Here is a 139,462-nt window from a genome sequence, read left to right as displayed (position 1 = left end):
GTAAGCTGAATAAAGCAATTTCAAAATAAATTTAGTTAAGAAATGTGTTTGTTAATAAATATCTAGTACAGTTGGTCCCCGCAGTACGCTATACTCGATATACGCGAATTCGTAATACGCGATTTTTTACAACTGACAGCTCATAGCGTTGCTTGAGTTCTGACTAGTCAATTTTACTTTGTATTGGTAGAATGAAGTTTTAATATGCACTTTTTAACAAAGATTTAATGATACAATAGAAAAAATTGAACACTTATTAGTGATTTGGATAGAAGATATGTTAAATAAGCGGTTCCCTCTCAGTGTCAACTCTTCAATATGAGGTATAAACGAAATGGCAGAGGAAATCCGCAACACGCGAAAATTCGACACACTATTGTGTTCGGTCCCAAACATTCGCGTACTGCGGTAAACGAGAAACTGAAACTGCCCGAGTAACAAAAATAGTCATGTACATGACTTTCATATATGAAAAGGGTACCCGACAAACAAAATTGCGCGACGGCGGGTTTAGGTGCAACTTTTTCCATACAAAACGCCCGGGCGATGAAAGTGCTACCCCAGTGCTCCTCTCCGCGAGTCTATACTTGCAAGCGGTAGCACAACATCGCGAACAAAACACCGCGATGAAGCGATGCATCAGGAGGAATATCCCCATCCCACCCCTGATGGACCCATACTTGCAGATAGAACTGCAACACTTTTTTAACTGTCAGTATTTGCTATGTATTGCTGTGTTAAACGCAGTAAGGGACTTTCTCTCGCGCTTCTCATGCGAAATCAAACTTCGCAGGAAGTTCTTGGACTGGTTGCTGCAGCGAATATATTCGATCAATAGGTTGAAAATTAGCACTGCACTTGTTTTATCTTGAGCAGTCCCTGGCGGCCAAATTGTACTGTTTAGCCAGTTGTCAAAACGAACAGCCTTTATTTCCCGTGTGAGGATATGTGCACCACACCGAGTGTGTATGTCTGCTGAAGCTCGAAGAAACTGCACGGAATTTGCATTTTCGTCTAGCTGTTGGTTTTGTGATAAACAAAGTAAAATATAGTTGGAAACTTGTTCAGTACAAAGTTCTTAGACCAAATATGTACGGTGCGTGTTAAGGAAAGTTTAGGTTTATTGGGAAGTGTACAATTGGAACGCAATACGTCCAGTGCAGCATCGACGAAGAAGTTTCATCGTCTCTGTACAAAATATCATCTTCAGCTTATGGAAACTATAGTATGAAAGTACGTATTAATCATTTAAAACGATTTGTTTGTTAACCTAAACTTCTTCAAATCATGTATCTAATTGTCTATTCATTCTTTTCCGCAGTGCTAATTAGAAATAACATCAAACGGACCAGCCCCGGATCCAAGCAGGAAGAGCTGGATGGGTGAAATATTTCCTCCCAACGCATACCCGAAGACTGATCCCGTACGAAGTTAAACTCTTCGAAGCATCTTGATGTAGTTGCAGATAAAAAATGGGACCCAAAAACACTAAAAGTATGTACAGGCAAAAACTTGTAATAAAATCATCGTGGTAAAAATAAACTCCTGTATTTATCTTTATGAGTTGTATAAACCTTGAAAATAAAATAAATAAAAGGGAAAGGCCTTTTGTAGAGCTCCTCGCGAAACCTTCGTATAGGTCTTCTTAACAGAAGCCCTAACAGTACACCTTGCAATTGTTCTAAGCGGTGCACTTTTAACGATTTTGCGCCGCCGGGGGTTGCTCTATCGATAACTTAACGCTACTACCCAACTGGCGAATTTTGTCTCGTTATCATATCGTTACCATCTCGTTTGTTAATTTTCGATCTCCATAACGAGACAAAGTGTTGCACCAAAAAAGGGGGTGGGGTGCAACATTCAATCGGTTATTTTGTGGTGGTGTTAGTGCCAAACAGAGGTTACGAATGTGTGCGTGCTATTTCACCATAATGGCACGCACACAACTATATAATCCATTTCGGATGTCAAATGAGACGGAGAAGACGGTGTTGTATTCTGCTCGAGCCGCCAACGCGGAAATTTTTATTTTTCGTAGAATTCCTCCGCTTCTTCAACATTCTGCTCTCCCAAGGGCGGTTTCTTCCTCCGGTGTTATTTCTGTTGAACGAAACAAACTAAGGAATAGAATTAGTGAATCGCTGTTATAAATGGTTATGATTTTGCACTAGCACTTTGTTTACTTACCGATTCTAAGATCCGGCCAACGCATTCGTGGACGATCGAACTCCCCATCCGTTTCCCCGACCAGATCGCACATGAGCTGACACTATTCCCGACTTGTTGATGGATCCTATTAGTTTCCGTCTAGGCGCCATGAACATTGAAAATTCAACACACTCTTACGGAAGGAACAACACTTTTCACTTTTTCACTCGACTGTTATAGCGCTGGATGTTTCGAAGACTGAAAACTTCATCGCGTCGCGATTGACAGTTGGTGCATGATGGCATTCATACAGACGACCTTTTTTATTCTCTACATGATTGACCGACATAAAGTGCACCACCCTGCTGGCAGCGGTAACTCAAAATTCCGTGTCACGTCTACGTCTCTCCCGTCTCCACCCGTTTCCACCCCTCATTGGCCCACACTTTTCAAACGATGTGCAACATCGTCAACGGTCAATTGCTACAATCAGCAGGCCATCCTACTCCCACCTTCGACCCCGAATTTTCGTACTCGCTCTTTTGGGACTTAGTCAATTTTTCAAACCGTTTTCATTTTTGCAAAACTTAAATAAATAACGTCGATTTGATTAATGATCAACAAATTTGTCAAATTCCAAACGTATTTGTACTTTTGTACGTAACTATACAGAATAAAAAAGTTAAAAAGCATGTCCATAATGCACTTCAAATGATTTCAGCACATTTTACAACAGAAATAAACATAGAAAAGAAATTATGCGTTCGATTCCATCATTTTCAATATGATTTACGTCCATGTATTTGAAAATAACAATGAAAATCAAATTCACACTTCGACCAGATTTTCAATCACTCAATGCCAAGCGAAACCGCCTACATTATTGTGGGATTTGGTTGTCCTGTGGACAAAGTTTATTGCGGGTGGATAAATTATTTTTATCACCGATTTTTCATGCAATTGTTGAATAGGCGAAACCTCAACCATGTACAAAAAAATATTATCAAATTTAAAAAAATTTAGGACAGGTAAACTTTCGTCACACGCGATTTTTGTTCAACGATCACACTTATTTTTGGCCACCATAGTCTCAAACCCACGCTCACAGTCAAGCTGTCAAGGGAGCGTTCAGTGATGGCAGCCGCCGGGACCGGCTTGGAGTGCGTCGAGCGCAGTGAAAATAAAGTGGGTAAATTAGTGGTGTTTTCTGTGTTTTTTAGTGATCTTTATGGATAAGAGTGAAGAAATTGTGTGTGGGCTTGCTTTGCTGCTCATATTCAGCCCGAAAACGACATATTTAATCGATAGATAGTGTTGTTTACATCGCTACTCTTCCGCACGGAGAGGTACTGCTGCTGCTGGCGTCCGATCCGTTCTCGCAGAATTCATCGATAAAAAACAAAAAAAGATGAGTATTCCATCATTGATTGTGTATAAACATCAATAGTAATTTCCTATCTATTTTCATTTCTAGAGCATCTTTCGTCGGAAGCTTGTTTTGGATTCCGCTGCTCGGATGCGAATCCGAAGATATTCTCTAGTGTACAAGTGTTGTGTGTAGTGCAGTGATATGTAGTGAAATTTATGACTAAGAATAGTCTTAAGCGGTGTAGGTAATTAAAAATAAACCGAAATAAATATATATTTTGATAAAAATATTACGGAACTGGCGGACTTATGTTTGCATGATGACCATCACTATACAGGGTACTCGGGGGCCGCCATTTCTGATCCATGCGCATGCGCAAAATCGCCCACGAGGGTAACTCAGACCCGCGCAATTAGCTGTTACATTGCGCGCCAATTGCGCGCTAATTGCGCGGGGTATACAACATTTTTATGTCACGCGTGACATTTTCTGCCTCCGGGGCAACACACATTCGGGTTGCTGTGCAGTGTGGGAATGCTACACGATCGGCTCCGCCATTGTAATGTGTCAGACTGAAAGGGAAGATGTGAAAGGGCAGATGTGACTTCTCCCCTAGCACACCGGTTCATCATTAGAATGAGAAGGAAGACAAAGTGTGCAAGAGAAAGCTGACAGTTCTGGTTTCGCGGGGGTAGGAATCTGTGGAAACGGGGCAATGTTGCATGTCGCCGTCAGTTGGGTATGTTCTCTGCGTACGGGTGGTCAAAATTATTGTTTATTGATTGCAGCGAATGCGAAAATCAAAACAATCGCTACGTCTCTCATACCATGATTCATCATGATTCATAATGTAAAGAAACAAAATATTATGTCAAAAAGATGGGTCTTCTATCGAGCTATTACTTTCAGTCGTAGAAGTGTAATGGAGAATTAAAAACCACTTTTTTAAGTGACTGAAAGCGAAATAAGTGAACCAGATCCAAATATTGTGCAAAATAGAATCAATGTGTTCAGTTTGATATCAATCATCACTTCAAACACTGCTCATAATTACCAAGCGATGAAGAAAAAATAAAAAATTATTTTACAATCATTTATGAATTTGAACCAAATGTCAACAAGACAACGTAAACCAACCTACAGCTCTATAAGCCTTGGGCAGTTTTGCCTGCTGTCAGCAGAGTTGTTTTGATCTTGCCACCGCTTGCAGAGTGAAATTGCTGTTCACCAAAAAGGTGAAGAAAATAGTAATATAGCAGCAGTTTTCGTTAGTATTCGGTAAGTAAACGTTATTGAGATAAATAATAAACAGAAAGAATCCAAAACTGTGCTATTTTTTGTGCATTTTCTCTTCCAAAGTTCAACGCAAGCAGCAGCGGCACCAGAAGCCCACCCGCGGTGTCATCACGCGGTGGAATGTAAGTTGGGTGCTGGCTGATTTTTGCAGTAAAGGCGGCTCCAAGTGAATAAGCGGTTTGTAAAGTGATGTATAAATTTATTAAATAAAAAAACGCTCTCTTATTATAAAATTACGGCTCGGGAATTTTCCTTTGTATGTGATGACAAGATGTTGAAAACATCGCCTCCATTAAAACACCGCGTATTGTATAAAAAACATCGCGTCAAACGCAACCAACATATTTCGCGGGTTCCATCAGGACCCTGATAATACCATGAAAAGCACCCTTTTCATAGCGCAACATGACTATTTTTGTTACTCGGGCTAAGTAGTCATTGTATACTAAAAAATATTTGTGTATTTTTAGAAAAAAATTATTTTCTCGGTATTTGCCCTGCATAGAAAAAACTAGGTGAGGCTATCATTTTGGGGCGCAGTGTAGTTTAACTTCGATAGAGTTCGTTAATATGAAAAAACAGTGACGTTTTGTTTTGTTCGACTATAAAGAGCTTTATTCTGGAATATATATTTTTTGTTAACAAATAAGTATAAACAAACATGAGAAGAACTTGAAAATGGTTGATTAAAACATGTCTATCGACTGACCTAAGTGCGGCAGAGTAAGGCGGTTTGAAAACACAAAACAAACAATGTTGTACTATTCATGTTGTGTTTGAAAGATTTTTTGGGTTGATGTTGTGAAGTGTTTTAAAGCACCAAGGTGCCCACGATAGAAGTGATTTTGTATTAGATAGCTGTCAAGTCTAAGCCATATTATTCATTTAATTTTACAACCTTGCCTTAAGTCCTCATCTTTGAAAAAGCTTTGATACACTTACATACATCGATCAATATCGGTCCGGCAACACACGCGTACGGCTCATGAGCGCTGGCTCACACTCCATAAGTTTTCAGTCAGTTCTATAGATCGAAATTTTAGCAATAAGTACTATTTTAGCAATAAGGCTAAAATAAATTATTCATGCAATATGTATCTGTTTCTGAACAGAGTAGTGTGTTATATTCGTTGACCATGGCATTTACTTCCTCACGTATTGGTGAATAATCATTCTCCTAGGTGAAAAAAAATTTGTTAAACTTGAACATATAAAAAAATATATAAAGTAGTTCAGTACCTGCTGTAGCTGATCAAAAGTGCTCTGTAGTGATTTGTTTTCTTTGAGAATATCGATCAGCTTTTCTTCGAGGTGGGATAATTGACGATAAGTCTCATTGCTTTTTAGTTTTATTTTTAAATCTTGATGTCGACTTCGTGCTTCCTCAACCACATTGTCAGTCACACGCTTTTTATCGTCTAACTCCTGCAGCGCTGAAGAGAGATCGTTCATTTTAGCGATGGCGGTGGATCGAGGTATTTCCAAATTCATGTATTTTTTAATCAATTTCATTGTATCCGTTTCTTCTTGCCGTAAAGTGTTTACTTGCTGCCTAGTTCGGTTTTCAAGAATTTGAAGTTGTTTGAGTAGAATACTGAGTTTTTTATACTCTTTTATGAGACCAGCATGAGAGTTAAGATCGTTCTTGGATATAATTTCGTCATTATCTAGTTTATCTGATTTATCCTCTCTCAAACCTTTCATGTTAATTCCTTGTAGCGTGATTTGTTCAATTGCGAAAGTTATTTGATTTTTCAGCAATTCTATTCCTGAAACGAATGTGAAACGGTAAATAAGTGGCCATTCGTTACATCAAATGTTAAATGCTCTTGAACGAATGATACTTACTTTGCTTTTCTTGATCCATAGTTTTTTTGAAACCGTTCAAGAAAGACGACATGACTTCATCGCGTTTTTTAAGTTCCTTATACTTGATGTGTCTTTCTGAGTTCCCCTCTTCAAGATCGTGCTGAATTTGTTGCCATAATTCCTTTTTCTCATTCAGCTGATCTTCGATTATTTTCAACTGTCTTCCAATTCCACTGAGAGCTTTGTTGTTAGAACGAACTTCGATGATCAGTTTCTCGCGTTCTTGCGCCGGAGTGAGTCGATTATTAGCTTCATCGTACATCGAGTTCCTTTTAGCAGATAACTCTTTTAGTTTCAATTTGAGGCGGTGTGCTTCAGCCCTACTTTGCGAATTTGTTATTGTTGAAAGAAGCCGCTCCTTTTGTTTTTCCATTTCACTTATTCGCGTATGAAATACAGTGTTTTGTTTTTGTAGATTTTCGGAAACAAACTGAAGATCTCGATATTTGCGCTGTTCCTCATCGGTTAAAGAGTTTATCATCTCTTTGCTTATATTCTTTTCCTTAGCGGTTTCATTTTCTAAGCCCCGATTTTCGGTGTCTTTGAGTTGACGTTGCTTAAATATGACTTCCAACTGCTCCTGAATATGTTCGTTTTGCTCTCGTAGAGCTACAGTTTCATTAAGGAGATGTTGTCTAGTCATACCCGAACTGCAGTTGTCCAATGCCAAATTCATTGATGTGAGAGTTGACTGTAAGTTTGTCAAATCTTTGGCGGCATCCTTTACACGCTTTTCGTACAACTTACGAGCTGATCGTTCGCGGTCGAGGAATTTTTTATCATTTGAAAGTTTGCTAGTCTCATAGCTGATTTCATGTATTTTACTTTGTAATAATGCTTGCCAATATCGCTTATCTTTAATTTGACGATTCCCACTGGCGGTTGCACCTGGGCGACTATACGATGTCGATAGACCGCTTATCCCATGCTGAGTTATGGGTCTTTCACTCATCTTCTGTTTATCCAAATCGGTAATGAAAACATTTAACTTTCACAATATAAAACATATGATGATACATGTATTTTAAATCCTCACTTACGTTTCCTGCGTTTCCAAGCGCAGAGCCAATACGTTGCGTGGCAATTGAGCTTTTGGTATTAATATTGTTTGCTGCCAGTCTACTTGCAGTACCACTACGTAATGCCGAAGGAGGCCTTACAAAAATAATTTGAGAAACAATATAGCTTGTTACTTATCTTAACAAATATTCATAGTTTATTGTACAATACTTACTTAATAGTCGTCCCAGGCCTCATAGTAGCCGTTTGGCTCGGTGTTGACGAATCGTTCATTGCAAAGTACGCCATTCCTCGGTGCGATGCTGGCTGTATCGATGAGTTATTATTATTATCCGCCATTGATAAAATTACGGACGATTTGGTACAATAAATGTCACACTAACCCTTTCTAGTTCTTCCTCAAATAAATTCCTTTTCGATGAAAGTTTGCAGTACCGGTTGCCTGGGTTACCAACGTATTGGCCAAGGTGAATGCTATGAATTTTGACAGTATATTGGACTCACGAGAGTCAAGATTACTGTACTGCTGGATCGCCACAGCTATTCATGTCTCTTTACCTTGAATGTTGAATCGCAAAATCGTTAAAAGTACACCGCTTAGCAAGGTGTATAAATATAGAAGGTGACTTTATGTCGCTTTAGAAGGGGTGCCATATTTGAGAAGAGTTATGTCAAAAGCCCAATCCTTTTCCGATACCCCCCTCAAAATCCATATGAATACCCCAGAAGTGTTAAGGTTCATCCAGACGACAGCAATGTTTCTCGGCAATGTTGACGTTTATCGTATTCGTACACGACTTCGTTGACTGTATGTGTGTGCCAAGTAACATTGACGAACGAATTGACGAGCTATCCATGGGTCGATGGATAAGCTAGAAACATTGACGAGCAATGTTGACAGCGATCCGTTTGGCATTCAACAAGGTAACGAAGCTAAGCTATATCCTGTACGAACCTTAAGTAAATTATTAATTAGAACGAGTCAGTTTCATTTGGGCAAGTGTTGGTTCACTTTTTCTATCATGCCACTAATTAAATTCACTTTTGTGATGTTAACTAGTTACCATTTGTTGTTATTATCTATTAATACATATTTCACCAAGATAACTACATGCCATGAAAAATGTCTAGAAACCTTGAACATTGTTGGAAACATTGATGAACATTGATTGCCATCGTATGGACAGAATCCGCCATTTTTGCACATGGCTGACAACCATGTTTGAATGTGTGCGATAGATTGACGAAAAGATTGCCATCGTCTGGATGAACCTTTATGTCAAGTCATGAAATGTCATTTTACACTGGACGACTTCACCTTCTAATTTATACACCTTGACCGCTTAGGACAAATACAAGGTGTACGGTTAGGGCTTCTCCTCGGCGGCCAAAGTGTACTGTTTAGCCCAGGGATTGGCACACGTTTTTCAAAAAGGGCCAGATGATTAAAGAGAAACCGAAGGCGCGGGCCGGATACTTTAAACGATGCTTCAATGTTTTCAAAGTAAAACCCTTTGTAATGGAGAGTGGAACTTTCTAAAAAGTAAAGTTGCATAAAAAGTGGTAAAAGATAAAACATTTAAAATGTTATCGATAAACATATAACAGGAACACCTGGTTAAACAATTATCATCTTCATTTTTAGGAAGAAAATAAACCTGACATCGTGAACAAATCCTATAAAAATTTGGAATGGGTTTTTAGTATGTAGCACCTAAATATTCTTACGGGCCGGATAAAATCATTTGGCGGGCCGGATTTGGCCCGCGGGCCGCACTTTGCCGACCCCTGGTTTAGCCAGTTGTCAAAACGAACAGCCTATGTTTCCCGTGTGTGGATATGTGCGTCACACCGAGTGTATGTGTCAAGAAGCTTGGAATCTGATGTTTCCCATGTGTGGTTTTGTGCCTAGCGTTGTGTTGTTTTGTTATTGCACGGAGGCGCGAAATCCGAAGACATTTGATTCATTCTTGCTAGTTTGTTACCAGCAGTGCTTGTGCTTAGCATATTCTCTTTTAAAATGAAACGAAACTGTTCACATTTCTGTAAGCTTCGTGCTACGGGGCAACTATATAAAATGTCTGCTCGGTGGGTAGCCCTTGAGAGCCTTGCAGAGCATCCTGCATCGGAAAATGCTGAATCTGTTTGGGAAACCCAACATTTTCCTATGTGTAAGAACTTATATGATTAGTAGAAACTTTCTCATTTCCGCGTGTAAAATGATATTTGTGATTACTTGGCTTTCTATTTATTGGTTGAAACAGTTAGTCCAAGCGAAGGAGGTCCGACTGTTGAATCGCAGGAAGGTGATGATTACCATTGCGAAGAAGTATCTGATGTCGAAGACGAAGAAAATGAACGACTGAACATGGACGAAGATGCTTCTAATCCGGCCGAGAGTCCCAGTTTCGGAACATGGAGCTAAAAGAAGCTCTTCAATATTGGGCGGTCACAATGCTACAATCGCGTGCATCAGTAAACATGATCCTGGAAATCTTTCATGAGCTGACAATTTACAAACATTTACCAAAAGATGCACGAGCAGTATTGCAGACGCCAAGAAAGCCTTTAAATATCATAAATATTGAAGGAGGCCGATGTTTCTACAATGGAGTTAAAAAGTGCTTGATAAATCGCCTCGAGTGAGTATTTTATGGAAATAGTTTTTATGTAATGAAACTTAGTATATTGCTGACACGTATCAATTCTACTCTTTTGCAGACATGTGGTAGTTCCAGAAATTACAAACATCAATGTGTTAATTGATGGATTGCCACTTTATAAAGGATCTCCTTCTTCCTTTTGGCCGATACTAGTGAACGTTCATGAAATTTCGATATATCGACCTGGGTGTGATGAGACGATTGCTACGAGGCTGGTTGTATGGAGCACATGGGGCAGCTAAGTGGTCAACAACTCAGTCCAGTCGGATATCAAGAGCATTGGAAAATATGGAATTGCCCTCGGAAATTCATCGACCCATGCGTAGTCTGCAACATTTAAAATATTGGAAAGGGACTGAATATGGCAGTTTTCTCCATTACGCTAGCCTTGCCGTACTAAAAGATAACATTAGTAAGCAAGCTTACAAACATGTTTTACTTCTGTTCAGTGCAATAACAAAAGCAAAGTTGCGCAAAGCTGTGACCAGGGGTTAAGGGACATCGAGACGGATGGGTTCTTACTAAAAATTTTGAAGTAGTACAATATTCGACAGCATGCGGTATAGAGTCTTCCATCAAAATAAAAGGAAAACCCTTAAAAGAAACAAATAATTACTTTGATAATGAATTCCAGTCTACTGGAACAAATATTTGTACCGCCAATTTAAGTACACTAGACAGTGAGGATAAAGAATACGATCCAAACGATATAAAATATAAATATGTTAATTTAAAGCTGTTGGAATAAGGACAAATGCCATTTGTTCCTCTGATGCATACTTTGAAGCATGATTCAAATAAATAATAGGAATAAAAGCTTGTAGCATAGTTATACTGGTACGTAAATATCTTTAACAATATTTGAATAAACAACTAGATGTGTAAATGAAAATCGTTTTATTTATTCATGTCGTCATTTTTGTCAACCAATACTCGGTTAATTTTGGGTTTATGAATTTGCTCATTTGAAAACACCTGGTTTGACCGTTTCATTTTGGATGAAGCACGTATCTAAAAATCAAATAATCATCAATTGATCGATAGGAGCGGTGGCTTCATGCAGAGAAAGTACCTACTCTACCTCCAACGACTACGGTTCGAAATCACACAACGCAAACCACCTCTGGTAAGTAAAAATATGATTGATATTGTTCTTCTTCTCTCTTCCACAAATCCACAGGTAACATCGAAAGCACAGGTGCAAGAGCAGGGCAACCGTGTGAAGCAAGCCCGACCGACGAAGACTGCTTAGATAGATGCAAACAGCAAAGAAAAAAACAACTAAACTCGAGATGCGCACAACATAGATGAGAACCAAATTGACATAAGGTGTATAGAACCTTAGCTTCGTTTTTTTTTTAATTTAAAGCCTGACCATAACTAAATTGAACCAAGGAAAGTGCGCTACTGTGGCGCCTCTAGGGGCGTCTGCCAGAAACTAATAGTTTTAGTAGTATTAGTACATAGTAACAATGAAGTTGTGAAAGTTTCAGACCTGTACTATTGTTTTTCGCGAAATGGCGTATAATGGAAATTGAGCGACCAAAAATGAACCCGCACAAATAACTGCAGCGCCGGTGGACAGATTGACAAGGCCTGGAATCCATTATAAAATCAAAGACACATTACATGTATTTTTCTTTTGTACAGTTATACATAAGGTTTGTTATAAAAATAGGTACCCACACAACACGAAGTCGTATTAAGTTGAATAAATTGAATCTCATATTAGTATATTTCGAATCGGAATCGCAGTATGCATAGACAATGTACGAGCAATGTATATTCTTTGTTGCATATGATGCCGAATAAGAATGTAATACGATTTTCTTTATGCATACGTATAGATATACGAACAATGTACGGCTGATGTATATTGTAAGTCGTATATGATGCCGACTTAGAAAATATACGACTAAACATATACATTTTGAACAATGTACGGTTAGCGCCTCCACTTTTGTACGTATAGGCATTATTTTAGCATAATTCACGATTCAATCATATTGCATAAATATACGATTATTGGAAGTTGTATTTCGATTTACGTACAAGTGTGTTGTGTGGGTAATTACTATTTACGTGTTCCCGGTTCCAATATTCACGTACTTTTTTTTTGCAGATTTTTCGACCTGCCATTATTCCAAGGTTGTCTTGGAGTGGTACTGGGTCAATAAGATCCACTTGATACCAAAACCAAATTTCCCATAGTTTCGCCCCATCGAAAAAATCTGGAAAATCACAAAACTTCAGCTTACCGTCCGTCCACACGGCGCTGCGACAATTCTGCGACCGGGGTTTCTGCGACCGATTTGTGCTCACCGGAAGTGTCAAAGTAATCAAAAGTAGCCCAAGTCGGCCATCTCGCATGTCAAAAGTGTCGCAGAAACTCCCGCCGGCACTGGGTCGCAGCGTTGAACGCACTGTTTACTACGTTTCAACAGATTTTGCACGCGCACACGGACTTGACAATCGCGTTCCGAGAAAATTGAACACAACCAACGTTAAAGTCGATAGAAGTGCTTTGATCATCGACTTGGGTATCGGTTTTATTACGTTTGTTTTTTTTATGTTATTTGTAAACAAAAAATAAATTCCAGAATAAAATTCTTTCTAGTCGAACGAAAACGTATACGGATAACGGACATATTGAAAAGTTTGAACAATACTTAAGCGCTTCCAAAACTATGCTTTTAACGTTTACTTTTTTTTACATTAATGTTTTTGACTTTCTAGAATGCTTAGCCATGTAATGATTCCCCAAAATATGCCATAGGGCGCATTTACATTGAAGTTATTATTTACATTCATACATTTTAATACAATAGTTGAATTAAAAAACGGATTAAAAACATGAATTAATACGTCAGTATATTTATTTACTATATTAAAGCTCCTTTTCGTCGAGCAAACCGGCGTTACTTGTTTTTACATTAATGCTGTTGACTTTCTAGAATAATAAAAATATGCTATACAGTAGATATCCGACATACGCGGTACTCGACATACGCGGATTCGGAGATACAGTCTGTTCCCGAGTTACGCGGTTTTTGCGTTCCACAGAAATCCGCGTATCTCGAATTTCCGCGTATCTCGAATATTGCTTGACACATAGTTTATATTAGGAGTTAAGAGATCGAGCTATTGTGTACATGTATCATAGAATATTCAAAATTTTTCTTTGTCCATTAATATGAATGCAATGCAAGCGTATTCAAACTACATAAATTGCAACAAACGAAATTAAAAGCGTAAGTTATGCAAATGTGTAATTTACACATTTTTTCGTGTGGTTGTACATCTCAGGAATTTAAATCGATGTAATAAACCCAATCTACTGTCAAATTTTGAAAACCGCGTATCTCCGAATCCGCGTAAAGCAACCCGTAGACGTTGCGAACTTGTACGTGCGAACAATTTGACAACCAATGCCAGGTTGTCAAATTGTTCGCGCTTACAAGTTCGCAACGTCTACGGGTTGCTTAAGTCGAGAACCGCGTAACTCGAGAACAGACTGTACGCGGTTTTCAAAATTTGACAGTAGATTGGGTTTATAACATCGATGTAAATTCTTCAGATGTACAACCACACGAATAAATATGTAAATTACACATTTACATAACTTACGCATTTTATTTTGTTTATTGCAATTTATGTTGTTTGAATACGCTTGCATTGCATTCATATTAAAGGACAATGTAAAATTTTGAATATTCTATGATACATGTACACAAGAGCTCGATCTCTTAACTCCTTGTATAAGCTATGTGTAAAGCAATATTCGAGATACGCGGAAATTCGAGATACGCGGATTTCTCTGGTCCCCATTATCCGCGCAAGTCGGATACTGACTGTATGCATTTTCATGACAATTATTATTTACATTCTTTCATTTTAACACAATAAGTAAATTAAAAAACGCAATAGAAACATGAATTAGTACGCCAGTATATTTATTTACTATATCAAAACTCCTTCTCGTCGAACAAACCACGACAATGACCATTTTTACATACGAATAACGGTATTTTTGTAATGTCGCAGAAAGTTGCGACGAAAACGTTGGCCAGATTGTCCAACGCTGCGATCCAGTGCCGGCGGGAGTTTCTGCGACACTTTTGACATGCAAGATGGCCGACTTGGGCTACTTTTGATTACTTTGACACTTCCGGTGAGCACAAATCGGTCGCAGAAATCCCGGTCGCAGAATTGTCGCAGCGCCGTGTGGACGGACGGTTAGACGAAGTGGTAGAACAGTTAGAGATGTTCTTGGCAAGAAGAAGTGAACGGACATTGCGAAAACGGTGTCCCTTTCCACGATACGAGCGCTAATGCAGGAACCAAAACACAAAATACGTGAATTTATAAGAACAGTGAACACTAGAATACTAAAAACCTATTTTTATAACAATCGTCATGCATAATTGTACAAAAGAAAAATACTTGTCATTTTTATTGATTTTTTATGGGTTCCCGGATTATTCAATTTGCTCAATTACCTTGGTTTTCCAGTTATTTGTGCAGGTTCATTTTTGGTCGCTCTCCCGGGAGAGCGCTGTGTGACATTGAGAGATCGCATGTTGTGTTCTTTCGCAGCAGTGCTGTAAAACGAGAGCACTTCTTCAGTGTTCATAGCAAACGTTAAAACAGAATGCAGTCCTTCTCCTTGATAATTGGTACTCGGACATCGCGATCCTGTTCACAGCAAAGCAAAACGAGTTGCGCCAGATCCTGCAGTAACAGGCAGTGAATTTCTACTCCTTCCTTAAGTTTGATAATGAATTATAACACTCCGACTAAACTAACTTAATGACAATATTCATATAAAAGAATAAATTCTGTTTTCACAGTTCAAGTAATACGTAAAAGTATAAAATAAATTAAATGAAAAAAATAAATTTTCACAATAAAAGTTTTTTTCCGTAAACGTAATAGAAAATAAAAAATAATGTATGTTAAATGAGATATGTATTTATGTATCAGTTTTTCATTTTTGTCGTTATTCGCATAGCATCGTAGATGGCGATCGAACTGAGAGCTGAAGTAGCTACTTGCCGCTGGAATAGAACTGAGTCTATTTTTCGGGCAAGTAGATGGATGTATTGGTTGACAACGCGTGTAATTACAAGTTGTCAAAAATAATTGTTTAATTTTCGTGATTTTTTTAGGATAACCTACGACTTATGTTACAGAAATGTTATTTTATTGCACCAATGATCGATATTTTTATTTATTGAAGACAACATCATGGTAAATTTAATTTCATAACTTTCTGTTTACTTGTGTTAGTGGTTTAGTTACCGGCAAGTACTTGCTACAGTGCGAACGGCTACTTGCCACTTGCCTGCTTACTTGCCACTTGCACTTGCCGACGTGCGAATCAGCCTTAACAATAAGACAATCAATGGTTGAATTGCTCCAAAGACCAAATCGATTCTGTGAATGGTCCCTAGGACCATCAGGATCGTTATCGGTATCCGCTCCTAGGGGGAGCTGTTTCATTTCAGTTCCTAGGGAACTACCTACCACTATGCGTCAAACTGAGAAAGAAAAGAGAATTGAGAATTCTCTCGTGAAATCGGCAAAATTCATCTCTCTCTCTATCGGAGAGAATCGCGAATCGGGAACATTCGACATTTGTTTTCCAAATTTATATGAAAATGACATTTTGAACCGGTAGGTCAACGACACTACTCACCAGATATGTCAATTAGTGTTGGCAGAATCAGGATTCGGAAGATTCGATCCCTAGACGGATTCTAAAGATTCAAATCCCATTTGACGGATTCAAACACGCTTTCTGGACTGCACCATCGCGTAAGAGCCCCGCTACACGACCCGAAAACTCAAAAACTTCTCGGCGAGAAGAGGGGAACAACCGAGAAGTTAACGTCAAAAACTTTTCAGCTCCGTGAGCTGAAAACTGCACCCGAGAAGTTTTTGGCAGCTAACCGAAAACTCAAATGCGTCAGAAGAAGAAGACGAAAAAGAAATAAATGTAAACATAACAAATCTCAAAAACAAAATAAACGAACATATGGTGATAAATTTACGTGTTTCTTTTGTAGTTACGGTTAGTTAATATTTTGTTATTTTATAGCTAGAATATCAATTATAAATTCACTATAGATCAGGGGTTCGCAAAGTCCGGCCCACCAACTGATTCCAAAATCTAAAAGTTTCAAAAAGTTTAATGATAAAGATTAAAATATTTTATTCTACCACTTTTTATGTAACTTGAGAACATCAAAATCTTCCTTCTTCATGCGAAGAAAGTTAATTATAGTTTCATTTGCTTGCTCTGCTACAGTATTGTCCAGCAAACGGTTGCCATCTTCTTGCCTCCGCACAATACGCCTGTTGCGTTGTTGCAAGTTTTGGGTACTCAACTCGATGACCCGCGATAGGGTAGTTAGCCACACTTCAACAGATTATCCATCTTTTACTTTTTGTGTGAATTGAAATAAGATCTTGTTTGCTTTGAAGGAAGATTTTTGAGTTAACTGAAAAATCAAAAACAAAAACCTCGTTGCGCCGCAAAGTTTTGAGTTTGCGGCTCGTGTAGCGTGGCTCACAGAATTGGTACCACAAAACGCGGCTACACGAACCGAGAAGATTTTGACGTAAACTTATACGGTTTTTGAGTTCTCGGTTGGAGTTTTCGGTTCGTGTAGCGGCCCGGTAAGGCCGCGTCCACACGGCATCGTAGCGTAGCGATTTTGACACTCCGTCGTAGTGTCAACTATTTTTTATGGCCGTGGCTAAGGCCTCTCGACCAACATTTACACTACGACGGAGTGTCAAAATCCCTACGCTACTATGCCGTGTGGACGCGGGGTAAAGCAAGCCGGAGACGTCGCGAACTTGAACGCGCGAACAATTTGACAACCATGCATTGCCTATGTTAAGGAAAGGAAAGGAAAATAATAAGAGGATATCTTCCTTTCCTTTCCGTAACGTCTCCGGCTTACTTAACGCGACGTCCCCTTACAGGCGCTGAACTCCATGCAAAAAAACCTAGCGCGATTCGCACGACTTTATTAAGATTGTTCTGCCGAAACTGGGCTACTTTTGAAACGGGACGTCACGCTGCAGTGTGGACCATTCGGGGTCATTAAAAAGTAGCCCATTTTCGGCAGAACAATCGCGCAAGCCAAGCGCGACAGAGGTAGGAGAGTATGTGGAAATATGTATCACATAGGGGCGCAAACTCGGCTGAAATTGTTTATTGAATTTTGAGGTAGTAATGCATGATATTTGTGTAGCTACGTATTTTATGCACCCTGAGTGAGTTTGGAGCTTCCACATTTGAAATTCACTAAGAAAACAAACTTAAACAGACAACGACAATATTTTGGCCCACCGTAGGAAGTATATATTTCCACATCATCTCCTACTTGTTGAAGAGCTGTTTGTTTACGTTTCGACACTCGAAAAAACTTTGGTAAAAATATCAATTAAAACGGAGTTTGATTACTGAATTACATTTGTGAAGGCTAGAAATAAGTGATAAAACGAAAAATCCGATGTTTTGTGAAGAATATTGCTCGTTTTGTTCGCGTTTGTGTTTCGACTTGTTTACGTTTTGTCCAGCTGTCGGTTTGTTTTCGTTTCGAATTGACATTTGACAAGAGCTAGTGCGACGCCGCGTTTTTCGCTGCTTCTACACTAGCGCGGTTTGTGCGACATTTTTTTTTGTATGGAGTTCGGCCGCCTGTCAGGCGATGTCGCGCTGTAGTGTGGACCCCGAGTAAAGATTCAAATCTCATTTGACGGATTCTAAAACTTTGACTCGATTTGGTTCGAATCAGATTTGATTTGTTTTTGCGCGATTATGTGGTGAGTCGTTGACGTACCGGTTCAAAATGTCATTTTCATTTGGAAAACCAATTTTTCGACATTCATCTCTACGTTGGAAAACCTATGTCGAATGTTCCCGATTCGCGATTCTCTCCGAGAGAGAGAGAGAAAGATTTTGCTGATTTCGCGAGAGAATTCTTAATACTCGTTTCTCTCTCAATTTGACGCATAGTGGTGGGTAGTTCCATCGGAACTGAAATGAAACAGCTCCCCCTAGGAGCGGATACCGATAACGATCCTGATGGTCCTGGGGACCATTCACAGAATCGATTTAGCCTTTGGAGCAATTCAACCATTGATTGTTTAATTGTTAAAGTAACAAATAATATGAAAAATCGGTAAGTTTGGTATGCACGCATGATATGACGGATTGGGACTCGGTTTCGAAGATCCGGATCTCAGAATGGAATTGAATCGAAAGATTCGAATCCCTGTATGGATTCAGTTTCCCCATCACTATTGGTGAGTTGCCATATTGGACTGTGTCGCACCGACCACGGTGTATTTTTCGTGAGTGACAGCAAGCGTCCATTTTGATTCTGCACATCCAACTGTTTCAATCCATCATCGCCATAGCGGGGAGCGCACAGCTACGAAGGCTTCGAGGACGCCATTGTTTATTTTTTATGCATAAAAATTAACTTCTCCGGTACTGTGCTACTGTTATAAAGTGTTAAAAAACGGAAACAGTGTTACGTGTGTTGGGAAAGTTATCGTTCCAGAAAGTTAAGCCGTACCGAAGCTTATGGTTTGTACAATTTTTCCTACGTTCTATATGTTCTGCTGGTATATATATGTTAATATGGTAGTCAGAATGAGATGGAATGTCGATAACTAACCAAACAAGGAGGAAAACATTGTTCATCTTTGCAAATGAATGTTATATACATAATATTGGGCCAAGTAAAATGGCAAATGCTTGACGATGAGTTGAAAATTAATTTTTTTCCAATTTTGCTGTGCCAGTTAACTACTCGGGACCGCTTAATTTGTCGAGATACTAAACTTATGCAGCAGCATTGAAAGAAAAGTAGGGTACAATGAAGTATAGAATGAGATAGATACAATAAGTCGTAACTGCTTGTAAGAAAAGAGTGGAAATATACTCCTTGTTTTGTCTGACATGGAAATAAGAGCTCTTTGGCGCGCATAAAGAATAGTATGAGATAGACAATATGACGCGTAGGTGCTTGCGGAGAAAAGAGCGGATGTAACCGAAAAAGCAATATCGCGCGTGAGCATTTTGAAGTATTAATCGTTTGGTCCCTTTCCAACTCTTACCTTCTCAGTTTCTTATTGGGAAATTCTTCTAGTTACTTTATGCACATCATTTTTAAGTAATGAAAAAGAAATTATGTGCAGTTGCAAAAAAATGTAAATGATTGTTATTTGTTAACTTCAGTATAGTATCGTTTGGTATTTTTATGGTTGGTATCTGTATCTGGAAAATAGTGAAATTGTATACAATTTTTGTAGGTTTAACATGAAAGTTGTGATGGCGGTAAACTTGAGAAATTTCAAATTTAACACGTTGCGTACCAAGCATTTTAGCACAATTTTTAGTACAATTTTTCAAATTACAATTTGTTCATAATATTTGTTAAACCTATTGTTTTCGAAGGCCAAGCAAAAACTTAGCTTCCCAAAATATTTATATGAAATATTACAATAATTTTTATGTTGCATTTTTATTTATTTATGGGTCAAAAACTTTTTAGAACTAGAACTGCTGTCACCCAAATTAGGGAGCGATTGTATTAAGATTTTTCGAGAAAATCGTTAAAATCTACGAAACTCTTTCCTTTTCAACGAATCATAATGTTATAAGCAGATAGTTCACTCACTTTGAAATAGAAGCACCTATTGCGTAAAACAATCGGTAGTAATTGTTTTTATTAAGCTTTGAGAGCTTTTAGGAATTATAAAAAGTTATTTGAATGGTTGGATGTCGAGAAGTAATGTTAATTTCGATATAAAAATGGACCAAAATAGATGCAAAGAAACCTGGTTTCGACTGAAACTTCTATGCATTTTGATACTGACAGGTTGTCAGAAATTTTCTAGACGAAAATGCGGGCATCCTGCAAAAAAGTGGATTTAAAAAAATCAAATTAAACATGTAATCTCACTAATTGATCTCACTTTAACATAAAAGTAAATAGCAGTTTCTAAATTATTTGAAAGATTATTTAAACCATAAAACACAGAACATAAACATGGGGGGCAAAATAGAAACAAAATAGTGACAAAAAGTATGTTCGGGAATTGATGATTTTCAGTCCAGCATTAAATTAACTTAAAACTATGAATTTCAGTGCGTGTTTAGATAGCTACCCTAAATTACCATACCAAGTTTATCGTTTATCACTAAGTGGGCCAAAATTAGCACTATTTCCTTATTTGCCTATGATGGACTAAAGTATCTTAGCACAACTTCTTTTTTTATTACGAATATACTTTTCAAAGTTGAAGGTATTAATTAAACTGTAAATTCAACATTACGATCCGTTCAACGGTCCATTTGGTAGATGTTATTATATCTATCTCTTTTGTTATGCACACTTTCAGATTTTCGAACGATGGACGCAACACTCGAAAGAGACAAAAGTATCCGAAACTTCATGTAGCGACTACATGAACAAGCACGGAATTGACAGAGGTGAGCCGTGATCGGATATCTACGGCAGCCGAGATCCTTCTTCGACTGAGAAAGTGTTGTTGTGTTCAAATGCGCGAAAAGTCAACGGTGTCGATTTTTTTTCAACGAGTACAAGTTCGGGAAGAACATTGAGTGAATTTACATATGAACTCCATATTGCTAAAAATATCAACTGTCTAATGAGTGGTGAACTGCGTGTGAAAACTGTGTGCACAGAACAAAACGAAGAAACATCGTGTAAATCGTGGTAGCAAGCGCATCTTGTAAATCAGTTCGTATGCATGAAAATGCACTGTTCTGTTGATAGCTAGCAACAGCCAGGGCAGTTTATGTAGAAATATTATAAGAGCCATATTCAACTGTGCACATCATAAAAAATCCAAGGAACACCAAACATGACGGCCAATTCGGATACATCTACTACTGAGTTGGCGTCGCCGGTACCACACAATGCAATACTTCGCTGGAAGAGGGTAACTAATCCCAGCGGCCCACAACCAAGGCCTCGCCACGGGCACCGATCTGTGAATATCAAAGAGTTGATGGTCGTTTTTGGTGGCGGTAACGAAGGAATTGTCGATGAATTGCACGTATATAATACAGGTAAGAAAAAAGAACGAAAGATTGTCATGGGTTGATTTTTATATTCATTCGATACTGTTGAGAGTACTTCCGTATCCTCAATATACTTCTTACTCGTGACAAATATTGCTTTATGCCATGTTTCTAATGGACTGTAAACAAGTTTAGCGAGAATGTTTTTACAGCCGATAAAATCCGACAACAGCGCAATCGCGTCATATTGACTAGATGATGGCGACCATATTGGAAGAATGGAAGGCGGCCATATTGGAAGAAATATATATTTGTCTTTCTTTCATCTGCTTCTGTTGCAGTTTACTTTTATGCAGAACATTGAAGTGTGGATGAAAAAGAAGATGCGAGATCTGCGGTACAGCAGATATCATTGTAATCCCTTCAGTAACGGTTTATAATACGAGTAGCCTGAAAACTTTCGACAGGAACTTTTGTTTGAAATCCTCAAATTTGAACATCAGTCTAAACTGTTAAGCTCGAAATTAATAGAATAAACTAACTAACTTGGAAAACAGTTAAGAGATTCATGCAGGATGCTTCCTGAATTGAATTATTGGTTATTTATCTAAGTTATGAATCAGTGCTGATAACTGCATAGGTCATTAAAAATTTTGTGTGTTCTTTTAAGGTAACTTTTATCAAAAACATTTGAGCAACGGACGTAATCAGCAACTTATTTTTATGATGATGACAACAAAGCCTTTTATTAGCATTCGGAAAGATGTGAAAAGCATATTTTTTACCTTTCCTAGAGTGCCATGAATAAACATTTTGGTTTGAGAGCGTAGCGAAACACTGAAAATATAATCTCCCATTTTTGTGGCAATAATCCTTAATTTAATTGTTTATTCCGTCACTATTCTTATCTATTTCAGCTACCAACCAATGGTATGTCCCTGCTACAAAAGGAGATGTTCCACCAGGATGTGCTGCTTACGGATTTGTCGTAGATGGTACTAGGATTCTCGTTTTTGGTGGGATGGTAGAGTACGGCAAGTACTCCAACGAACTTTACGAGCTACAGGCCACCAAATGGGAATGGAAAAAATTGCGTCCGAAACCTCCAGAGTCCGGACCACCGCCGTGCCGTCGCTTAGGTCATAGTTTCACGCTTGTGGGGGATAAAATTTACCTATTCGGAGGTCTTGCCAATGAAAGTGATGACCCGAAAAACAACATCCCCAAATATCTTAATGATCTCTATATATTGGAGATCAAAAATAACCAACTACAGTGGGAAATTCCTACTACGTTCGGAGAAAGTCCACCACCTCGCGAGTCACACACCGCAGTTTCATGGTACGATAAAAAGATGAAAAAGTATTGGCTTGTGATCTACGGTGGTATGTCTGGCTGTCGACTTGGCGATCTTTGGCTACTGGACACGGATACAATGTCCTGGACGCGTCCCCGAACAAATGGTCCACTACCACTGCCTAGATCATTGCACAGCTCCACGCTTATAGGAAATCGAATGTATGTGTTTGGTGGTTGGGTTCCGCTAGTGATGGATGAAGTGAAGATAGAGAAACATGAAAAAGAATGGAAGTGTACAAATACTTTGGCATGTTTGAATCTCGGTAATAATCAATTGACTCCTTAAAAGTAAATGGATATTGCAAGATCCATCTTATCCTTTTTTTTAACTTTATCGTTTCAGAATCTATGACCTGGGAGGAGCTTGATCTAGATACTGAAGAAGACAACATGCCACGTGCCCGTGCAGGCCACTGTGCCGTCGGAATACATACTAGACTTTATATATGGTCTGGTCGTGACGGCTACAGAAAGGCCTGGAACAACCAGGTCAGGGTGAGCTCTGTTATTCCTAATACGACATAGCCATTTGTATGCATCAATATAATATTACATATGTAAATTTTATTAAACGCTGGCTACCGCGTTTGGTGTTTTTGTTGATTTCGTACAATCAATGAAATTTATGTTCACAGCATTTGACGTAAAATTGCGCGTGCTGTTGCGGTGTCTTTGTTGTCTAACAGCTTAACAGCTTAACTTTTTCAAGATTCACGATATTTAAATCGCTGAAAAATCACGGTTTTTGCTCTAGTCTAGTCGTGTGTTGGCGTCTATTTTTGTGCTCCCTTTTTTCCCCATCCGCGAAACAAGTGAACAAAGTTAACAGTATTTTACTTGGACGTCAAACGTTTACTTACGGTTGAAGAGTACTACAGAAGCAGTTGAACGATGCTTACCTGGGCTCGAAAACGGTGTATGTATGGGCCGAGGCCGGCTGTACCAAAATTCACCACCACATTTTGATTACGTGGAGTGGCGAGTGTTGTTCGTGATGAATCTAAAAAATTGGAGAAGTTCTCTGTTAGTCAGTTAGATGCTTCGGAGAAGTAGTTTACAAATCTTCAAAATTAGATTATAGCTTTTCCACTCTACTTAGATTATAAATGTTTACTACAATTCAAGTTGTCTACACATTTTTGTATGAAAATATTCAGATGAAATGAGTAGTAAATGTGTTCTTTTCATAAACGTAATATCTATACACTATCAACGCTCAATAAACGTTCTGTTGAAAGTTTTTCATAAAATTCTTTTTTTGCATTTTATCGTGAATTTGCCTATTTAATTAAGTTTTCTAGTTTAAATTCAATTAAATATACATATATGTATGAATATTATCAATGGGAGAGTTATTAATGCTAATAAATGCTTTACACTGCAACTGCAATGTGCGTTGCGGACAAAAGCAAGCATTTCTCTCGAGCTTACATATCAGATATCTGCAGACTAGCAAGACCAGCTTGAAACGGTTTTGCTAAGCATCCAATTTGAACAAATTTATGTTTTTAAGTGGCACAACATCTCCTAGAATTACTAGGCTTCTATTCTTAGAGAGTAACTATGAACGGAAGACTGTATATACTATAGATCGGTGGTCAGCTGTTCGTAAAATCAGGAAGTGCCAGACTGGAGATTCGACATTGTTTCGTAATTTTTCCTCTAGAATGTTCTTTATTGATTAAAGAAAATAAAAATTCCTCACGCGAGAGGTTTGAGCTTAAATGCTGATTGAGAAAAGGGTAGCGTGATACTTTTGAGCTAGAATATTCTGCATAATGTTGCAAGATGTTTAATTTTAGTTACCAAAGTATTCAAGCAATTTAGCACATCTCTAGTCACGGCATGTAGTATGTTTTGATGTTCACACCAAATGACGCCTCGTAAAATGAAAGGGCTTTTGATTTGTTTGTTTAATGTCCTGGTACTATTTATTGTTTCACTTGACACAGGTTTGTTGCAAAGATCTTTGGTACCTTGAAGTTGAGCGCCCATCTGCAGCATCACGCGTGCAGCTGGTACGGGCTGCTACTCACTCGCTCGAGGTGTGCTGGCCAGCAGTTCCATCGGCGGCATATTATATTCTCGAAGTTCAAAAAATTCCCCAAGCGCCTCCACCACCACCCACACCTGTTGCTCAAATTCCACCGTTACCGGTTGGGTCGGCTGCACCATCAGCAATCATTGGCTCCGGTGCCGCTTCTAGTGCCGGATCGATGTCACCGGCACAAATGAATATTGGCGTTGCGGCAACAGCAGGAGAACCTTTGATTCAGCAACCAAGTAAGTGAATCTAGTCCATTAGGATTGGTATTGGTATAGCTCAGACATGTTTTCTGTTTATCTCACGATCTATTATTTTTTTAGTTATAAAACAACTACCTGTTCGAGCTGCTGGACCTGGAACACCAACAGCATTAGGCGTATCAGCAACAAGCATTCAATCACCCATACTTCAAAGTAACAGTATGACCACGCAAACAGCGATACTCAGTTCTGTTCACAACCCGACCACCATCGGACTGCAATCGCCTCCTACAAACAACAATGTAGGTGTCGTTTCGTCGTCAATACATAGTTTGAACCAACCGGTTCAAAGAATTGTCACCAAGGTACAGCCAGCAAAGCAAATTCAAACGCCACAAAGGGTTCTTACTACTTGTTCGCCTATTCTGCAGCAGCAACCCACACAAATTATTGCGACGCAACAACAACCGATATCTTCGCAAACTATTCAGGCGGCCGTAGCTCATGCAACGAATGTAACCACAGGTCAGAACCAACTTACGCAACTACAACATACACCACAGACAATTCGGGTCGTTTCGGCCGGTGGCACGTCTATTACAAACGCACAACAGCTTACCATAGGTGCCGGAACACCGATACGGGTACTCTCATCTACTGGGCAGCAGTTACGTATCGGGACAGCCGGTTCTGCTACCATCCAGCAGGGCCAGACGGCAGTCCTTCGAGCCGCTGGTACCAACGTAGTTTCCGGTAGCCATCTACAGTCTGTTCAGCAGCGTATCGTGAGTGCCGCTTCTGGTAACACATCCACAACGGCCACCATCGGTGGCAAACAAATTATTTTACAGAAACCAGGTACCATAGTAAGCGGTCCGGTAGTGGCTGGTGTTACAGCTACCACCGCTATCAATAGTGCTGCTACAAACCAGGGTCAGATTCTGACACTGGTAAAAACAAGCCAAGGCATGGCGATGCAAACTGTACCGAAGATGAGTGTGGTCCAGAAAGCCACCGGAACAATCGCGGGAGCACTACACCAGTCTCCGCAGCAGCTTATTACGTCAAATCTTATCGCCGGATCGGGAGGCACAGTGTTGCAACAGGCATCTGTCGCAGGTCCGGGTGGTGGTCAGAAGACCACCGTTCTCGGCGGCAACGTAGTGAAGTTGATGTCAACTGGTACCGGTACCATAGGAGGCAAGCAGATACTGATGAAAAATTCAAATATTGTGCAGGTGGGAAAAGTGGGTACTAACGCCACTGGAAAGCCAACGTTGGTACTCACGAACAAGGCAGGCCAACCAATACGCGGTAACCAGCAGGTAATTGTCGTTACGACTCCACAAGGAATTCGTACTGTGAGTGGAACAGTTACGTCGTCGGCCAGCAATTTTGTTACCCTCTCGACATCGCAGGTTATCAACACGATCAGTACCTCACGAGCTGCCAGTATAAGTGGCACGACGGTCCTTCAGGGGACATCGGTGTCAAGTGCGGGAACTGTGTCAGCTCTTGGGAGTAACGCGATTGCTGTTACGTCGAGTGGAAGTGCCACCACGACTATCGGTGGACAAGCTATAAAGCTGCGGGCCGTGCAGGGTGGCAAACCGATCACCTTCACTATGCCAGTTGCAGGTCTACAAGCTGCTGGGCAAAAACTGACGGGAACACAAATCATTAACATGCCACAGAAGCTTGTTAGCGGTAAAGCCCTCACAGTCCAGCTGACTCCTGCAGGTGGTCAGAAGACAGTCACTATCGTTAATTCTGCTGCAGGCGCCACTGGTGCTGGTGCTTCCGTGACCGGACAGACTGGCCAGAAAATCCTTATGCTGCCTTCAAAAACAACCACTAGAATCGTCACTCAGCAGCAGTATCAACAAATACAGCTACAACAGCAGCAGCTACAGGCTGCTCAACAGCAACAGCAACAACAACAGCAACAGCAACAGCAACCGGTGCAACAGTTGCCACAGGAACAGCAAGTGTCCACTGACGCAGCGTTTGCAGCGTTAGCAGCAGAAACCGGCATGATGGAAATGGATAGCGAAGGAATGGAACAAATGGATGGCTGTTTCGACTTTGATGATGGAAATTGTACTGAATATGTCCTGGAGGATACAGAGGCTGATAACGCCGTAACTCTAGAAGAGTTAGAACAGAAAATTCTACCACCAGAAGAGTTGCTACTGGAGAGCATTATGAATCTACAGGAGATGCCTGTATTTGAGCAGTTGGATGGTTGCGACGACATCCTTCCAACTCGTGATGACGAAGAAAAGGACACGTTTTCGAAGAATTATTCTTGTACCCCAATGACAAAAGTACGGTACACTAAATTAGGCTTATATGGTGGCGCAGTGAATATTACTGGTGCCGTTAACAATGGTAATGGTGCAGAAGATAACGCCTCGATGATAGATAATACCATACCGGATAATAATCAGCACCTGAATGAGGCCGAAGGCAATCAGCTGCCGGTAACAGACTCTACAGAAGGGGGACAAGTTGATTTTCCAACCGACACAATCGAAAGGGACGAAGATGGTGAAGGGTCGATGGTTGAGCAGGAGGAAGAATCCACTTTGAATAACCCGAATGAAGAGCATTTGGGAGCGACGAGCAACAACGACACTGCGATAGAGGACAACTCCATGTTTGTTTCAACGGTTAATGAAGATATGCCAGCCGGGGCTGTGTCAGAGGGTTTAAATGTAGAAGGACACAATGTGGGATCCGAGGAGGAACCCACTATTGCAGAAGTGAACGAAAGACACAGCACGGATCAGACGGATACGAATACTTCGATACCATTGGAAGGCGTAGAAGATGAGCCTCACCAAAATCTCGGTGCTCTGTTAGATGATAATACATTAAACGAAACATCAAGTCAACAACAATACGAAGTAAGTAATAATCCTTTTACTTCGAATATAAAATCGAGCACCATCTCAGGTCAATTGGCTTTAACCCTCATTATGCCCGATATTGGGGACCTTATTTTAGATGCCTTTTGCGGATCATAATGAAGAAGGCACCAAGACACAGCAAGAACAGATTCTAAATGATAGTACAGGGGAAGGCGACGGGTCTATCATCAGCGACAGAGTACCACAAGCTTCTCTTCGCAATCCAACAGCAACGGAAACGGAAGCCGCAAATATTCTTACTACTATTAAAAGCGCTGACATCCTTTCAATTCAAAATGCCGAACTTTTGGCCAGCGGAAGCGCCAACGAGAATATTATGTGAGTGTAAACATCAAATCCATCGGGGATGAGCTACTGTTGTCTTAACTCTTTTATGTTAATTGTTTTGTCTTCTTTCTTTGCATATTATAATCCGCAATTAAGCTCGGGGGTTGCCACTGAGATGCTCCCAACGGACGCCGAAAATCAATCAATAACATTCAAAACAGAATGTGGAGATGTCACATCGGCTGTAAGCGGTAACATGATGACCCTAAGTGATGGAACCACCTTCGTGACAAGGTTGCAACCTGCCGGAGATGTAACTACGCACAGTGTGATTCCGCCTGTCGTTAAGATCGAGGATAATAAGACGTTTACTACTGGCCACTTGGATGCATTGGCCGAGGCAGCTGCTTCGGCTACCTCTGCTCTGCCAGTCGACTTGATGAATAGCTCGTTATCGACTGGTGGCTTAATGGGCGATTTACTTTCTTCGCCTACATCCAACGTGGCACAGCAGCAACACCCAACGTCGATAAAGTATCTAGAGACTGAATCGAAACCGTTTCAGCTTTCTTCACCAATACTCCAAACGGCGGGCAACCCTCCGGCAGTAAATAATGGGAATAATGCAATGCCAGCAAACAAACAGTTAATTGCTACAAATGCAGCCAAGGTCAATGCACGGGGTGTAACAGTTGGAAAACTCAAGGATGAAAAAGTTGAAGTATGTATCTTATTTTTTGTCTTATATTTATATACTAGAGTTTTTGTAAGCACAGTCATATTGTGTATAACAAATTCAACTAGTATTGTAATAATTTTATGTTTTTAGTGTTTAAAATCAGAAGCTTGATTAGCGTTTGGTACAGTATTTTTAGGGAAACTGGATGCACTTAACATTTTGTTGACGGGAGACGAAGATCTTCGTCTATTTTTCACTCAACGTTAGATCCACGCATACCATTGCATAATTGAGCATTTACTTGTTTCGTTCGATTCGTCGTTTCCGTTTCGATCGTTCGTTCGTTACCGATTTATAAAGAAAAAAAACAATTTTGTCACAAACAGGCGATTGTGAATCGACACTCTTACTGCTTGGTACATCAAATCGTAGAATTATTCAAAAACGAAAACATTACAATTCAATGCACTACAAGGTCAAATTAGAACAAAGGATACGTACTTATAGAAATGTCAACTACTGGTTAGTAGTTGTAATTTTTAACATATAACAGGTGATATTAATTCTTGAATTGTTGTGAAATCTCGATGTTTTTTCTACTATTGCAGCAGAAGCCCATGAAACCAAAAGATGAATCAGAAATCTGGCACACTGTTGGTATATTCAAGGCAGTCAATCATACCGTATCAAATTACATTGATGTAAATGAATGGGACAGTTCGGTCGACGGTGAAATGCTTACAGCAGACAACATACCGAATCTGTCCGAATTGAAGCGGATAAATCTGGAGCCTGGCTGTGCGTACCGGTTCCGAGTAGCGGCTATTAATAGCTGCGGTCGTGGCGAGTGGAGCGACGTGACTCCTTTCAAGACTTGCCTGCCAGGTTTCCCAGGTGCACCATCAGCAATTAAGATTTCTAAGTCACCCGAGGGTGCGCACTTGTCCTGGGAGCCACCACCGTCAACTACCGGCGACATTCTTGAATATTCAGTCTATTTGGCGGTCAAGTCGCAAAATGCGACTAAAGATAAATCGTCCTCCCCATCGGCCGCACAGTTGGCATTTGTTCGTGTATACTGTGGGTCAAACAATCAATGCACAGTGGCGAACCAGTCGTTGCAAACGGCACATGTTGACTTCACCTCCAAACCGGCCATCATATTCCGTATTGCTGCCCGCAATGACAAAGGTTACGGACCAGCAACGCAGGTCAGGTGGCTACAAGGTGAGTAGTGTTACGGCAAATCAATTAGCCAAGCCTAGAATTTCTCTTTTCACATTTTCACATACTATTTCATCTGATTTCCATTCTCGCAAAAGATCCACAATCTTCAAAGACTGGGCAAGCTGGTGGAAGTGCTGGAGGCCAATCGCAGCCCGGAGTTGGCGGGAAACGTTTGACTGAAAAGTCAATGGCAGCTGGACCGAATAACAAAAGAATCAAGATAAACACGGCCTCCAATCCAACGATAATGGTGTCTCCACAACACAACCAGTAGGTAGTCAGCATCTGTGACACTGGGGCATGTTATTTATCTCTATGAGATTGATTTTAAAGAGCACAAGATCGAATACAGTGCTGCAGAGAACTAGTGGGTTATATATAATGCAGCTGACGAAGGGAATTATCAGCTTTTATATCAAAAAGTAACGAAGCAATTCGTATAACTACATGCAAACAGACGGAGTCCTCAAAAGAAATAAATATACACTGTTGGTAAAGCATGGTTACCCAACGATCGGGATCGTTTATCACACATCAATCGATAAAACGTTTCGTAACGTTTAACGCAATTTTGTATAGAATGTATTTTAAGCAATATATCTAACGCATATTACGTATATATTCCGAGTACCGATTCTTCACAACCCGCGCTTCACGATAGATTTCCCTTCCGCATTGTTTCAGTCCGATAGTAGAACGAAAATATCCACACCTACACTTAAAGATGGATCCGTGGACATACAAAAAAATCTGTTCTGTAATAATAATGTGCTTTAGTGTCTGTTTAGGTACAAAGAGTCCCTGGCCTGAAGATTACATCCAACGAACATATATCGCAGCTTTAATCCGAAAACCGAACCGAAACCACACCATTCTATCAGATTTCACAGAGTCTGGTAGATTGATAGCGATGCATATGTATTGACGATAAGAAGGGTATAGGGTTCAGGTACATGATGGGAAAGGAAATTACACGTATAGGAACGTCCCAAATTGTTTCCCCTTCTTCCATTCATATGTATAGTTTTATAACATCGTCAGATGGTATAATGACATTTATAAAGGGTGTTTAGATATAAACTCGTGTCAAGAAAATAATAAAACATGGGAAACGCGACTCGCAATTCTAAGAAAAGAAAACCAGAATCGTGCTGCAGATACACATTGCGAGAGAATTGCGCATACCAACCGGTCGGGAGGCTATTCAAATATTAATTTCCCATTTTTCACTTCCTAATGAAAGACAGCACAAAATCGAGCATTACAGTAGAGAAAATTATAAAATGATCGATGAGTTGCACATGTAATAAGCTAACGTATGAAAGATCGATCGATCGATTATCAGCATGTTGTAGGAAAATCCCGAACGCAAAAAAGTGTACATACATTTTAAATGAATATGATTAGTACCTCCAATAGAGCGTATAATAAGTGAACCCGTGACTGAATTTGTGTGAATGGAACATTATCACTTCATTTGGTTATGTTAAACGCAGTCTTCATCACATGATTTTGTGGTTTGCGTTTGGGAAAAAATTGTCAAAATGGTAACTCAAATAAATAAGATCCCATCGATTGGAAAACAACAGTAATCTTTATGGAGAGTTTATTGTCATTTGCTGACTGCTTGCTTACGATATAACGAAAAATGTTAATACAACATAGTCATTTTTCTATTTTATTATATGTAACAGTTTTCATTGCCCATCAACATGGTTTGACACATGTATCTACTGTAACCAAATCAATTTCGCTCTGGGGGATACTGCGTGACATGTGACAAAAATTATGTGTTTTATAATACTTTAACTATGTCCCTTTCCTAGACAGTAGTCAGTGGTGACTGTAAATTCAATAGATGGGCTGAAACATTAGTTTGGTTATTAGAGCAAGAAGAATTACTTCAGTATGTTAAGTTGTGGTGCGTCATTAGAGATGCGTCTAAGCAATGAAAAATGTCATGGATTTTCTCAGATTTGCTACAAATATATGCAATAATAGTACTTGTGAACAACCTTTGTAGTTTTTTTTCTTGGTCCAGGCGACGGCATGCGATGAAAACACATCTTCAACAAAAGTAGTTGCAGTAGGAATATGCCTCTACGGCCACCACCACCCTCCCCCCCCCCCCAGCCCCCCGCCACCCACAGAGGCTCCAACTCCATAATAACGGCCCGATAATCTACTTTTGGTACAGCATTATGATACACGGGAGAACACAGAGGAATGCAATGAGTGATATAAGTACCGAGTAAGTAGAATCTTACCAATAAATTTGCCGGTTTAAATCATATCTATTGAATCCCTAAAGAGTGAATAAGCATGTAAAAAGAACTTCTCGATGTACCACATCGACGCAACATACGCGTCGAGACTTTGCACGAAATGTACCGACGCCGCAAAGTCATTTTTTTGCTGTTTTCAAAGTATTGGAGGTATTCATGATTTTCCGTCGAAACCTACCAGTTTTAACAACGCTGTTCCATACAAAAAGTACTTACAGCCGCTACCGGCCAGCTCTGTCGTACGCTCCTCGAACTTTGTCTTGTAAGCCCGATCGTTGGCTTCTGTGCCAATACGTTCAGCTTTCGCTTCGATTCGCTCGTCTTGTTCGTTGCTGAACAAGGTGGCTAAACCAAGCTAAACAACTGGCGAAGGTTTAAAGAGCATCGAAGTCAAGGTGTATAGTTTTGGTATCAACCAAATAAAAAATCAAAGATCGTCGTAATGGCAGTAGAATTGACCAATTTGTGTATTTGTTAAAGATTTTTTCAAGTGATTAATGATGCGTATGAAAATTATTACTTCGATCAATTCTACTGCCATTACGACGGCCATTATGTTTTTATTTTTTTGACACCAAAACTATACACCTTGACTTTGATGCTCTATAAACCTTCGCGAGTTGTTTAGCTTGGTTTAGTCACCTTGTTCAGCAACGAACAAGACGAGCGAATCGGAGCGAAAGCTGAACGTATTGGCACAGAAGCCAACGATCGGGCTTACAAGACAAAGTTCGAGGAGCGTACAACAGAGCTGGCCGGTAGCGGCTGTATAATAATGTATTAGGTTTTTGGAGTTTTTAAATATACCATAACCACTATAACTTTAAACAATAAGTGTGAATGTACAGATTTTTGTACATCATAACATAAGGCCCAAATTGGCCAAATCAAAAACATCTATTTAGTTAGTATTTTTAATGACCACTTGTGGCATCTAGTACTGCCTGCACCACCAACAATGCACGATGGAGCGAAGCCGGGATAAAAATCAAAAATTCATTTTTGGATTTCAGAAAAATTAGATATGTTTTCTTAAACTACAAGATGAAACTAAGAACCTAATGACCCAAAAACTAGAGCCTCTGTTCTTCCAGGTTCTGAGAAACATACTTACTTACTTATGTGGCGCTACAACCGCTGAGCGGTCTTGGCCTGACGAAGCTCCATCCGAAACCGCTCACGGTCGCTCGCCACGCTGGTCCAATTCCGTATCCCGGCTTTATTGGCGGCTTCGTCTACGCCATCCTTCCACCTCAATTTAGGCCTACCACGCCTCCTCTGTCCTTGGGGACAGCCTAAAAGGACTTTACGGGCTGGGTCGTCCGATGCCATTCTCATGACATGACCAGCCCACCGGAGCCTGGCGAGTCTAATTCGCTGTACGACAGTAAGGTCGCCGTACAGCTCGTAGAGCTCGTCGTTATAACGGCTCCTCCATTGTCCCTCCTCACATACGGGGCCAAAAATCCTCCTGAGCATCTTCCTCTCGAACACGGCTAAGAGGGTTTCGTCAGATTTGGACAGAGTCCATGTCTCGGAGGCGTATGTGAGCACTGGTACTATGTATGTTCGGTATAGTCCCAGCTGCGACTGTCTTGACAGGTATCGTGAGTGGAAGAGATTTCTCAGACTGTAATATGACCGGTTGGCTGCCAGCACCCTAGCGCGAATTTCATCTTCAATGTTGTTGTCGGTGCTGACCTTTGACCCAAGATAGGTGAAATTTTGGACGACTTCAAAAGTGCGTTCACCTACTTGTACGTCACCCCCGCGTAGGCTTTCGGCAATTGTTGGCAGGGCCGCTGATGGTGAAGAACATACCGTCAAAGCTGCGCTCTGAGAAACATACCGTCAAAGTAAAGATTTGTGAAAATATTGCGTGAAAAACTGAAAAAAATCCATCAACTTTGAAGGTCTGTAACTCCTATAATGGCGGAATCGAATTTCAAGCACAGTTTTGGAAAGGTATATTATCATGCTTTAAAATTGTTGACAGTTTAAGTAAATTGAAAATGAATGTCCCAAAATATTAAGCATTGTTTCGCAAAACTTTTGGAAATTTTTTCAATTTTCTGTTTTTAACCTTACGCCATCGCTAAGGATTGTGAAAGATTGTAATATGATGCATACCCACTTATAGTCTAGAATGTTTTGCAACAATAAATGATGGTTTTTTTTGCATATACGCGCGAACTTTACCTGTTTTTTTGAACTTCGTATGTGAAGCTTATAGTTTATCACCTACTAGGCGTCTCCATCATGCCATATGCCGCATCGTGTGTGGTAAGAAATATTTGAAATTCTCATTCAATGAAGTATTTATTGGTCGATAAAAATATGAAGCAGGGTAGTGGTTGAACATCACGTAAAAGGGGAAAGACAAGCCAAGTCAATGGCAAAGAATGAAATTTTTGGTTTGCTTTGAATGCATTAGGTCGCTTTTTCTTGTTCTAAAGCTCACAAACCAATCTTTTTATACCCAAAATTCCTATTAATAATTCGATTCAGATATCATCTGGATAAACTTGATGTCCAAAAGTGTTAGGTTTTGCAGGCCAATTGTGATCGAGTTTGCGAGAGAGTCAAAAGAAAAAGTTATGCAAACAGTAGACGAAATCAAAAGCCAAATAACCAGGTTAGTTCCTTATACAATTCAGCTAAATGAAAAAAGTTATGTGACGGTAAACTATTCATTTTATATGAGTTTAATTGATAGAAAAAATTAGCATATTCAACCGACACTCTGTCTATGCAAACATGGTGCAAAACCAACAGAAATGAACAGTGTAGAGCACTTAGAAAATGGATTTATTCCAAATCCTGAGAATTTATCTAATGGAATATCTCCACTGCACTGTTGGATGAGGTTTTTCGAATGCTTGCTTCACATTTCGTACAGAATTGAATTTAAAAAATGGAAGGTTACTCAAAATTATAAAAAACATGCACAATGATCGAAAAAAATTGTTTTGGAAAAGATGTACAAACATTTGGTGTTAAAGTAGATGAAGGCAAATGGGTGGAAATAGTACGACGGGAAACGTTTGTCGTGGGCCTTATTCAAACATAGAAAAATTGAGCGATATTTTGCAAATAGAAACAGAATTTATAGAAAGGTTTCGAAATATTTTAATAGTCATCAACTGTTCTTCTTCTTCTTCTTCTTCTTGGCGTAACGACCTCTTGGTCATGCCTGCCCGTTAAGGGCTTACGAGACTTATTTCCCTGTTGTACGTGGATAGTCAGTCCTCTCGTACAGGGGAGGGTCCGGTCTCGGTTGGGATTCGAACCCACGCCGTCGAGGTGGTGAGCCCCGGCGCTCATGGGCCGATTTTCTATCGGGGGGCTGTCGCGGACCCCCTCATCAACTGTTCACAGCCTTTAAATCCAAAAACTGTTAGTCTATATTGCAAAGACACATACATGTTGTACATACATCATTACAATTGATACAAAATGCCTTATACTGTCCATAAAGTTCTTGCGCATGTAGATGAACTAATTGTAAATGCCCCAGGTCCATTGGGATCCTTAGGAGAGGAAGCAGCAGAAGGTAGAAATAAAATATACAGAAGGGATAGAAGAGAACATGCCCTAAAATGTCACAAGAATTCAATATTAAATATCAATATTAATGTTTATAAACAATAAACAATATTAAAGACATTTTTATGAGAGCATTACAATCATCCGATCCATACATTTCAACAATATATCTGTCTAAATCGTTGAAAAATAAAAAACAAATCCCATACCCAGACGCAGTAAAAACATTCTTCGTAGATTACAGCTCCTCAAATAGTAACAGAGCCAATTCAAAACCAAGAATATGATGGTACAAGCTCAGAATAGTTCAGAAGTTTTGTCCGCGTTAAATATCAATTATTTTCCAGATAACAATATTTTGAATGAAAGTTTGTGGTAAATTTAGTTTGTTTTATATTAAACTAAAAAAAATCTTTAAGTTAATGTAAAAAAAAGATTGAAAAAAAATGCACCCATAGAAAAGTAAAAAAATATGTGGTTTTTGCAGTGCCACCTGGCGGGATTGTCCAGAAACATCATAATTTCGTGTAATATAATAGTATTACACGATATTACAATGAAAAAATTGCAAAACATTTGATTCCGAATTTATCCCGGCAATTTGCTCTTTTTGCTCCATAGTGCAATGACGGTATACTATATCATGTATCTGGCATCGCGGATTTCAGTTCTCTTTTGTACCTTGGCATTGGTCGGTCGCTGTAATTGGACATGCTCCACTATAAATGTGGTATGGGATTGAGGTCCAGTGATTTGGGACGATGTTTTGGTTTGCTTATATAGACATTATTCAATGCTAGTACCGAACATACTAAGCGAGGTTTGTATCGTTGTCCCGCTGGAGGACGTAGTCACGAAACAAGCTCAATTTCTTAACGGTAGGTTATTGGTGATGTTTCAGAATGATAAAATAATCCATTTTCTTGATTCATTGATGAAGATCATAGTTCATTCAGCTACACTTAAACTACATAGCACAACACTATTTTCAGCGTTCAATGCAGAGAACAAACCCTAATTTTTACTTTTATAAAATACCTCACAAAGTGGATGGCTTTTGTTTCTGCTTTAGCCTGGTGTGTACTGACTTTATGGATGTAGTGCATGGGGTTGGTATACATTTCCTAAAAAGGGCCACATGATCAAAAGGAAACCGAATGCGCGCGCCGGATACCTTAAACTATGATTTAATGTTTTCAAAGTATTATCCTTTTTAATTGAGTATCAATTTTCTAGTAAATCTCTATTTGAAAAAAAAACGGAAAATTCAAATCGCGAAATGAAGCATCCACCTCTACAATCTACTCTTTGAACAAAAGCGCTCACAAAAGGCTCGGAAAAATGACTGCCGCTAAAAGGTGCGGCGAACGGTCTAATAGGTGCGGTCAACCCGCAAAGGGTGCTCCCATTATCTTACTCGGGGTCCACGCCCGAGCCGCCTGTCAGGTGACGTCGCGTTTCATGACGGGACGTCGCGCTGTAGTGTGGACCCCGAGTTAGAAGGGTCTGTCATCTTTTTAATGCTTTGGATGGAGTTGCTAAACGGCGCTCGCGCAGTCTTAATAGCTCCGGCGATCGTATTAATGTTTTGGACGGCGTCACTAAGCGCCTTGGCCATCGCTAGTGTTGGGTCAAGTATAGATTTTCAGTAAGCGGAGCGAAGGCTCACCAGCGCAGCGTTGTAAAGCGTTAAGTAGATATTGAACGCAACTATTGCGGGTGAAAATTACAATAGCATAACTAAACAAAAAAATTTGTGATTCTTTTTATACATTCATGACTGTGCAGTGCACAGGTTGCTCAGGTGGTCGAGACGCCACTGATATTAAGGTATGCGCGATGACGAGATGGTGTTCTGGTGGTTTTGCAAGGAATATTCGTCGTCTATTCGTCAAGAAAAAAGACAATAGGTACTTTGAATTGAACACAGTAAACCGTAGGAAAATTATTTTGATACGTATACGGTTTGTACAATCATGCGAATATTCCTTAACACGTTAACCGCCATGTCAGTCCCTGGGGACAGACGGTGAAGTTTCCGTTCACGCCACGTCGGTCCCTAGGAACTGACGAATCCATGAGTCTCGTCAATCGATCGGTGTCAGTCCGCCAGCGTTGGTCCATCATGTCGTGATCGCCAGACATTATTTCTTCTATTTTTTATCTTTTTTTATTACTTTCTTTTCTTTTTTTTATTTTTGCACCACCGAACTCATCAAAGTCAACCACAAGACTACTTTTTTATTACTTTCTTTTCTTTTTTATTTTCGCACCACTGAACTCGTCAAAGTCAACCACAAGACTGTCCTCTTCAAGGTCTACCACAAGACTGTCGCCCGCAATCGAGCTCGCGCTTTATCAGCTCGCCGACGCCGGTCCCTCTGTCTTCCTCTTATTCGGTCCTTCTCTCTCAATTTCGCCCGTTTTTTGGCTAACACCCGCGTTCCTCTTCCTATCTCTTTCTCTGACTCGGTGCATCTCTTCCTATTTCGCCCCAACCACTACACATCAGTATCAGTCCGCCAGTGTGTTTCATGTTCATGCACTCTCTTCGTTTCTGTCTTTCCACTTCCGAGCCACCGAGTGGCGTAAACGGAAAGTATCACAAAATAGGCTAACCCCTGAATTGTAAAAGTAGGCAAACAGGGAGGTCTGCAGCAAAATCTAAATGGCCCAAAATCATTTCATCATCATACAAGCTTTGATCGAAGAGGATTGTTCTATCACATTAATGGTTTTGCAGATGAATCAACGCGAAGAATTTTGCGTTGACATGTCATCTATATCAATTTAGAAAGATATCGGAATTTTACTGCTCGAAAAATGTTGGAAAATGAATAGTTTCCTTTAAAATAATTAGAAAGCATTTCTCTTGAAATTCAAAGAACTTACCAGCTAAACAAAAAATATTCGAAAATATTGATACGTAACGGAAAATGCAAACCACGAAATGAAGCATCCACCTCTACAATCAACTCTTTGAACAAACGAGCTCACGAAAGGCTCGGAAAAATGACTGCCGCTGAAAGGTGCGGCGAACGGTCTAATAGGTGCGGCCAACGCGCTAAGGGTGCTCCCATTATCTTAGAAGGGTCTGCTATCATCTAAATGCTTTGGATGGAGTTGCTAAACGACGCTTGCGTTATCTTAATAGCTCCGGCGATCGTATTAATGTTTTGGACAATGTCACAAAAGACCTTGGCCATCGCGCTAAACAGTGGTAAAAGGTGTATTCTGATGTTTGTAATTATGCTGTTTAATGAGTTACCATGGTGATGTAAAAGTTTCTTTATTTACGTATTCAAAATGTTCCCACAAATTATTATACAGGGGTACTTTATAGAATTATCAATGCATATAATCATTTATTCAAAGGGATATAAAAACAATATTGCAATGATTGAACTCTATAATAATAAAGAAAAAACCGTACCCTCCACCCTAAAGTATTTATTTTTAACATCTCCAACTGTTTCTCAAACCGTCCGGTGCCGTTGGCTATTCATTTTGTCATCCAGGCTTCAATTTCCTCCACCCTTGTGAAAAGAATGAAACAAGAAAAAAGAAAAACTGGTTATTTGCAAAGCTACGTTGAGCTAGAGACTGATTTTCTTGTAGTTTGAAAACGAAGGAAAGGATAGTCTCACAGTGTTTTTTCAATTCGATAATCTCAGCGAAAAATAATTTGTTGCCCAACGTATTCAAGGTTAGATCGCTACTTACGTTCTTGGAACAAGCGTGAAGTTCTCTATGCCTGTTTCCGTGATCAATACATCATCTTCGATGCGCACCCCGCCAAAATTGCGGAAACGATCCAGATTTTCTTTAACTAGAAATTTACTCATCTCAGGATCCGCATACGCTTTGTTGAGCAGCTGAAAGATGCAAAATACTGTTAGTGTAGCAAATGTAGATGTCGGAAGTCGAAAAACGCTTACCGGTTCAATGAAGTAACAACCCGGTTCGATGGTCAAATACATTCCTGCCATCAAGGTGCGTGCCGTACGTAGACGATTGATGCCCGCTTTGGTTGCTCGTTGCGGACAATGTGGCAGATATCCGCCAACGTCATGCACATCCAGCCCCAAAAAGTGCCCAAGTCCGTGGGGTTGGAAAATGGCATTCAAGCCCGCTTCCATCATCTCCTCTATGTCGCCTTGCAGCAGTTGCCCCTTGCGCATCTCCTCGAGCATCACTCGGTTGGCCAGAAGATGCATATCAACCCACGAAACCCCCTGCCGTGCAGCACCGCAAACTGCATTACGCGCGGCCAGAACCGCGTTATAGATCAACTTTTGGTCGGCAGTGAACTTACCATTTGCAGGAAAGCTACATGTAATATCCGCGGCGTATCCACCATAATTGGCGCCCATATCAAACAGGCACATGTCACCATCGCGTATGGCGCAGTCGTTAGGAGAGCCGGCGTGTCCGTAATGCAAAATAGCCGAGTTTGTGCCGACCCCGCAGATACAGGTGTACGATACGTGGCGGCAACCACCAACCGCGTAAGAATAGCGTAGGAATTCGGCTTCCGCCTGGTATTCGTACATACCCGGCCGTATCGCCTTCATGACCGCCTTGTGCGCCTCTGATGAGACGCGTGCTACATATCGCAGAACTTCTATTTCAGCGGGAGACTTTAAGACGCGGCTGAAAATGATCCGAAATAAGGATGAGTGAAAGGTAATTTTTAAAAATATATTAATATTTAGTTCATTTAATCCATGACCAATGTACCCCTTTAACAATCGATTCGATAATTTCATAAAAATTACATTTATATGATACAATGATTAAAGACTATCAACAAATCTTCATCCGAATCTATGATATGATTGATTATTATCCCTCCTACAAAACGGTTAACATAAATCATCAACATGTTTCGTTTTTTGCGGTATTCTTCTTCGCCTTGGGGTCACGACTGTATGACTTGTCGTACTGTCACGACTTCCCTTTGTATACGTGGATAGTCAGTCCTCTCGTACTAAGGAGGGTCCGGTCACGGTTGGGATTCGAACCCACGCCGTCAAGGTGCTGAGCCCCAGTGCTCATACAACGAATTTCTAAGCGGCGTTAACGATCGGTTGTCGCGGTTCCCTTTCGCGTTATTAATTATGCTAATTAAAAGTATTAAATATTTAGTGTGGACTCATTTTGTTGGTCAGTTATTCAATGCAATGTTTGCCACGTGGGATATAAATCTAATTAAATACTAGATCACAATAAACGAAAGCAGACCGAGAGGAATCCCATTACAAAATCGAGTTTGTTAGACTTTGTAATCGTCGTGAGGAAGGAATGGAGACGTGGTAGTTAAACAAGATGCTCGAGCAGTCAAAAACAGACTTGGTACGGTTAAGCGGGTCAATTTTAACCACGTGCGTTAAACAGAGGGGCGTGGGGGGTTTCTCCCATTTTTTTGGGTTTTCCAGGTAAATTTGCATTCGTTTTCTATTTTAATGTTATATGAAAGTAACTTAAGCATGTTAAAAGTAGATTCTTTTCAAAAAATATTCCCAATTGAATCTGTTCGAATAACGAATTTTAATCAAGATCGCTTTGCCATATGATCCAGTCAATTGAAACTGCAACCCCTTTCGGAACTTTCTTACTAAAACACGGTGGTTAACACCTGTTAATAATTTCTTATTCTATATTGAGTTTGAATATCTAAAATTCACAAACAAAGAAAATTGTGCACATCCCATTAATATTAAGTCGGTGGCGGTAGAGCATCGAGAGCCGTTTGCATGCGCTCCACCAAATAACGACGCAGTTGCTTTGGATGAATCTTCATTTTGTATAATACATCAAACTGCAAAGTCACCACTTTCAAACCAAGTCGTCTTAGATGCCGTATTCGCATAACCTGAGGGCCGATCAGGTAATTGCCAGTGCTATCATAAAATTCCGGTAAGTGCACCAACACGGCCACGTTAATATTCCTTTCCTTCATCATATTTATTGAAAACACATTACCCATCTCAGCGGGATGGAAGATGACATCGACCAGATAGATTGAGTTGACGGGCAAATGCTGTAATACTGCAAACTTGGTAATACATTCCGGTCCTCCAGCAAGTTCTTCCAGCTCGGTTGTGACATAGTTAACGATACGCTTAATGCGTCCATCGTAGAAAACGGCCTTTGCTGAATGATCTCGTGGCAGCAAGGGACCATCATACGCTGGACATTCTAGTGTCAGTCCAGTATCAAACACCTTCAGTTTACCGCGAATATTGTCCAGCCATTCTGGTGGCGTCCTCGAGTGCAGTGCGTCGAGAAAGTATGGATTGAAAATGCGATTCACGAAGTTGAGCGGATACCGTTCAAGGCACAGGAAACCAAATACAATATGGATTATATCAGCAGGATGAAATTTGACAAAATTTAAATCGATGTACATACTCAGGGTGTCAAAAAATTTGTCTGCATTAACCGGTACGTAGTCCAGATAGGCGAATGGACAAAAGAAAGACTTCAGGCTAGCACATTCTACCTGGCTGAAGTTAGCGATAAAAAACTCACTGCATCCGTTCAATATGTGCCTGTTACGAAGCCGAAACTGTTCGCAGTGGCGTACTATCGTGATAATCAGATTCTGTGACCTAACTTTGACGCCTTTTGCTTTCATGTATCGTTCGATGGCTCGCTCGATTAGCGCGTCCGAATAGCCCAAATTGGTGAATGATTCCACTATTGCACCGAGGTCATCCTCTGACAACGCATGTATATTCGTATTGAGCCACCGTGATTGGGTTTGCATAATACGGTAAGATGATAATTTACAATCTACAAGCGTTTGAAGTACCTTTATCGAAGCATCCGATCCCATCTGCCACCAGAGTTGCTGGACACGTTTTTCCAATACTGTCAAAACGGCCCGCCTACTGATCTTCAGATGAGGGAGAATCGCAAATATTAATTCCACATTCTGCTCTGTGATAAGCTTTTCCTTATCGATCAGTCCGCACCAGAACTTTTCCGCCATTTCGTGTAGTTGGGATCTGGCGAGCACTTCGATCGCATTACAACATTCCTTTACCGAAAGTGCGTTCTCCGAACAACGATAAACCAGCTCGTTAGCCAATATGTCGATGATTTTGGACATTTCCACGCAGCTTCCTAGCGCATGCAGCAGTTGTAAAATTAAGCTCGAGTCAGCATAATATACGGTACAGTTGATAAACCGCTCGAATGTCGCGCTTTTTCCCAACGTTTTCAGTTCATGCTCATCGGCAACCTCGAGAATTTTTTCAACAACCTTGTTTGCGATTTTTTTATAGTATACACCGTTGGGCATGTTTTTCTCCATCGCATCCAAGATTGTAACTACACCGTTGATCGACGTATCCATAAATTCCATGTCTGAATCCTTCCAGCCATTGGTAGCCTGCAAGTAATTTGTAGCATTTGTAATTTGCAGCACATCTGTTACTGGGTGAGATCGCGTTCCAAAGATAGTATCCGATACAAAAGACGCAAATTCGTTTTCTCCAATCTTACGAACGACTACTGGCAGTTCTTGAATATCGCAGCCTTGTTGTACAAGTATCATAACATTATTCCTCACTCGTTTCTTGACGTCAGTTGATTGACTATTTGCATTATTATTCGGTGTTCTTGTTGGAGGCTCATCGCTCGAATCTTTCGATGAAAATTTGCACACACGGTTTTGGAACCGCGGAAAGAAATTCTCTGTTGATGTACAGATAACTCCAGCCAGTCGATGTGACGACAGAGAACTCCAAATGCAACGAGACATCCTGAATTATTATGTAAAAGAAAAAGCACTCTGATTTCACAATGTTGCAATTTGGGAAGCTTCTTAACCCCTGCTGACGGACCAAACAATTACTGCATAAAAACAAGCTTATCTGAATACATTTCTTTTGCAAAGATCAACCAATGATCGAAAACTTAATCTCTCAACTGTACAAGTGCATGTGAAAACAGTGCAATGGTTGAAGCAACGAAGTTTATTTACCACAGCTGCAATTGCAGCAACACACCTTAAGGTGTGTTGGACGAATCGGGATTCAGAAGACTGGAAGACTCGATCGCTTGACCGATTCTACAGGATTGGATCCCATTACACGGATTCGGATCAGTTTTGATTCGCTTGGGTTTGAATCACATTTGTTTGGGACTCGATTTGGTTCAATTCCGTGGAGTTACTCATTGTAACCAAGACCCGATCTACATTTTTAACGAATGTTTTTTGTTTAAAATATGACTCTCCATTGAGAATGTCTAAAGAAAGTGTTACAAATAAAAATCACTGTGCCCGGTTTTTAATGCCTATCGATATACATCGTTTCCATCTGTTACTCCACGGTTAACCTTACCGTCCGTCCACACGGCGCTGCGACAATTCTGCGACCGGGATTTCTGCGACCGATTTGTGCTCACCGGAAGTGTCAAAGTAATCAAAAGTAGCCCAAGTCGGCCATCTTGCATGTCAAAAGTGTCGCAGAAACTCCCGCCGGCACTGGGTCGCAGCGTTGGACAATCTGGCCAACGTTTTCGTCGCAACTTTCTGCGACATTACAAAAATACCGTTACAGTCTGTTCCCGAGTTACGCGGATAATTGGGACCAGAGAAATCCGCGTATCTCGAATATTGCTTGACACATAGTTTATACTAGGAGTTAAGAGATCGAGCTCTTGTGTACATGTATCATAGAATATTCAAAAATTTTCTTTGTTCATTAATATGAATGCAATGCAAGCGTATTCAAACAACATAAATTACAACAAACGAAATAAAAAGCGTAAGTTATGCAAATGTGTAATTTATATATTTATTCGTGTGGTTGTTCATCTCAGGAATTTAAATCGATGTAATAAACCCAATCTACTGTCAAATTTTGAAAACCGCGTATCTCCGAATCCGCGTAAGTCGAGAACCGCGTAACTCGAGAACAGACTGTATTCGTATGTAAAAATGGTCATTGTCGTGGTTTGTTCGACGAGAAGGAGTTTTGATATAGTAAATAAATATACTGGCGTACTAATTCATGTTTCTATTGCGTTTTTTAATTTACTTATTGTGTTAAAATGAAAGAATGTAAATAATAATTGTCATGAAAATGCATATAGCATATTTTTATTATTCTAGAAAGTCAACAGCATCAATGTAAAAACAAGTAACGCCGGTTTGTTCGACGAAAAGGAGCTTTAATATAGTAAATAAATATACTGACGTATTAATTCATGTTTTTAATCCGTTTTTTAATCAACTATTGTATTAAAATGTATGAATGTAAATAATAACTTCAATGTAAATGCGCCCTATGGCATATTTTGGGGAATCATTACATGGCTAAGCATTCTAGAAAGTCAAAAACATTAATGTAAAAAAAAGTAAACGTTAAAAGCATAGTTTTGGAAGCGCTTAAGTATTGTTCAAACTTTTCAATATGTCCGTTATCCGTATACGTTTTCTTTCGACTAGAAAGAATTTTATTCTGGAATTTATTTTTTGTTTACAAATAACATAAAAAAACAAACGTAATAAAACCGATACCCAAGTCGATGATCAAAAGCACTTCTATCGACTTTAACGTTGGTTGTGTTCAATTTTCTCGGAACGCGATTGTCAAGTCCGTGTGCGCGTGCAAAATCTGTTGAAACGTAGTAAATAGTGCGTTCAACGCTGCGACCCAGTGCCGGCGGGAGTTTCTGCGACACTTTTGACATGCAAGATGGCCGACTTGGGCTACTTTTGATTACTTTGACACTTCCGGTGAGCACAAATCGGTCGCAGAATTGTCGCAGCGCCGTGTGGACGGACGGTTACTCGGGGTCCACACTACAGCGCGGCGTCCCGTCACGAAACGCGACGTCGCCTGACAGGCGGCCGAACTCCATACAAAAAAAATGTCCCACAAATCGCGCTAGTGTAGAAACAGCGAAAAACGCGACGTCACGCTAGTTCTTGTCAAATGTCAATTCGAAACGATAACAAACCGACGCTGGACAAAACGTAAACAAACCGAAAAACAAACGCGAACAAAACTAGCAATATTCTCCACGAAACATCGGATTTTTCGTTGTACTACTTATTATTAGCATTCACAAATGAAATTCAGTTATCAAACTCCGTTTTAATTGATATTTTTACCAAAGTGTTTTCAGGTGCCGAAACGTAAACAAACTGCTCTCAATAAGTAGGAGATGACGGAGAAATATATACCTCCTACGGTGGGGCAAAATATCGTCGATGGTTGTTTTAGGTGGTTTTCTCAGTGAATTTCAAATGTAGAAGCAGCAAACTCACTCAGGGTGCATAAAATACGTAGCTAAACAAATATCATGCATTACTACCTCAAAATTCAACAAAAAATTTTAGCCGAGTTTGCGTCCCAATTTGATACATATTTCCACATACTCCCCTACCTCTGTCGCGCTTGGCTTGTGCGATTGCTCTGCCGAAACTGGGCTACTTTTGAAACGGGACGTCGCGCTGCAGTGTGGACCCCGAGTTACACTGTACAACCAAAGTTCCCAGCGAACGGTTTTGCTCGAATCAGTTCATTTTACAGGCGAGAGGTAGGGAGAATCCAATCTCCACGAAACTCTACTGTGGACAAGATCGAGATAGCTGCTATTGATGCTATGCCATGACTCTTTCTTCCTCATTGGGTCATGCATTTGCTGTTAACCCGGAATAAAAACCGGTTGAAGGTGTGCGTGAAGCGGAAGGCATATGCATTGTATGCGTGTTGAGGATTCTCTTTCAATGCTTTCTGCTGTGTGCAAAAAGAGCATGCCTCAAATGTGCTATCTTTTTCACTCTTATTGGACCTGTGTTTGTTTGTATGTGTTATGATTTTTTTTCTATGTTATTGGCACAGCTGATTGCTGAGCAATGTAGCGGTCTCCAGATTTACAAGCGTTCGAAATTAGTAGCAATCGCTGGACGGTTCTGTTTGTTTCAATAATGTGAATGGCGATTATTAACCAAAGGCTTTGGCTCACTTCTTTGAACCGAAATCCGATGAACCTTTACTCAAGCTGACACGAGCATACGTAAATTGAATTTACCTTAATCAACCCGTACAACATGCATACAGCGATTAACGGATTTATTGCGGTTGTTGTGCTAATGTGATAACGCAGTACTACCATATTTCAACCCATTGCAATTCATACATTTTTAATCGTTATTTTAATGTAGTTCTTTCTTTCATTCAATTCTATAGTAAAACGTACGAATAACAAAGAAAATGAAGAAGGAAAACGACAAATAAAGAAATTACTTAGTTTCATGCAAGCAATTTCATTCCATTAGCTTCACGCAATTTCATTCCGCAATCAAAACAATCCCCATGCATGCATCGAACACATACACCATTCATATCATTGACTACGAACAGCTGTGAGCGAAACCATCCGTGCTTACACCTGAGCGGAGCAAAGTAGTGCGCCATGATGGGAAGGAGAATGGAACGTCATGGAAACGATGTCCATTCCTCCTAGGTTAATATTGGATGTTAAACCTCGGGCATCGCCAACTGACAAATAGCCCAGAGTGATTATTGCACTGACTTATCCTATCGAGACAACATGACGACTAAATAGTAGAAAAAGACGCATTGATGAGAATTGAAGACGAGCTGTGAGAAAGAGTGGGGGCTGAGCATAGTAGCGAGCGGAATAAGAGAGCAACTATGTTTTTGCTCTTTTTTTGCCTGGCGCGCTTGGTGTGCGTGTCACCTCTGACTCAACGTTGTGTGCGTGTAATCCGACCCCCCGTTAAGCGGAAATCGGGGGATCCGAAAGAAAAAGGCAAAAAACTGCTCGATTTTCAGTGTACCGCCGTTCGCTGGGTTACTTCCCAACCAAGGTGTATAAATTAGAATGTGAAGTCGTCCAGTGTGAAATGACATTTTATGACTTGACATAACAATTCTGTGGTAATCATATGGGTTTTGAGGGGGGGTATCGGAAAAGCATTGGGCTTTTGACATAACTCTTCTCAAATATGGCACCCCTTCCAAAGCGACATAAAAGGTTCATCCAGACGATGGCAATCTTTTCGTCAATCTTTCGCACACATTCAAACATGGTTGTCAGCCATGTGCAAAAATGGCGAATTCTGTCCAGACGATGGCAATCAATGTTCATCAATGTTTCCAACAATGTTCAAGGTTTCTAAACATTTTTCATGGCATATAGTTATCTTGTAAAATATGTATCAATAGAAAGTAACAACATATGGTAACTAGTTAACATCACAAAAGTGAATTTAATTAGTGGCATGATTGTAAAACTGAACCAACACTTGCCCAAATTAAACTGACTCGTTCTAATTAATAATTTACTTAAGGTTCGTACAGGATATAGCTTAGCTTCGTTACCTTGTTGAATGCCAAACGGATCGCTGTCAACATTGCTCGTCAATGTTTCCAGCTTATCCATCGACCCATGGATAGCTCGTCAATTCGCTCGGCAATGTTGCTTGGCACACACATACAGTCAACGAAATCGTGTACGAATACGGTAAACGTCAACATTGCCGAGAAACATTGCTGTCGTCTGGATGAACCTAAAGTCACATTCTATATTTATACACCTTGCTTAAGCAACGTAATTACCAAGATGATTAAATACTGAATAGGTGACTTTTTAGGAGGTATTTTTTTAGAAAATGGCGACCGTGGCTTTTGACAGCATGGTGATAAACAGCACAAAATGTAAACAACTATGCGAGTAAAGAGAAGGTACGTGAGGTGAAACTTCGATACATTTCGTCGAAAAATCGGTAACCCACTACGGCCGACGGCTTCTTAAACATTTTCCATGCGAACAAAACGGAAGCAATTGAAGAATCGGTTTGTTTGGTCCTCGAGTGTTGTAGTTTGTTTATCTTCTAATGACGATTCCCGCCAAATTTGAGTATCAGCATACTGTCAAAAGCTATTTTTTGATTTTTTGCAGTGTATACGTCAAAATGCTCTACATTCCGCTACCTTATATAGTGTGTATTTATCTTGGTAATTACGTTAACGTTCAACCTGTGGTCACAGCTTTCTTTAACCGTCACCCGTTCAACCAAACCTACATACGTAGACGTTCAACCGGACTACCCGGGTAGTCCATACATTTTGTATGGGAGACTCCGTTTTCCTGTACTTAAGACTTAATAACTTTTTATCTAGACGTCGGCTCGATTTGAAATTTTTAGTGAAGATACTTGAAGGTGTTTCTCAAAATATTGTATAACATTTATAATTTTAAAAATTCATTAACTATGTTAATTTGAGGTTCCAAAAAATTTCACCCTTCACATCTATGACCCAAACCTGTGTAGCTTCAACATTTTAGATAGGAGTTTGCATTTTCTGTATTTCAGTAAACATATCTTCGATCATTGAAGCTGAATTGCTTGAAATTTTCAGAAAATTATTCAATTTTTTTTCCAAAAGTGTTTTAGAAATGTTCAATGTTCAAGTAGGATTGTTTCATTCGAAAACACGAATTCGATAATTTAAATATTTATGCCTTACGTTTAGGTATAAAAATCTTAATCTTATATTAAATACAAGTATGCTTCACATCATTTTGTTCAGAAAATGTACCCCACAAACACTATATTAATCCGCTTCTAATCGCCTATGTGTGTGATTCAAAGTACAACAAAAGCTGAGTAAAAGTGAGCGTTATGGAAAAACTCAATCCTTAGAATAGATAAAACCGAACAGAATTAGAGAAGAATCACTAGGAACAGCATTTCTGACGAAAATAGAATTAAATAACGGACAAAACTCTGTTCCCAGTTGAAGCATGAAGAAAGCATGAAGCGACTGTGAGTTTATTAATTTTTACGATATTTTATGCAATTTTCCAAAAAATTTCAAGTAGTTAAGTATCTACGAGCAAATACATCAGTACTAAAATACAGAAAAAGCAATCTTCTATGTCAAATTTATGAACTACACAGATAAATGGTTGTAAATGTGTATGGTGAAATTTTTTGGAACCTCAAATAAACATACTTAATGAATTTTTAAAAATATAAAAATTATACAATATTTTTGGAAACACTCTCAAGTACCTTCACTGAAAATTTCAAATCGATCCGACGTCTAAATAAAAAGTTATTAAGTCTTAACCACAGGAAAACGGAATCTCCCATACAAAATGTATGGACTACCCGGGTAGTCCGGTTGAACGTTTGAGGGGTATCAACCGAAAAACGCAAATAAAAATTATTTAAATTCCTTGGAAAAAATTTTTTCTTTAGCAAAACGATAGAAAATGAGTTTTTCTAGGCATTCTAAAAATTTCATGCCGATACGTCAATCCAATCAAAAGTTAGAACAAAACAAAACTCCAAAAACTACCCGGGTAGGCGGTTGAACGGGTGACGGTTAATACTTACTTACTAAAACAATAATACTTTAATGTTTGAATATACCACTTATATGAGCATACAATCTCATTAAAGTCTACTAGGAACAATATTTACTGTTGACATATAAAAACGCAAGAGTCTGCGGCAAGAATCAAACTCGTTTGATTTTTTAGTACAGAAACCGCAAGGTCGTGCGTCTGCGGTGACAGCCCATGACAGCTCCTATCTCTCCCATGGGAAAAAACGCAACCGCATGCGGTTGCGCAAAGCTGTGACCAGGGGTTCAACCGGACTACCCGGGAAGTCCGTGCATTTTATATGAGCCACGCTACACGAGCCGCAAAATCAAAAACTTTGCGGCGCAAAGAGGGGAACAGCCGAAAAGTTTACGTCAGAAGCTTTTCAGCTCTGTGAGCTGAAAACTGCACCCGTAAAGTTTTTGGCAGCTAACCGCTAAAATGCGCTAGACGAAGAATACGAAAAAGAAATAAATGTAAACATAACAAATCTCAAAAACAAAATAAACGGACATACGGTGATAAATTTACGTGTTTCTTTTATAGTTACGGTAATATTTTGTCATTTTATAGCCAGAATTTTTAATTTGAGATTTATTTCCCTGTGATGAAACTTTTTTTTAAATTTCAGAGACTTTGACCTCCTCGGTCATTCGTCTCTGCCTGTGATGAAACTAAATTACATTTCCATTCCAATTACAGGGTAGTTAGGCACTCTTCACTCATCAACAGATTATCCATATTTAACTTTTTGTGTTAACTGAAGAAAATATCTTGTTTGCTTCGAAGGAAGCTTTTTAAGTTAACTGATAACAAAAACAGCAGAAACTTACTCATGCATAGACTGTCAGAAACTTTGCGCTTGCATTGACTGGCGACAGCATTGGTACCGCAAAACGCGGCTACACGAACCGCAAAGATTTTGACGTAAACTTATACGGTTTTTGAGTTTGCGGTTGGAGTTTGCGGCTCGTGTAGCAGGCCGGTATGAGAGTAGTAGTATACCCGGTTGACAAAAATTCAAATTGTTTGCAGCTGTCATGTAGTACCAGCAAGTTTTTCCATGGCAGATTGCTGGGACTCTTGCTGGAACTACATAGTAGGGGAAGGTGGGGCAAGACGCGCCGGTGGGGCAAGATGCCCCGGCCTGTTTTACGCTGAATTAAGCCATTTAAAAATAATTTAAGTAATAGAATATGTTCATCAACGTATCTACTACAGCCTATGTAAATTTCACTTCACGAAATAACCATTTCAAAAAGAAAACGAGAAAAAACCAAATTGACTCTAAATGATCTAATATTTTGCCACTTTTATGTAAGGTATGGCATGCTTTGATATTATATTTTTTAAACACCGAGGCCTTCTTTTACTACCTGATAATGGTATTTAACGAATACCGAAGAGAAACTGTTTTAAAATTCTCAAAGTTTTGAATAAATTACATAAAACGGACGATCCTCAGAGTGGGGCAAGATGCGCCGGCCTAGGTGGGGCAAGACGCCCTAGCATTCCAAATGTAAACAATGGGGCAGGACGCACCATTAAAACAAGAGCAAGTCGCACGGTGCCTCCATTGTCAACGCATTGTTGATTTAAATAAGTCTAATATTAAACATGCCATGTGAGTTTCATAAGAAACGAATAGTTTTTAGTTCTTCATATGAAATTTGTGTTAATTTTTTATGATGTTCAACTGTGTTTTCAAACCACAGATCAACTGGATTACAAAACGTCAAATTTTGACTCTGTCAGAAGTGCTACCTGCAAGGTTGATGTAATTGTAAAGGTTGTACTAAGGCGGTTTGTATAAAAGGCCAAAAACAGATCCGTGAAAATATTCAATAATTGTTCGGAATTCAGCAACGAATTTATACCCAAACTGTCTTTTGAATGGTACACCACAAAATTCAATCCAATGTGGGTTACATGGGCTCAGTATCGGACTGTTTACTAGTGTCTCTGCATAGACTAACCTTTCAACAAGCAACCTTGGTCCATCTCCTGTCTGTTTTAGGCCATCTTGCCCCATGTTTACGTAGTGGCGCGTCCTGCCCCACCGGCTGGGCCATCTTGCCCCACTATTGTCAACGGAGCTAAAAATTGAAAGGCCCTTCGAAAATCTTATTTAATATGAAATTGATTAGTTTGATATAGTGTTTGATATTTTTCATACATAAACAAGATGTTTATTTATCTAACTATGAAAATTAGAGACTTTTTAATGAAAGGAATGGAAGAAAATAATGTTTTTCGCTTAATGGGCGCGTCCTGCCCCACCTTACCTTACCAGCAACAATGTCAATTTCTGTCAACCGGGTATATATTTTATAGAGGTTTTGAGCTGGGTGGCTTCTTTCACCTCTAGGCCGGTATGAGACCGGAAGAAGGGATTAACCGTCACCCGTTCAACCAAACCCTACTACGTAGACGTTCAACCGGACTACCCGGGTAGTCCATACATTTTGTATGGGAAACTCCGTTTTCCTATACTTAAGACTTAATAACTTTTTATCTAGACGTCGGATCGATTTGAAATTTTCAGTGAAGATACTTGAGTGTGTTTCCCACAATATTGTATAACTTTTATAATTTTACAAATGCATTAAGTATGTTAATTTGAGGTTCCAAAAAATTTCTGCAGTGTCAAGAACGCTCATGTCATTGACAAGTTCCTTTTTGACACTGATCGGTTACGCTCTTCGTGGCTAGTTATGGGTTCATGTTTACACATAACGCCGTTGACGTTACAACTTCAATTTTGCTGCTGACGTGAAAGAAAGTGTTATTTACAAGGAATGTTGCTGGATCTTGTAGTTGATATGTCAAACCCTGTATTGAAATGATTACCAACGACTTCGTTTGAAAAGTAATAACCCTGCGAACGGTTTTGCTCGAATCAGTTCATTTTACAGGCGAGGGGTAGGGAGAATATCACCTCCGCGACCCTCTACTGTGGACAAGAACAAGATAGCTGCTATTGATGCTATGCCTTGACTCTTTCTTCCTCATTGGGTCATGCATTTGTGGTTAACGCGGAATAAAAACCGGTGGATGGTGTGCGTGAAGCGGAAGGCATATGCATTGTATGTGTGTTGCGGATTCTCTTTCAATGCTTTCTGCTATGTGCAAAAAGAGCATGCCTCAAATGTGCTATCTCCTTCATTCTTATTGGACCTATGTTTGTTTATCATGTGCTCTGAGTTTTCTATGTTATTGGCACAGCTGATTGCTGAGCAATGTAGAGGTCTCCAGATTTAAATTCGATTTCAAATATCAAGTTTGAAATTAGTAGCAATCACTGTACGGTTCTGTTTGTTTCAATAATGTGAATGGCGAAAATTAACGCAAATGCTCTGGCTCATTTCCATGAACCGAAATCCAATGGACCTTTACTCATGCTGACACGTGCATAGAGCGATTAACGGATTTATTGCGGTGGTTGCGTTAATGTGAAGACGCATTACTACCGTATTTCAGCCCATTGCAATTCATTATTTTTAATCGTTGTTTTAATGTTGTTATTTCATTTATTCAATTCTATAGTGAAAAGTACGGAAAACAAAGTAGAAGAGGAAGTTAAACGACAAATAAAGAAATTACTTAGTTTCATGTATGCAATTTCATTCCATTAGCTTCACGCAATTTCATTCCGCAATCAAAACAATCCCCATGCATGCATCGAACACATACACCATTCATATCATTGACTACGAACAGCTGTGAGCGAAACCATCCGTGCTTACACCTGAGCGGAGCAAAGTAGTGCGCCATGATGGGAGAGAGAATGGAACGTCATGGAAACGATGTCCATTCCTCCTAGGTTAATATTGGATGTTAAACCTCGGGCATCACCAACTGACAAATAGCCCAGAGTGATTATTGCACTGACTTATCCTATCGAGACAACATGACGACTAAATAGTAGAAAAAGACGCATTGGTGAGAATTGAAGACGAGCTGGGAGAAAGAGTGGGGGCTGAGCATAGTAGCGAGCGGAATAAGAGAGCAACTATGTTTTTGCTCTTTTTTGCCTGGCGCGATTGGTGTGCGTGCCACTTCTGACTCAACGTTGTGTGCGTGTAATCCGGCCCCCCGTTAAGCGGAAATCGGGGGGTCCAAAAGAAAAAGGGAAAAAACTGCTCGGTTTTCAGTGTACCGCCGTTCGCTGGGCTACAACCAGCAAAATCTGTCAATTTTTGGTGACAGTCCGCAATCGGGTCTAACCAAGATAAATACACACCCTATAAGGTAGCAGAATGTAGAGCATTTTGACGTCTAGACTGCAAAAAATCGAAAAATAGGTTTTGATAGCATGCTGATACTCAAATTTGGCGGGAATCGTCCTTAGAAGATAAACAAACAACAACGCTTGAGAACCAAACAAACCGATTCTTCAATTGCTTTCATTTTGTTCGCATGGCAAATGTTTAAGAAGCCGCCGGCTGTGTCGAAGCTTCGTTAATACTCCATCTGATTGTGCAGGCTATATGTTCAATATATGGGCATATATCACAAAATGCCTCAGAAAGGAAGCAATTATGGAGTAAATATGAACAAAACACAATGTACAAATGTAAGTTAGAATGATTTGAAAAGGCGACCTTTATGAAAATAAATATGGTAAAAAAGTAAATGAGGCCCCGGCCGCCATGTTTTCGATCGTGGCTACACCTCTTGTGGACGTTTAAACTGAATGTATGCAATTGGTGATACATTAATTCGTTAAATTCAACCTGCGAGTATTTGAACCGTAATGTGTACCGTTAATTTCGGCTACGCAATCAACCTAGGGGTGCGGTATGAGGGGGGCCCACGGGCCCCCCTTATTTCTCAAAACTATAACAAACTCTCTTTTTCGGTAGACCTAGCGCAGTCCGCTCGCTTCGCTCGCTGCGGGCGCGCCGCCGTTTCCAAATCATTTCTTCGGCTAAACTCATTGTTTCATGCTGTCCATCATGTGTGGTATACTTTAGTTACTAGTAACTTACAGTAACTTAACATGTAAAAGTATATTAACCCGCATTCACGCTCCACTGCGTGATTAGTTTAAACCGTTATGTTCTTTTAAGCGAACCGTTAGCGATCAAATGTTTGAAAAGTATGCATGCGTCGCGCTTTGCATAGCTTCAGGCGCTTAATGTGAACCAGTAGGAAGAGGAGAATCTACCCCGGGGCCTCATTTACTCTTTTACCATAAATATTAAAGCTCTTTATGGAAATTAATATTTTCATTTACAATTTTCAGAAATTATTTCCCAAGACATTTTAAAGAACTTTCCAGCCAAACAAAAAATATTCGAAAATATTGATACGTAACGGAAAATTCAAACTACGAAATGAAGCATCCACCTCTACAATCGACTCTTTGAACAAAAGCGCTCACAAAAGGCTCGGAAAAATGACTGCCGCTAAAAGGTGCGGCGAACGGTCTAATAGGTGCGGTCAACGCGCAAAGGGTGCTCCCATTATCTTAGAAGGGTCTGTCATCTTCTTAATGCTTTGGATGGAGTTGCTAAATGGCGCTAGCGCTGTCTTAATAGCTCCGGCGATCGTATTAATGTTTTGGACGGTGTCACTTAAGGTCTTGGCCATCGCGCTAAACAGTGGTAAAAGGTGTATAAAGCCGAATACGGCATAATTCGGCGATGGCACTCATCATCGGAGAGCCCTGTTATGATCATATCATGATGGTTCGAATCAAAAATAAAAAAATATGAACGCTTAACTCCATTATAGAAAGTAATATAGCCATTTTTACTTTGCTGAAATTCCTCTCATGAATTAAAGTCCTTAACACTTTGTTGACAAAAGAGGAAGATCATCGGCAGCATTTGACTGAACGTTGGTCACGGGCAGACGAACATGTCCGGGAGGTGCACTGATGCACACAGACCATTGTATTATTGCATTTTCTTCTTTCGATCATTTCATTTAGCATTTCCTTCATTCGATTTCTTCGTCTCTTTACACAAGTAAACAATAAGGAATGACTTTGAATGAAATAATAATTTTCGAACATTAGTCGAAAATTCGCAAACAAATCACATAAATGAAAATGTTTTTGTTTGACAACTTGTAATTACAGAGCTGTTAACTAATACATTCACCTACTTGCCAGCAAAAAAAGGCTCATATCTATTTAAGTGGCAAGTAGCTACTTGCCACTCACAATGACCTGCTCACAAAAGGCTCGGAAAAATGACTGCCGCTAAAAGGTGCGGCGAACGGTCTAATAGGTGCGGTCAACGCGCAAAGGGTGCTCCCATTATCTTAGAAGGGTCTGTCATCTTCTTAATGCTTTGGATGGAGTTGCTAAATGGCGCTAGCGCTGTCTTAATAGCTCCGGCGATCGTATTAATGTTTTGGACGGTGTCACTTAAGGTCTTGGCCATCGCGCTAAACAGTGGTAAAAGGTGTATAAAGCCGAATACGGCATAATTCGGCGATGGCACTCATCATCGGAGAGCCCTGTTATGATCATATCATGATGGTTCGAATCAAAAATAAAAAAATATGAACGCTTAACTCCATTATAGAAAGTAATATAGCCATTTTTACTTTGCTGAAATTCCTCTCATGAATTAAAGTCCTTAACACTTTGTTGACAAAAGAGGAAGATCATCGGCAGCATTTGACTGAACGTTGGTCACGGGCAGACGAACATGTCCGGGAGGTGCACTGATGCACACAGACCATTGTATTATTGCATTTTCTTCTTTCGATCATTTCATTTAGCATTTCCTTCATTCGATTTCTTCGTCTCTTTACACAAGTAAACAATAAGGAATGACTTTGAATGAAATAATAATTTTCGAACATTAGTCGAAAATTCGCAAACAAATCACATAAATGAAAATGTTTTTGTTTGACAACTTGTAATTACAGAGCTGTTAACTAATACATTCACCTACTTGCCAGCAAAAAAAGGCTCATATCTATTTAAGTGGCAAGTAGCTACTTGCCACTTGCTACTTGGTAGGTCCTGATTTGCACGAGGTAGGTAAGCTGCAACGTGTCATTTGCCGACGTGCGAAATAGCCTTTAGTGTAGGCTCGGCATCATAAATAGAAAAAGAGAAAACTTACCATTCTGCAATAATCGGGAAAAGAATGTCGGTGTCCACGACGAACCTAGTAGAAATATATATATATATTTTTAAATTTGTTTTACAAACCGGCGGCAATTACATACTTTTCGATGCCTTTAAAATTTGCTGGCTTTGTCACGGATCCACTATCAGAGTTAGGTCCATTCTAAATAAAAAACAAAAATGAAATGCGGTTAGCACAAGGAACATTTGAAATAAGACAAGGAAGAATTTCAAAGTGTACTAATTAGTGAATCTTCAGTCACATTTTGCATCTTTTAGACGACTTAAGGGGTCCGCGTCAGCACCCGGTTAGAGATGATAGCACCGGTTAGAAAATAGGCCCATGAGCGCCGGGGCGTTCAAATCCAACCGCGATCGGACCCTCCTCATTAGGAGAGAACTGACACAAAGGGAATAAGTCTTGTAAGCCCCAGTGGCATCTCGTCCACCTGAGCAACCTGTGCCCTGCACAGTCATGAATTTTTTAAATGATTCACTAAATTATTTGTTTAGTTATGGTATTGTTATTTCCACCTGCAACAGTTGCGTTCAAAATCTACTTAATGCTTTACAACACTGCGCTGGGCACGTCTGCTGGTGCACCGCTGCTACAAACGATCATCTTTAATGAAATAAGAACAGTTCTCCTAACCACATTCTCGAACCACAAGTCGATCAGTTTTGTTTACAAGTGCGAGTGTACTAGCCAATTGTATACGTACACATTAGTTCTCTCATGCATGTGTTGAATGCGTCCATGTGAAATTGTCAATGTATAGGTGACTTTCCTGTGCACATTAGATTGCACTCAGGCCGGACCCGAGGTCCCAGTCTACAATTTTCGGCCGGTGCTCGGATCTCTCGCTCTAATCTCGCATTCGCTCTTGCTTCCACTCGTACGTGGCTAGACAACACCCGATGAGAGTGTGTGCGGTGCACGGCGAGCTGAGAGCGTGTGCGTTTCAACGCGTCGAACTTGCACTGCGCCACATACACGCTGCGTCCCCACGCTCCGCGACCATAAGCGTATGTTATTTTCTATTCTTCATGCACCTCTGGATGTCCATCATTTAGGTTTTGCTCTAATTTGTTATCTTTTTGCTACTTGTAATTCTGTAGCAGATCAATAAACATAAATCCATATTATATACCATGCTCGGATATTTGAATTTTAGTTAGTTACACATTTTAACTTTTGAGCGGATTCAAGGTGGAAAGAACGGGATTAGAGCCATCCTGTACGAGTAAAACACTTTCGTATTGTTTCGAACTAACATTTTGTGGAAGACCGCAAGATTGTTCCAGCTACCGTTCGTGTGTAAGAACCTTAAATCATCTTCATAAGGTCCCAGATGAGCCATCGGCATCAGAAAGTTACGAGATGATGCGCAAACAATTTTTCAAATAAAAATATGTCGGTCAAAAAAAACCCTATTTTGTGGAAAAATATACGATCCTCAATTCATAGTGGTCAAAACACATTAACCGTCCGATCACTAACCAAAGTTTCACCCTTCGTCTCATAACCGGGTACCCGGGTACCCGATTGTCGATTTTCAACCGGCAATCGAATTTGATGTTAAATGCTAAGAATGCTATAGTACTAGATAGTATCACATGACCAAATTTGTTTACTATATCCACTTTGATTTGTCATTCCGTAATTTGTCATGCAAGAACAGAAACGCGGGAAAATTAGGACTTCACTGATCCGTTGTATGTCAAACGGGAACAAAAAGGTGGGAAAAATAAAAGTTGATCAAATTTGTAGTCCATCAAACCGTTAAACAGGTGTTTTTTGAGTAACGGCTAAAAATTAAAGCACAACAGATTGTTGGTTCTACCCACGCATGTTGTTGCATCAAGCTCCAAACGGTAAGGCGCTATTTCCTAGTAGTTTTCGTGGATGGCACCTACCCATTCCAAAAGTTGAAAAGATGATCGTATATTAATAAAAATTAACATTTTACAAGAGAATCACAAAGAGTGTATGTGAATAGGTACGGTCACACGAGACGAACCTTTGCTGGCGAACCTTTCGCACACTATTACAAACGAATGCCAAAAAAAGGTTCGCCGAACCTTTTAGCGTTCACACGTAACGAACCTTTGATGTAGTTTCATTGATAGTTGGTAAAAATAAATCAAAGTAAGCATTGTAAACAAATGGGGAAATCGAACGGAACGTCAAAAATGTTCGCGGCAAAGGTTCGTGCTATCCACCAAAATCGGTGAACCTTTTCTGCTCGAAAAAGGTTCGCGAACTCTGCTCGATTCACTAACACATTCAAGAAAAGGTTCGCCGAGCGTCCAAATTCGAGCAGGGTTCGTCTCGTGTGACCGTACCTAATGAAGAATTCGTTTCTGATTCAGAAGAATCTGATGAGTGTCACAAAAAAGTAGACCTTCGAAGATTACTAGAATGCTATCCATTCTCGATACAAATGATCGATACATAATACGCCATTCAAACAAGAAGGCTTAGTCATCCTATGATGCTTATAACCAAAAGAATGCGGGAAGAAACCATTGAAGTGGAAAGCAATTGATTTGGAAGAAATGTATGCTTCCCTATTCGTCTATCTGGCGCCAACTACTCTAATACCGATAGTGCAGGAGATATGTGTAAGCCGTGGTCATATCCACTATATCGTGCAGTAATATTCATCAATCAGTTTAGTATCATAATGCGTTTTGTCCGATTCGATGATGCGAATACTCATGCCCAGCGCATTGAAGATGACAAAGTTGCTCCGATACGCCATATATGGGCTATACTAAATAGTAATTTGTCAAAAAGTTATGAACCATCGGAGTACTTAGCAGTCGGCGAGCAGCTTTTCCCGTACCGTGGACGAACCAGGTTTACACAATACATACTTTACAAACCAGCCAAATATGGGATTAAAGTCTGGTGGATTTGTGACGCTGTGAATTCGTATCCTCTCAATGGCTAGATTTACACTGGGAAATCGAATGCTGGCCGTGGAAAGAACGTTGGGAAGAGAATTGTTAAGGATTTAGTCGCTTCTTATAAAGGGTCAGAAACGTAACAATGGATTTTTTTTGGAATTTTTGGTTAATCACTTATAACTATTATTGAGTTATTAAGTACTATGCACGGTGTTGCAAATTTGGTGCAAAAAGCCTTCATTTCTGGGGATCTAAAGTGGCGTAAAACGATTCGGAAGAAAAGTTACAAAATTCTCCCATGGAAACTGAAATGGGTACCCGGGTACCCGGTTATTGATCGGACAGTTAAAGAATGAACGTTCTTCATTCGCAATTCGTTCACGAAGCGAACGGCACGTCACATAGCATCGATTAATATTTGATGTATAACGTGTCCGTTTTCGAGGAATAGCCCAGACATTACCGACTATTTACTTTCAGATCCCAGGCATGGCATTGAACGGAACATCGAGTGGAAGGAAAGCATGATATGCATCGACAATGAGCAGGACATCGTAGATGAGGTGTTAAAGTCGTTTTTCAGGTAGATTCATTTAGTAGCAATTAAAGATTGCAAAACTAAATAGACCATTCACGGTTCCTCAAACTATTCTTTCACTTAACTGCCCATACTCACATATGAGTCCCATTTGCAAAATCACCATATTGAGAAAATAACGATTGAACATTTTTATATTAGACAAGCTGACCCAATGAACTTCGCCTCGTTCCAGAATAATAATACACTAATATTAAAAAAAAAAACAAAGCATTACAATTCAAGGGAAGCCCCATTGATTTGATGACTGAAGATGTCGACACATAACTATAACAGATCCATCTTTAAGTCGCGGCATATCAGACAAATCGAAAGAATGTTTTAAAATTCCAGTGAACGATTCGGCTTCGTTTTCATTTTCAATACGATTAATCCATTTATATGAGCGCAATGGTCCAGGTGGAGTCATTAGCATAGGTTTTTAAGCAGCTAAAATTGTACGTGCACTCAACTAATTTTAGTTTCGATACTATGGGGCATTCACATAAACATTTGTTGTTATAAGTGGTTTGTAGAAACCCTGTAACGATAGTAGCTTAACGTAACGGGCTGAGTACCAACGGATTATTTTGCCCGTGGAACTCACAGGCAAAAGGATATAAAGGGGGGCCACAGACGGGGCACACTCAGTGTGAAAAAATAGACCAATAAAGGACTAATTTTTTAGTTTATTCCACAAGCGAAATTCTCAAAGAATTCCTTTATTTTCCACTCACGTTGCAGTTGCAACATACTAAAAAATTAGTACATTTTAAAAAAGAAGTCATTCTCAGTAAAGAGTGCTTCGCGATTGAAAGTGACCGGACACTCGTGAAATGACCCAACAATATTTGGCGGGATTCATCGGCAGCGTACGCGATGGCGTCGGCGCAAGACGCGCTATGCCGGAAAACCCGAATCGGGGACGGTCAATCACATCACTTCAAGGCGAATGGTTTTCTGGGCAGCCGGCAAGATGTGATTTCTACACGCCGGGGAGCCCCGGATGGTCGTATCCTACGCAAACGGAGCCACTACGCTACGAGCATGCACTGGGCCAGCCGTGCCAAAGGTCGAGTCAAGATGCCCGCTGGGAGCCGCCTGGATGGCACCACCGAAGCGCATCCTCGAGCTCGATTGAATCGAGCCGACCACCAAACCCTACTTACTACGGCGAGCACGAGCTGGAGCAAAGCTATCAGCTTAGATTAAGACAAGTTGAGCTTGCCGAAATAGAGCTCGAAAAAAGGAAACTCGAGCTCGACATGAAGAAACGCATCGCAAGGGAGCGAGCGATGCATACACAGTGGCAACGCGAAACGGACGCGCTGGCGCAAGCGGAGCGCCATTTTTCGCACACCACGAAACACAGCACTTCAAGTGCAAATGAACTCTACTAACTACAAATGAACACTAAAACACCTTTGGAAGCAGTTCGTCCAACTTATGCTCCATTCACGGAGGAGCAAATACGCGCACGTAAGGCGACGGATTGGAGATTGCCGGTGTTTTCGGGGTCACCGAAACAGTGGCCGAGGTTTATCGAAGCCTACGAAAGGTCGACGAAACTGTGTGGCTTCTGCGACATCGAAAACCTCCAGCGCCTGAGAGAAGCTCTCCAAGGAAAGGCGCGTCAAATGGTTGACATGTCGTTAATTTTTCCTGCAACGGTTCATCTTGCGATTGAACACTTAAAATTGCGGAACGGCAGGACTGAGTTGAATGCGGAAGGCTGCCAGAGCGCAACGATTGCGATGCCGGATAATGTCCTGGAGAAAGAAAGAGAAAGTAATTGTTCTTTCCTACCACCGATGCGCACCGTAACGGCACAAAAACAGAACGATACCGCGCTTGTGTTTGGCGAGAGCCCGCAGCGTAAACCACCTGTATTGTTCGACGTGTCTCGTGTAACGCCGGCAGCAGCAGCATCCACAGCAACTACACTTGTTTCAGCGGCGCTTTCGTTTGTGGCAGTCGGTAAGGAAAGGTCAGAACCCTCCGACAATACTCCGGGGCCATCTATTGTGTCCCAACCGGTGCATGTTACCGAGCATCCGGTACAACGGGAGCACTTCACTGCGATCGATATCGCACCTGGCATTGCGGATAGCACCATTGGAGCTGAGCCGGACGGGGACTGCCACGGGGGCGAGGTGCGGGCATCATCGGCTTCTCTATCGATTCCGATCGATCCGGTAGCACCAACAAATGACGAGGTTGACAAACTCGCCTTTGTTAATCCCGTCGCTGCTGTGGACGCGCGACGGCAGCTACCTTTCGAGATCGTCCAGGAGGAACAACCGCCTGCGCTGCTTGACCCGTCGTCAACGCTGCAATTTCACGCTTCCGATAATGTTCTTGGCTCGCCGGAGCAGCAACGGCAACCCACGATCGCGATGGCCGAAGAAGTGGCTGCAATTAGTGGCAGCATCGAGATGCATCCCGTCGGAGCGAGCGGTCGGAGCAGTGTTGCTACCAATCCTGGTAGTTTTATTCGGATTTCGGCTGCTTTCCTAGCGGTTTTTGGCGTGATCAGCAGACGAATCGCGATCCTGCTGGATGGAGAATTACGTCGGCCAAAACCACCAAACGATGTGCCGCCAATCCGTGCGCTCAAACTACCAGACGAGCACAACGGGTCGCTGTGGCTGGAGCCTAAACAGAAAATATTTAGCGACAATTGTGACCGGCACGAATTTTACCCAGATTTTGGATGCTAGCCTGTTTGTAAACATTAAGCTGAGGTTGTCTAAGTAGCACACAACACAGGGGTGTGTGTGTGTACTGCCGGGGAGAATGTTACAAATGGTTTGTAGAAACCCTGTAACGATAGCAGCTTAACGTAACGGGCTGAGTACCAACGGATTATTTTGCCCGTGGAACTCACAGGCAAAAGGATATAAAGGGGGGCCACAGACGTGGCACACTCAGTGTGAAAAAATAGACCAATAAAGGACTAATTTTTTAGTTTATTCCACAAGCGAAATTCTCAAAGAATTCCTTTATTTTCCACTCACGTTGCAGTTGCAACATTTGTGATAAACCATTTTTAGTTGAATCTAATTGGAAAATGAGCGGGTGAAAGCGGGTTGCAAGCCCATGTTACTATTCACGAAGCAGACCATTTTTAATTAGACGATTGGTGAATGGCATTTGAATTTCAGTCAATAGAATGCTACTCATAAACAAACTCACATTTTCAATCAACATCAATGTTTCATTACATCATTCATTTTTTTGTTCAAACCCATGGAACGAAGCGCTTTGGGGCCGACGCTGTATATTTAACGCATACTCGTGTGCATGTTCTGGTAATATGCAGCAAAAGCCGAAAATAAAAACCGAAGTTGCCACGACAAAAACGAAAATGGAGGCCCCTTTCGGGGCCTTTGCTCTTTTTCTCTTCTCTTTCTTCTACACATTCTCATGTCTCGAGCTGTTACGCGGACTTGAACCGCGTTGTTTCCACTCCGGTCTCTGCGCACCTACCGCAAGACCGTCGCTCTTTGTTGAGAACGGTGTGCTAAAGGCTCAATATATATCTACTGTGTAGTCGTTTCGCTAAATGAAGAGCAAAAACCAAAACGCGGTGGCCATATGAATTCGCTCTGCGAGAGGTTTAAATGGCTAGAGCGGGTTGAGCGTATACCGATGCATTCCCATACAGTCCATACAAACGACTACGCTTTTTTAGTTTGATATAAAATAAACTAAATTTACTACAAACTTTCATTCAAAATATTGTCATCTGGAAAATAATTGTTATTTAAAGCATTTAACGCGGACATAACGTCTCCTAACGAAGAGCTACTATCTGAATATTCTGAACTTGTACCATTATCTTCTTGGTTTTGAATTGGCAAGGAACTCTTACTATTAGAGGAGCTGTAATGTACGAAAAAGGGTTTGACTGCGTCTGGGTATGGGATTTGTTTTTAATTTTTCAACGATTTAGCAAGAGTTATTGTTGAAATGTATGGAGCGGATAATTGTAATGCTCTCATAAAAATGTCTTTAATATTGAATTCTCGTGACATTTTACGGGCAAGTTCTCTTCTATCCCTTCTGTATATTTTATTTCTACCTTCTGCTGCTTCCTCTCCGAAGGATCCCAATGGAGCTGCGGCATTTACAATGATTTCACCTACATGGGCAAGAACTTTATGGACAGTAGAAAGCATTTTTTACCAATAGTAATGATGTATGCAAAACATGTTTGTGTCTTTGCAATATAGACTAATGGTTTTTGGATTTAAAGGCTGTTAACAGTTGATGGGTATTAAAATATTTCGAAACCTTTCTATAAGTTCTGTTTCTATTTGCAAAATATCGCTCAATTTTTCTATGTTTGAAAAAGCCAGACGACAAACTTTTCCTGACGTACTCTTTCCACCCATTTGCCTTGGTTCCTCTACTTTAACAACAAATTTTTGTACATCTTTTCCAAAACAAATTTTTTCGATCATTGTGCATGTTTTTTATAATTTTGAGTAACCTTCCATTTTTTTAATTCAATTCTGTACGAAATGTGAAGCAAGCATTCGAAAAATCTCATCCAACAGTGCAGTGGAGATATTCCATAAGATAAATTCTCAGGATTTGGAATAAATCCATTTTCTAAGTGCTCTACACTGTTCATTTCTGTTGGTTTTGCACCACATATACAACATGTTTGCATAGACAGAGTGTCGGTTAAATATGCCAAAATTTTTCTATCAATTAAACTCATGTAATATGAATAGTTTACTGCCACCTAACTTGTTTCATTTAGCTGAATTGTATAAGGAACTAACCTGCTTATTTGGCTTTTGTTTTCGTCTACTGTTTGCATAACTTTATCTTTTGACTCTTTCGAAAACTCGATAACAATTGGCCTGCAAAACCTAACACTTTGGGGCATCAAGTTTATCCAGATGATATCTGAATCGTCACTAATGAACGAAAGACGGATAGGCGTTAATGCCGATTCTAGTAAATCACTGTCTGATGCAGTATTTTCTCCGGAACCATGAAACAGTTGATTGTAAATGTTATGTCCACGAGATCCGTCAGTGCCCCACGAGCACAATAATACGACGCTTAGTGAATCACGCAAAGAAGATGAAAGGTGCCGCAAGATTTCTGCTTTTTGTATTTCAATTATTCTACACGCAGTGTTATTGACGCTTACGGTTTGATGCTTACTTAACTTTCAATGAACTCTAAAGCTGCAGATAAATGACAGCAACTTTCATGCAAGAGAAACTTTCAGTCGTCTTCATTTCAGTGGACTGAAAGTTTCCGAACGCATCACGCGTTTACACGACTCACAACAAATTAACCCTAACTGTCAACCGGCAATGATGAGTCGGTAAACAAATTATGTAGAATTGTAAATAAGCTGTATTATTTCATCTCTAAAATTAATAATAATACTCATTTAGCGTTGTGAATCATGCAAGTGAACTTAAATCGCATAAAACGACTTTGATTATTTCGTTTAACGATCATTTTAAATAGTTTTATACTGTTGACGCCTTCTAAATCTGTCAGTTGTACGAGCTGTCAAGAAACTTTTATTGCTGTGAAATAAATTTACAGCCCGGCTACGTTAAGTGAAATTTTAGTTGCGCAACTCAAATTGTTTGTTTATTTCGCGTTTAGACATGCTAAGTTGGGTTTCACATGAGTGAAATGAGTGTTTGACAGTTGCTGTTAAGTGAAAGTTGCAATCATTTAAAACGCCTTTAACGCATACCTAATGTTTTCCTTGCAAGAAGCATTGTTTTGCAAAACGTTTATGATAGCAAAACGTATATGATATGTAAGGATACAAACAGAACAAAGTGTTAGTGTAGGGTACATTATTCCGAGGAATTTAGGGTATAAAAAGATGGGTTTTTAGCTGTTTCGGGGTAAAAGAGCTAGTTTCTTTATTCGATCGCGTATGTCGTATATTTTTCAATAATTTCACGAGTCTATAACGCGGACCGATTGGTACGTGAGCGTGTGTGACTACTGGCTGGGAACGAAGAGAGAGATGTCCTGCTCGACCGGCCTTATAAAGACGGTCGCGAGTTCCGGACTTGCTCGACTCCGTGGTTCCGTTCCTCGGCGTGCTGGTTCCCGCGATGGGCTCGTTGACACCTAGGATGGTGCTGGTGTGCGCCACAGTATTCCCCCACCAGACTGGTGTTACCGGTAACGAAGTGGGATGACTACTCGACGTTGTGACCGGGTAACACCGTGTGGTGGATATTACGGTATCCATAACTCGTGGTCACCTTGTATCAACGCATACTGCGTGAAACCACTCGCGGTCGCGGACTTATCCAAGCGAAGGGTTTGTCATCGTGTACAACTTGGACTTAGATGAAAACTCAGAGATTTTTAGTTACTGGATGCGCGACGGGCATTACGACCACGTCCGATCAGTGTCCACCGAATAGTTCTCTGGTCTATTCGGTATCGATTTATTTATACGGTTTCTTAGGGCTAGTTTACAGGTGGTTGAATAAGTGTTGGTAATGAGGCTGACCTACTTTACAAAAGTTGTTTATCGGTTCTATAAATGCTGATTGGATATATTGATGTTTTTCAAGAATAGTAAGGTTGTTGACTTCGGTCGCGCAAAGGTTTTTGCGCGCATCGTTCCCTGTCTGTTTCATAACATCCGGCCCGCTGTGGGTCATGCTTACTTGGCTCGAATGCCCTGACGCCGGCTTGCCATGGGTCATATTACTAGGGTGCAATGTTCGCGCACAATCGAGTCGCAACTTGTTTACGAGTTGATCGGAATTTGCTTATGCTGCATCTTTACAATTTCGGTTGTATCAAGTATGAATAGATTGGCATCGATCAATAAAAGTGTGTCTGGTTAAGATTGTGCATAGCGTTGGCTGTGGCGTAGACGCAGGTTGGTTCGGCATGTAACATGGCTTCAGGCGATCAATGGAAATTTTTACCGATTTCCCGTTGATCTGTACTTCGAACGGTTTTTCGATACGCCCTGTTACTGCGAAAGGTCCCTGGTATGGCGGGGTTAGAGCTGGCCGTACGATGTCGTTGCGGACGAAGACGTGGGTGCATGTCCGTAAGTCTGTATGGACGAAGGTGGCTTTGTTGGTGTGCCATGCCGTTGGTGGTGGCCGAATGTTTGCCATCGCCTTCTTCAGTAGTCTGTGGGTCGCCGTGGAAGAATTCTGCTGGTATACGGAGAGTGGTGCCGTAAACGAGCTCTGCTGGTGAGGCCTTTATGTCATCTTTGTATGCCGTTCGTAGTCCCAGCAGGATGATGAGTAGATGATCCGTCCAGTAGGTGTTGTCCTTGGCGCAGATGGCGGCCTTTAGCGTCCGATGCCACCGTTCGATTAGCCCGTTGGCTTGCGGGTGGTAAGCCGTTGTGCGGAGGTGTTTGATGCCGAGCATCTGGGTGAGTTCCGCGAACAGTGTCGAATCGAACTGTCGTCCCTGGTCCGTGGTGATGAATACCGGCACTCAGAAGTGGGCTATCCATCCGCTGAGTAAGTCTGAGGCGACAGTTGGCGCCGTTATGTCCGCCAACGGTATGGCTTCGGGCCAACGGGTGAAGCGGTCGATAACGGTGAGGCAGTAGCGAGACCCGTTGCTTACTGGGAGTGGGCCAACGATGTCAACGTTGATGTGCGCGAACCTGGTTTCCGGGGACGGGTAGCGTACGAGTGGACTGTGTGTATGCCGATGAACTTTTGCTGTTTGGCAAGGCAAGCAGTTGCGTACGAAGTCCCTGGTGTCTCGGCGGATGTTCAGCCAGACGAAGCGGTCTGTCATTAGCTTGACAGTGGTTCTTGTGCCGGGGTAGCACATGTCGTGGACAGCATGCAGAAGTTGTTGTCGGAAAGGCGTTGTCACGTACGGTCGGATTACACCGGTTGGGCAATCACAGTAGAGTGCCTTGGTACTGCCAGGGATAACTACTTTTTGGAGAGTCAGGTCCGTCCTGATTTTACCGTTGATGATGTCAGCGAGTTCAGGATCGCTGGACTGATCTTCTGCTAGTTTGTCGTAGTCGATGGTGGAAGCGGACCGGATGGACTCGATGCGGGAGAGTAGGTCGGCCGTTATATTGTTTTCGCCTTCTACGTGACGGATGTCGGTGGTGAACTGGGCGATGTAATCAAGATGTCGCGCTTGCCGTGGCGATGCTTTTTCCAGCGACTGATGAAAAGCGTACACTAACGGCTTATGGTCAGTGTAGATGTGGAAGTTTCGCCCCTCCAGATGGTGTCGGAAGTGTCGCACGGCAAGGTATACAGCGGCCAGTTCGCGGTCGTAGGTGGAGTATCGGCGTTGTGCTTTATCGAATTTTTTGGAAAAGAATCCGAGAGGCTGCAACTGTCCATCGATTACTTGATGGAGTACTGCTCCTGTGGCGAAATCGGACGCGTCGCACCATAGGGAGAGTTCGGCATCGCTGTCCGGATGTGCCAACAAAGCGCCGCGTGCTAGTTGTAGTTTGCATGCGTCGAAAGCCTTGATGGATTCTGGAGTCCATGCAATAACCGTTTTGTTTCGCCTTTTGTTTCCCGGGGTGAGCTCGAGTAGGGGGCCTTGTTCCTCTATGGCGTGCGGGATGAACCGCCTGTAGAAGTTGATCATCGCCAGGAATTTCTTGAGGTCCATGACGATGTTTGGTCTCTGGAACGTTTAGATGACCTCAACTTTTTTCGGGAGTGGCTGGATCCCATCGGTTGTGCCGCGGTGGCCCAGGAAGGAAATTTCCGGTTTGGAGAAGTCGCACTTAGGCACGTTGATGGTCAATTTGTGCTCCGTGAGACGTCTAAATAACTGGCGAAGGTGTTCCTCGTGTTCTTCGGGTGATGTAGAGAAGACGATGATGTCATCGATGTACGGGAACACGAAGTCCAGTCCCCGTAGCGCGTCGTGGATCAGCCGTTGAAAGGTTTGGGCAGCGTTGCGGAGTCCGAACGGCATGGTCACAAACTCGAACAGTCCGAATGGGGTGGTGATGGCAGTCTTGGCGATGTCATCCGGATGGATTGGTATCTGATGATACGCCTTGTGGAGGTCGACCTTTGAGAATATATTTTTTCCACGTAGCTGCATTGTGAAGCCCGTTAGGTATGGCAGTGGATACCGGTCTGGGACGGTTTTCGCGTTCAGTGCCCTGTAGTCTCCACAAGGGCGCCAAGTGCCGTCCGCATTCCTCTTCATGTGAAGTGGGCTGGACCAGCTGCTGTTGGACGGTCGACACACCCCTAGCTGTAGCAGCGATTCAAATTCGGTCCGCGCTGCTGCGTATTTCTCTGGTGTCAATCTCCGCGGTCGAGCGAAGATTGGTTGCCCACTCGTCTCTATCCGGTGCGTCACTTCAGACGGGAGAGATGTTCCGGGGCCGGTGAGCGTTGTTAGTTGTGGAAACTCGTTGAGCAGCCGAGTTATTGGCGATGTTGGGTCGCAGACCTTAAGCGTTGGTTCCCGTTGACCTTGGTCGGGAATTCCAGGAGTGGTAAGATTTGTTGTCGCGTCCACCAAACATCTCCGGCGCAGGTCGACCAACAGATGGAAGTGTTAGAGGAAATCGGCACCAATAATCGCTGTCCCAACGTCTGCGATTATGAAGTTCCACAGATACGCGCGTCGTAGGCCGAGGTTTTGGGTGTACAGTGATTCTCCGTATACTTTAATGGGCGTTCGGTTGGCGGCAAACAGGTGCATTGGTGATGGCTTAGTGTGTTTTGTATTCCTGGATATTGGGACGACGGAGACGTCGGCGCCGGTGTCAATTAAAAACTGTTGTTGTGTTTTTCGGTCCACGACAATAAGGCGATGACTTGCCGGTGTTATTGTTTGGACTTGCATCCGGTCGTCTCCGGTATTTCCTCATGAAGAGGTGCTCGCGTTGTTATTGCGCCCCTGCTGCTGTTGTGACTCGAACGTGCACGGGTCCTGGCACTTTTTTGCGGCGTGGCCGAAACGCTGGTGGTAGTAGCAAAATCCGCTGGTTTTCGATCGGTTTGAGGACCGCGAGTGGGAGCGCTGGTGGTGTCGGGGTTCTGCACGACGTTGTTGAACTGCCATTCGCGATTACTGTTTGGTAAGCTCGGCTACCTGTCGCGAAAGGAGTTAGACTGTGCTCGATGTAACTTCCGCGATGCTTTGGTATGGGCCCGTGCGATGGTGTAATGCGTAGGAGTCCATTACTGCGTCGGCAACCCTCGCTTTTTCTGATGCGGCTGCAGGAATGGCGATCACGGCGCATTGGATGTGCGGAGGCAACCGTCCTATCCACAGGTCTAACAGCATGGAGTCGGACATGGCCCCGTCCGCAGTGCGTCGCATCTCCGCAAGCAGTTGGGAAGGTTTGCGGTCTCCAAGTACCATGTCGGATAGCAGTCGCTGTAGCCGGCTCCTTTGCGACTCCTCGTAGTGTGCGATGATGGTGCGCTTGGCGAATTCGTATGTGTTCCCAGCAAACCAGTGCTCCAGTGCCCAGAAGTACGATTGCAGGTCCTCGATATTCATGTCCGGTGGGTTTACTCGCATAGTGTTAACCGCCTCCACTGAATTTCTTGCGCCTGACGCCATGGGCGGCTCCGTTTTTGTTGGTTGGGCGCTAGCGGTGGTGGTTTGTTCGGCGGTCGTGTCGTTCATTTTGGCTTTTTCCGTATTACGTGCACTGCTCGTGGTTCACTGTAACACAGGAGGAACACGTTTGTACAGGTTTGTCGGTCGGAGTCGTGCGTAAGATGGCGTTTTGGTGCGCAAGCGACCGATAGCACGTGTGCCAAGATGGCGTCTCGCGAACGCGGGGTATCGTGTAATGCGGCGGAACTTATTGAAAATGTTCGACGATGTTACGCGGATCACGTCGGGGTCACCACTTTTTAGCTGTTTCGGGGTAAAAGAGCTAGTTTCTTTATTCGATCGCGTATGTCGTATATTTTTTCAATAATTTCACGAGTCTAAAACGTGGGCCGATGGGTACGTGAGCGTGTGTGACTACTGGCTGGGAACGAAGAGAGAGATGTCCTGCTCGACCGGCCTTATAAAGACGGTCGCGGGTTCCGGACTTGCTCGACCCCGTGGTTCCGTTCCTCCGCGCGACATCGCGCAAGGTTTTTTTTATATGGAGTTCAGCTCCTGTCAGGCGACGTCGCGTTACGCAATCAGTACGTGTGGAAATCGCGAAAGCGAAGTGAAATTCCTGGCTCTAAGACATCAGGTGCTGCAGCAGCCGACAGGCACGATGTTCGCCACGGCCGTTCCAGAGGCAATAGACGGAACTTGCGACACCAACAACCCTTCACCCCCACCAGCACCGTCCCGTTGACCAACGTAGCGGTACCATCGCCGAGCGCCAGCAACAAGGAGCTGCAGGCAGCCTGCGCGCACCCACCTACTGTACCCGGATCAGTTGGTGGGTGCGCGCAGGCATGCCGGTTCGGCGCCAAACAACATCTTTTCGAATTTACTTTCAGAACCAGACGCAATCACATAGATCCCGACTTCGCTAACACATGGAGATGGTCAGCGGTTCGGCACAGCCATTCTTCATCCTGGCTATACCCAACCAGCCTGGATTTGGGTTACATTTGAAAATTGAGCATCGCGGAGAAAACTCCATACAAAAAAAACCAGCTCTCTCGGACTTAGCCGATTTTTGCGATGCCACTCTCGATGATTGCCGTCCGCAGATGCCGCGATAGTGGCGGAGACACGTCGCTCGTGGACTTAGCCAAATTTTTCGATCGCCCTCTCGAACATAGCCCGCCGCAGATGCCGCGATAGCAAAGGAGCGTCCGTTTTGTGCGATAGAACGGGCGCGACGATGTGCGTGTGGATGTTTTTTCCCGTTCGAACGGCGCATCTCACACGCAGAGTGATTTTGACATATCGAAGTAAACAAAGCAGCACGGTAAGTTCGCTAAAGTTTTTCGCCGATAATTACATGTTATTTTTACATTTCAGCTGCTACAGGGCAATATTTCTTATCTTCAATCAATCATCAATCGATCAACCTACGATCCAGAGCAGTTTGCGACGTAATTTAGCCGCAGCGTCCAACTATATCATCATGACGAATCCTTACCAGCCGAGATGTAAACAATCTGGTAAGCAATGACGTGAAAGTGTTTCATCCGAATTATTTTATGATTTCTGGTGTTGTATTTTGTTCTTGCAGCATTACAAACGCAAACTGCATCTTTACTGATGATTTAATTTGGTTTCATCAGTTGCACTTCATTCAGTCACGATGGATTTACTTCAGTGTAGCATTCGATTCAAATCGCCATCGGTTTGGGCATGCATCAATGCATAATCCCGCATCGTAAACAGTCAGGTAAGTTGAAAGGAAAGTGTTCTTTATCCGCAATGGATTTCCCCATATCACATTGTGTTCTGTGATGTCATCAGCGCATCTGGTGTAAGGTTTATATTCTGTGCAAGCAGCGTGATTATCATTCCGGTGGTCTGGTTTCGACTCAGAACACTTACACGTATCCTGCCCGGTATACATGGACATAGGTATCGTTGCGTTGGATAACGCACCGACGAAACTTCTTGAAACATGCAGGTGAGTTGTGATGTGTATGTTTGCTAGTTCGTATAACGTTGCTAATGTTTGATTATTATTGTGTTTTTACAGCTAAACTAATATCGTTGCGCATCTTTATTACAAGCAACGCAAAAAAGACATTGCGTTTTGTGGCCATCCAGCCGGATTTGGTTAGGCGCGTTTGGCGACCAGACGGAAAAACTATACTTGTGGGTGAGTGTATTGCTCTCGCTGTTTCAAACAATTAAAAAAGCAATCTAGAGAAGTGTGAAACCAACATTGCTTATCAATAGCAGTTTAGTTTGAAATTAATGTAATATGAATCTACTTTTCCAGCTGCATCCGATGTCACATGAAGGAGCTAATGACAGTGTTTTCGAAACGAACAGCTTTATTGCCGAATATCAGGTGAGATTAATCAAGAGATAAAAAACGATTCGAAGCCGTCCTCTCATATATAAATCCTAATGCTCTACTTATTTTAAATTTCAGCTGCATCTGTTTTGTTCGTCCTTTATTTTTCCCATAACGAAGGCGTCTGTATCAACTTGTAGTCAGCATAAACATGTACGAATGGTGTAACGTTTTTATTAACAACAGAGGAAACAGGCACATGATTGCTTTCATCAGAAGTAACAGTCGGAATCTAGCAGGTAAATAAAATAAGTTATGAAAATGTTTTATTATCAGTAATTAGTTGATAAGCTTTGATTTAATGTTATCATTCTTTTGTTCTAGCAACACGTTTAATGGAAAAGTGTTGTTAGCCTGTTAGCATTGCTGCTGTAAATGCAACGTTTTCAGTGGCAATTAAAATGGAAGATCCACGAAATACGCTTGGAACTTCTAAGTGCAGTGTCTTCGAATTCGTACTTTATGAATTCAAATGGGGTATGAAGGTTATGGGCAGTAATCAGGTAAGATATAAAGTTAAAATTGACGATACGAATGAGTTTGTTCATATCTATATTTAAATAATGTTCTCTGTTTTGCTAGTACGAACGTTCAAACACGATGTGTGTGAGGATTCGCACCCTTTAATGCATTTAAGCTTAACGACCACACTACACGATAGGTCAAAGCCACCAGCTGTTTAATTTTCTCCAGTTTTACTTCCTTGGTTGGCTTCAGTTTCATGAAAAGCATCTTCGGCGCCGTTACAGTTCATCGGAATATTTCCAGGAATTATTTTGGTAAGTCATCTTCTAAAAGACGTATTGCAATAATACCATACATATGCCGTAGGATACGGGAAAGTGTATTTCCGATTTTATATATTCACTAAAATTATTGAAACATTTTAGATAACCCGCCATTCATCAAACGTCCTCCGCTTCAATGCATGATGCTGATGTCTACTGCCTTCAACAACACCGCCAGTATCAGAACTGGTAGACGGAAAGATCAACTGGTAAGCTGATATTCTATTATTTAAAACAATTGGGGTAATAACTTTGAAAACTTAACAGTTTTTAATATTAATTTGGTTCCGTTTAATGCAACAGTTTTATCACAAAAAATCGAGTCCATGTAATAAGAAAATATTAGATAAGAAAAATCAACATTAAATTCTTATACCTAAAAGGTGAACTAACACACCATAATTGATGGATATCAACGATACTGAGTTGATGTAGGAAATTTCGTATATCAATTTATTTAATTGATATCTTCTACATTCTATAATAACAATGCCTTGTTCATATCATTCAGCAATAATATCAGCTCGATTACGATTCGTTAAGGCAAATTATTATCTATTCTTTTTTCTATTTTACATTCCAGATTCGAATGATGATCATCACTGCATTTGATAGAGATCGTAAATCTTGTGTGTTCACCAAAAAAATGGTAAATAAAATGAAAACCAAGCTAAAATAATTTTCGTTCATCGTATTTATTCGGCGCACGGGCTGTGACGTCACAGCCAAGCGTCGGAGTGAAAGAAACAAATACACCGCGGGGAAAAGTAACTCAAGGCCCTGGGGTGCTCGCGCGCTCACCACTGAAATAGCCCGCGAAGACGCTGCTATCGCGGGGAGTTGTCGCTCCCGGCTATTATTTGCAGATAGCCGGCTATAACCCGCCCAACTCGAGTTTATAGCATTCAAATGGGTAGTTGCCCAACCAGCCTGGAATTGGGTTCCTTTTGAAAATTGAGCAGCCCGGAGAGAACTCCATACAAAAAAAAACCAGCTCTCGCGGACTTAGCCGATTTTTGCGATGCCACTCTCGATGATTGTCGTCCGCAGATGCCGCGATAGTGGCGGAGACGCGTCGCTCGCGGACTTAGCCAAATTTTTCGATCCCGCTCTCGAACATAGCCAGCCGCAGATGCCGCGATAGCAAAGGAGCGTCCGTTTTGTGCGATCGAACGAGCGCGACGATGTGCGTGCGGATGTTTTTTCCCGTTCGTACGGCGCATCTCACACGCAGAGTGATTTTGACACATCGAAGTAAACAAAGCAGCACGGTAAGTTCGCTTAAGTTTTTCGCTGATAATTACATATTATTTATACATTTCAGCTGGTAAAGGGTAATATTTCGCTTCATCAATCAACATTCAACCGATCAACATACGATTCTGACCAGTTCGCGACGTCATTCTACCGTCGGACGATACTGCATCAGGTCGACGCGCGCCTGCGTTTCCTTGCAATGGAACCTTAGCAGTGAAAAAGTAAACAATGAAGTAAGCTGTGAAGTGTTGTGTTTCATTTGAAGTAGTTGACTTTTTTAAAAAACTCTTTTCTGTTCGTACAGCATCGTGAATTTTATATGCGTATAAGGTGAGGTTTTTCCTTTTTCATTGCATCAAAGCACACCGTCCAGCTAACATGTACAAGGTACAGTTTTGCGATGAAGCCAAGTCGTGTGTTTCGTTGTCAGATCGACACGCGCATCGACCTGTTAGTTAGCAGATTAGCAGAGGAAACATCGGAAACAATCGGGTAAGCTTTGAAGTGAAAGTCTTCTTAACTGAAATACACTAACATTACATCGTTGCAATTGTCTTCTGTGTTTCTAGCTTTATGGCCGGTACAAAATCTCTTATATTACTAGCGTTTTGCGTTGGTACATCCAGCGGTTCAACACATACGCACGATAGATCTCGTAGCGTTAGATATTTAACAACGGAACCTTCCGGAAATATACAGGTGAGTCGTAAAGCGAAAGTTTGTTCGTTTTCATAATGTTGCTATTGTTATGTGTATTGTGTTCTTACAGTTCAACTGAATGTTTTCGAATGGTGCTTGCAGGCAGCTAAACGTAATGAACGTACTCATTCTCAATCGAAAAGGAAAACAAGATATTCACCGTATTGTGAGTTTGGTGACAAGGCGATAATGCTAATTCAGCTCGTGAATCTAGCAGTTCTACGCGTCGGAGGATCAACTATGCAATAAGGTGAGCAATGAAAAAAAATTATCGAACTACATTATTTGATGGTGTTTCCTTTGTCACGGCTTTAGAAAAAATGTATCAAACCCACAACACTTGTTGGTTTAAATCGGAGAATTGTGCTGCAGTGGTGACGAGATGAACATTGCAACACGTGTTCTTACAATGCATGAATATTTTTGAAAAGTTCTCGGTTCAAATAACGTTTTCATTATTACAGGTGATGTTGCATTAAAACGGAAGTACTGGGCGCAAAAAAAGCGATACTGTGAAAATATTTGTTGAGGTATGTTATGCTATTTATCAAAGATAATCTTGATTTGTTAAGTCAATGTTACTTACACACTGCTATGATTTCAATTTCATTTTAGGTTCCTCTTGTATCAGGTTATCAACAGGTATGATCACGTTGGTCATGATATTTGTAGGGTTACGTGTCCAATTACAACCCGTAAACATATGATGAATCAATCTAAACCTTATCTTATATATTTTTTCAATCATTTTAGGTCTCTTGGGCATCGTTCACACGTTATTTCTTCGGGCAGCTAACAGGGTGGCATACTTACTTAAAACGTATGTTTTTAACGTGTGTGAATAAGTTTTACTTGATGTGCTGCGTGCAACAATCAGGTTAGTTATATTTCATATTTTTACATTATCTTAAATAAATAGTGCTACGCATCTTGGAACATAACTAAGCTATTCTTCGTTCAAATTTAGATCATCCACCGTGTATTACATCAACTCATGTACGATGTACCTGGAATGTTTGACCTAGTAGACAAAACCACATACGATTCGAACGATACGATAAGTATAGTAAACGAACGTGACGAGGAGATCTATGGGTAAGCTATAATTTTATCGCTTGTTTAAACTACGATTAAGAAACGGATGACTGTCTTAATCCACTCTAATTCATAATAACTTTGCAACCATCACATACGCCTTTGATTATATGATCCAACCACTTAGAGCCTAAAGTTTTTTTTCTAATAAGTTGCATATTGTTTTATTTTAATTGATATTAACTTTATCAAACATTATAAACTTAATAAACCAATTAGACTTGCCACAAAATATTGGAAGTTGGAATATCAATGGGCCATGATAGTATCGGAAAGGCATTGCATTGATATTTATTGAAATGTTATTCTTTTCTTTAAGTTAAATGCTATAAGACAAATTGAATTGGGTAAAACTTTATTTGGTCCTTTGGTCTGGTACTTTCAACAGCACCACTTGGTGACCCTCAACATCATCATAGCGGATGGACGGGCAGATCATATGGTAAGCTATTTCTTATATTTACTATCATAGTAATAAGGATCATACCCCTAAGTTAAGCTTTATAAATTTGAAAGCACCAATTTGCTAACACCTTACTTTCATTTCATTTGGGTAAACAGTTTTCATCCTATATAATAATTTTCCTTCCGAGGGTCGACCATGGCCCAACAAACACGCGCGCGAAAAGTAACCCTTATTCGATCGATGGCTGATTCAATGTCGCTACCAATTCAAAATCAGAAAAATGGGACTGTTAAGCAAAACCGACCCTTCTGAACGTTGTTGTTGGAATTTTGTGCTGTTAGTGTGTGTAAGAGTGAGAGAAAGAAATAGGGAGAGGTAGAACGAGAAAATGAGAGCGAGAGAGAGAGACATACAGTTAAGATAGAAGCTGACATAGTGGGAAGAAGAGAGATAAAAGAGGAGAGGAGAGAGGGAGGGAGAGCGAGAATGCGAGCGGCATAGGACGGTATGTCCGAGCTGTGCGAGCAGGTAGCTTTACCTTCCGCGAAACGAACTACGCAAGAGATGAGGGATAGTTCTTCCGCGATACACAGAAAGTGAGGGATAGCAAGCGGCAGAGTGTGCCGGATGTCGAGCCGATACTGCGCCTTTCGTGAATCGTCACACACATGGAAGGGTTCTGCAACACGAACGAAAGAAAGAAGAAACCGGAAACGAGGGGAATAATGAGCCGCAGAATTTGCAGCGAATGGGCACGTATGGTATGGAGAGAGAAGGATGTGCACCGGCAACACTGGCTTTTCGGTAAGCTCAGGCTGCGAGTAAGTGCTTTTGACTTCTTTGAATTGTTTTGTTCCTGTTTGAGTTGATTTGTGCTATTGGCCGAAACAATGCCCAATTTAAATCTCAATAATGTGGATTATCATGCGTAGCAGGAGTTACGAGACGTAAACAAATTGTATAATATTCGCGCGAATGTCAGTTTTGCTGTCATTTTTTTTTTGTTTCGTATCGACGCTCCTATTCGTGAGCCGATCCAAATGAAAGCGCATTCAGTGTTGATTTGAATGTTTAACTGTAACAAATTACAGAGAGGTAATGTGTTCACCGAAATCTTTTGAACAAACATTAAACATCATCACAAACAACTATTTTCCATCGGCTTGCAAGCAATACCAGTTGCGCAAATTTTTGCAAATCTATTTGTCACTCGACGACCGAAAACACATTTGCGCAGATTTTGACAGTTTATTGACTAACTGACATTTTACCGTTTGCAAAGGTTGCAGTACCCGGTTGCATGTGCTGTGTGGCACAGAAACTGGTAAAATATGCTGTAATTCGGTTCAAGTCCCTGCCTTCGAAAAACCTTCTACTAACCGAGCTGTTCGATAGACGCGTTTGGTTTTTTGGTTACATTTTGCGATATAACAGTGCTTTCGCATACATATCGATGGGGGCTTCAATTAAAGGGAGACATCTTGCGCGTGAAGATCGGGCTCTGGTCGAACAGAGAGAGGGTCAGATTATTTCGTAATTTTTATCCCACAATTCGTATTTGTATTTGAACCCACTTATCGCTCGGCAATTGTCAACACAATATACCTTCTGCGGAAAGACCTAGAAACTGTAACGGGGACGGCATGGAACCTACAATGAGGCGATAGGGGAGCCAGGGACTGCTGACGGGCCAGGTACCTGGCCTAAAAATCCTAGTTATAAATAATTAAGTCCGTGAAATTTATGTTGAATAATATTAAAATAGTGTTATCGTATGAAAAGATCAATTGACAAATCGTTAATATCCGATACTACAGGTGATTTCGTGTATCAACTGTGTTTAGTTGATATCGTAAATAATCAATAACAACTCTGCTGGTGTTGCGGCTAGAATGAGACCACAACACCGTCGCTGTCAGCTGCACCAGCAGTCAATGTGACAGCGGCCGAGGCCCATGCAGCAGCGATGGGGCTTAGGCCACGAAGGGGATAAAAGGGCTGCGCGAGCCACCATAAGGTCTCTTCGCGATAACGTTGGCGTGATAATTGGCGGAATAAAGACACTAATTTGTGGTTTCTTCGATACCGAAAATTCCGACAAATTTTATTTCAATATCACTGCCAACAGCTGGCGTTAGTTTATAATATCAACTCAATGACGATTTTTACAGATAAACATTTATTTATTCAATTGTTTTCTTTTTTTCGTTTCAGATTTACCATTGTATGCCGAAGATCGCGTAATTCAACTGTAAGCAACCAAAAAATCGGTAAATAAATTGTAAAAAAGGAAATAATTTTCGTTCAGCGTATTTATTCGGCGCACGGGCTAGCCCGTCACAGCTGTGACGTCACAGCCAAGCGTCGGAGTGAAAGAAACAAATACACCGCGGGGAAAAGTAACTCAAGGCCCTGGGGTGCTCGCGCGCTCACCACTGAAATAGCCCGCGAAGACGCTGCTATCGCGGGGAGTTGTCGCTGCCGGCTATTATTTGCCGATAGCCGGCTAGATCCCGCTCAACTCGAGTTTATCGCATTCAAATGGGTAGTTGGGTGGGTACCGATGCGAGCGGGTCTCATTATTATGCACAGCACACCAGCAGAAACCCAGGTGGCAGCGGGAACTCAAAATTCCATGTCGTGTCTACGTTTCTCCCGTCTCCACCCGTTTCCACCCCTCATTGGCCCACACTTTTTAAACGATGTGCAACACCGTTGATACACGCAGCAGGCCATCCTACTCCCACCTTCGACCCCGGATTTTCGTACTCGCTCTTTTGGGACTTAGTCAAATTTTCAAACAGTTTTCAGTTTTGCAAAACTTAAAGAAATAACGTCGATTTGATCAATGAACAACAAATTGGTTCAATTTCAATCGTTCATCAATTAATTAGATTAAACGTAGTCAAAAAGCATGCACATAATGCACTTAAAATGATTTAAGCATATATTACAACGGAAATAAACATAGAAAAGAGATTATACGTTCGATTCCATCATTTTCAATATGATTTACGTCCATGTATTTGAAAACAACAATAAAAATCAAATTCACACTTCAACCAGATTTTCAATCACTCCGTGCCAAGCCAAACCGCCTACATTAGTATGGGATTTGGTTGTCCTGTGGACACATTTTATTGTGGGTGGATAAATTATTTTTATCACCGATTTTTCATGCAACAGTTGAATAGGCGAAACCTCAACCACGTACAAAAAAACATTATCAAGTTTAAAAAAAATTAGGACAGATAAAGTGCGTCGAGCGCAGTGATAGTAAAGTGCGTAAATTAGTGGTGTTTTCGGTGTTATTTAGTGATCTTTATCGATAAGAGTGAAGAAATTGTGCGTGGGCTTGCGTTGCGGTTCATATTCGGCCCGAAATTGGAAGTTGTAGTGTTGTTTACATAGCTTCTCTTCCGCATGGAGAGGTACTGCTGCTGCTGGCGCCCGATCCGATCTCGAGGAATTCATCGGTGGAAAACGAAAAAAGATGAGTATTTTATCATGATAATGCATTAGTTATTTTGATTATCGATGTTAAGTGTTTTATGTCTTTATTTGCAGAAGCTGTTTCGTGTGGAGTTTGTTTTGGCTGCCGCTTGACCGATGTGGGTCCGACGGCGTACCTCGGAAGCGCGTTAAACTTGACCGGATCAAATTTTCAGTGCTGTTTTACGTGTGCAGTGATATAAAGTGAATTTTAATATTAAGAATAGTTTAAGTTAGCGTCGATAATCAAAGAAAAAGACAAAAAATATATGTTGACAAAAATTTATGGAACTGACGGATTTATGAATGCATGATGACCATCACTATTGCACGGTACCCGGGGCCGCCATTACTGACCCACACAAGCACAAAAATCACTCACGAGGGTATCTCAGACCCGCGCACTTCACTGTCACAATGCGCGCTAATTGCGCGCTAAGTGCGCGGGGTACACAACATTTTTATGTCACGTCCCTGGTGGCAAAATCAGCATGCTTTCTCATTCTGACGGTATCAATTGTCAATTGGACAGAATGAGAAAGCATGCTGATTTTACCACTAGGGACGCGTGACATTTTCTGCCTCTCCCTGGTGGCAGCGGGAACTCAAAATTCCATGTCACGTCTACGTTTCTCCCGACTCCACCCGTTTCCATCCCTCATTGGCCCACACTTTTCAAACGATGTGCAACACCGTTGATACACGCAGCAGGCCATCCTACTCCCACCTTCGACCCCGGATTTTCGTACTCGCTCTTTTGGGACTTAGTCAATTTTTCAAACAGTTTTCATTTTGGCAAAACTTAAATAAATAACGTCGATCTGATCGATGATCACAAATTGGTTCAATTTCAATCGTTCATCAATTCATTAGATTAAAAGTAGTTGAAAAGCATGCACATAATGCACTTGAAATGATTTCAGCACATTTTACAACGGATACAAACATAGAAAAGAGATTATACGTTCGATTCTATCATTTTCAATATCATTTACGTCCATATATTTGAAAATAACAATGAAAATCAAATTCACACTTCGACCAGATTTTCAATCACTCAATGCCAAGTGAAACCGCCTACATTATTGTGTGATTTGGTTGTCCTGTGGACAAAGATTATTGCGGGTGGATAAATTATTTTTATCACCGATTTTTCATGCAATTGTTGAATAGGCGAAACCTCAACCATGTACAAAAAAACATTATCAAATTTAAAAAAATTTAGGACAGATAAACTTTTGTCACACGCGATGTTTGTTCAACGATCACACTTAGTTTTGGCCACCATAGTCTCAAACCCACGCTCACAGTCAAGCTGTAAAGGGAGCGTTCAGTGATGGCAGCCGCCGGGACCGGCTTGGAGTGCGTCGAGCGCAGTGAAAATAAAGTGGGTAAATTAGTGGTGTTTTCTGTGTTATTTAGTGATCTTTATCGATAAGAGTGAAAAAATTGTGTGTGGGCTTGCTTTGCTGCTCATATTCAGCCCGAAAACGACATATTTAATCGATAGATAGTGTTGTTTACATCGCTACTCTTCCGCACGGAGAGGTACTGCTGCTGCTGGCGCCCGATCCGTTCTCGCAGAATTCATTGATAAAAAACAAAAAAAGATGAGTATTCCATCATTGATTGATTGTGTATAAATATCAATAGTAATTGATTTCCTATCTATTTTCATTTCTAGAGCATCTTTCGTCGGAAGCTTTGGATTCCGCTGCTCGGATGCGAATCCGAAGATATTCTCTAGTGTACAAGTGTTGTGTGTAGTGCAGTGATATGTAGTGAAATTTATGACTAAGAATAGTCTTAAGCGGCGTAGGTAATTAAAAATAAACCGAAATAAATATATATGTTAATAAAAATATTACGGAACTGGCGGACTTATGTTTGCATGATGACCATCACTATACAGGGTACTCGGGGGCCGCCATTTCTGATCCATGCGCATGCGCAAAATCGCCCACGAGGGTAACTCAGACCCGCGCAATTAGCTGTTACATTGCGCGCCAATTGCGAGCTAATTGCGCGGGGTATACAACATTTTTATGTCACGCGTGACATTTTCTGCCTCCGGGGCTGGGGAATATCTCGCACTGCGAACCAGCTTGTTGCAATAACATTAGCAGCAGCAATGTTTACAAATTGTAAAGCAACAACGACACAGTAGTGTAGGCCCCGGTGGCAAAATCAGCATGCTTTCTCATTCTGGCGGAATCAATTGTCAATTGAACAGAATGAGAAAGTATGCTGATTTTGCCACCGGGGGGCTATGAAAACGTCAGCATTGGAAACGCCATGCCGAGCGTTTATTAAATGTAAATATTGTTCAATGTTAAAATTTCCTTTCGAAACTCCAAAGTAGGAAATTAGAGAGGGCAGTACTTCCGCGATAATACATTACATCCGGTGTATAAAATAGATTCAAACTATTAGAATTTCGTATGCAGGATGCACGTTTTAGCGTAATGTAACACCTTGAATCGAATCTAGATTAGTTAGCAAGCATTCATCGATACCGCAGGTTGTTAGTTACCTGGACAACACCTGGGCACTCAATTTTCCGATTATTTCCGTAATGTTCAGAAGCAGTCAGTGCCGTCAGTATTTACCAAAATGTGTACAATGTAATGACGAAAATAATTACACAAAGTGGGAACTTGTTATGAGACCATGCGGTGAATCTAGGTAAACTAGACGTCGTCCCAATAGAGTAGGACATTCAGTGACCGGCAGGAAAAAGTGCCCACTTCGAATTTTGTTGATTTTCGCTCAATATTTTTTTCTCAATCCATTTAAATATACTGGAAGTATTGTTCGTATATTGATTTACATATTTCATATGAGATCCACTTATGAGTAAGCGAAAACAAACATATTTTGATTTTGAGAAAAAAATAATAAAAAAAAGTATCTAAAAAAACCGTGACAAGAAAAAGTGCCCACTTCAGTTATTCATTATTATACATAAAAATAAGAAATAATAAATGCATTTTGATATTTTTGGTGTTCTCTTTTAGCTTTAAGAACCTGCTGAAGGTGCTTTGGCATGCTTTCTACTAGGATTTTGAGTTTTTGGGGATTTTATTCTTCTCAAGCGCGCATTAGAGCTTCAAAATTGTCGTTTTTATTCGATACATCAGTTTTGTCCACCCTGGCATCGAGAACTGCCCACAAATTCTTAATCTCCGGGCTCTGAGGAGGCCATTTCAACAGTTTTGTCCGACAAGACGGGAAGAAAGACTTCGTCTTCTTGGCAGTATGTCGGATTTATGTTGTAATCTGCAGTTTTAACACCGTTAATGTTCCCAAGGCTCCCCACTCCACTGGACGAAAAACAACACCAGACCACCATATTGCCTCCTTCATGGCATACTGTGCCCTGGATGTGGCGAACCTGCAGCATTGCCTTCTTCGATCTGCGCTGTATACGTTCATGCCATCTTCGATTAAAAAGTTCAAATTTTGATTGGTTAGACCACAGAACCGTTTACCAGGACTCTAGAGGCATAGCAGCATGTTCCTCAGCGAGCATAAGACGCTTGGCCTTATTGGTCATGCTCATATAAAGAAGCCTCTTAGCAAGTCTGCTCTGTAACCCGTAACACTCAAATTAATGAGATACCAAAACCTGATATTAACAAATTGTATATCTACAACCAAATATTAATTAAACACGTGATCATACATGTATAAATATCAGAAATGGTGCTAACAAACCTAAAAAATATTAAAACGCAATAAATTGGTTAGCCCTCAATGGAAAAGTTTATGCAAAGCACTAATTTTAAAAGTGGGCACTTTTTCGTGTCACTGTTTTTTTAGATTCTTTTTTTTATTATTTTTTTCTCAAAATCAAAATATGTTTGTTTTCGCTTACTCATTAGTGGATTTTATGTGAAATATGTAAATCAATATACGAAAAATACTTGCAGTATATTTAGTTGGATTGAGAAAAAATTATTGGGCGAAAATCAACAAAATTCGAAGTGGGCACTTTTTCCTGCCGGTCACTGTAGATTGTCATACTGAGGGGGGTGTTGCAGCCAGCAACGGGCCGCCGATCTAAATTGTTAGGCAAAACCCTGTAGCGGGCAAAGTGTAGCGGGCAAAGTGTACGGAACGGGGAAAAGAGAAAAATAGCGACGAAAAGGGATAGCTAGCGCCCACGTTTGGGCACTTTTATCCGAGGAGATCGCGAGAGTTGATAAGCGATAAGGACTGATCAGCCAGTTGCGAAAAAGAACTATAGGAATAAAGACTGTTTTTTTTAACTCATTGTCACAAAGTGAGATGTGTTAAAATTCGGTTTTAATTATAAACATTTTCGCTCGCAACTTACTGTGAGTAACAGCGTTTGAACTCCATTAGATTACACGCTTGTTTAATCTCTCTCGGCATCCTGTTGTACCATTGTACTTCTTTGAAAAACAACGAATTTCAGATGTTCCCAGACAGATAGCCGGGAAGTCTTGGCTTACCGGCATTACGAGTGTGAGTCCTAACTACTATCCTTTCCCCCAAATACGTTGGTACCAGGCCTTTCAAAATTTTGTACACAAAGATCACAGTTCCAAAGGGACACTATCCGCTGCTTAGACTGTTCCGACTGTTTCTTGGATTGGGAATCGGGTTTGGGGATTTGCCCAAAACCTTGGTCACAACTGGAAATAATGGCTAAAGTAACTAATTTCTCAATAACTTTTTAGTGGCTCGGCCTATTTTAGCGCCATACCCCTTAAATGAAAGGTCTTTTGAAGACACATAATTCTGTGCAACAAAGACTGTTCCGTAATTCTTAGTTTATGAAATTCTGAGGCGTAGGTGCAGATACCTTCGTTAGTATTTTCTGCCGAAATAACAAATTTGTTAATAACTTTACAACTGCTGAACCGATTTTTACATGTGACCCCTTAAATGAAAGGTCTGCTCAAGACACACAACTTTGTGTAACAATAGATCATTCTACATTTTCGAGTTTTTGAGAAAGTTTATTTTTCTAAAAGCTTCGGAAATCTACCGGTTCCACCGGAACAAGGTACTCAATACTTGGAATAGCCATTTAGGCAAAAATTTGCCATTTTTGTTAATAACTTTTGATTCTTTAAGCCAATTTTCACGATTGACCCCTCAAATGAAAGGATTTCTCAAGACGCGCAACTTTAACGATAATAAGATTTTCCAGGCTTCTTGGTTTTTAAGAAATAATATTGTATGGAAAAATGGCCGAAACAGCCAATTGACCAATAACTTTTGATTATTTGGACCGATTTTTACGACAGAACCCTCAAACAAAAGGTCTTACTCGGGGTCCACACTGCAGCGCGACGTCCCGTTTCAAAAGTAGCCCAGTTTCGGCAGAACAATCGCGCAAGCCAAGCGCGACAGAGGTAGGAGAGTATGTGGAAATATGTATCACATTGGGGCGCAAACTCGGCTAAAATTTTTTATTGAATTTTGAGGTAGTAATGCATGATATTTGTTTATCTACGTATTTTATGCACCCTGAGTGTGTTTGGCGCTTCTACATTTGAAATTCACTGAGAAAACAAACTTAAACAAACAACGACGATATTTTGGTCCACCGTAGGAAGTATATATTTCCACATCATTTCCTACTTGTTGAAGAGCAGTTTGTTTACGTTTCGGCACCCAAAAAAACGGAGTTTGATAACTGAATTACATTTGTGAAGCCTAAAAATAAGTAGTATAACAAAAAATACGATGTTTCGTGAAGAAAATTGCTCGTTTTGTTCGCGTTTGTGATTCGGTTTGTTTAAGTTTTGTCCAGCTGTCGGTTTGTTTACGTTTCGAATTGACACTTTGAGAAGAGCTAGCGTGACGTCGCGTTTTTCGCTGTTTCTACACTAGCGCGATTTGTGCGACAGTTTTTTTTGTATGGAGTTCGGCCGCCTGTCAGGCGACGTTGCGGTTCGTGACGGGACGTCGCGCTGTAGTATGGACCCCGAGTTATGCAGACCAACAACTTTGTGGAAGTAAAGACTTATCCATCGTTTCCCGTTTTGGAGAAATTAATGCTGTTTTGTCAACTCGACAATAGCCCGGTTGAGTATCACTGACAGTTGCGTTGTAAAAACATCCAAATGTCGTTTTCATATCACTCCAGGACATTCCGATTCGCGAATCGGGAAATTCGAAATAGATTTTCCTGGAATTATATGAAAATGACATTTTGATGTTTTTTCGAGTATCGAATACCGGCCCATTATTGATTCTCTCTTTCAAACAGATTTTGCGATTTTGTGAGAGAATTCTCTCTTTCTAATTGGCGCATAGTGATGGGTATCTAACGTCATTTTTCCCCATTTGCGTCTAAAAGTTATGTAATAGGTTTCATTAATTCAGTTTGAATATTTGAACCGATGAATTTTCGTTAGAAGCAGTAATGGTTTGAACTAATCGGTTAAACTAGGCAAGATACACAGCATAAATCAATGAGTTGGACTGAAGAAATGAGTATGAAACGGCGTACTACCCGTGTATAACGACCCCCTTTACCCCTCCTTGATAATTTGTTTTTACTAAAAGGAGGTTATACACGGAAAATACGGTAATTGGTGTAGCCATGTGTAGCCATATTTTCATCTAGGTGGATGTGGTGTTTCGGATTAACTTACCAAAAGCAGCAGGACTGAAGGGTCATTATTTGCAAGACATTCTGAAATCTGGGAAAAGATCACGAAAATAATTATTATAATTTGCTCTAGAGTCGTTTCTTATAAATACTGTCTGTATCGAAGTTCAATATCACTTCAGTACCACACGTTATAATGTTATGCGCTTTTGCAGTCGTGGCTACACCTCTTGTGCGACGCGTCCGTGTCCGGAATGTGATCTACAATCTGTCAAACTGACACCTTTTAGGTCACTTTCGGCACACACTAGATGACGTGCCTGCCGAGACGCAGAGTTGCTTTGAGCAAGCAACTCTGCGTTCCACGTGCTAGCGCGTCCGTCGACGGTTCAATATAAATCAGTTATAATTAATTCGTTGAGTGGATGTTGTACAAAAACACATATCACACCTGTCTCGCTAAGAAAGAATGAGGGTAAAATAGTATATGAGGCCCCGGGTTTCGTTTTTTTCGGTTGTGGCTACAACTCTTGTTTGACGATTTACCTAAACGTATGCAATCCTTATACTTAATTTATTTTAAGCGTTTTTGACGCGTTTTTTGATCATTGCGTTTTTCTCGACTGGCCTGACAGCCCTCGAAACCAACACGCATACACATACGCATACGCATTGCCAACGGCCCTTCCAAACCAAAACTTCCACTGCGCAAGTTTCTGATCGAACGCACGGAAGAAAAAGTTCGAACTGCAGGTGAAGTTGACAGCTTACTTTGTTAACTGTTGTGAAGGTAGGGTAAAGGCAGATTCGCACGTCGGCAAGTGGCAAGTGCAAGTGGCAAGTTGCCGGGTACCTATCCCGTGCGAATCAGGACCTAGCAAGTAGCAAGTGGCAACCCTGCGAACGGTTTTGATCGAATCAGTTCATTTTACAGGCGAGGGGTAGGGAGAATCCCTCCTCCGCGTCCCTCTGCTGTAGACAAGAACAAAATAGCTGTTATTGATGCTATGCCCTGACTCTGTCTTCCTCATTGGGTCATGCGTTTGCGATTAACGCGGAATAAAAACCGGTTGATGATCAAAAAAAGAAAAAAAGCTGTGCCAATAACATAGAAAACTCAGAGCACATGACGAACAAACATAGGTCCAATAAGAATGAAGGAGATAGCACATTTGAGGCATGCTCTTTTTACACACAGCAGAAAGCATTGAAAGAGAATCCTAAAGACGCATACAATGCATATGCCTTCCGCTTCACGCACACCATCAACCGGTTTTTATTCCGCGTTAGAATAAGGAAGACAGAGTCAGGGCATAGCATCAATAGCAGCTATCTTGTTCTTGTCCACAGTAGAGGGTCGCGGAGGTGATATTCTCCCTACCCCTCGCCTGTAAAATGAACTGATTCGAGCAAAACCGTTCGCAGGGAATGAACTGATTCGATCAAAACCGTTCGCAGGGAATACAACTTTGTTTTGAATGTTTCTCAGGCCGAAAATAGACGGGACGCGTCCGTGTCCCGAATGTGAGCTACAATCTGTCAAACTGATATCTTTTAGGTCACTTTCGGCACACACATAGACGACGCGCCTAGCGTAACTTGAGTAAATTGTAAAACTGTAACTCTAAACTGTGTTTTTCACATTGAAAAATAACTCATTTTTTAATTAAATCAAAACACCAATATGAAAGAACTAATTATCCGTAATCGACTGGTCCAAGCCAGTCGATACCATATCGATCTATTTAGCTCAACATTTGGTGTTCGCGATTGATATTACCGATCGGTATCGCAACTGCTCGAAAAACTATTAGTTTGTATGCATTTGATAGATGCCATACAAACTGGTTCTCGATCAAGCCTTTCGCGATACGTACCATTGTGCTAGTGCTAAACTATGTAAGTATGTATCTTCGTTCACAGCCTACCTTGGTATTGAGGAAATTAATTAATACGATTGTGAAAACATTATGCCAACATAATGCAAACACAATTATAACGCCATTGTCCATCCACTCATTTGCTAGAATAAAATAATTGTTACTGCTTACCTCATCCACATAAAATACTGCGTCCAATTCATACTTTCTCTTGAAATCCTCCAACCCAAGAAGCGGGCCCATCCACACGGCGTACTCTTCAGGCAGTCTTGGCACATACAGCGTGCTGCGTCCAGTTTTTACTTCTACTGTTCCAAAGCATCCGGGTTCAGTCACACCAAACAGATAGGTAAAATAGGATTCCTGTAAAAATGGAGAAAAGTCAAGCTAGATTTCTAAGATACACCTCGGCACACTATCCCGGAATGCAATCGAAAAGAATACGATCCCACGATCGTACCACTTTTTTGTTATGGTACGCTGTAATGTAGTCCCGCGGTGACGGAAACATTGAATATGACGGAAGTAGAGATTTGCGAACGTTCAAAATCCATGGAAAGGGAACAGAAGCTTGGAAAACGGGTTCCCCATGAGTTGACCGAAAGGCATCGTAAAGTCGTTTGTGAAATGCATCTTCAACGGTTCCAAAGGACGTTTTCCAAGGTGTTGTTTACCTATTGTACGGGACAGCGACGAGAAAACAGACAGTTTGCGTTGTTTCGTTCCTTCCAATCATACAGGCCAGCCAACTTTGCCTCGAAAGCGGATGATTTTGTCTCTAACGCACGTTATTTTGAAATAGCTCACCAACTGTTGTCTCTAAAGCAACTGGTATTGAAATAGCTCATCGACAGTTGTCTCTAACTCATCTCATTTTGTTTCTAACCGTGAGTTTACACGGGCTTGCGACATTTCTGCGACCGGGTTTTCTGCGACCGATTTGTGCTCACCGGAAGTGTCAAAGTAATCAAAAGTAGCCCAAGTCGGCCATCTTGCGTGTCAAAAGTGTCGCAGAAACTCCCGCCGGCACTGGGTCATAGCGTTGGACAATCTGGCCAACGCACGATGGAGCGAAGCCGGGATAAAAATCAAAAATTCATTTTTGGAATTCAGAAAAATGAAATATGTTTTCTTAAACTACAAGATGAAACTAAGAAATGACGCAAAAACTAGAGCCTTTGTTCTTCCAGATTCTGAGAAACAGCCCGTCAAAGTAAAGATTTGTGAAAATATTGCGTGCAAAATTGAAAAAAATCCATCAACTTTGAAGGTCTGTAACTCCTATAATAATGGCCGGAATCAAATTTCAAGCACAGTTTTGGAAAGGTATATTATCCTGCTTTAAAATTGAGTTTAAGTAAATTGGAATTGAATGTCACAAAATATTAAGAATTGTTTCGTAAAACTCCTAGAAAATTTTTCAATTTTCTGTTTTAACCTTACGCCGTCGCTAAGGATTGTAAAAGATTGTAATATGATGCATACCCACTTATAGTCTAGAATGTTTTGTAACAATAAATGATGGTTTTTTTTGCATATACGCGCGAACTTTACCTGTTTTTTTGAACTTCGTATGTGAAGCTTATAGTTTATCACCTACTAGGCGTCTCCATCATCCCATATGCTGCATCATGTGTGGTAAGAAATATTTGAATTTCTAATTCAATGAAAAATGTGAAGCAGGGTAGTGGTTGAACATCACGTAAAAGGGGAAAGACAAGCCAAGTCACTGGCAAAGAATGAAATTTGGTTTGGTTTGCTTTAAATGTATCAAGCTTATCAAGCACAAGTAAAAGCGTATCACTTTTACTTGTTCTACAGCTCACAAACCCATCTTTTTGTACCCAAAATTCCTCGGAATAATGTACCCTACACTAACTCTTCATTCTGTTTGTACTCTTACACATCATATACGTTTTGATATCATAAACATCGTAAAGTAAGCATCAATCACACTGCGTGTAGAGTAATTGAAATACAAAAAGCAGAAATCTTGCGGCACCTTTCATCTTCTTTGTGTGATTCACTAAGCGTCGTATTATTGTGCTCGTGGGGCATTGACGGATCTAGTAGACACAGCATTTACAATCAACCGTTTCATGGTTCCGGAGAAAATACCGCATCAGACAGTGCGAGCCCCGGCGCTCATGGGCCGATTTTCTAACCGGCGCTACCGCTCGGCTGTCGCGGACCCCCAAACTATTCATATTACATGTGTTTAACACGTTAAGCGCTACGTCGGCGCCATGGGGCCGACAGTGTACTTCCCCGTAAGCCAGCGTCGGTCTGCTCGGACCGACAGAGCCCGTTAGGTAGGCCGGCGTTTCCACGAATAGCTGACTGAACGGAAAGCTGTGCAATTTGGGCGTAGCGCTTAACGTGTTAATTGATGGAAAAATATTGGCATATTTAACCGACACTCTGTCTATGCAAACATGTTGTATATGTGGTGCAAAACCAACAGAAATGAACAGTGTAGAGCACTTAGAATAGAATCTTGAGAATTTATATTATGGAATATCTCCACTGCACTGTTGGATGAGATTTTTCGAATGCTTGCTCCACATTTCGTACAGAATTGGATTTAAAAAATGGAAGGTTACTAAAAAATATAAAAGCAAGTATAATGATCGAAAAAAACTGTATTGGAGAAACAAATTCAAAGTAGATGAACCAAGGCAAATGGGTGGAAATAGTACGACGGGAAATGTTTGTCGTCGGGATTTTTCAAACATAGAAAAATTGAGCGATATTTTGCAAATAGAAACTGAACTTATAGAAAGCATTCGAAATATGTTAATAGCCATGAACTGTTCACAGCCTTTAAATTAAAAAACTATTAGTCTTTATTGTAAAAACACATAACTGTTTTACATACATAATTACAATTGATAAAAAATGCCTTCTACTGTCCATAAAGTTCTTGCGCATGTAGGTGAATCATTGTAAATCTTAGGAGAGGAAGCAGCAGAAGGTAGAAATAAAATATACAGACAGGATAGAAGAGAACACGCCCGTAAAATGTAACGAGAATTCAATATTAAAGACATTTTTATGAGAGCATTATAATCATCCGATCCATACACTTCAACAATATCTCTGGCTAAATGGTTGAAAAATAAAAACAACTAATCCCTTACCCAGACGCAGTAAACAAATTCTTCGTAGATTACAGTTCCTCAAATAGTAACAGACCCTTGCCAATTCAAAACCAAGAAGATAATGGTACAAGTTAAGAATATTCAGATAGTATCTCTTCGTTAGTAGACGTTGTGTCCGCGTTAGATGCTTTAGATATCAATTATTTTCCAGTTAACAATATTTTGAATGAAAGTTTGTTGTAAATTTAGTTTGTTTTTCATCAAACTAAAAAAAAATCTTTAAGTTAATATAAAAAAAAAATATTTAAAAAATAATGCACCCATAGAAAAGTCCGAAAATACGTGGTTTTTGCAGCGCCACCAGGCGGGATTGTCCAGAAACATCATAATTTCGTGTAATATAATAGTATTACACGATATTACAATGAAAAAATTGCAAAACATTTGGTTCCGAATTTTATCCCGGCAATTTGCTCTTTTCGCTCCATAGTGCAACGTTTTCGTCGCAACTTTCTGCGACATTACAAAAAGACCGTTATTCGTATGTAAAAATGGTCATTGTCGTGGTTTGTTCGACGAGAAGGAGTTTTGATATAGTAACTAAATATACTGGCGTACTAATTCAAGTTTTTAATGCGTTTCTTAATTTAACTATTGTGTTAAAATGAAAGAATGTAAATAATAATTATAATGTAAATGCACCCTATAGCATATTTTTATTATTCTAGAAAGTCAAAAATTAATGTAAAAATGAATAAACGTTAAAAGCGTAATTTTGGAAGCACATAAGTTTTACAAACTCCAAGAACAATAAACATTATTATTTGTATATGCTTTAAAGCTATTTTTGGTTATTTTTAAACCATTTTGCATATGCTTTTCACTCGTGCATGTATGCGTATGTAAACCAAGAAGGCTGCATTGTGGTGTTTAACCCGGTGGCATAAACGCATTATCTTAGCTGTCAAGTGACATACATTCAAATTGATTACTATCCAGGTGGGTTCATCCCGAACAAATCACTATCCGCAACCCGAACGGTTTGAGAACGTTTCCCGAAGTTTTGTATGGGATACGAAGCGTTGTTGTTGGAATTTGCCTGATTTTGCCATAACAGTAGCGTCATCTGGTGGTCCTTTTGTAGAACTATCGATCGATGCATTGGGCTTCTTGCACGAGCGTGATTCTACGTTATTTCGAGAAGAATATTTATCAATGCTCTCTGCAAACCCCAACTTAAAATCAGTTACTATTTATGTGTGCTTTCAATACTTTGATTAATATTGTAGCCCGCACCATTTCCTTCCCGAAAATGATAGGAGAGGAGGAGCGAAGGCGTGAGCGGAACTAAAAAGCCAACTGTCATATTTGATTCTTAAAAAACATTGAACATAAAATAACTTTCATCAATTGCATATTCCTGGAACAATGAACAGCAAATTGAACAATAAATAGCGTGGCCTTAAACTATTTTGAATAAAAACTGCATTTGGGGATATAATCAAACAAAATTAGTTGGATATAATCAAACAAACACCGTATGCGTGATAATGTTTGCACCATTTAGCAATAACAAAATTTAAAATATCCTCAAAAATTTTAAGCAAGTAAGTCTTTGATTGAGTTGCCATTTGTGGCCATTATAGTCTATGCGCTTGCGGAATGCACTGCAGGTTAGATCTAATTCTCTCCAAAAACTGGTCAATGTTTACCGGAGGCTAGTCATACTTGGGCAGCGTTTAGAGTAAGCCTTGAGCTTCATAAAACGCTATTAAGATCCAACCCGGAATCCAGCATGGTGGCCATATATATTTCGACCAGAAGCTGTTCCTGCCTCTAGTTTTGGGTGCGTTTTGAAGGATAGGGCGGAGCCCCATGGATAGTTATCCAACCTTATCCCTGTCCAAGACCTTTTCCACATTATCATTATCACGTGCAAACATTATCACGCATACGGTAAACTATTAAAAAAAAGTCATGTGTATACACATATTATATATATATATATATATATATATAAACAATATTTTAAATTATTGAACCTTTTACGATATTATAATTTTGTATAAATTTACATGCCCTGAGCAATCAAATATTTGAATCCACGCGCACGGACGCTTAGAACCGAAATGCATGCTTTCATGGTTAAAACAATTGCCGAAAGCTTCGCCAAACGCTATGAGAGAAAAAATGGAGCAATATAGAAATGTGAGCGAAATGTAAACAAGCTAAGGAAAACAGTGTGATTGCACGATCCAGTGTTTTTATAAACAACTTAGCGCGCGCCACATGCAACTGTTCCGTAGCCTTACTGGTAGAGCGGCTACCACTAGAAACTTTTCACAAACCTGAAGTACCGTGTTTAAATATAGAATCACAGAACTCTACATCTAGAACTGGTAGAAAAACTGAACCCTACATAGCTTCCTCCTCTGAGTTTCTCTCCAAAGCGTGGTGCCGTGCGAAAGAGCGTGAGTAAGCGCGACCACGCTTTTTTTTCGCTCGCCAAACCGCTGCTCAAAACGAGCTCAAAACGTTCTCGCCGCCTTCTTCGAGCAGTAGTGCACGACCGCTATTCTGCCCCAAAAAACGCTCGGTTTGCGGATAGTGATCGCCTTGATTTTTTTAGAAAAATAAAGGAAAAATTTGACAATCGTTCCGGGTTTTGTTTATGTTTACAATTTGCCAGTTCTTTCCGAAAGCGTAAAAATGCCGTATTTATCCTGCTCAGCTGTTTTTTGCAAAAATAACGCAAGGTGAAAAAATGCGATATGAAGAAGACACTGTCGTTTTAACAAACACGTTTCGTGTAGCATTGTAGCAACAAAGTGTTAACATATGTGCCTTTGGACGACCACACCGCTTTACCCATCTCGTCCAACCAAATTTACTAGATGACTTTGCAATATATCGTAGATGGAACTGTGTCCTCAGTAAAGTTGTGGCTAATGAGGGCATAGTCTTAAAACCGTATCAACTGGCAGCTTGCTAACGCGTCGTTATCCTTTTGTTGGTAAACAAAACCAGGAACGATTGTCAAAAATTAATTTCAAAATGGCTGCCACGACCAGGCCTTTGAGTTCACCTCACGTATGCAGGCACGTATAAAAATTAAACGCAAAATTGTTCAAAAATACTTCAGAATAGCTTTAACACGTTGACTGCCAAGCGATTTTAGCATACTTTTATAGAACTATCTTTTTCAATAAAATTTGTTTATAACATTTATTAAATCGACGGTTTTTTAATGCTAAACAAAGACTTAGCTTCCCATAGAATTGATATTAAATATTACTGTAATGTTTATGTTGCATTTTCAATTATTTATGGGCCAAAAACTTGTTAGAACTAATGACAGCTGGTTATCAAAAATGATAGCCATGGCCGTCAACGTGTTAAAGCATACAAAAATAATAATGTTTATTGTTCATGGAGTTCTACAACGTATCATAACCACAATTACTTTTTTTATTCCATAGTTTTCGGCTTGACACAAACCCAGAAGCATTAGAGACAAAGCCAGATGAGTTAGAGACAAAATGAGATGAGTAAGAGGCAACAGTCGATAAGCTATTTCAATACCACATGCATTAGAGACAACAGTTGATGAGCTATTTCAATCATCGGTGGGTTAGAGCTGAACATAGGTGGCAAACCCTGTAATAATCTCAATTAACGGCTTGCGTTCTACCCCACTCTTCGGTTTACTTTACCACAAAAATTTAAATTACACGTGGTAAAAAGTGCTCTTAAACATGTTCATTTTAATGATATTCAAATATTTTAAACATCGTTTTGTGTTTTTTTTTTGGTACAAGACGAGAGGGTAAAAAATCGACCATCGATGATTTGGATTCTTTTCCTAAAATGGATTGCGATCCGGTTGACGACAAATGTCAGCTCATCCTGGTTTTTGGTCCCCGCATCCTAAAATCCGTACTTCTCCCCCCCCTCAACTCTATGATTAGAAATGCGAAGGTGTGCGTTGGTCGTTATCTTAAGGAGAGAGAGGGTGCGAATACTTCCTATTCATATTCTATCCTTTGCAACCATGCAACGCCAAACTATCCCCAATATGCTTACTGTGTCGTTATACGCGTATACGCACGTACTTACGTACGAAACCTATTTGAGATATGTGAGTGTGTTTCTTGTTGGAGCAACTACAGCATCATGTATTTGCGCATTCTGGTCATAGCAATCCCAGAGTGCAGGCGCAAGTACATTGAGCAGCAAGTGTTATGATTGTGCCATTAATACTGTTAAGGTAAGACAAAACTAATAAACTTAGGAAAATGATGGAAATCTAGGTCTAATAATTTAAATCAGTAACATTCTAACTTGTTTTACTTTTAGGAATGAAAAGCAAAGCTAAAGAATGCGTCGAATGATGCATGAGCTGGATCGCATATGCTAATAAGAATTGGATCGTTCTGGGACGGCAACTCCACTACAGAGGCCGGATCTCTACACTGGTAAGTCAGAAACCAGCATGAGCGTAAATATCCGAATAATAAATATCCGATGACTTAATTCTCAAAAAGCAAATGCTTTGATTTCACCGCAGCATTCTGCGGGTAGAAGAAAATATCACATTCATAGAATATACCATACACACACACCTACAAGAGAGCTAGTCTCACCCACACCACCAAACAAACCAATGCAAAGGTGTGCGGCAATACATGGGCGATCCGTCAAATTTTGACTTGCTCCCACTAGGCAAAAACCCCACTAGTCAATTTAGCCGTTACCATACAAGTTTTCCCACCTCCGATCCCTCTTGGCCCATACTTCGATCTTTGCACACAAGATATCGAGTATGCCATCTCTTTTTAGCGTGTAGCTCGTCATCGTCTGTCCCGCTCATCTGTATAAATCAACGTTCTGTTGGATCCAACCCGGGTGGTATAAACGTAACTTCCCGTGTTTGGACACAGCGATTCAAAAATGTGTCTGTTGTGCCTATCGCGAACGCAAGACTTCACCCAGCCAGCAATATCTGTCAAAAACATAGGCGAGGGCGAGTAGAAGGAAAATCCCCGCCGCAAGCGGACTGTCGATGTTTGAATGTGTGCATGGGACGGCGATGAATTCAGTGCAAGAGAAGCTTTCGATATGGGCATTACACGAGACGCCATATTTGCCCATCTTTGCGTTGTGAATTGTGATCGACTAAACATATTTCTGAGTAATTTCAATTTTAAATATGTGATTTAGTGTTCTTTTCGTGATCAGTAGTGTTATATATGTGAAACAGATGGAATAATGATATAACAGCCGCGTTTGCTGTTTTTTTTTTAAGGCAGCTGCCGGCTGCTGTTCTTTGGCGCTGTGCTGTCCCGGATGACTCTCAACCGCTGCAGCCGATAGAGAATGCATCGTCCGTATCACATATCCCAGCATTCTGGCGCTGTGCTGAGCAAGAGGCCTTTCAACAGATGCAGCCAAGAAGTCATACCCCGAATCATCCCGGCATTCTGACGCTGAGCTGATCCGGACGCAGAGCGGTACAGTCGATGGAAAAGGCATCTCCCAGATTTTACACGGAGACGGGATGGACATCTTAAGTGTAAACGTATTGTTACCGTAACGAATAGTAATATTGTAATTGTAATTGTTGTTATTTGAAATTCAATGTATATTTATTGAAATAAACGAATATGTGCATTGAAATTATGAATTTATTATTGGCATAAATTGAATAATAATAAAATAAAAAAATGGCTGCCTCTACTGCTTATGTGTGCGTGAAGCAGGTGTTTACATGTGTGCGTGCACCCATCGGCTTGGATTGACTGTCTTTCGTGCTTCCGTTAGACCCGATTGCGGACCGTCACCAAAAATTGACAGATGTTGCTGGCTGGGCAGTCCATATCGATCGGTATCACTTTATCTATCGGTAACGATATCTACTCGAATTAGCTACCGCGAACGTTCTTCCCATATCGATAGATAAAACATAATCAATCGATATGGCAAGCAGTTCTCAGGCTGTCAAACAGCCATTTGTTTACATATGGCTTAAATATTAATATGGATGACAATTGTCATCCAAACAGTTTGTTTATGTTTTATGAGCATTTTTTCGTTTCGTTCCAACAAGTTTTGTGTGATAATTAATAAAAAGTGATATTCAGCATGAATGCATTACTCTTCTTGTCGAGTGATGATAGTGAGGAAGAGGTTAATGCAGTGAATCTTGCGGTGCATCGAAGGACATTAAGGAGTAATCTGGACTTGTTTGAGATCTCCGATGAAGCGTGAGTAAGCTGTAATCTTTGAGGAAATGCATTCACTAATCCTACTTGTTGATATTCTTCAAAAGGTTTGAGTCCAATTTTCGTGTGTCGAAGGCATTGTTCACTGCAATACACAGTAAAATTGCATCAGGTATTTATTATTTATAATTTATTTTATTTTTGCGATACAAGTTCCAATCGGTTTTTGCTTACCGAAAACGAAAAGAATGGTGGGAGCATACTCTTTTGGACAATACATATTATTAAAAATATGTGAAAAAACAAAATCTGAAATTACATTTTAAAATAACCTGTTCACATTGCTAAAATTATTTAAAACTTCGTTTTAACTTCGTTTAGAATATTTCTTAGTATTGAACTATAACTTGAGTAAATTTACAGAACTGTTTTGTTTTTTGTTTTTCACATTGAAAATTATTTCATTTTTTAAATTAAATCAAAACACCAATATCATAAATGAACTTTTCATCTGCTAACGACTGGTCCATGGCAGTCGGTAGCCTACCGATCGATATAGCAAAACATTTTACGTTCGCGGTAGATATACCGATCGGTATCGCAACTGGCAGATGCCCATATCGACTATATATCGATCGGTTGTTTTAGCCGTTCGCGGTAGGTTAGTGAACCAAATGAACACATATCGATCGGTAAGAGATACCGATCGGTATGTCAAGCCTTTCCCGATAGGTATCTGTGTTAGTGGAACCGTGCGTGGAAAGAAAGCCAGTGAGCAAATGACAAGTTTGAGAAGCCGGATCAGTATCACAACAAGAAGAGAGTTGAACACACGCGAAAGCAAAGCTAATCGTGGTAATTGTTTTAGTTTCTGCGGATCTGTAATTTTTTTTTGGTGATTCCAGAACATTGTTATCTTCAGTTCAATAGAGACACTCAACTGTAAAAAGTAAGGAAAGCAGCATCTCAGGAAGCCGACAAAGCGACCGGGGAAACTACATCCGCGGCAGCAAAGTCGGAGTCGGAAGTTCCGACGCAATCGGTGGCGCCAATCCTGGCCTTGTTAAAAAGGGTAAACACAAGCATGCCGATATTAATTTCGTACCAGTTGCAGCGTAATGAAATCTCACTCCAGTTTTAGACAATTACAACCGAATCGACCCGCCGGATAGACGAGTGCTTGTTTGCGATGGCTTATTGTGTCCGGAAGTTTCATACACCCGAAACGATAAGCACTTCCCGTGAATTTTTCTACTTCCTAGAATATTATGCGTGAGTATTTGTAAAAAGTGTTTAAAACATTTTTTGAGTGTTAAATAAATATTTCATAATTTCTCCAATTTGAGCCTGACATTTTTATTTTGCGAAATCAAGCGAAAGAAACCATGTATCACTACTACATACATACATTCCATGGTTCGCACCAACACATGCATAGGTCTGAGCTGTACGTTCTCACTCACACACGCTCATAAGCCCGTGGCTCAAACTCCTAAAAACTCCTCAAAACTCCTCAATTTTGTATGGGCAAAATCGGGGTGACACAAAATTAGGAGTTAGCATGCAAGTTTTTGCCTAGTGGGACTTGCGCTCATTACGCTGCAACTGGTACGAAATGATTATCGGCATGCTTGTGCTTACCCTTTTTAACAAGGCCAGGACTGGCGACACCGATTGCGTCGGAACTTCCGACTCCCCCGGTGTACAAAAACTTGTATGCAATCACTGAACGCCATACATTAGAATTACTGAACGCCATATGCTTGAATTACTGAACGCCAAGCAATAGGAGTCTTTTTGATATATGGCGTTCAGTAATTCGAAAAATGAGAGGAAAGAACTCACTCTCCTTCTTTTATGGGTTACCCCTCCTCGTTTCTCCCTTCCCACATTTTTCCCCATACCCTCCGGGTCTACCAATGCCCACGAGGGAAATGTCATCCGAAAATGTAAACAACAACTATTTTGGAATTTACCTTTAGGTTATGTTACCGTTTTATTAATTTAATTTCTCTTTTTACACTTCACTGGCACTACTCCTAGGTCTACTTCTGGCAAAACCTGCAAAAGAAGAAAGACTATATCACTTATTATGTACAATTATGCACAATATAAAGATGGAATACTTATCTTCTTTCCATTGCCAGCATCAAGTGGAAGAGCGTTGACAATACTGAAGCACGATCGATTTTCATCTGCTTTACATGTTTAAATGAAAGCAAACACTTTATTAACCAATCTTATCTATTAACGAGCTTGGTTAGATTGAAAACACAACTATTTTTCACACTTATATTTTTACTGCACACGACGCACTCCAAGTGCTGCTGGCAGCTATCAACACTGAACTAGAGTTGGAACGTCGGAGCTGGATCGTATGTATTCATTTGCTCCATATAAGAAATTTTTCATTCCAACCGTAAATTAAGTTTTATTGGCTCCTCATATTGCATTATGAAGATTCATTGTGCTTAAAGATTGACCCACTCGTTGGTAAGTGGCAAGTGACTGGCATGCAGACAATTTGACGAAAGCTGTTCGCTCCGGAGCAATCATTTACCGGTAACAAATTGTTTGAAACCTTGTAATTACATAAGCTGTGAAATCATATAGCAACCTGAATACCAGCTCCTTGCTCACATGGGACAGGTAGACTAGCATTAACCACTTGCTAATTTCAGGCCTTACTGCGTACTTGCCTGAGCAATCAAGTTATCTAACCTACGCACGAGTCAACTATAAGCTATTCTAATATTCGTTTTGTCCGTGACTTAATCAGCAGCATAAAATAATGAATAAATGAATAAAGATTATGGTGTTATAATACCATTTTTTTTTATCTACGAAAGGACTCGCTCCTTTGCTGGATCGGATGCGAAGATGTCGTTCTTTTCTGGAGCTATCCCATCACTACACTGATTTGTTTATAGACAGCAGGAGTGCTGACGGCTACTATGGAAAAATACGATGGTCAAAAATAAATCTAATTGGTGAGCAAAAAACGTGTTTGCGAAGAAATAAACCATAAAAAAATATATTTGATTGCATACTATTTATTTGTAAGTGCGTCCGGTTGTATATATTAATCAATCGCACTAAAAATCGGTAGGAACATTGTAGAAAAATATCCGGAATAAAATTTTGACCAGATGTAAATCAAACCTTCCTACTGTGGCAAATGTAGTTAGGGTTCGAGGGGAGTGAGAGATATTTGAACCATGGATGCCATAGGGGGTGAAGCAGGAAGACGGTGGGTGAGCAGTTGTGTGCAAGCAGCAGTTTGTAGGGTAGGGTGGGTAAAACAGTCAGTGAAACGGGTGGAAATTGTGTGCAAGCACTCATTTTGTACCGCGGGGTCCGACTTTGCTGCCGCGGATGTAGTTTCCCCGGTCGCTTTGTCGGCTTCCTGAGATGCTGCTTTCCTTACTTTTTACAGTTGAGTGTCTCCATCGAACTGAAGATAACCATGTTCTGGAATCACTAAAAGAAATTACAGATCCGCAGAAACTAAAACAATTACCACGATTAGCTTTGCTTTCGCGTGTGTTCAACTCTCTTCTTGTTGTGATACTGATCCGGCTTCTCGAACTTGTCATTTGCTCACTGGTTTTCTTTCCACGCACGGTTCCACTAACACAGACACATTTTTTAATCGCTGTGTCCAAACACGGGAAGTTACGTTTATACCACCCGGGTTGGATCCAACAGAACGTTGATTTATACAGATGAGCGGGACAGACGATGACGAGCTACACGCTAAAAAGAGATGGCATACTCGATATCTTGTGTGCAAAGACCGAAGTATGGGCCAAGAGGGATCGGGGGTGGGAAAACTTGTATGGTAACGGCTAAATTGACTAGTGGGGGGTTGCTGGAACTACATGACAGCAGCAGAAAATTTGAATTTCTGTCAGCCGGGAAGGAACATTATTCCCCGCGGTACAAAATGAGTCTTGCACACAACTTCCACCCGTTTCACTGACTGTTTTACCCACCCTACCCCACAAACTGCTGCTTGCACACAACTGCTAGCTAATCTTCACCCACCGCCTTCCTGTTTCACCCCCTATGGTATCCATGGTTCAAATATCTCTCACTCCCCTCGAATCCGGTTCGAATCAATCGAAGGTTTGATTTACATCTGGTCAAAGTTTTATTCCGTATATATTTTGACAATGTTACTGGCGATTTTTAGTGCGATTGATTAATATATACAACCGGAAGCACTTATAAATAAATAGTATCCAATCAACAATCTTTGGTTATGGTTTATTTCATCGCAAACACGTTTTTTGCTCACCAATTAGATTTATTTTTGACCATCGTATATTTCCATAGTAGCCGTCAGCATTCCTGCTGTCTAAAGACAAACCAGTGTAGTGATGGGATAGCTCCAGAAAAGAATGTCATCTTCGCATCCGATCCAGCAAAGGAGCGAGTCCTTTCGTAGATAAAAAAAATATGGTATTATAACACCATAATCTTTATTCATTTATTCATTATTTTATGCTGCTGATTAAGTCACGGACAAAACGAATATTAGAATTATATTCGCTGCTCGATCAAATACTGCTTTGTATAGTTGACTCGTGCGTCGAAAAGATAACTTGATTGCAAGGGGAAGTACGCAGTAAAGCCTGAAATTGGCAATTGATTACTACTAGTCAACCTGTCCCGTGTGAGCAAGGAGCTGGTTAATTATGTGGCTATATTATTTCACAGCTTATGTAATTACAAGCTTTCAAACAATTTGTTACCGGTAAATGATTGATCCGGAGCAAACAGCTTTCGTCAAATTGTCTGAATGTCAGTCACTTGCCACTTACCAACGAGTCCAGGAGACCCGGAGGGTATGGGGAAAAATGTAAGAAGGGAGGAACGAGGAGGGGTAACCCATAACAGAAGGGGAGAGAGTGCCTTCCCCTCATTTTTCGAATTACTGAACGCCATATATCAAAAAGACTCCTATTGCTTGGCGTTCAGTGATTCAAGTATATGGCGTTCAGTAATTCTAATGTATGGCGTTCAGTGATTGCACGCAAGTTTTTGTACACCGGGGTTGTGCCGCTAAAAGGAGCATATTACCTCACATTACGTTAGTTTTGCCCACTATTTGACTTACCTGTCGAAAAACATAGTCTACGTCCGTGTCGTAATGACTAATGTTATCTCCTCCCTGCAGCAAAATGAATGGTTTGGACTGCTCGCCAAATTTGTTAACGCGCTGTAGTTCGTTGGTCACCTTTGCACGATTGTCACGGAACAACGCCATAGGGATAGCGTGAGTATTCAAACCCATCTGGAAGAACGCCATTCTTGTCTATCGATATCGTCCTTTTGAAAAAAGAATTAGACAAGTTTTGAAGAAAAAAACGATAAAAACAATTACAACAATATATGAAATAACATTCATATTTTCTTTATTTGCTTATAATTATATCTGCAGATAAAAAATAATCAATATTTTTAACAGTAGAATGCGTTGCGTTGGAATCTTGCCTGAATGCTTTTTAACGGTTAATTGAACGCTCTTTTTGACACGCTGTAACTTCTCCATTATTAAAGATTTTTCAAATCCGTAAACGGTTATGTTGTAGTATCCCAAGTAACATTTCCAAGACCTATTAGACTTTAACAAGTTTTATCAATGTTTTAACATGGGTGTACCAAGTCCAATTGGTTTTATAGAGGTTTCTCAGCAGGCAAAATAGTTTTAATATTTTTGACATCCTTAAAACCTTTTGAGGATAGCTATAAAATCGCTCATTAAGTCTAAAATCTTAGTAGACTTGAAGAGTCTGTAAATACGCTGTTAAGTCCTTCTTAAAACCTTCTCTTAAAACCAATCAGTGATTTTTGGTCTAGAAAAGGTTTTAAGGGATGGTTTTGACAACGTTCTGTAGAGTGGGCCCTCTTACACTTAAAACGGGTTTATGAAGGTTTTATCACAGCCTTTAAGATATTTTACTCTTAAGATGAGACTTAATGATGAGCATGAACAACATCGTAAGAACCATGATAAAACTTAAAATGTTACTTGGGATATTTGTTGGCTATCTTGTGGCTTTTTTTAATTTTTTGATGTACTACTTCATCATTCCGCTAGCTCAGTGGAAATCAAAAAATATCGAATTGAGACGTATTAACGGTTGAAGGTGGTGAGCCGATCAAGTCTTACTCAATTTGCAGTTCTTGATCCATGCGCTTCGGTGTTCTCCAAACTTTTGTTAACGCGGGCCGCATTGGGTGGAATAACCGTAGCGTTAGTCCACATTTACCCAAGGAGGAGAGGGTCTCGCGTGCCGTAGTTTGGAGATCCCTGCCGTATCATCCAAATTCCGAAAAAAATGTGTATGGCGTCGTCTGTAATCGCAAAATTATGACTTTAATTTTTAAATATTGCTCGACATACAGTAGATATCCGACATACGCTGTACTCGACATACGCGGATTCGGAGATACGCGGTTTGCAAAATTTGACAGTAGATTGGGTTTATTACATCTATTTAAATTCCTGAGATGTACAACCACACGAATAAATATGTAAAATACACATTTGCATAACTTATGTTTTTTATTTCGTTTATTGCAATTTACGTGCACATTTGAAGATGTTGAGGGAAAACAGCTAGAAGAAAACGACGGATCCGTCGCGAGACTGATTCTTCCAAGATTCCAAATGAGACCACGATAAGCACCTGCCCACAAAGTGCTGTCCGTGAGGCAGTTTTTGACCAAAAATGACATGACACCGATTTTTCCATCGTGGAGGAACAAATTCTGAACAAGATTGTTGATTTTTAGGACATTTTCGTCCGTTTTTGAAGTTGGGGGGCGCCCAGAACGAGGTTGGCCTCAGTTCCACTTGGCCATCTCACAAAACCGCCGAAAACACTAAAACCGTTACACTGAAAAAAAATCTCAAAGACTAGCGGATGCACTCACAGAAACTAAACTTTGCATACTGATCAAGAACATGTTAAGATTTAAAAAAAAAATATTGAACCCGATCCCCATTCCCCCCTTTTCTCCCTACAACCCGATTCCCGTTACTTTTGGGTTGTTTGAATACGCTTGCATTGCATTCATATTAAAGGACAATGTAAAATTTTGAATATTCTATGATACATGTACACAAGAGCTCGATCTCTTAACTCCTTGTATAAGCTATGTGTAAAGCAATATTCGAGATACGCGGAAATTCGAGATACGCGGATTTCTCTGGCCCCCATTATCCGCGTTAGTCGGATATCAACTGTACTAGATTTCCAGCGCACATTTTTATCCTGGATCTGAATACTTCTTCTCCATCTTGGCGTAACGACCTCTTGGTCATGCCTGCCCGTTAAGGGCTTACGAGACTTGTTTCCCTGTTGTACGTGGATAGTCAGTCCTCTCGTACAGGGGAGGGTCCGGTCTCGGTTGGGATTCGAACCCGCCGTCGAGGTGGTGAGCCCCGGCGCTCATGGGCCGATTTTCTAACCGGCGCTACCGCTCGGCTGTCGCGGACCCATGGATCTGAATAACACATCTACTACATATTTTAGTTTTTTTATGTATGGAGTTTTGAGTACACTAAAAACTCGACCAACACTGAATCGTCGGTTCTGAAACTTTCCACACATATAGTTTAAGCACTGCAGATGTTGTTGAAGTTTCGTTTGATCACTTTTTTGTGAAAAAATCATCTAAATTTTACAATTGAAACTCAGTTTCACTAACACAAACAAAACAAACACGTACGCATTCTACACTGCTTCACATAATAACAAAACATTGCAAAAATGTACAAAATATGTATTTTTGTTGCACAAAACAAACATTATCCACAGTTTTCAGTAGTTTTTTTAAAGAACCATAATTAATCGTAGGAATTTACGGGCTTTCATAAATATTATTCTAATTTATGGCTCATACACGGTACTAATGAAAATAAACATTAGCCCAAGTATGTATGATGGCTGACCACTACTGTAATGAAAGTGACAATACCAGATGTCAAGGTACATTCATTAAAATAGGTTTTTACAACACGGGGAAATTGAAGAAATATCTATTTTAAATATTACGGTAAAAGAGTAAATGAGGCCCCGGCCGCCATGTTTTCGATCGTGGCTACACCTCTTGTGGACGTTTAAACTGAATGTATGCAATTGGCGATACATTAATTCGTTAAATTCAACCTACGAGTATTTGAATCGTAGTGTGCCCACGGGCCCCCCTTATTTCTCAAAACTATAACAAACTCTCTTTTTCAGTAGACCTAGCGCAGTCCGCTCGCTGCGGGCGCGCCGCCGTTTCAAAATCATTTCTTCGGCTAAACTCATTGTTTCATGCTGTCCATCATGTGTGGTATAGTTTAGTTACTAGTAACAGTACACTAACTTAACATGTAAAAGTATATTAACCCGCATTCAACCTCCACTGCGTGATTAGTTTAAACCGTTATGTTCTTTTAAGCGAACCGTTAGCGATCAAATATTTGAAAAGTATGCATGCTTCGCGCTTTGCATAGCTTCAGGCGCTTAATGTGAACCAGTAGGAAGAGGAGAATCTAACCCGGGGCCTCATTTACTCTTTTACCAATTACTTATGGAAACTATCATATTAAAATAAAACTTTCGAGTACATGGTAAAAACTATAATTCTTTTCTCAAATCCTTCTTCGCCGAGCAACGCCGGGGCGACAAGCTAGTTTTGAATAAATAAATGCTGAAAAATCGACTTCGATCTTTTTCGCTTTACACCAAGCAAGCAGTACCTAAAAGCAGCATTTGAACGATTGATTACGGAAATTAGTCAAGTTGGTTTTCGGAACGGGTCGAATAGGAAAATCTGACATTTTTGTTTTTCTCGGGGTCCACACTACAGCGCGGCGTCCCGTCACGAAACGCGACGTCGCCTGACAGGCGGCCGAACTCCATACAAAAAAAATGTCGCACAAATCGCGCTAGTGTAGAAACAGCGAAAAACGCGACGTCCGGCTAGCTCTTCAGTTCCAGTTCGGCGCATCAGAGCGGATGGTTAGCAGTGTACGAGGTTCCTGAAAGGGTTAGCGGAAAAGTAAGGTTAACTTAGGCACGACCGCGTGGTGTCGCCGAGCTGGAGCTCAAGTCAGAGAAATCCTAGCCGACGCACATCTCGTGCTGTTTGAGTAATCAAGCGGATCCCGAGTTTCGTGCGATCTGACAAACGGAAGGAAATATTCCTTTCGTTACGGCGGGTGAACAGCCGCATTTTGATTGCGCACTAGCGGGGTTGGCTAGAAGTGCTCCTGGCCGCATGGTGGCAGTCAAAATGTGACGCCTACAGAAAATCTGAATCAAAGAAAATCAGAACACAGAAAATCAGGACATATGGCCTTTAGTAGCCAGTCCTTAAACAATAGAGGTCTATGTCTCCAGGTTAGCTTGCGAAGGCCCAGGAAGCTGGATTCAATAGCCGTACTGGAGTAAATCCTCGCCGAAGCGAAGAAGAAGAAGAAGAAGCGCTAGCTCTTGTCAAATGCCAATTCGAAACGTAAACAAACCGACTGCTGGAAAAAACGTAAACAATCCGAATCACAAACGCGAACAAGACGAGCAATATTCTTCACGAAACATCGGATTTTTCGTTGTACTACTTATTTTTAGGCTTCACAAATGTAATTAAGTTATCAAACTCCGTTTTAATTGATATTTTTACCAAAGTTTTATCGGGTGCCGAAACGTAAACAAACTGCTCTTCAACAAGTAGGAGATGATGTGGAAATATATACTTCCTACGGCGGGCCAAAATATCGTCGTTGTTTGTTTAAGTTTGTTTTCTCAGTGAATTTCAAATGTGGAAGCGCCAAACTAACTCAGGGTGCATAAAATACGTAGCTAAACAAATATCATGCATTACTACCTCAAAATTCAATAAAAAATTTTAGCCGAGTTTGCGCCCCAATGTGATACATATTTCCACATACTCGCCTACCTCTGTCGCGCTTGGCTTGCGCGATTGTTCTGTCGAAACTGGGCTACTTTTGAAACGGGACGTCGCGCTGCAGTGTGGACCCCGAGTTAGAGGTAACTTTGGATTTTGAGAAGTCTGTTTTTTTGTAAAAATATTTAACCGTTTTCGAGATTTTCAAATCGAAAATTGCGTTGCGGTCAAAATGACCACTGTTTGGATTTGAGTGTTAATCAAAACAGATAATTGAAAAGCGATTGAATTGATGTGTGTTATTATTTATTAACCTCAACCTGGAAGATTTGCAGCAGATTCATTTCGGATAGTAGAAAAAAGATGAAATTCTGTTTTAAAACACATCTTGGTTTTTAATTCCATGGGTATTTTTTATTTATACATGATTTTATTCACATCGTTTATTAATTATGATCGAATCGATTTTCTAAAATTTATTTCACTTTTTTACCTTACAGAATTCTGCAGGCTTAGTGCTAGTTGTCTATTTTATGCATTTCACCCATCAAGATTTTTAACACTCGTGATAGTTTGTGCAACTAGATCAGGTATTTAAACTAGCAGTCATCGAAGATTTTTTGAGGACCGCATGTATTTGTTGCAGCAATTCATTATTTTCAAAACATTTGTTTAATCATTAATAGTTCAGTATTTCAGCTTACCTATTTTGCTCCAAGTCGCAATTGCGTTAACTAGCTACCACTGAATTGATTTAGACATGCTTGCTGTGAAGTTTTGCTTTTTCTTGGCTTAAAAAATTACAGTAGAACCTCATTCATTAGCAAACAACGTGTTTGTTTTAAACTCATATATGAAATTGATTCATAATCCTTATAGCTCACGTGAAGTTGTGTTGAAATATTTAAGCTTTTTAATAAGTACTATATTCTTTATTCTTCCTCTTTTTTCGAAGAGTTATTCGACATGAATAGATGACATTTTGTGCTAAATAAAAACTAGACATTACATGTTGGCAGTGATATGTATAGAAATAGCGAACACGTAGCAAACAATTATGAAACGTAAATGAAAAAAATGTTGGAATCCCACAAATAAATGCTTTAAATGAAGTTGATCACCGCCAACTGTCAAATATAAAAAAGATAGATTTGTGCCAATGGAATCTGTATTTACGTATGTAGGACTATCGTGTAGGTTGCTTATTTTCTCAGTATTTTGATGACCGAATTCGGAAGCTGATTGCAATGCAATGCTGCTCAATACATACTCAATATTTCTGTTCCTGCACAGATAAGTATAAGCAATGAGGAGAGTAGCAGTGTGCTCAGGTTAAAACAAAACACTAAATTTCTGCATTCTTAGTTCAGTTTACCGTGTTAACATGCAAGCAAAAGACATTCAAATACAAATTTCAACCTTTCTTAGCTTACACGCGATTTTTTCCGTTCGATAATAATAATAGGTGAAATAGCATACGGATTTGTTTAGTTAACCATCGTTTAAAACGAGGATGAATTTGCGTGCATGTTAGATGTTGTCTTTATTATTAGGTACTTGTTTATTTTCGAATGAAAGAGCTTCTACTGTATGCCAATAATTGTGATGTAAATTGTAAAACAAAAGCAAAACTATTTCAACAACAAAATTGCCCTATTTACATAGATATATATTAGGAAATTATGTTTATATTTGCAATGCTATTTATGGACTGCGAACAATAATTATGAAAACGCCAATATATATTATCTTATATATCATCTTATTACAATAATATATATAATGATATATAATATATGTATATATAAATATACATATATTTAAACTAAATCACATAGAAACTTATTATTTGTTATGTAGAAATTATATATTTTTGAAAACTATATGATTATTAACATCGTAGAATTAATTATAAGGAAATGGTAGTCGCATCGGGAGACGAAAGAAAATTAATCCTAAAACGGATTTAAACTACAGCATAAAAGAATCTATATTCCATTGCGCCTTTTATGAAAATCATTCACATACATGCTTCATTCATTCATTAGTATTGATTTATTCTAATATATTTAGTTTTCTGATAGCTTCACTATGCCGTGAAATATTGTTCTTGTTTTCTTCACCTCTGAGATTCATCTTATAGACACATTTCTCGAGATACACAAAAACAGAAACCAAAAGTTTAAAATTGTAAATAAGCATCATAAAATGAACATTAGTGAAATCTGGAAAGTTTCTTTGAAGTTTCCATATGTTCATGTCGTTATATCGCAACTTGAATCATATCGCGTTTTTTGTGTAAACAGCGAGCGAAATCGGAACCAATTGAGTACAAAAAATCGAAGGCCCCCAAACAGATGAAAAAATAATCATTATCATTAATCATTATAAAACAATTTCACCGAAAAAATATTCCTTTCTTTTACTATTCATGTCAAACTCGAAATATTTCCCATAATGTATCATTTGCAAAATACAAATAATTAAAGAAAGTTGCCCCAGAATGTTTTGGTGCTTCCGAACATAATGTTCGCCTGGCGAATTAACTGGACTGTTAAAACAGAATGATGTACGAGTGAAAGAGGATCCGTTAGTGTAGTGCTTGCTTGTGTGGGATTTGCTGTCTTTGGCTGTTTTTTATTTGATCTTAAATTGATTTATGTCATGCACATCAATAGTTAATCCTTCAGTACTTTAGTTCTGAATAACCGCTTTATTCTTCTTTTTTGCGCGCAAAGTTAAATCCACCTGATTTGGGTGACCCCTCCACATTCAGAGACACAGTTTTGATAGCTATGACAGTAAAGACATATTAGTGCGGAATGCGAGTTCTAATTTATAGAAAATCATATGAACTGAATGTCAATGACAAAAACTTCAGCTCTCACACTCAGGAGTTCTAAATTATCACACTAACAAGGGACACAACCAGTATGAAATGGCCATATGTATAACATAATGAGTTATTGAAAACGAAAGGATAAAGTCGACAGAAAAGGAAGATTAGAGAAGAGCAGAATTTTCGCAAGTAAAACACCTCGATTTAAACCGGAATGATGCTGTTGGTAGGTAAAAGGTGTGCATGAGCTCCCCCCTGTAAGAGACGACTGACTACACCAACGGTAAAAATCTTGTAAGTCCCTAATGGAGCAGGCAAGTCCAAGACGGTTGTTGCGAGAAGTTGCCAAGAACAAAAAGAAGTGATGAAAAGAAGTTTAGCCAGTAGATTGAGCAAAATGGCGAATATGTTTTTGGACCGATGTGGATGACTTGTTGATGAAAAATACAAATCCATTCAACAACAACTATTATAAGGTTGGAGAATAAACCTCGCAACAATTATCCTGTCCTGGATACACACATCGATAATTAATCTTTTTTCATGCCTTCTTCTTTCATAGGTCTGTCAGTCTGTTTTTTATGGTTGATATTGGTTCATTATAGCTTAAATTGTTCGAAATGTCATTAAAATAGGTTTCAAAGGATCTCTTTCCGCTTGTTATTATACCCTTATTAGACGAGGACTTTAATTGTCATCTTTGTCTAGACGTTTATTTCCAAATAGGAGCTGACAGGGCGTATGACATAAAAATTCTGCCCACTCGTGTAATAACGCAAAGTTCTACCAAATGAGGTTTGAAGTTGTTTGGTTTGTTTTTATGTTTGAATTTACCGTATTTTTTAACTTAGAGTAACGAACAAAACGTGTTTCAACTTACAGAGCAAAAACATATTGCCACTTAAAACTTCTAGACCACAGCAAAAAGAAATCAGAATCCGGGTGTGAAAAGAGAAATATTTCTGTCAAACGCGATTCGACAGTTGAAGTTTGGCAAAGGTGACAGTTAAAGTTTTCGTTTTATAACGGCTTTAGACAATAATATATCTTCGATCAGTATAGAAATACTCATGCTTAGCACGGACTTGGGCCGGAAATTTCATACATATAACGAAAGCGAGATTCGGTTCGTTTGACGCGATATGTATGAAAATTGGCAGCTCGATTCGATCGAATTCAGTGATCGAAGGATGACTCACTGTACAAAAAAGAGATCTTATAAGAAAGTTATTTGACCTGTCTGCGAAAAACAATGAATTGTGTGGTATTTTTTATTAGTATTATCCCAAATAACATGTCCCTAAGGCTGGTGTCAGTGCTCTGTCGAGTCAGTCAGATTTTATCGGGCGATATTGTATGGATTTGACAGATGAAATCGGTCATGTAATTTTGTTGTACGTTGAAATCAAAAAGGTTTGATTTAATCGAATGGTCGTTTAATTTCATCTGTCAATCAATCTTCATTTCATAAAACCGAAATTAAGGCTATCATCTAGAAAAAATAAATAAAATCATTTAATTTTCTTAGAATTTGAACATAACAGAAAAGCTTACGAATCTGACGTCCGATAAAATTCCGTGCCACAAAGCACTGACACCATTGTAATGCTTTTGATAAATAACACAAGCAGCAGCATACCTTAATCGGATGGAACTTAACAATTCAAAATCCTGTGCGTCGTGCTTAAGTCCTGTCAAATTTGTCGGGGTTTGAAGAATTAAACTTATGCGAAGAAATACTTCGCTGGAAAATGATTTCAGCGGAAAAGTTTCTTCAGATTATGAAGTTCCAGTTTCGAATGAAATAAGTTGAAGCGAAGGTACGCTGCTTTCCGTCTTTAATAAGTGATTGTTTTATGCGAGTTATGGCAAAAACATTCATAGGAACAAAAAAAGAAGCATAGTGATAGTAAAGGCTTAAATGCAAAGAACATTTGCAGTATATCAACTTTCATGAATTGATGAGACTGATTTCCTTATGTTACGCATCTTACACAGTAAAAAATACTAGCTTATTACACTGCTATGTGTGTCAGTTATCAACGACAGCACAAGAATGCTGCACATAGAGAACAAAACGCCTTTTAAAAAGACGCATGCGTATAAACCTATCATGAAATGTCTAAGACTCGTCGAGCATTGACTACCTTTGAATGAGAATTGCTTATATTTATATTTCATGATAGTTTTGATATCAAATCAATACTAGCAAACATGTTGTATATTTGGAAAAAAGAATCGACCAATATACAAAAAAGGAGAACACAAAATTAATTCTCTAAATAAAACTGGACACATTTCTCTCATTCGACAAGAGAAAATTTCATTGCAGATGCAGCACTCATAGGAAGAAAACATGCTCAAAACACCACACATTGAATGGGCTACAGAATCGCCTATTTTTACCCTCTAAGAGTACAATGAATGACGATTTGTGTAACAGCTGAAAAATTATTCTGTTGTTAAGTCTACCGTAACTTGCGATTACTTTTTGTGTTGATTTAAACGAGTCTAACGTTTTTGTTTTTTTTAAGCGCTTTTGCCTATGATTATTCCTACTATTAATACTACTTAAGATTCTAGCTGACACATGACTACTATAGGTGACCGTGTCGATTCCTCGTCGCTCTCGTAGAAATATCTCTGCTTCGGCGATAGACCGTGCTGCAATCGGCGGACGGCTTCCTTGACGAGGTTGTTGTTTTTCAAGAGAGTCTGCAGGAACTCGTAAGGGTCATCTATTGCTTCATCGCCTTTCGTCTTTGCCTTACATCCAGAAGATAGCTTCCCCTTGTCTGTGCCGTTCCCGCACAATGGCTCCGACCACGATCGGCATGGTATGTGGTAGGGTGAGGGTCTTGAACTACGCGACGATTGATGGGAAGGTTTTGCCTTTAACCGCAGATTCTCGCGGATTTCATGTACAAGCTCCTCAACTGCTAACACGTCGTTCGTCTGTTTGCTCGGCATGATGCTTTTGTTGTTGCTAGTCACACGTCTCGATAGATTTCACCAACACCACTGTTTTTCGTGTTCGAAATTTAATAGTTGCGGTTAAGTGCTGCAACAGCGTTAGCAATATGGCCGTAAAGAAAATAAGAACTGGTCCACTCCCAACACTCACACACAACTAAATAACACTCTTTGCTCTCTGTCTTTTTCACCCCCTCTGTCTTCTTTTCACACAGTGGATTCACAGTCTTGGGAGAAAAAAAAAATGCCAGCTTGGCAATCACTTCTCTGTTTCAATTATATTCCAGTAGCTAAGTTTGCTAATTTTGCACATTAAACTTTGAAGGGATCAAGACCGCCGTTCAATGCAATGTCTGCTATGATGATAAATTTCATGGTGTTTAACACAACACGATTGTTTCACAGTATTTTGTTGTTTTTGTAACGTTTCTATCTTGTGTGTTTTAGGTTGATGCCTAATGGAAATATTGAATCATGTATTTTTGCTGCGGTTTTTCGTTCAAATTGAAAAAAAAGTTTATTTTCATTTCTGATTCTTCCCACGATGGTGCCACGGAGATAAACGACGTTTGTTTACTTTCTTTCTCATACGCAGTATGATCGTCTGCACTACACTTCTCACGTAGATGATTTCAACTACACAAGAATGAAATTGCGTTTGAAGTCTTACATGGCTATTAGGTTATTTGTTTACTTTACTTCGAATGACGCTGGGTGACCTCAATTGTTTCATTACGAACAATATTAAACCCTGCCAGCAACACCTCTCACAACTGTGTGTAGCAGTCAGTTTCTTGTTTTATTCACATTTTGTCGCCACAAACATAACGCACGCGCATTATTTACGAGTTTTTTCGCTTCGGTATCGCCATTAGTCTGCTCAGACCAGTTTCGTTAAAACTCAGCACACACGCTTGACCTCCAGGCGTTGTTGGCCAACCAAAAGAAAAGCGATATAGCGCTATACTCTCTCTCTTTTCTGTTCCGTGGATTAAGCCTTTTTGTTTTCGCCACTATCCGTTGCCATCTCTCTTCACCACAGTCGAAAGATGTTTACACTTTCTCAGTTGGACACGGAATAGAAAGAGATGGAAAATGAATACCAGCGACATGAGACACACTCGACTCAAAAGTGCACAGCAGACTGACTCTATTCCATCTTTGGTTCCGGTAATAGCTCTACCGAATCGTATCACGATCAATAATGGTGAGTGCAACACAACTACTACCATGAGTTGTGGAAGGTGTTGTGAAACATTTCCTCAGCATTTCACGTACACTACTGAAAAAATATGGGAAAAACACCATTCCCAATACGGCTCGGACTGTGGGATTTGTTTTTTCAAGTTCGTGGTGTATTTATGTTTCTATTGAGACAAATTTGTTTCTTGAGCCAAGCCATATCCACAAAATAGATAGAAGAAACAGTAAAAACTACATATCGTATTATCACGGTTGGTAACAAGCGGAAAGAATATTGTGTTAAAATTTTTTATGATGATATTAAGCCCAATGTTGTGAACCGGTGCCTAATGTTGTGTCGGGTGTGTCTTGAGATTACACGACCACGAAGGCATCACATACGATGTTATACAACATGTTGGAAGCAAATGGTGATTTCTTAAGAAATTACTTGCTGTTCAATAGAACTTTGCATTTTAAACAAAATAAAGTCCGTACAATTTTAATCTCTTGATTAGTTTTTGTTACTCCTTGTTAACATTTCTCAACTGTCAGGGCATCAGTTCCGTTCTCCGGTGGATTTTCAAGTATAGTTGACGATGCAGGAAAGGAAGGGACAAAATACGCATCATTGCGAACTTTGCTCCCAAACACACCTTCTGCACCGAGAAGCCGAAATTGCCTCAACGTTTTACACAAATTGAATTGGTTCAAAAGCTATCCGTACGCCTGGTTGGGGCAGTCGATTTGCGTGGTGAAATTTGAACGATATATTACAAATTTATTGATTGGTTCATATTTATTTACATATTTCTGCTAGAAGAGGTAACTCACTAAGATTTGTTTTGTAACATAAATTATCTCCTTTCTGCTACATACATAGTAATGTAAACATTATTCGTCACATTCGAATATTCTAGACCGGATACCAGTTGTTGAATTGGCTATGCGATTTTTTCCCTACAAGCAGCTTGGTGGTGATTAAGATATGTTTCTCAACGCGGAAAAAACACGATAACGACGTTTCGGTATGTATTTCCAACTTATTCAACATCGTTCTTCTATCTGTGTTGCTCGCAGGCTGTTTTGTGAATCATTTTTACCGTTCTAAATACTGTGTATTGTAAATAAATCGCATGCACTGCCACCACTACAGACGACTGCTATGAATCGAATTTCTACGCCGAGGGCATTGAACACCTGCAAAATTGCAGGCACCTTTTTCTGTACGCGTAAAAAGCCAAAGTTTCCAATGAATATACAAAATATCATACCATTACATTATGTATTCTACACTTTTAAACATTTAATTATTGAGTTTTGATTCTTGATGTGGAGAGTCAATCGGTACGTAGGTATAGGAAAAATAGCTTTAAATTTAAACAAAATTCGTACATTGTAGCCTTTCAGGAGCGAAGTTCACTTTGCTAATTGTTTGGAATCTTCTTATTATTTTGTAACGTCAAATATTCGAACTTTGCTTCGCATAATATCAACTGCTACAGTTACCATTTCTACTGTCAACGCTATGATAAACACGATCGCGTGCTTACTGGTTCTGATGGAATGTCATGTGCTGCAGTTAGAATAAATACTGGTACTGTTATGGTATCATGAAAAACCCTGTAAAAGGTAAATCTACAGATGCACAGCATTGTACATTTGTAAGCAGTAACGTTTTTTCAAATAGTTTGCTATGTGTATGCATGTACATAGTTTACATCTATGAAACGCACACGATACATTGGCGCGCAACGTCCCGACGTGAAGCGCAACCTTGCACCACCCTAACCTCCTTGCACGAGGTCGACTACAGCACGACGTCCCGTTACAAAAGTAGCCCAGTTTCGGCAGAACAATCGCGCAAGCAAAGCGCGACAGAGGTAGGGAAGTATGTGAAAATATGCATCACATTGGGGCGCAAACTCGGCGAAATTTTTTTGTTTAATGTTGTCGTAGTAATGTATGCTATTTGTTTAGGTACTTATTTTATGCACCCTTAGGAAGTTTGGCGCTTCTACATTTGAAATTCGATATTTTATCCCACCGTAGGAGGTATATATTTCTCCGTCATCTCTACTTGTTGTTTACGTTTCGGCACCCGAAAAAAATTTGGTAAAAATATCAATTAAAACGGAGTTTGATTACTGAATTACATTTGTGAAGGCTAGAAATAAGTGATAAAACGAAAAATCCGATGTTTTGTGAAGAATATTGCTCGTTTTGTACGCGTTTGTGTTTCGGCTTGTTTACGTTTTGTCCAGCTGTCGGTTTTTTTACGTTTCGAATTGACATTTGTCAAGAGCGAGCGCGACGTCGCGTTTTTCGCTGTTTCTACACTAGGCATCGTCTAGCGCGATTTGTGCGACATTTTTTTTATATGGAGTTCAGCCGCCTATCAGGCGACGTCGCGTTTCGGGACGGGACGTCGCGCTGTAGTGTGGACCCCGAGTACCATACAAAAAAAAACTGGCACTATTCAGTATTTAATCATCTTGCTGCAACCGAAATATTTGGTTCATTTTTCGACTCGGTACCATCAAGATAAAGAGACATATCAACCTGTTGAAGAAAATTCGTTCCAGTAACCTTGGCTTTAACAGAAAATGTTTTTAACACAACCTTAAAAATCTTGGTAGTGTCAGGTTGTGTAATTGTGCGGCAGGAGTTTCGATGGTGAAAACCATTAATTAAAATGAGTGGAAATTCCCTTCGTAATTTTGGTAGTCGATACATTTCTGTTAGTTCAACTTATTAACCTTCCTCTATATTCAGGGACATTGTAGTTAAATGTAAAGGTTTAGAAAGTAGAATAAGCCCATCATATATGACTTGGATGGCAAACAAAACATTTGTGCGTTTGTGTTCATTAGTGAAGTTGTATATAAACCCAAAGAACAAAATATAAGGATCTTTTGCGGTTTTGAAGATTTCACACACTAGATGATAAAAATGACGTTCTAGGTTCATATCTGTTGCTTTCAATTAATGTTTTCACTCTATTTACTTCCAGATGCTGACGCAAGTATGGTCAGGAACCTCCCGAATGGTTACAAATTCTGAGGAATTATTGCAGAAAACACTTCAATCCAAATTCCCGTTGGTATGTGCATCATGAACGATTAAACAGCCCACACATCCAACACTTAGCAACGATCGTCATATGTCTGCCAGTTTCGATCGTTAGCGTTGTAGATTATCTTATCACATAGTACGAACAATGTTCAATGATGTGTTCTTTTGATTGACAGGCTAAAAATATCACGGTCAGCGACATTTCTGGTGGCTGTGGCTCAATGTATGAAATATTCGTCGAAACATCCGAGTTCAAAGGGCTGTCCACCGTCAAACAGCACAAATTAATAACAGAAATACTTAAAGATGAAATAAAAAACATGCATGGCCTAAGGATACGGACAGCTATTGCTGAAAAGTAACTAAGCCATGAGAAATAAGCAGAAGCGGATATTCAATTGTTGTACAAGCACTTAGATATCATATTAAGGAAAATAATCAACCAAACCACTCACCTAAACAGGATAAGTTTCCAAACAACGTACGAGGGTGTCACTAATAAATCATTCGAAAACAACAATCCTTCCCGAATAAACACATCCACTTGCACAGTGTCGCCGGAGTATACCTTTTATATATATTGGGTTGTAGATACTGTTATCAGTTATCTCGCGGAAGTGGTTTACAATTCATGTTTACGTTAGAAAGAGTATATGACAAATGTTTCAGTTTCAGTTTTATTTAGTGATGGGAAAACTGAATCCCTACAGGGATTCGAATTTTTCGATTCAAATCCATTTTGAGATCCGGATCTTCGATTCCGAATCCCAATCCGTCATATCATGCGTGCCTACCAAATTTACCGATTTTTCATATTATTTGTTACTTTAACAATTGTACAATCAATGGTTGAATTGATCCAAAGGCTAAATCGAGCTTGCCACTGCCAGGGTTGGCAGAATCAGGATTCGGAAGATTCGAAGATTCAATTCCTACACTGATTCCAAATATTCGAGTCCCATTGAATGGTTTCTAACAAAGTCAATCAACAGACAGGTCGCAGCATACCAAAGACAATTAACAGACAGGTCGGGTCAAAGCTGTTTTTTGCTCCGCCATTGTTGTGACAGTTGGTTAAAAAAGTGTTTTCAAAAAATTCCAGCTTACTTGTGGGAGATCTCCGCCAAAATCTTCGCGAAACAGGAAGTTGGTAATTCTAGATCACAGTATCCATGGTCTTGCGGATAGAAACTGCTCTTCTGTGTGAAATCATGTGATATACAGTCTATCAAGAAAGTATCCGTACAGTCATCAATTTCAACTTTAAGCCTAGTTATCTCAGCGACTACGTGACCTAGGACAATTATTTAAACGACATATCGTAGATAAACTTCTATTCTATCCAATGAAGTCTTAACATTTCGAGAAAGTTACTTGTAGGTCACTTTGTTCTATAGAAACCCAAAAAAAGGCTCAAAATCGATGACAAAAAAGTATCCGTACATGATGAGTATTGATGATGTGCCATCCGCACATGATGTGCCAATATGTTGCAATCAATGTCACTTGCCTCAATAATAGCCTACAAGTGCCAAGGTATCATTTCTACCACTTTTTTTCTCTAAAGATGGTGGAAATTTGACCCGATTCCAAAATAGTTCTAAAGATGTCTACTAAGATCAACATAATGTCCCGTTGATGGTAAATCTAGGTATCCTTCGACAAATGTTCTATAGAGATCGATTCCGGAGACTTTGGGAGTATCGTTAACACTTGTACGGTCTCATAAAGTGGTCACTCTTAGACAATACATGGCCTATTCTAGAGATCGTTATTTTACTCAGAGAACATATTATTGAACATTTAAAGTTTATCCTAGGCATGGCTTGTCCAAGTGACAAAATGGGCGAAGTAGACTATGTCCCACAGATGATTCATACTTAATTCAATATTTCCAGTTCGATTAATGGCCTTGGAACACCATAACACAAACTCTCAACTACTGTGTTTTATCGTTGGAACAACGTTGCTCGTACTGATGGTTGAGTTCGACATCTGGTGTCTATTGTTATTCGTTTTTGGGCAAAATTGCTTAATTTTGTCTGTATTAAGTCTGTATATAGTGTATAAAACACTGTGCCGACACGGCAATGGCATCAAAATACAGCGATTTGCAAATCCCCAGTCTTCCTTATTCTTTCCTTAGAAACGAAAAATTTGCAACGTACAATTATGCAATGTTATTGTTTTTTCCAATAAACCTTCTTAAGAGTTGTAATCCAAATCATATGATTGGTGATCTAGACACTTCGTTCGTCATGTTTAAAAACTCTAAGTATGGAGGACTTCATAGCTTTTCGAGCAATCACCCCCTCATAGCGATTGAGTAACCACGAAAGATGTCTGTTTGCAGGGTTTAGTCTAGTTGCATCCTGGTTAATTCGACAAATTATAAGTTCCTGAAACTTAGCATGAGATTTTTCACAGGGTTCATAAACTTGCCAAGTTAGGTTCCCTTTACATCACATGAAAAAGATAGTTCTCTATCGGTTGCAGCTGTTTGCCTAGTTTCACCTGCCATTTCACGTTAAATGATGATATAAAATGGTTGCCGCCATACTATTAGACACTTGATAACTCAAAATAATGACTAGGTTGATATTTTGCCTACTAGAACCTCACCAAACTGGTGTTTTTCTTCAAGAAAAGTGGGTGTACGGATACTTTTTTGTCATCGATTTTGAGCCTTTTTTTGGGTTTCTATAGAACAAAGTGACCTACAAGTAACTTTCTCGAAATGTTAAGACCCCATTGGTTAGAATAGAAGTTTATCTACGATATGTCGTTTAAATGGTTGTCCTAGGTCACGTAGTCGCTGAGATAACTAGGCTTGAAGTTGAAATTGGTGACTGTACGGATACTTTCTTGTCAGACTGTAGATCCTTTTGCTCGCTGTAATTGCCGAAATTAAGTGTGTTGGTCTGGCTTATACGCAGCCTTCCTCCAGAACATATTTCGAACGCCTCAATTCGTTGTTCAGTTGATGAAACATACCAAATTTGAAGTTTTACCCCACTTTCTTCGCTGTTCGTGAGAAGTAAACAAAATTTTAACCAACTGTCAAAAAATTTTCCACGGTTTTCGGCTCGTTACATGGTATGCTTCGACCTGTCTGTTAATTGTCTTTGCAGCATACCATGTAACGAGCCGAAAACCGAGGGAAAATTTTTGACGGTTGAAATTTTGTTTACTTCTCACGATCAGCGAGAAAGTGGGGTAAAACTGCAAATTTGGTATGTTTCTCCAAATCAACAGAGCAAAGAGTTGAGGTGTTCGAAATATGTTCTGGTTATTAGGCAGACCAACAGACTTAATTTCAGCAATCACAGCTAGCAAAAGGATCCATTTCCCATGATTTCACACAGAAGAGCAGTTTCTATCCGCAAGTCATGGATACTGTGATCAAGAATTACCAATTACCGGTAAAAGAGTAAATGAGGTCCCGGCCGCCATGTTTTCGATCGTGGCTATACCTCTTGTGGACGTTTAAACTGAATGTATGCAATTGGTGATACATTAATTCGTTAAATTCAACCTGCGAGTATTTGAACCGTAGTGAACCATTAATTTGGCTACGCAATCAACCTATGGGTGCGGTATGAGGGCTTTCCACCGGCCCACCTTATTTCTCTAAACTCTCTTTTTCGGTAGACCTAGCGCAGTCCGCTCGCTGCGGGCGCGCCGCCGTTTCCAACTCATTTCTTCGACTAAACTCATTATAACGAAGCGGATTGTCCAGCCGAGCGCGAAGGTACCCCCGAAACACTGCACGAAGTAAAGCCAGCCAAATTGTGGCTCTATCGGGACACGAATATTCAGAAAGATTTGGTTGGAAATTGCCGAAGCAAAACCGAAGTTGCCGCAGCAAAAACGAAAAATGGAGGCCCCGATCGGGGCCTTTGCTCTTTTTCTCTTCTCTTCCTTCTACACATTCTCATGTCTCGAGCTGTTTACGCGGACTTGAACCGCGTTGTTTCCACTCCGGTCTCTGCGCACCTACCGCAAGACCGTCGCTCTTTGTTGAGAACGGTGTGCTAAAGGCCCAATATATATCTACTGTGTAGTCGTTTGTATGGACTGTATGGGAATGCATCAGTATACGCTCAACCCGCTCTAGCCATTTAAACCTCTCGCGGAGCGAATTCATATGGCCACCGCGTTTCGGTTTTTGCTCTTCATTTAGCGATCGCTTGCGCTGCGTACGTATGCATGAATGACCGCTCGCGCTGGGTATACCCGTACGTCCGTATTCGACCGCGCTGGGTATTCGACTGGTCTACGATTGCTCGCGCTGGGTTTTCGATCGCTCGCGCTGGGTCTTCGAAGACCCGATCGCGCAGGGCATTTAAACTTCGTACATGCAACTTGCGCATGCGCACTTTGATGACTTCACACATGAGGATTCGGCTAGCCAATCACAAAAATCGATTTTTCAGTTCGGATCGGCTGCCTCGGCAACAGATGGGCGCGGTAAGGAGAGATTTCTGGCAGTGGCGGGACGGGGGAATTTCTGCGTTGGTGTAAAAGAGACAAGAATATCACCATCTCGCTCTGGCCCATTGAATTCCCTATCTCCACCCGAAGCTATGGCTGGTAGGGTGACTTCACACATGAGGATTCGGCTAGCCAATCACAAACCTCGATTTTTCAGTTCGGATCGGCTGCCGCGGCAACAGATGGGCGCGGTAAGGAGAGATTTCTGGCAGTGGCGGGACGGGGGAATTTCTGCGTTGGTGTAAAAGAGACAAGAATATCACCATCTCGCTCTGGCCCATTGAATTCCCTATCTCCACCCGAAGCTGTGGCTGGTAGGGTAAACTCGACCGAGTGCGTCGTCGTTTCTGACGCGAGAATCTTCACTGGATTTGGAGGTCCGTCGGTTTGGGTATCAACGTGTTCGGCCCGGGTTGTGACGTGCCAACACCGGTGCAAACAACGTGTGATACTTCGACCTGGAGTTACGGTAAACCGGGAACCCGGTCCGCAGCGTGACTTGCCGCTAATGGAGAGGTGTTCCAACGAGTTATCCTTAACTCTTTTCGGACGAGGAGTGTTGGGAATGCTTGTCAGCGTGACCGGTCCGAGCCGTGACTTGCCGACAACGGAGAGGACCACGCAGAAGCGGGAAACTTATTGAATCTTCTAAAGTTCCGCCCGAGCCGTGACTTGCCGACGTCGGAGAGAAGCCTTCAGAATTTTCGCCAAGTTCGGGAAGGGACTTACGTGAATCCGGTTTGCAGCGTGACGTGCTGCTGAACAGAGAAAATTCAAGCGTAAGGCGGAAAGGTAGTTCGAGAACTAGTTTCGGATGAACTGGAGCAACAGAATTTCGGGTACTTTTACTCACGAGTGTCCTGGTGAAAATATCTAGTTTATTCAAATTTTCGAGCGCTTATAAACTATTTCGGTTACATTTGATCAATAAGTGCACTTATTTACATGTAAACAAGATAGAAGATCTCGCTCTAATTCCAGATTGCCCCTGCGCATTGTGAGAAAATTACGTGGTATTCTGTTCCTGTCACGCGTCCTTTTTTCCTAAACGTCTTGCTTTCTCCTAATGAGAATGCAAGGGGTCGCAGCGTCGATCGATATCGACCCACTTGACGCTTCGTCGCTCGATCACATTGATCGCGCGAAGATTTTAACCCATGTTCGGAAGATGTTGTTCGGAAACACCAACCCATGGATTGGCGCGTGGGATGATGATTTTCGCAAGCACGAAAAAATCAGTCGATCGACGTGATAATCATCACCACGAATATGTAGCGATGGTTTTTCAGGGTGCATAATGCATTGACATTGATTCTTCGACATATAATTTTGTAACACCTTATTTAACTTTAACTCGATGGTTTGCGAGAGAGAAATCAAAATCGCATCGCATTTTGTCCAGCATATCTAAGATTCTGTTGGAGGGTCCACGTCGTAGGGCTGATCAGTCACTTGAGCCTGAAAGACAATCATGGACTGAAGCGGCTCAATTGTCGATGTTCACACGGTCAAACCGATAAAGTGTGGAACAGAGCTTCGTGTTATTAAATTGCAGAATTAAATCTTTGTACGTCTAATTTTTCAACGATTGGAAATAAAGTCAGAGCGATACACAATGCTATCGACCCATTCTGTTTGTGCCATTCCAATGCACCAACTTGATATCTCAAATCAAATCTAAGAGTAATGTAAATGGGTTACATTAAATGGTTTTTCGAATCGTTATTCCTTCGCTTACCCGAATTGTGTACCCAAATCGTTGTTTGGCTTGCTGTACATTGTATAAAGAGTAAATTCGGCGAAGGTTTGAATTATATCAAGTTGGTGCAAAGCTTCGTGTTATTGAATTGCAGAATTAAATCTTTGTACGTTTCATGTTTCAACGATTTGCAAATAAAGTCTGTCAAAAATAATGATGATCCACCATAGTTGTGTGACGCATATTTTAACGAAAACTACAATAATATAATAAATCGAATCATCCGAGTACTTCTGACGATGCCCAAGAGTCGTCTGCGTCGGTAATAACGGTAATCGTCGTTTGGCTTGCTGAATGATATCAAGAAATGTTTGAGTGATATCAAGTTGGTGCATTGGAATGGCACAAATTTTATGAGTCGATAGCATTTGTGTATCGCTCTGACTTTTGTCGCTTGAGCCAGGAAGACAATCATTAAGAGGCTCCATTGTCGTGACTAAAACAACCAAAGCGATAAAGTGCGGAACAGAGCATCGTGTTGAATGCAACGTGAAGATAAATATTTGTACGTCTCATTTTGAAAGTAAGGTGAAAGTTTCTCTGGCTCACTTTACATTATATAAAGATTAATTTCGGCGATTTAAATGACATTGATTATGGGCCGACGACATTTGTACACCACCTCGATTTTTTTTAGCAAATCGTTATTCGTAGAAAGTTTTCGGATACATGCTAGAAATTAAATAATACGGTCAAACTTGAACAAAATCAATTTCAAGATACGTCATGTCATCAATTTTGTCCATATTAGCAAACGTTGGTCAGGTCAGGTAAACTTTCAGTCAACTTTCTGTTAAATGTGGTAAATAATTTGCGACACTTTCCGTTCACGCCATATGGACCGAGGCGACTTATGTGTTCGTTCGATATCAATCCAAAGGGACTGACGCGGCCTGAACGGAAAGTTTACTGGAAGTCCTGAGGGATCCCCCACCAGCAAGAACCGTTTCGATCGCGAACCGGTCACGCCTCCACCGTGGATCAGAGAGTGACGCATACATCAGTCGAATTTGCCGTCGCACTCGCACCGCCGGCGTTCAAAATTTCCGGTTGGGAAAAGATGTAACCGATTCGAATTTGTACCGAGCGCTCATTAAAAATTGCATACCCCCCACCAGCAAGAACCGTTTCGATCGCGAACCGGTCACGCCTCCGCCGTGGATCAGAAAGTGACGCATACACCAGTCAAATTTGCCGTCGCACTCGCACCGCCGGCGTTCAAAATTTCCGGTTGGGAAAAGATGTAACCGATTCGATTTTGTACCGAGCGCTCGTTAAAAATTGCATACCTGCAGGGACTCTGTATGGAAATCGTATGGGAAACGGTATCACCGATTCGAATTGTATATGAGAGCGAAGAATGGAGAACGTAAAACGTATGTATGTTCGGTGTGTTCGCGCGTCTGCCGCGCGTTTTTTCCATATACAGGGTCCGCAGCCATACAATGGCAGGACCCAACCGGTACAGGGATTCATGAACGTGCTAGGGGGATTGCCTGTACCAGTAGAGGGATAACCGCGGGCATATAATTGCAAACCGCGGTGGCTGAGGGGAATCAAGCTGGCGTATTGTTGCGGTTGTCAACCGGTCGCAAAATAGTAGGTATCTGGCAACCGTGCATGAGCGGTGCTGTGCACCACACATCCAAATGTGTCGCATACATAACCGTTACATATCGTGTAAAAACGATGAAAAACTACGTTTAAATGAAATTTCGTATTTAGTATTTACGGAAAAAATATTATATCAAAAAATAAATTTGATATTTCCTTTCAACGCGTTCCATTAGCTGTTTAGCACGCCATTTAACGGTCATTTGTGCGACACATTTGAATCATGCACGGTTGCCAGATACCTACTATTTTGCGACCGGTTGACAACCGCAACAATACGCCAGCTTGATTCCCCTTAGTCACCGCGGTTTGCAATTATATGCCCGCGGATATCCCTCTACCGGTACAGGCAATCCCCCTAGCACGTTCATGAATCCCTGTACCGGTTGGGGCCTGCCATTGTATGACTGCGGACCCTGTATATGCCCGCGGATATCCCTCTACCGGTACAGGCAATCTCCCTAGCACGTTCATGAATCCCTGTACCGGTTGGGTCCTGCCATTATATGGCTGCAGACCCTGTATTGTTTTGTTTATAGTCCGTTCTACCATTCTATGCAACGGGCAATTGGAAAGAAATCTACAAAAAGTTTTAAAAATTTATCTACTACATATTTTAGCTTTTTTTTATGTATGAAGTTCTGTGTACACTAAAAATTCGACCAATACTGAACCGTCGCTTCTGAAACTTTTCACACATTAAGTTTAAGTACTGCAGATGTTGTTTAAGGTTTGCTTGATCACTATTTTTTGATAAAATTATCTGAATTTTACAATTTAAACTCAGTTTTACTAACACTAACAAAACAAGCATGTAAACAAATGTCAAGGTGTATCCAACATAGTTACCCTAAGGTTTATACATCACGGTGAAATTCATGAAATTTCATACATTTAAATTTGCCGTTATTGTAACTAATAAATTAATTCAAACTTTCAAGTAAAGAGTAAAACCATAATTCTTTTCTCAATCCCTTCGTCACCGAGCAACGCCGGGGCGTCAAGCTAGTGATAAATAAATTCCAAAATATACCGTTACGGTTTAGCGTAGCTAATCACAATCCGAAGACAGAATCTTAACCAGAAAAGGATCTTTTCCTAAATCGCTTTACAACTGATGTAGTTTTAAACGTTCAAAGATTAAAGATTTCAAAGCATTTGCAACATTGCCATATGGTTTCTACCAAACAACAACTGGTAGAATGATGTCTCTTTGGGCAAAGATGGTACCTGCGAGCAGATGCGATTGACACATTGTTTGAAAAAATCGGTCACAGTTCAACATCAATGAAAACAACAAGCGCATACGCCGTGGTGTAAATAATAAGCATTTGTAACAAGAGTAAAGTTCAACAAAAACACAATCGGCTTATAATATTTATAAGTTAGCATGAAAGTAATGTTGATGAATTTAAAATCCCGACGACCGCGTTGAATTTTTAATCCAACCACGCACTTTCTCGTTTTCAATCAGCAACTTCTTCACAACTTTTCCATTGCACCAGGCTCAAGTAGTGTCAGGCTCAAAGCACCTTCTGTGAATGCGCAATCAAACTATGTGCATTTCCTGTGCTTAAAGGAAAGGTACAAAATAACGGTATTATTTTTCCGGCCTCGATCACTCCTCTCTCATAGATGCAACATCCGATATTGCAGTATGTTGTCACCAACACTGAATAATTGAATGCATACCAACGTGTTGTCCAAAGACTTTATGTTTTCAATAATCCACTCGATCGATTTTCATTATACAAACGCATCACTAGACGAACTCCAATATTACAGTTAGGCCATGTAATATCGAACCCCAAGCATTTGTGTTCATAGGAAACTTACAAAGTAACGATAATTCGTCCGGCAGTGATCTTTTTTCTATGCGCCCGTGCAGTCCCGAACCCTAGAAATGGCATGATTGAATCTGAAAGAAATACTGGAAACAAGGTAGGCTATTGCCAACCATAAATCCAACACGTTGTGTACCCAATATATATCAACGAGTTTGGGACATGAGGTTCACACACTAAACGGACGAAATTAATAAAAAAAAACAAACAAGATAGATTATCTTGGCTATGGAGACGCCCGGTCAGTGATGTAGTCAAGGTGCAATCAGGGATGTATTGAATTGATGGTCGTCCTTTTTTTTCGAAAAATATATATTTTTATTCAAGAAATCGAATGCGCGTCATCTCATTGTGTACTGATGTCAATGACCGGATAGATCGGGTAATGATAACGGTATTCACAAGATATTTCACAGTATTTCCTTTTCTCCTGCCACCCAGCACCCCCATGTTGCCATGTGTTTAATGCAGAAATCGGCTTCAGATCGGATTTTTCAGCCTAGCTTGTCATTTGAGGAAATCAGAGCGTTTACGCTAGTTTTGATCCCAACATGACTTTTCACTCACACGGTTTCCTCTCCAAACGTTAGCAATTTGCAACATATCTATATTGTTATTTTTTACTGTATTATGATGGCTTCAAGCAGGTGATGCCAATCTTAAAGAGAAAAGATTTCATCAAGCTAATGTAATTTTATTTATAAACATATATTTCAAAATATTATTGTTCAATTGCATTTGTTTACTCGGCGTGGGTAATGCTGTTGCAAAACATACGCTTGTATTGCTGTAGCAACTGCACGCGCCGATAGAAAAAAGATCACTACCGGACAAATTATCGTTACTTTCCCACACAACACATATGCATGTAAATCGAATATCAACTTGAAATAATCGTACTTCTATGCAATATGATTGAATCGTAAATGATGCTAAAATAATGCCTATACGTACAAAAGTGGAGGCGCTAACCGTACATTGTTCAAAATGTATACGTTTAGTCGTATATTTTCTAAGTCGGCAACATATACGACTTACGATCTACATCAGCCGTACATTGTTCGTATATCTATACGTATGCATAAAGAAAATCGTATTACATTCTTAATCGGCATCATATGCAACAAAGAATATACATTGCTCGTACATTGTCTATGCATACTGCGATTCCGATTCGAAATATACTAATATGAGATTCAATTTATTCAACTTAATACGACTTCGTGTTGTGTGGGTTGTAAGTTTCCTAGGAACACAAATGCTTGGGTTTCGATATTACATGGCCTTATTGTAATGTTGGAGTTCGTCTAGTGATGCGGTTGTATTATGAAAATCGATCGAGTGGATTATTGAAAACATGAAGTCTTTGGACAACACGTTGATGTGCAATCGTTTATTCAGTGTTGGTGACACTGTTGCAAAACATACAGCAATATCGGATGTTGCATCTATGAGAGAGGAGTGATCGAGGTCGGAAAAATAATACCGTTATTTTGTACCTTTTCTTTAAGCACAGGAAATGCACATAGTTTGATTGCGCTTTGGTTCCACCCTTCACAGAAAGTGCTCTGAGCTTGGCACTACTTGAGCTTGGTGTAACGGAAAAGTTGTGATTTGTTTGTTTGCTGATTGAGAGTGCGTGGTTGGATTAAAAATTCAACGCGGTCGTCGGGATTTTAAATTCAACAACTTTACTTTCATGGTAACACAAAACTATGATAAATGGCTCGTTTGCCTTTGTTGTACTTTGTTTCCGTTACAAAAATTATGTTTTACACCACGGCGTATGCGTTTGTTATTTTCATTGATGTTGAACGGTGACCGATTTTTTCAAACAACTTGTCAAACGCGTGGTATCTCCTCGCAGCTACCATATTTGTCCAAGAAGACATCTTTCTACCAGTTGTTGTTTGGTAGGAAACATATGGCAAGGTTGAAAATGCATTCAAAATCATTGATCTTTGATCGTTCAAAACTCCATCAGTTGTAAAGCGATTTAGTAGTTATGACCTGAGTTGAAAAGATCCTTTTCAGGTTAACATTATGTCTTCGGATTGTGTTTAGCTACGAAAAACCCCAAAAGAGATATTTTGGAATTTATATCATGCATTTTTGAAACTTCGTGTATACACGAAAGAAAGACAGAAATCTAGTTTTCTTTCCGACTCTTCGCTGCATCGAATGGTAGAACGGAACATAAACAAAACAAATGCATGAAAAAAACGTGTGGCAGACGCGCGAACACACCGAACATACATACATTTTACGTTCTCCATTCTTCGCTCTCACATACAATTCGATACCGTTTCCCATACGATTTCCATACAGAGTCCCTGCAGGTATGCAATTTTTAACGAGCGCTCGGTACAAAATCGAATCGGTTACATCTTTTCCCAACCGGAAATTTTGAACGCCGGCGGTGCGAGTGCGACGGCAAATTTGACTAGTGTATGCGTCACTTTCTGATCCACGGCGGAGGCGTGACCGGTTCGCGATCGAAACGGTTCTTGGTGGTGGGGATATGTTGTTTCCGAACAACAATTTATCCCGTTACGAACGCATTTTTCCGCTCAAGCATATTTCAAGCTGCGCGGGCTTCACGCAGCGGCGAGTCTCTTCCTTAGAATTGGAAAACAATGCAACTCGCACCGCAGCGCGTTTACCTGTAGACCACGGTTTGCAGGTTTTGCACAAGCGTACCAAAACAAACCGCAAGAAAAGTTTCAAAATTCGTCTCGACCTTGAACTTGATATCGCCCAAGTTTGACTTAGTTATTTAGATTGAGAATGAATGCAAAACATTCGCTATAACACTCTCGCCGAGTCAATGCGTTGACACACGGTGACATGCACGTATAGCGCCGGCCTAAATGTGTCGAAAATCCACGCTAATGTTTCATGCACGCGAATATTCTCTAAAACATCCCCAAACATGCATGGTGATGATTTATTCGAAGATCATCAGATCCTTCCAAGGAGGAAACCATCATTTAGTGGGTGAAACCAGCGTTTCAGGTCCGCTAGCAATGTTATCAACCCAAGCCGTGGTGCACCTGCCTGCTCACGCATACTCCCACGGCACCCGTAAACCATCGATTGATGTTTGCGACCGGCGCACGACTTTTCACGCCGTGGGCTCAAAAAATCGCTGAAAATCGATCTTTATGCCTTTTACATCATTCTAGACCTTAACATATGCTTAAAAATGTGGAAAACCATCGTTCGTTGGGTGAAACCATCGTTTGAAGTTTGTCAAAACCCAAACCTTCTATGTGTCCAAATAGACCCAAATATGCGTCGGGATGATTTTTCCGAAGATCAGCAACTCCTTCCAAGGTGGAAACCGTCATTTTATGTCTGAAACCAGCGTTTCAGGTCCGCCAGCAATGGTATCAGCCCAAGCCGTGGAGCGCTGTACGGCTCACGCACACTCCCACGGCACCTGTAAACCATCGATTGAGGTTTGTGACCAAAGTCAAGACGGCGCACGAATTTCCACGCTATCGGCTCAAAAAATCGCTGAAAATTGATAATTATACATTTTACATCATTCTAGACCTCAAAATATCGTTAAATATGTTGAAAACCATCGCTAAGTGGGTAAAACCATCGTTTGAGGTTTATCAAAACTCAAACGGTGGTTTCAAGCTTCTATGTGTTAAAATAGACCCAAATATGTGTCGGGATGATTTTTCCGAAGATCAGCAACTTCTTTCAAGGAGGAAATCATCATTTAATGGATGAAACCAGCGTTTCAGGTTCGTCAACAATGTTACCAGCCCAAGCCGTGGAGCGCTGTACGGCTCACGCACACTCCCACGGCACCCGTAATCCATCGATTGAGGTTTGTGACCAAAGTCAAGGCGGCGCACGAATTTCCACGCTATCGGCTCAAAAACTCGCTGAAAATCGATATATATGCATTTTACATCATTTTAGACCTTAAAATATCGTTAAATATGTGGAAAACCATCGTTCGGGGGGTGAAACCATCGTTTGAGGTTGACCATCGTGAAACCTCAAACGGTGGTCGCAGGCGATATGCGAGAGCGGCGGTGGGCTGCGGCGAGAGAGCCCGGGTCGGCTCGCTCTCTCTCAGTACTCGGCCAATGGCTGCGTGCTGCTCGACTGGTTTGAACTACATGACTATTTGAATTTCCACTGTGGAGCTTTCCTCCGTCCACCCGTCTCACCCCCTCTCACCCGTCCTTCGCGCCCCTCTGGCCCATATTCACCAGCCAAACCGGCTATGACAGCCGCGTGCGCAGCGTTCTCGTGCATGTTATCATTTCAATTTTTATTCAAAAGTCTGCGCAGTATGTGTCTGTGTTTTAACATCGATCATTTTTAGATAAAATATACGGTATTTCAACAACTTTACACGTGATATGCTGTCCAAATTATTGCAGACATATTGTATCGTTGTGGCGGTATACGTTCAATTGCTTACTTATTTTTCAGCACAGCAACTCAATATTTACAGCTACATATTGCCAATTCCATACTTTCCATGTAGGGTGTACAGCCGAACATAAATTAAGAAGGTAAGTGAATATTTCATTCATTTCCCGCCGAAGATTTCATATTTCACATGCGTTATATATGATGGCCCATACGTTCTATTTGCGTTCCTTGCGCATATGATTCCCGCTTTTCAGCACAACAACTTTACAGGTGAAATGTCCAGAGCAGTGTTGTAAACTGTCGACATTTTTTTTGATATTCGCTGTAGCCTACTTGTCGAAATCATTTGAGGGTATTATGATTGGGAGCGCGGAAACGATAAACTTCTCGACGCTGGCCCATACAAAAGGTAAACAACACTTTGAAAAAAGCGAAAAAATGGCTGGGCGTCTCGACGATCCAAAACGACGCCACCTGCGTGTCGAGACGATGCGCGGATACGAAACGACGCGCGTCGTTATCGTCGAGCAGTTTCAAGCACCTCCTGGTCGATGGATCTCTATAGACCGTATGTGTCCGAAGCATATGTGGGTTCTATGGATCTTGGTATTTACCAAGAACATGATAATTCAGGATTCACTTGTCATATCAACGTTGTGTTTAGACAAGTCACTTTGATTTATTTAGCCATTTAGCCATAGTATAAAACACACCAATAACTCGATCGTTTTGAAAATTGATTAAAAATCAAAGTGCTCGAAACTTGTTAAAAACTATATATTTATATACCTTGAAATACTTGTATAAATACCCAGGTTGCTATTCGAGCAAATATGCGGAAACTTTCGAGCAATAACGCGGAACTGGATCATAATACCCTCAATTGTTTATGAACGACAGTGAATTTGATCATGAAACGAATTATGGGTTTGTGACATGAATCGTCTAAGACTATCACCGTAGTAGCATATGAATGTCAACGACATTCAATGATACGACATTCAATTGCTGTAGTTACCGCCATCTAATCCTCGTTCAAATGAATGCCTTGTGAATGTCAATTTTTCGTATGCAATGCAAATCACTTTAACGATAGTCAAATTTAATTTCGTAGAGTCAAACAACCGTAACATATAAAAATAACTTATAAAAACGGTTTTTAACACGTTAAACGCCATGTCAGTCCCTGGGGACTGACAGTGAAGTTTCCGTTCACGCCACGTCCGTCACGTCGGTCCATCAGTGTCGGTCCGCCAGTGTCAGTCCGCCAGTGTGCTTCATTTTCATGCACTCTCTTCATTTCTTTCTGTCCACTTCATTTCGTTTTACCGCTGCGCGGTTAACGTGTTAATCACAACACACATATTTTTCTATTTCAAAAAGAAAACCTTAGCACTATCGCTGGAAACGCACAAAGAATGAGACCAAAACAATCGTATAACAGGTTTTACTGAATGTTGGATGGTGGATATTCGTATGCTAACTTGATCATTTGAATCCCTGAAAAATTAGTGTCATAGGATTTCACCAAGAAAATGTCGTCGTATCAAATGACATTTTTTGACGTGACGGTCAAGTGAATGAACGAAATTTGAATGTAGAGCTTCAAGCAGAATGAATGTCAGCAATTGAATGTCAATGAACATCACCGTTCTCAACACTGGTCCAGAGTAAGTGTAAATTTGTAAAATATTGCCATAGAAAATTGTGGCGTTTGCCGTGTTTTGAATGGAACGCTACGTCATGGCGTATTTTTTAAGAACATTATGAAACGTCTGTGTAATGCTCAAATACAATGTGTTACCTTAAATTCCCATGAATCGCAATTTTTGATTGCGTAGCAAACGTTTACGGTAGCACCTGAAGAAAGAGGAGAAGATCAGTTTTCTGGTCAATGAAAATTTAAAAAAATAGCATGAAGCTGTGGAGCGATCCACCACTCGTTACACATTAAAAGCCAAGCCCTTCCTAAGCTGCGTGCGCTGTTTACGCTGATTACCAGATCCCAAAGGGTGTAAAGTTCGATCTCTAACCGGAATTCGGACCTTGAAGTTCACTCAACAACTGGCTTAAGCGACCGTGTCAGCTGAGTAGGATTGCCGTATTCCTGGTCCCCGTCGTTGAAACTTGATTCCCCGGTCCGTTTGGCCAAACTTAGAAACTCCTGGGCTCCCTTGAGACCTTTCGTGGAAACGCCGCCCCAAGGTAGGGTGGGTAGTGGTGCTTCTTCTTTTTTGAAAGCACAAGGCCCGACCTCGGCAATTTGCAGATTACCTCACTGTTCGATGGGGGAGGTAGGTGGTTGTCTGGGGATCTCGACACCTCCCTCCCATCCCCCCTTTTTATCTCTTCTTGCTCGTCCTTCCTATCCCCATCAGTGGCCGCAACGATACCAGACGGTATTGGACGGTGTTGTCCTCCGTCCGATCCGTCGTCGGCTTGGTGGTGGTTGTGACCCTTCTTCATTTCATGATGCTTCGAACGCTACATCACATGACAGGTGTGGTAAAAATGAGGGCATGTGAAGACGATGTGTAGGGCCTATTCGTCTTGGTCCAAGCCAACGAAACAGTTTGCTGTACCCTCGAGGGGTTCTCTGTCGACACACTAGGTCAACAGAAACCCGTCCCCGAAAAGAAGCTGAGTAATGAAGTCGTCCGTTTCCTCATGCTAAAATGTCAGGACATCAAATAAAATGATCACAGTCACAGAAATACCAACCGTACTCGAGTTTAAAATTATGGAGCATGAATTCGTCTTTGCGCAACTTGGTCGTGTGATTGAATGGTACCGTAAATGGAGGTGCTCTCGTAAATTCGAAGCGTAAAACTAATTTCACGAAAATGATTAACGGTATTGCGAACGGTGATAACGGTTTATGCGTTTGAAACGGACGATCGTTTTCGAGCTGTTAGCTCCCGAGCGCCACCTATAAAACAACAACAAAGCTCGTGTGATAAGCTTGCGCGTTGAATTTCAAAACAAAACGATTGCTTGACCGGTAGCCACATCTAAATTGTCTGCATTTAGCCAGTTTAATTTCTAACTTGATTGACACTGCTGTAACATGCATATAAAAGAATGGATGGATGGCTACGAAAGTGGGCTGCCGAATTACAAGAGTTTCTGTTGTTTTTTCCCGACGGCCAGGTAATATGGATCCACGTTCCTATGGTCGCAAACCTCAAACGATGGTTTACGGTCGAGCTGAGAGAGAGTGTGCGCTGCTTGGAGCGTGCGTAAGTGAGAATGTGCCCCACAGCTTGAGCCGAGCTGGTATGATTGATGGTGGACCTCAAACGATGATTTCAGCGATCGGAAAGAACCTCTAGAGCCTCGGAAAAATCATCACCACGTATATTTGGAGTAATTATGAAGCACAGAAGGATGCAACCACCATATGTGCATATTGCCCAAACCTCAAATGATGGTTTCAATAAGGGATTGATGTTTTTTAGCCTACAAGTATGCATCGATTTAAAGGGATATTTTTGGGCACACGCCATGTCCAACGCCTTGGATTTGGTCGCAAACCTCAAACGATGGTTCATGGATGCGCCAGGAGGGTGTGAAAGAGACTCCTCGCTCAGTGAAGCGCGCGCGGCTTGAAGTGTGCGAGAGCGGGAGGGTGATCCACGGCTGTGGTTTTAACTGTTGGCGGACCTGAAACGCTGGTTTCGCTGATGAAATGACGATTTTCTCCACGAATGGATCTGTTGATCTTCGAAAAAATCATCCGGACGCATGTTTCAGTCTATTTTGACAAATAAAAGCTTGAACCCACCGTTTGAGGTTTAGGTATTGAAAAATCTCAATACCTAGGTGAAACCATCACCTCCCGAACGATGGTTTTCCACGTATTTAAGGATATGTTGAGGTCTAGAAGGATGTGAAGGGCATAATGATCGATTTTCAGCGATTTTTTGAGCCCACGGCGTGAAAATTCGTGCGTCGCCTTGGTTTTCGGCACAAACCTCAAACGATGGTTTACGGCTGAGCTGACGGAGTGAGCGAGAAGGGGAGTGTACTCCACGGCTGCGGTTTTAACTGCTGGCGGACCTGAAACGCTGGTTTCACACATAAAACGACGGTTTCCACCTTGGATGGACTTGTTGATCTTCGGAAAAATCATCCCGACGCATATTTGGGTCTATTTGGACACATAGAAGCTTGAAACCACCGTTTGAGGTTCGGGTTTTGACAAACCTCAAACGATGGTTTCACCCACCTAGCGATGGTTTTCCACATATTTAGGGATATTTTGAGGTCTGGTAGGATGTGAAGGGCATAATTATCGATTTTCAGCGATTTTTTGAGCCGATAGCGTGGAAATTCGTGCGCCGCCTTGACTTTGGTCACAAACCTCAATCGATGGTTTACGGGTGCCGTGGGAGTATGCGTGAGCAGGCAGGTGCACCACGGCTTGGGTTGATAACATTGCTAGCGGACCTGAAACGCTGGTTTCATCCATTAAATGATGGTTTCCTCCTTGGAAGGACTTGCTGATCTTCGGAAAAATCATCCCGACGCATATTTGGGTCTATTTTGACACATAGAAGCTTGAAACCACCGTTTGAGGTTTGGGTTTTGACAAACCTCAAACGATGGTTTCACCCACCTAGCGATGGTTTTCCACATATTTAAGGATATTTTGAGGTCTAGAATGATGTGAAATGCATAAAGATCGATTTTCAGCGATTTTTTGAGCCCACGGCGTGAAAAGTCGTGCGCCGGTCGCAAACATCAATCGATGGTTTACGGGTGCCGTGGGAGTATGCGTGAGCAGGCAGGTGCACCACGGCTTGGGTTGACAACATTGCTAGCGGACCTGAAACGCTGGTTTCACCCACTAAATGATGGTTTCCTCCTTGGAAGGATCTGATGATCTTCGAATAAATCATCACCATGCATGTTTGGGGATGTTTTAGAGAATATTCGCGTGCATGAAACATTAGCGTGGATTTTCGACACATTTAGGCCGGCGCTATACGTGCATGTCACCGTGTGTCAACGCATTGACTCGGCGAGAGTGTTATAGCGAATGTTTTGCATTCATTCTTCAATCTAAATAACTAGGTCAAACTTGGGCGATATCAAGTTCAAGGTCGAGACGAATTTTGAAACTTTTCTTGCGGTTTGTTTTGGTACGCTTGTGCAAAACCTGCAAACCGTGGTCTACAGGTAAACGCGCTGCGGTGCGAGTTGCATTGTTTTCCAATTCTAAGGAAGAGACTCGCCGCTGCGTGAAGCCCGCGCAGCTTGAAATATGCTTGAGCGGAAAAATGCGTTCGTAACGGGATAAATTGTTGTTCGGAAACACCAACCCATGGATTGGCGCGTGGGATGATGATTTTCTCCAGGAAAAGATCAGTCGACCGACAGGAAATTCATCACCACGAATATGTAGCGATGGTTTTTCAGTACAAAAGGGTGCATAATGCATTGACATTGATTCATCGACTTAAGATATTTTAACGCCTATGTGTGCGTCGCCCTAACTTTAGCTACTCACTAAAAATAACAAGGGCAACGTTAGTAGAAAATCAAGATCAGTTTTGTAAATCCAATGTTCTTGCAATTTGTATGGGAATAATTCATCATACAATGTGTAGTTTACCGTTATTCAATAAATGCAATCCCTGTCAAATGGGTAAATAACGGAAAAGAAACTTGATGGTTTGCAAGGAAAATACGGGTACAAGCGCTACAGCGGGGAACGCTTAACGGTGCGAGTTGCATTGTCTTCCGATTCTAGGGTTCGGATATCATCAAAATTATTTCACCGAAAAGCACGTGTTGATATAGAGAAATCAAAATTGCATCGTAGGGCTGATCACTCGCTTGAGCCTGAAAGACAATCATGGACTGAAGTGGCTTAATTGTCGATGCTCAAGCGGTCAAACCGATAAAGTGTGGAACAGAGCTTCGTGTTATTA

General features: G+C 40.6%; 5 protein-coding genes across 5 annotated transcripts; 2 read left to right on the top strand and 3 right to left on the bottom strand.

The window, feature by feature from the left end:
* Positions 1 to 5,882: 5,882 nt before the first annotated feature.
* Positions 5,883 to 8,041, bottom strand: LOC131293663 (intraflagellar transport protein 74 homolog). Its single transcript, XM_058321739.1, has 5 exons — positions 7,917 to 8,041; positions 7,723 to 7,837; positions 6,662 to 7,637; positions 6,053 to 6,582; positions 5,883 to 5,990 (listed from the first exon to the last, which is right to left on the bottom strand). The coding sequence occupies exons 1-5, from the start codon at positions 8,039 to 8,041 to the stop codon at positions 5,883 to 5,885; spliced, it is 1,854 nt and encodes a 617-aa protein (XP_058177722.1).
* Positions 8,042 to 21,279: 13,238 nt separating this feature from the next.
* LOC131293662 (host cell factor) lies at positions 21,280 to 30,997 on the top strand. Its single transcript, XM_058321738.1, has 10 exons — positions 21,280 to 21,487; positions 22,357 to 23,061; positions 23,142 to 23,293; positions 24,751 to 25,081; positions 25,166 to 26,552; positions 26,598 to 27,954; positions 28,055 to 28,296; positions 28,402 to 28,966; positions 29,533 to 30,151; positions 30,247 to 30,997. The coding sequence occupies exons 1-10, from the start codon at positions 21,280 to 21,282 to the stop codon at positions 30,423 to 30,425; spliced, it is 5,745 nt and encodes a 1,914-aa protein (XP_058177721.1). The 3' UTR covers positions 30,426 to 30,997.
* Positions 30,998 to 39,407: 8,410 nt separating this feature from the next.
* Positions 39,408 to 104,758, bottom strand: LOC131282860 (xaa-Pro dipeptidase). Its single transcript, XM_058312404.1, has 8 exons — positions 104,556 to 104,758; positions 90,283 to 90,474; positions 88,275 to 88,322; positions 57,562 to 57,623; positions 57,456 to 57,500; positions 39,921 to 40,635; positions 39,706 to 39,857; positions 39,408 to 39,518 (listed from the first exon to the last, which is right to left on the bottom strand). Exons 1-8 carry the CDS (start codon positions 104,745 to 104,747, stop codon positions 39,485 to 39,487), a joined length of 1,440 nt encoding a protein of 479 aa, XP_058168387.1. The 5' UTR covers positions 104,748 to 104,758; the 3' UTR covers positions 39,408 to 39,484.
* A 9,994-nt stretch (positions 104,759 to 114,752) lies between these two features.
* LOC131293661 (uncharacterized) lies at positions 114,753 to 115,151 on the bottom strand. The gene has a single exon (XM_058321737.1). The coding sequence runs from the start codon at positions 115,149 to 115,151 to the stop codon at positions 114,753 to 114,755; it is 399 nt and encodes a 132-aa protein (XP_058177720.1).
* Positions 115,152 to 119,031: 3,880 nt separating this feature from the next.
* Positions 119,032 to 119,795, top strand: LOC131281691 (bolA-like protein 3). The gene is made up of 3 exons (XM_058311039.1): positions 119,032 to 119,076; positions 119,350 to 119,439; positions 119,588 to 119,795. Exons 1-3 carry the CDS (start codon positions 119,032 to 119,034, stop codon positions 119,771 to 119,773), a joined length of 321 nt encoding a protein of 106 aa, XP_058167022.1. The 3' UTR covers positions 119,774 to 119,795.
* The last annotated feature ends 19,667 nt before the right edge of the window (positions 119,796 to 139,462 follow it).

This window comes from Anopheles ziemanni, chromosome 2, assembly GCF_943734765.1.
Source record: "Anopheles ziemanni chromosome 2, idAnoZiCoDA_A2_x.2, whole genome shotgun sequence".
NCBI lineage: Eukaryota > Metazoa > Arthropoda > Insecta > Diptera > Culicidae > Anopheles > Anopheles ziemanni.
Note: the sequence above shows the minus strand (reverse complement) of the source record. Positions and strands in the feature narration are given on the sequence as shown.

Coding starts and splice junctions, on each gene's coding strand:
- LOC131282860 (XM_058312404.1), bottom strand. CDS start 104,747: ATGGCGTTCTTCCAGATGGGTTTGAATACTCACGCTATCCCTATGGCG. Junction 40,636..57,455: donor TTCCCGATTATTGCAGAATG/GTAAGTTTTCTC, acceptor GATCATTTTCAG/CCGCGTCTTAAAGTCTCCCG. Junction 39,519..39,705: donor TTCACGCTTGTTCCAAGAAC/GTAAGTAGCGAT, acceptor TCTTTTCACAAG/GGTGGAGGAAATTGAAGCCT.
- LOC131281691 (XM_058311039.1), top strand. CDS start 119,032: ATGAGTGGAAATTCCCTTCGTAATTTTGGTAGTCGATACATTTCT. Junction 119,077..119,349: donor TTGGTAGTCGATACATTTCT/GTTAGTTCAACT, acceptor ATTTACTTCCAG/ATGCTGACGCAAGTATGGTC. Junction 119,440..119,587: donor TTCAATCCAAATTCCCGTTG/GTATGTGCATCA, acceptor TTTGATTGACAG/GCTAAAAATATCACGGTCAG.
- LOC131293661 (XM_058321737.1), bottom strand. CDS start 115,151: ATGCCGAGCAAACAGACGAACGACGTGTTAGCAGTTGAGGAGCTTGTA.
- LOC131293662 (XM_058321738.1), top strand. CDS start 21,280: ATGACGGCCAATTCGGATACATCTACTACTGAGTTGGCGTCGCCGGTA. Junction 21,488..22,356: donor ATTGCACGTATATAATACAG/GTAAGAAAAAAG, acceptor TATCTATTTCAG/CTACCAACCAATGGTATGTC. Junction 26,553..26,597: donor GTGTCAAGTGCGGGAACTGT/GTCAGCTCTTGG, acceptor GTCGAGTGGAAG/TGCCACCACGACTATCGGTG.
- LOC131293663 (XM_058321739.1), bottom strand. CDS start 8,041: ATGGCGGATAATAATAATAACTCATCGATACAGCCAGCATCGCACCGA. Junction 7,838..7,916: donor AGGCCTGGGACGACTATTAA/GTAAGTATTGTA, acceptor TATTTTTGTAAG/GCCTCCTTCGGCATTACGTA. Junction 7,638..7,722: donor CGCTTGGAAACGCAGGAAAC/GTAAGTGAGGAT, acceptor TTGGATAAACAG/AAGATGAGTGAAAGACCCAT.